The sequence below is a fragment of the Excalfactoria chinensis genome, chromosome 4, assembly GCF_039878825.1.
Source record: "Excalfactoria chinensis isolate bCotChi1 chromosome 4, bCotChi1.hap2, whole genome shotgun sequence".
Taxonomy (NCBI): domain Eukaryota; kingdom Metazoa; phylum Chordata; class Aves; order Galliformes; family Phasianidae; genus Excalfactoria; species Excalfactoria chinensis.
The window spans coordinates 62,421,709-62,565,887 of NC_092828.1; the positions used below are offsets into that span (position 1 = coordinate 62,421,709).

Below are 144,179 nucleotides of genomic sequence, written 5' to 3' on the forward strand. Positions count from 1 at the left end.
AAAAAGAGGTAGAACCAAGGAAATACATAACCCAGTGCCTCTCCAGTGGATTGTTTTTTAAACCTTCTAGTTTTATGCACTGGTATTTCAATGTATTTTCTGCCTGTCTATTCAGAGAGATCAGTAAAAAAAGAAAATCCTAAGTTGTTGGGAGAAGACAAAATGAGAGATCTGTAATGACAGAAGTTGCTACCATAAATAAAGAGCAATGACAATTTTCTATGTTTTCAAACAGGCAAACTCATTCCAATTCAGGAACAACTGGTATTTTAGTTAGTATTTAGGTAAAAAACAAACAAACAAACAAACAAAAAACCCACACGCACACACACACACAAAAAAAAAAACAAAAAAAAAAAAAAAAAAAACTTCTCTGCAAAAGGAACATAAAGTAAGTAAATGGAAAAATTACAAAGTTCAGACAGAATGGAAGCCGTTGTTTACAGTAAGCATCCCTAGTCTTAGAAATATACAACTAACTATCATTGTAGACATGCAAGAAGGAACACACAAACTTACTATCAAAGGCCAAGGCCAAATTCCCTTAGTAAGATAAGAACACACAGAATGGTTGGCAGATGTGATATGAAGGTAAACTAAGAATAAAGCAACTGCATTATTCTGCAAAAAGTTACAAAAAGGGACCAGGCTACATTCACCACTTAGCGGCAAAATTTTATTCAACTTCAGTAAGTCTAGGATTTTGTGCACAGAAGACAATTGCAATAATTGAAATGCATGGACTTAGTGAAACAAAGATGGAACAAGCTTAAACCTTATCAACAAAAAATGCCTGACATTTGAACTAAAACCAATCTATTTCAACTATTTTTTCCCTCTGCAATGATTAAATGAACCTACAGGCATCTCATGTATTAATGATTAAACACATTTCAAGTGTTGTTTTTTTTTTTAGTAAATGACAACCCACAACCTCCAGTTTGACTCTGCAAATGGACAGGACTTGTATGAATCAAATAAGAAAAACATTCAACACAATAAGATTTTAGAAGTCACTGCACAGAGTTTCAAGCTAGTCTCTAAGGATAGCTCATAAGAAATACATCATACCAGTGCAACTAGTGGTGCTCTGAAATAAAGGAAGATCATCAGTTCAGATGCAAACTGAGCAGCAGGTGACAAGCTAATTTATAGATGGATGAATACTGATAAAGAAAAAATGCATATTTAATGAAAAGATCAAAATTATGTAACAAATCAAGTTCTGTAGCACTATTAAATTTCATTTATTTATTTATTTATTTGGTAAACAGAATAAATTTAAACTAAATAATATGAACTAAAACCCAAGCAAGATCTCAGTAGCAAAAAATTTTACAGAGACCATCATAGAACAAGTGCTGTCACCTAAGGAATTCAAAGCCTGCTCAACATTAAAGCATAGAAAACATACTGGAAATTAGGAGAACTAAAAAGAGATCTGAAGAGCAGATTGCAAAGAATTTTCACAGTCTGAAACTACATTAAAGGAAAAAGTCAACAAGGAACTGAAAGGGACAGTTTGACAATAGAAGTGTGAAAGAATCACTTGGAATTACTAAGAACTAAGAAATCTCACTTACTGTTTTGGTGATCTACATCAAAGATGTTAGAGAGATTCTTGCAATCAGATTATTTCTCATAGCAAAAAACTCAGAGGAGCTGTATCAGCTTGGAGAAAGTAAGGTAATAAAACAGATGGAATGATCAGATGTCAGGAGGGCCCAAAAGAATTCACCAGAAAGCACTGTAGAGATTAACAGTAATAAAGTCTATTAAAGTAACTGCTGCTGGATTGGAGATAATCTTATATTATGAACTAAAATAAAGGTCAAATAGCAAAGGCTGGGTCTAAGTGATCATTTTTCACAATGGAGGATTAGGGTTAGGTATCCCCGAGGATCACTTTTAGAACCATTTCTTTGAACTACAGTCAATAAATTCAACTTTAAGCAATCAGTTCAAATTAATTAACAACCAGTGAAAGGATGCTAACAGTGCAACTAAGCTCCTTCAGCTGGTCAGCCTGCCAATGGCATGGAATACAGCAGGACACTGCAGTCATGAGTAAGCAGACAAAAATGTAGGAAATCTAAGTTGCAATCCAGAACAAGATCTTTATGGAAAACAGTATAAGCCATACTTACATGATAATTACCTCAGAATTTTGATTTACAATTCTGAAAAGATTATGGAGCCATTCTTGTCAAATTATTCTTTCTGGTCCAGCTGGCCCTATTCACTTTAGCAGTTAAAAATGCCAGAAAGAAAGACAGACAGAACAAAAGAAAGAAAGAAAAGGGATCAAAGGGATCAGGGGTTATTTGGCCCTAGGAACATTGCTAAGAACAATACAAAATGGTTCATATATTCCCACATCTTCAGTAGTGTGGGCAGTGATGGCCACAGTCAGTTCAGAAGCATGCAGTGGAGCTGGAAAAAGTATAATAGAGGCAACTGTAATGTTTAAAGGGTTGGAGCAGCTGCCCTAAGAAGGCAGAGTGAAAGGAGAGGAGAAAGTCTAAGGGAAAGACAATAAAGATTTCAAAGATCATGCAACCAACATGAAGAACTTAATCATCTTACCTTTTAGCATACCACAAGTAGGGGGCACATGGTGAAACTAAAAGGAGCGTATACTCTTATGCAAAGATTGATTTATATTTGGGTTTTCTGGTGTGCATTTCAGAACAAGGCTCTGCTGGCTCTGACATATCCCACTTCAAAGGTGGCATGAAAAAAAGCAACCATACCACGATCTGGCACCCCTCTGTTTGGTACCTGAATAGACCTCATCAAAAATTTCGCCAAGAGAGGAAATATATGAACTGACAAAATGATAATACATGAGAGATGCAGTAAAAACATAAAACAATAAATTAAACACCAAACACACTTTTAGAAGTGGATTCAGGTATAAATTATGGTGCACCTCAACCATAATGGCAGAAATCTTGACTCTCACAAAAGCTCACTGCTGTGTAGAACTTGCTTTTAAAAACTGTATGATGAAGGAAATTTGTAAATAAAATGTGTCACCATGACAGTAAGTCTACACAGGAACTACAGTTTTTTAGGCAGACTCTGACCTTGCTTCTTTCATAGAATCAGAAAGAGACTACAGTTTATACTTCTGGAAAATAGCTGAGGAGTTCAGAAAAACAGACAATATACAACGTTCTTTTCTGCTCCAGGAAAAGTGCCCTTTTCAATGCCACAAGGAATTTAGGACTGCAAACCCCACACTTCACCAATCATTTCTATCTTCCCACTTTGGCTCTGAAATCCTTTGTAGACCTACCACTCATGCAGAATGGTTTAGTCTCTTTTTATCTCATACACAGTCATGTTAGCCATGTCTAAACTACTTCAGTGTTTCCTAAGATCTGAAGTAATGGAAGCTGAGACATTCTTCCAGAAATCCCAAATGCAGTATCCATGGAGGAAGAAAAAACTCTCAATAACTAAAAATCTGACTTCAATCAGTTTCTATTCAGGCCCTGCTCAGATAAAAGAAAGGAGAGGGGAAAAAAAAAAAAAAAAAAAAAAAATTTATACAACAAGCTAGCCCCAGGAAATGACAAGATGTTCTGTCCACTGCTGTAAATGGTGATTATGTGCTCTTGTAGGATACTTTTCTGTCCTCAAGGTGGTCCATTAGTCATTTTTCCCAGGTCAAGATTTCCTATTTAACCTTTTTGAAAAGACAGAAGATATATATATATATTTTTTTAGTCATATTCATCTTGAGTTTATTTCGCTTATACAAGAGCTAAAGTGCTAGAAAAAATAATTTCAGACCTGGCATAAAATTTACTTAAAGTTAATTCACTTCTCATCCCTAATTTCTATTCAACATCAGTACTATGGTTTCTTCTTAAAGCCACAATTAGGACAAGGGATCAAAAGTGACACAAAGTGATTCTACAACAACTGTGACTGTTATCACCATGCATTGTATTATCAACAAAGGGGGCTAGCAATAACTGTTATTTCTGAAGGAAAGTCAAATAAGCTCCGTTTATAGTACAGCCAAGAGCAAGATGACTTTACTAATGAGTAACAAATTGCCACTCTGATCTGTGCCAGCTGTCTAGCAAAAAAAAAAAAAAAAAAAAAAAAAATCACGCATGAATGTTTTGGAATGCTTTCTTTTGTAAAATACGGTGGGCTGGGTGCAACACTATATTTTTATATTCAGCTCTGAATATAAATGATGAAGTATATAAGATGAAGTAATAGCTACCATGTTAAAACAGATATAAAGTCATCTCTGTCATATAAGCATATCAACTGGGATGTATTTTAATGCATATTATTTTGTTTTCAATTAGGACAGTGAAAATTTAGGTCCAAAATGAGCATGTATGGCAGTCCATGATTTGAAACAGTAGCCTTCAGAAACCTCTTGCATCTATTCTATTCTACGTCAGCTGGCTTAGAGTTTTGTCCTTATACAAAGATGAACATTTTCCCTTTCTGAGGCTGTCCCATCTTTATGTCCTTACAGCCCTAAAACGAAGGGTGGAAGGAAAATGCGACAGAAATGGCAATTGTTCACTCATTCCTCACTACTCTACAGCAGATCATTCTGACTGCTGACACTTTCATTTTCCAGGTATGTAATTGCTTGTCCCAGTTACATCTTCTGAGGCCACCTCCCTCCCTGCAGATACCTAAGCACAGTTACTATGTTTTAAAGGTTACTGAAAGGAAAAAAAAGTTTGGTTAGTTCTCATCATCAACCCAAATTCGAGTTTTAGTCTTTTATCTACCTAAGACTTGTGCACAGGTGCACAGCCTCTTCTCTCATTGGAGCTTCTTCATCTATTCCCCCCACAAGGAGATAACAGATTTTCTATGTTCCTATGCAACCCCTTCAGTTGGCAGTCTGATAAAGAATGAGCTGCTCTGCTGGAACCTCTCACATAAGCAAGCCAGAATTTATGTGGATACACTTCCATCTAGCAGGAGACAGTAGCTTTTTCACCAGATAAACAAAAAAGGAACAATGTGCAGCAACCTGTTTGTCTCCCTCAAACACTAATTCAGGCTCATTTCAAGTTCCTACTTTATGCTTTTGGATGTTTGGTTTGTGAAGTATAGACTTTCCATCACTTTCAGAACAATTAAACAAAAAGGCTTTGGGACTGCTTATTATATTTGGGAGTGGGTTTTTGTTTTTTTTTTTTTGTTGTTGGATTGGAAGTTGTGGTTTTCTGACGGGAGATTAAATATCTGAGGACCAATCCAGGAACATCATTATTGTTCAAATCAAATGCATGAGTTAGATAGAAATAAACATTATAATGAAACATGAACACAGTCTCTTAACCCCAGCCAAGTATCTTTTCTTCTAAAATATTTTCTTTTATACAAGATGATTTGTAGACATATGTCAGTGACATTACAGGCTTAAATCAAAATGAAAGGATAAGATAGCCTGAAGAAGCTACACTGGTTTTGTAACTGGTAAGGGTCAAAGACGTTACAGATGTGCTTCTGGCTTTCCATGTGTATGGCTTGAGGTTGCCAGAGCGAGACAACTCCTGGCAAGCCACTCACTTTTAATGAACTTCATTTAAGAAAACAACTGTTCTCCAAAAACGTGCCCAAAAATGGGTTGTCTGCTCACATTATTATTGTAGTGTTCACAAAAAAGTCACATGAATTTATGGCTTCAGAGAAAGACAGATTACAAGAAAAAAAAAAAAAAAAAAAAAAAAAAAAAAAAAAAAAAAAGACAGGGACAGTACTCTTCATGTGCGGGCCAGATTCTGCATTCCTGCTTATCTGAATGTCCTTCTAGAGCCTACAGATATTTACTGCAGCATTTTCAAAATAAAAGGAGAGTGCTTTTGGAGTCTAGTAGTCTGGATTCTTACCTATTTTCTTTCTATTTTCCCCTCATTATTACAGTGCCACAGCCTTCAGCATAATAACTCTTTCCAGCACTAATAGAGGCTGAGAGGAGAGAGTTTGAAGACATTTATTATTCTGCTTTAACAAGAAAAAAAAATGATGAAAAATCAGAAACTAAGAGTGGCCCAAGGCTAACCACAATCTAATGGAGGTAAGTTAAAGCAAAAGGTCCCATGAGAGGCCAGATTTAAGCGCTTAATTTTGTATGCACATTAAAAAAAATAAATAAATAAAACACAGACAAAAGGCCTAGATATAGATTCACAAACTATATTTACAGAACAGCTTCAAGCAGCTTTACACATTCCTTAAAAGAACAGAAGTACCTGTTTTATCAAAAAACATCTAGCTTCAGTAACGAATTGGCTTATCTTCACTAAAACTGAGAAAGATCACGGTTCCTCCTGTCATGTATCTTACCAGTGGTGGGGAAAGAGAGACAAAAGCAAACAGAAGTAAAATTCCAGTATAATTCAGAATCCTTCTCTAAAAAGCTATAGAATATATAGGGCTGCCTCTATGGGGAGAGGCCCTGTGCAGAGCTCAGCCAGATCCAGAGCCCTACTGCTGGGTGCCCCTGGGCTCCACAGCCAAGGTGGAGGCACCTCTAGGAGAAAGTACTTCCAAAGGGGGAAAAAGAGGAAAGCGCAAGAAGCAGCCCTGCTGACAATGGGCCAGGGAAGGAGCAGGGCAGTTTTAAGGACAAGGGGACTAGGGAAGAGGGTTTGGATGTCCAAGTCACCACTAACAATCAATAACAAAACAGAAACTTGTTTTGATTAGAGGTCTGAAAGGAGCCCGTTAGTGATGTGGATGTGCAGCCCAACAGCACTCAATCTGTGTGACTGGAATCATTCATTGCAAATCCTCAACTATTCCACCAGCCTCCTTTCCCCAACTTTTCTCATATTCACACTAATAAGTGAGGCAAATATGAGCTATTTCAGGCACTTGGGGAAATTTCTCACAGAAGCAGAAGTCAGTATTTAGAAAAGGAAATGCTACATTGTTAAAAAATAATGACCTTTGTGATTTACAACACATGAAAGTGCTTGGGTATTTAAAATGAATAAAATTATAAAAGACACCAAGGACTGAGGTTACTGAAGTTTATTCACTACAGAAAAAGTCTGAGTAAGAAATAAACTTTCAGCTGTGATTCTGCAGTCACTGGTTAACATTTGAAAATTTTACCACTTTCCTAAGCTTATGAGAGAGCTGAACACTTACAAACCAAATGGAAAATGTATTTGCCTTGAACACGAGAAGTAAACTTGGAAATAATATGTTTACAATAGATGAGCTACTAGAAACATTCAGTGGGAAAAAAAAAAAAAAACAACAAAAAAAACAAAAACAAAAACAAACAAAAAAAAACACAAAAAATCAAAAACAGACTCCCAGAAGCAGAAGGGTGATTTTTCAGCCCTCTCTCTCATCAGATCTTTCTTTCTTACCACACCTCCACAATGCACATAATTAATCTATCCCTCTAGCTGACCCTCAAATTGATCATTTTAAAGAGCTTGAAACTAATCTTTTTACTCCTCCTGCTCCTAAATTTGGTGATCTAACGTTTATGGAAGATTCTACTCATTAACAGAAACCAACATCTTGTGATATGCACAACCTAATATGCAGCCACCTATTGATAGCTCCTCCTTGGACTCTTTTGTCACCTATTTGCTGCTAGGAGACAAGCTGCTCCTCAAGATTCATTCACCCTGCAAACATGCCTATCATGCCTAAACCAGCTATTCACAAAACAGCTGAGAATCTGCTAGCAGTGGCTAGTGCAAAGCTCAGCACAGGAAGCAATGCTCAGTGCGCAGGGTCAGACTGGTAGTTGTCTACAGTATCAAAAAGCCCCAAGTTACTTCTTTCTTTCTAAGGCAAGTTAAGCCCATCTACATGAGAATCTGTCACCGTAGAAACTGCAAATATAGATATGTTCCAAGAATTGGTACCTGCAGAGACTTCCCATCAGAGAAAACAGCCAATTACTTCTCTAAGCCAGAATGGATCCCTGAGAATGTGCAAAGATCAAGATGTTTTCTTTAGTCTCACAATGCCCACAGCCTGTTAACATTACTAAGTGCTCAACAGTTTCCACAGTTTCAGAATGGGTTTGTGTGTCACAGAAATGAAGGGTTTGTAAAACCCTTCTGAAAATATGATTAGCAAACTAGCAACATTTCTGCAGATTTCAACAGGGTGATGTGGAGACCAGCTGCTCTACTTACTTGATGTGGGCACTCACAGTAGTGTATCTCTGAAAAGGAGACAGGATGGAGATAACAGACGCATTAACCCTTATCAGTGGACACCCGTCTTCCTTTACATGGCATGTTTGATAAATTCCGCTGAGCAGAGTAGAAGGGCAAAAGATCTCACTTGACTTGCAGAATCAAACTCTATAAACATGAAGTTGTTATAAAGCAGGTGTGCTTATTCAAGTGCTATGCACACACGCTAGATGCAGGGGGAGTAGCCCCTCTTAGCCTGCATAATGGACACAGGTAAGCATGTTTATTTATAGAATGAATACATGCATATTCATAATATCTCTAAGAAAGGGAGTGGCTATCACAATTACTTCTAGGAATTTATTACAATATTTCATGCCCATTCTGCACCCCAACCCCACCCCTAATTAATGCTTCTACACATGTGTGGTGCCTTCTAGTGGTTGTGGGTCTGAAGGCTGTATATCTCCCTCGCGGTGTACTTCTGAGCCCAGTGTAGTTTGAGGAAGTATTCCAGCTTCAACTGTTTCAGTTACTAGGATGTGGCTCCTTGGACCAATTAGCAGGGTCTTTGGGTTATGGTTGAGGTACCCCATATCTTTCCCATTGTTTGTGCTCAACTACTTTTACAGTATAACAAATTAGCCCTTTAATCTCACTGAGTTACAGAAACAAAAAGTCAGTACATTCAAAATGTACACTCAAAAAAAAAAAAAAAAAAAAAAAAAAAAAAAAAAAGATTTTCTGTATCAAAGGCAATAACTATCCAGTACTTAAAAAAATCTACACTCAAGTTTAATAATTCTGGGTGTTGGGTGTTGCTGGAACCTGATACTTGGTACCATTGCCACAATATAAAGATACTTCAAATGTTTTGTACATTCAAAATGCATGTAATAAAACTGGAAAAGATCGTCTCAATGCAATTCAATACACAAGTAACTGCAGTTTTTCTGCCTCCTGGGTAGTTAACACTGCTTTTAATTTCATCTCTGTCTTTTCACATTATCATCTGCAGAAGCTCATGACCAAAAGTTTGCCCTGGTAATAGCTGACTGTTCTCTTTGATATTATCACTTCTTGCGCTTTACGGACAGGCCAATATTCATTGTGATTAGCAAGGGACAGCCCTGTCTATCCAGATTAGTCAAGAATACTTAGCAGTTCAGTCCCTGCATCATCACTAATTGCTGTAAAAGAAAATGTCTGCTTTTTTTCTCTTAAAAAAAAAAAAAAATCTCCATGGAAGACAACAACGCTTCATTTGTTTTCATCACATTTGGTGAAAACTTGTTTCAGTCAGTAATTATAGCAGATACTATCTTATTGGTCAGCTTTTCTATTTCCTGCCTAAAATTTTGTGTTCCATTAACCTGTACTAAGATATTACATTCCAAAAACAGATTTCAAAAGGCATTATCAGGTGACTCAGCTATTCTGGTACTTTAGCTATGTAATCATTCATTTCTAGAAGATTATACTCCTCATGAAAGTTTAGTGGCAAGTCCATCTGCCATGTGAATGACTACGGTTGATAACATATTTATCATCCTACAAAGATACAAAGGTTCTATTTCTATTCTCAATTTAGATTCTCAATTTAATTCATGTTTCTGAAATACTAATAAGAGGGTTTTTCAAACAAGCCAAAAAATAAAAAATAAAAATAAAAAAATATCCCACCCCTTTAAACATTACACACAATTCACGGTTTCAGCTTTCCCCTTATTAGGATGGATTTTCTGACAGAAATTTGTTCTTTCCTTAAGTGTTTTGTTTATAAAGTTATCTGCTATTTTTCTTGTTTTCAGAGACATAAAAAGTCCTTTTCAACTGATCTGTTGTTGAAATGTCTTTCGGGTGAAATTTATCTAAAAGAATGCCAGTTCTCACACCCTGAGGCATCACACAAACCAAAGCATAACTGAGGGATTCCCTTCACAAACACATTCCTCACCGACACTAATGCACTTAAATAGATGCACATAAGATAAGCCAACAAAATGAGCACTGTTTCCATGAAAATATCACATATTTATACACAAAATAATTCAACTGAGGCAATTATCTTGAACTGGATATGAACAGCTACTGTGTTCATAAGGAGCTCATAAGAAATTTTCTATCAAGATTTACTCTATCTTAGTTTTTTGTTGAACACCTGGCAGATGCAGCAGAGGAGGGACACTTCTGAAATGTTCTCAGTCAATCAATAAATAAGCATATGGAGAGAAGGATTTGTGTGTCCTACTGAGAGTCTTGACCTGGAGCTGTCACCATTTAACATTCACAATAACCTCTCTTTGATTAATATTGTTACACGTGGAAGATAGAAGCTATGCAAGTAGAATATTTAAGATCTCTCTGCAGCTCTTCTGCAAACCTAGTAATGAAATCAATCTGCTAATTATCTAGTATTATTTATTTCCCGACACCCCATTAATATGCTGTCACTCAGGCACCTATATTGTTCTACCTACGGTAATGGGAGGACCGTTGGACTAGATGATCTTTTAGGTTCTTTCCAACCTTGTGATTATATGATTCTATGTATCTTCACCTTCAGGGGATATTTTTAGTGCCTGTAGTTTATTTCTGTTTTAAGGCATTTTAATTGTCAACATTCTGATCATCAGCTTAATACACTGTAAATTCAGGACTGAGGATACCTGAAAGCAAGAATCAGTAAATAATATACCCTGAATGTCACTTCCACATTAACTCATTGGTAACAGCTCAGACGGTACTTCCTGCAGGCAATAGAACTTGAATAACATAAGATATGCACAACTCCTACTTGTCCATCACCACTCATCAGGATTAGAAAAATAACAGGTGAAATCTTTGGCTGGTTATTAATGACATCTATGGCAGAGCTTAGAACCGTTAGAGAACATAGAAATGTAAAAACTCAACCAAAGATGTCACATCAACAGTCCAGATGATTTTTACACCTATTATACCTCTATGGATGGAGGAGGCTCAGTAAGAACATGTGGATAGCCAGAGCTGATACTATTTTATCTCTGTTCTATCTGCAAAAATTTAAGCTGTATCTTATTTTTTTGTGGATCATGTAGACAATCAAATCCAATGCTAAGACTGTTCACGTCTCAGAAGCACTTTTGTTCTTATGTAGTCTTTTCAGATACAAGTCTACTTGAAATATGTATGTACTCATATATATGTATGAATTTCCTCTGTGGTCAGTCCACTAGCTGTGGTGCAAACGTGATGGTTTAGACCTACAGTGGCAGCAGCAAAGTCACAAATATCTCTTAGCTGAGTGCAGATAAGGGAATGTTCAGTATGACAAACTCTTACCCTTCTTCCCCCTCCAAGCCTTTTCCTTCTGCATCTGAGTGGAGAAGGTCATCTCCTTTCCATAGCCTGAGTACACAACACATATTTATTATGTTCAAGACTTCTGAGTAGGGAGTACAAATCTGTCTCGCCAGCTGACTCTCATGCTGAGAGGCACAGCTTTTTCTGACAGCTCTGGAATCTAAAAGTGATTTATTTTTTTTTTCCCCTCATGTAATAACATTGGCAAAATGCCATCTGGCATCCAGATCTCTGGTATGGGGTTTAGGTTCCAATTCTTGCACAGTGGGAGAGTTCCAGTAAGTCTGGTAGGTTACAGTCAAACAGAAACCCTTGTAAGTCAATAGACTATCTGGTCATGGCCTGAAGTAGGAAGAAATATATCTTATGCAGCTAGTCATTTTTCCTATCTCTGTTTTCTACCTCCTGATCTTGGGGCTTCTAGACAAGTTCTCCAGAAAGAAATGCGGATGTAGGTGGGGGTCTGGCCTTCACACTGACCAACTCTTCCTAGTACATCAAAAACCATTAAAACATCTGCAATGTAATCCCTCTAGGTAATCTGGTGCATACATCCAAGTTGGATGCAAAGGTACAACAACAACAACAACAACAACAACAACAAAAAAAGCTGAAGGCTTCCTACATAACTCTTATTACCTAAACCATATTGTGTATGTTCTGGTACATGCAAAATCGGTCAGTGATTTTTCAGTCGGGTCATTTTTCTATATCTTACTAAAATGTCTTAGATGTGAAAACAGATTATTTCTATATGCATTTTCTTTCCACATATACTGAGAGATTTCAAATGACATTTAAATAAACAAAAAAATAATCATCTCAGTTGTCTCCAGTTTTTCTTAGAGACATTTCATGACTTATCTTTAGTGCCAAAAAAATGCTATCTGCCCCATTATAAGATCCCAAAGGATACATCATGCTCCAGCAGGGAAAACTAAACAAGGTCACATATGGAAGGACTGAGGAGTAAAAGGAGTGAAATATGTGACTACATCTGACTAATAGAAGAAACTACCAACTCTTACCTATGCTGTGGCCTGGCAGTGTTCAAATACGTTACTCATTTTGCTGTATAAGATAAAATATAAACCATCTTAATAATGAATACAGTCAAAAGTTTGCTGGAAATATGGTCCTGTATAGTAAATTGCACTATTCTGAATGGCTCAAAATATCTTTCTACAGTTTAAGCTTACAGAATGCACAGCAAGTTCACATTCACTTAGAAGTGAATATGTGACTTGAATATAATCTGAATTCATTTCTGAGACAAATAATCCAATTGAGTATAATGGGTCTATGAAACTGCCTATAGTAAAACATGTGAGTAAGTGATTGCATGATTGAGGCCTGAGACATTAAGAAACATACTGCTACTGCTCAGTAATAGCACCATTAATGCACTCACGTATCGGTTTATTTTTACTTAGAACAGGAGAAAATGCATTGCCCTTCTGAGACCACAAGAAATCAATATATTTTCAGCTTTTAATAACATGATCTAAAACACTTGCTATAGTCTGCAATGAAATCTGTTGTGGATATATGATGCCATTCATTCTCTCCATAATATTATTTGCATTTTAACAGACATAAGCAAAGACTTCAGCAAAGCAATAATTAAACTTACACTACACTGCCTAAAAAGAAAATGATGTGCACTTAAAAATTCTAAAACATAATCTAAGCACCTTTATTTTCACAACAAAGACGAGTAGTCATCAAAATGTACACACTATACAATCACCAACTCACAACAGCACCAAACTGTATTAACTTAATCACTGAATACTGTCATGCTATAAAAATGCAAAATATCACATACACAAAAATGTATGCTGAATCAAATACCATTTTTTGGAGCTTTTAACACCTTACTTTGAGAAGATCTGCCATTATATATTTAAATTTTTACATGTTCTTTCTCCCAGAATGTAAAAAGTCTGCAAATATGGCATGGCAAGACTTAAAATGTCAATTACATTAAGCTGTATGGCTGCTAATCAAAACAGAAAAGGTATTACCTTGGGAGACACTTTATTGAGGATCTAGCAAATGAAAGAGGCACCAGTGACTCAGTAGGCAGCTCCTTTAGAAACATCATGTCATCCGTAGGGAAGGCAGAAATCCCTGAAGTCAAAAAAGCAGGGCTTAGTCAGTTCAGTGATCATCACCATTGCTGGTCAGTAATACCAAATTCTTTTAAAAGTCATTCACATTTAATATTCTTGAAGAGTCTCATTATTCATCATTATTATCACAGCTTTGCTTGTTCTCGAAGAAGCATCTTGGACGGATCCTTAAGAGTCCGTATACAAAGCTGTCTCTTGAAGTATTCTGTTTTAAAAGCCAAAGACTCAGTAGTAACCATGCTTGCTTGGCTTAGAAAAGAAAATTCATTTGCAATATATATAATTCAAAATAAATCAAAATCAACCACAATTTCATTGATTGAACATGATATTACAACCTTCCGCTCTATTCTGCAAGCATTTATAGTTGGCAGAGCTTAATCTCATTCAAAACTTTTATTTTTCATTTCTAGTATCAGAAAACATTTTCTTTGCTTATGTCCAGTATGTTCATTTCTTTGGGTACACCAAATCAAGTCTATAGATATTTTACATGTAGTACCTAATATCTAATGACCATTTATAGGTTTCTGTCATAGTATTTCAAGAGTCTGTTGGGGTTGTGCCTTAGTCCTTCTAAGTTTTTAGCATGCAGTTGCAATTTCCCTTTTGTCTTTTAATTAATCCCTGGACATGTTCATTTTGGCCACTGTATCCAGTCATGAAGGCTCCAGTGCTGTAAGCTTCACCAACCAGAAGGAAGTCTGTGGAACTTCACATGAACACAGATATGCTATAAGAATGTATTAAAATGTTTACTTTTTTTACAAACAGTATTAGGAAGGACATATTTTCTCCCAAACAGAATGATAGCATTCTGTCCAAACATATATCCTTTTATTCCCACTTTCCCTCCAAATTAAAAACTACCCCACACCATCAGTTTGTAACTGAACATTAATCAATAAGCTTAGGCAAGGATTTGCTCAATATATTGGTTTACGCGAATCCTAAGACCATGATGCCTATGAGTTAGGGGGATTACAGCTTAACTGCAGATGGTCAAGTAAAAAACAGATACCAAAATATTTACAAATACAAATCTTAACAGGGCTGGTGGAATTCAGAAAACCAAAGAAACATATAAATAACTATATGATAACACTATAACACTATAAAGATAGTTAGTTATCTTTTTCCACCTGCTTTTGTAACTTGACAGTAACAGTAGTTCTCCAGTGTGGTACTGAATTAGGAGGCATTTTGTTTGCATTGTTAGAGACTTAATTGAAACAGTCAGAGAGAAAGTGTTTTATTAGAGAGAGAGAAAGGACTTTTTTTAATAAGGCTCTAAGGAGACTCAGTTTTAATGATGCTTAACACAGTGTTTTAAACCACACGGTACATTTACACACTATTCCTTGTTAAATGTTGGTTATTTAACAGCAAGCTGGCACCAGATTGCCTGCTGTGGATAGTTAGGTCTGCCTTGTACAAGCTCTGACAGTTTCAACATTGATGAAAGACAGCGTCAATTTTAATTCTCCCAGTATTTCACTTCCTGACATTTTCTTTGTCAAACTATTTGTAACAGATGTTCTTAGTATGGCAGTAAGAGTAAACAAAAATATAATCAACTACTAAGCTATACATCCTGACATCACTTGAAATAGTAGGTATGAGATCAGTACTCTAAGAAGGAGGTACAGCTGTTCCTTGTAGGTGCTTAACACTCGATAATTTGTTGGGAATAATAAAGGAATAATAAATGAATAATAAAGTATGCATATGATAATAGTCATAAAAACATAAATGTCAAGATTCATCAGCTGAAAAGAGAAAGCACAATATAGAAACTCAGAAACTAAGAAATATATTACTTTTGGGTTTTTTTATTGTATGGATAAGAATAATAAACACTTAATAGATCAGATTTTGAAAAAATGATATCAAAGCATAAATTCTCAGCTAAGTAGTTTAGCCACAGTCCAGCTATCTTTCAAAGTAGTCGATTTAATTTCTTTTTTGATATTTTTTTTTTCTCCTTTCTCCTACTTGGGAAATGAGAATATTTCTACTTACTGTAATGCAAAGGAAGGTTCATTACTGGAGACTTTTCATACTTCAGAGGGCATAAGTAAACATCTGTAAAATTGACACCTGCTTTTAAAACCATTGTAAAAAAAAATGTAATTAAATAGCATACACAGTACACACTGAGTACTGAGTTCATGTGAAGAAAACATAGGAACTTAATCTGTAGAAGCCACTAAGAGAAACTAAATGAAATACAACCCCTCCGAAAAAAGACACAGCATTAAAACTGAGTTCTTCTGCATAGGCTAGGGCAAATAAGCTTTAAAGCAAGCTGTTTCTAAACATCAAAACTAAGTCTCACTTCCAAAATATAATTTCTTGTCTAGAATGTGACAGATTTATAGATGTGCCAAACTTTTGACATTAAGACAAAGAAAAGGTGAGAGTTCAAATAGCAGTATAACAGTCATAGGCTGAAAATCTGCACTGTAGATACTCATAAAAATAGTATTGTTACTCATAGAAGCAATAAAGACAAAACACAAATAGGGCATTTTTAACTAGTCTCAAACAGGAAGTTAAACATACAGTTTTGCTTTATCTCTTCTGATATTTCCCCATAGCTTATTTCTAAAATGCAACTATACCCTAAAGAAAAAGTAAATCATATGTTGATAAGGTGACTCAATCAATCATGGGACATATTAGCAGTGGTAAACAAGGTTTTCTAACCAGAGCGTTAACCTTCAGGAAGGAGGAGGAGGAAGTAACAAAATAATAAATCCCCCAAGCACATCAGTTGGTATGCAAATCTAATAACCAGTTACTTCATTATTGGTATTAACATTGCTTTTGTTGATCCAAATGGGGAATTTGCACTCTGCAACAGAACTTTCTAATGCAATACATGAGAGGAAAGGTAATGTCCAAAAAGTCCTAGCAGTTGTCAAAGTTTTACATAATGAACTAAATACAAGGTAGAGTAATGAAAGGAAACATCTCATCTTTCAGAACCAAGTCATAAAGTATACTTTTTGCAGCAATTTGGGGTGACTACATTTTGTAGGGTTAAAAGAGCTTATACTGTCAGGTAAGGAAAGAAGAAATAACTGTCTTAAGCATCAGTTTAATACTGAACCTGGTATAAAGAAGACAACATCTATTGGCACCTCTGTAATCATAACTTTCAGTGTTTTGAGTTTGGATATACCAATGAAATCTACCTTGGTGTTTGCCAAGTGAAATTCAAAGCCTAAAACAGTCTCTGCTCATCACAGACAGCCTTCATTTCTGTATTTCTGACCTTCTCATCCTGGAAAATTAATTCTGCTAGTAATAAACAACCTTTTTACCACACATATGCTCCACCTTAACCTTGTGGTGCCTCGAGGTAATTCTCCGTGCTGATTTGTTCTAGTCTGACAACTGTGTGCTGGGATTTAAGTTAACCTTTTATACTTCCTTAACAGATGCTTCATAGACTCCAGTTAGGGATTTTTGTTAATTGCATCTCCAATGGTGAGGACATCTCAGTTGCAAGGGATTAGGAAAGGTTCAGGAAATTAACAACAGGTAAATTAGAAGTAGACCAGATGCTTTCCAATTGGAAAAAAAAAAAAAAAAAAAAAAAAAAAAAAAAAAAAAAAAAGTAAATGTTAAAATTTAAGTTTGATCCTCATGTTCATGCATGCTTTCAAAATAGGATTTGTCAATTTCAGATGCAAAGCAGATCCTATTTGGTATTACTGACTTCATCTAGTTTATATTCTGAAACATTAAAATTGCAGAAATGACCTGCCAAGTATTGATGTAAGCTTATTGACAAAACAGAATGCTTCACAGTAAGGGCATCATATCACAAGGCTCCGCACAGTGACTCTGTAATTACTGTTTCAGTCTCTGCATATCAGATCTCTAGCATACTGTGCTCAATTCACCAAAAATAAAAAGAATTAGCTTGTGTAAGTAGGAATAAATTATCTGAAACAAATAATCTCTGAGAACTCACAAAACCAGAATTATTCTAAAATAATGTTGCTCTTCTTTCTCTAAGGCTTAGAAATAATGGGTTAAGTCAGCAATTTCATCAAAAATTCACAAAATCCTTACCCAGTAGTGCATAAAAGGCAGTACAATCAAATTAGCCTAAAAAAAAGAGAGCATAAGAGAAGTCTTCTCACTAATATTCTGTGTGAAATGAGAACAGTTTCATATTTTGCAGAATGTGCACATAAAGCAAGAAGAACAGAATGTCTAGACAATGCTTCAGCTTGGACTGAACAGGCAGCATGACTGTAACTTGTTTCACAACATCAGATGGGAAAGAATAGCAAGAGTAGCAGAAGTGAATAGCAGGTCCAAATATACTTGCATTTCTCAAGGCCTTTAATTATTTCTATTTTCTCTCTCACTTCGCATTGACCTTATTTAAGAGTTTGCATATTCATTCATTTGGGAAGATTTTCATTTTGCTATTCCTTTAAAATGAAAAATAAAAACATCTTTTAAAACTTCTTAAAAAATTATCATCTGTAAAATGTAAACAAGTTTATGCAGTCTTCTGAGGGTGGACATTAAACTGATCTCTTCTACTGGACAAATCAGCTCAAACAACTGAGTTGCCAACAATCCATTCTTACCTGGTTTTGGTTATTCATTGGCCATCCCTGTTCAAGGGCATCTCACTCTCCTACATAAATCTGCCTCAGACCAAAGACAGAGCAAACAAAGTAAGTTAATGGTGCAAAGGTTCCACTCAAGTTGCCTGCGTAGAAATCACTACTTGGAAAATGAACTCTGAAGGCTCACATAGCAGTCAAGGAATTGTGCTGTGAGGATTCATTTCGCTGTATAAATAACAGTCAGGATATCAGGATATGGCCCATATGTGTGCATATATAACATATAAACTATGTTTAATTGGCTTATTTCAAAAATGCTTTGTTTGGAATTCCTTCAGGTTTTTACACCTAATAATATTCGTCTTCAAGAATTATGTCTTTAAATACTAATAACTGCCCCATTTCATCCATAATTTATGAACCTCTTCTTAACACAAAATCCATAGGTATTACTTGCTGCCCCTTGACACCAAAACTTAAAGACAGACAAAGCTATAGTGAACAGCATAGGAATATAACTGTCATTTTGTGCAACCTCAAAAAAAATCTACAGTTTAGGTAAAGTTTAGGTAAAGTTCATGATTTTTTCACATCTAAGACAGAAGGCTAATGCTTTTTATACCCAGTAACTTCAATGTATTTTGTTTATTTTATATATATTTTAACAATGTTTGACAAGGTAAAAACTCTTAAGAAATACTGTATCATTTGTGAGAAATGGTGCTGAATCTTAAGAAAGCAAATATTCCAAGCCATTACTAACTATTCTTTGAAAGAAAGGTTTTGTGTTGATTTTTTTTTAATTACATCTGTCAATCAAAACCATGATTTTGTTCACTGGTATTCAAAGACTAGGTTTCAAAGGGAAGACTGATGTTAAAGAAAAAATAGAGCTTTTCTGAAGTAAGGACACACAAGAGACATGATAATCTGAAATATTTCAGAGATGAAGATGCAAGTCAACATCAGACAGAAGTTTTTGAAAGCTTTTCCTAGTATGCAGTCAAGTTAATTACAGTTTAGGAATCATCATTTGTGTTGGTTTTTCCAGTCTAAACAGCAAATTCTGTATTCTATATAGCACAGAAAACAACTTTAATTATGAGTTAATAATAATTTTGAAAGACAAGGAAGAACATTAAGCATGAGCAAATGAGCTTTCTTAATTCTAGTCAGAGTCAAGTATAAGATTGCACATATGTGATCACATTTATAAAATATTAGGGAAAAAAAAAAAAAAAAAAAAAAGTAAAAATACTTGTGCCTGGATGAACTAAAAAACAACTCACTCCAGACTGAACTCTGCAAAGATTTAAAGTATATTCCTTTAAAAAACAAAAACAAAAAAAACCACCTCATTAGGTCATGTCTACATAGCAGTAAATAAACAATCCCTGAACTGACTGAGACCCAAACAAGTAATTACCATCATAGCATCAGGTAGTCATATTTTTCTAAAATTCTGCCATTATAGTATAATATTATATGAATTTAAGTTTTCTATAGGTTTGTATGGGCTCCATTTTCAGCAAAAGAACATAGAAATCAATATATAAATTCAGGTTTTCTACTGGTTTATAATATATATAGTATAGTCAATGAAACAGGCAGGGGAAGGAAAAAAAAAAAATGGAATACAACATTAAAAGGGTAAAGCAAATGTCTCATACCAGTATAGTGAAACTTCTGATCTTTTGTTATTCCAGTGGCAGTAACTTGTATAGCCTACAGACTGTGTTTTTACAAATACATGCAAGTATAAAAATAATATATACATATAACCTGCTTCTCAGTGTAAAAAGTCTCCAAGATAAGATATCTTGTTGCAGTGAGACTTGATAACTGTAACCAGCAAAGCACTGACCAAAAAGATCAGTCACTCTGTAAACCCACTGCCATGAATTAGCTTTTTTGTAGTATTTAACTAGTCATGGTAGAAAGATAGGTTTGAATTTTATGTGAAGGCTTTAATTTGTAAAAAAAAAAAAAAAAAAAAAGTGGCTGAATGATGTAGCTACAGATTATTTATCAGCCTTCAATCCTCTTATATTATTTTTGTAGATCAAGTAACAATGGAGGTAGTTTCATCGCTATAATGGCCTATTTTCTCTGCTCTAGGATTTAAGCTATCAAATGTAAATCATGTTCTGTTACTCTGAAGTTTTCTCAGTGTCTCCCCAAAGGCAATGGATTGATGGCTTCTTGTTGAAAAGATTAAATGCAACATTTTTCAATCTCCCTCAATACATTTTTTCTTCTACCTCAGAGATGTAGCAGTTCACCTGACTGAGCTGTCAAAAAGGCATACTCTTGCTTGCACTGAACCAGCACAGATTGTAACCTGGAAAGCTGTCTATACACACAGACAGAAAACCATCCAAATTATTCCAACAAAACTCACATGAAGTGAATTTGTATGATGAGCAGTGATATCATGTCTTATGATATGACTAGGGTTGATCTGATGGCTTTCCTGAATACAAAGAGCCATACGTAAGGAAGCAAGAATTCTGGTATGAGCAGTATCTATGATTTGCAGCCAGCAGACAAGTCTAGAAAACTGATGGGTGCTGGATCAGTTCTTAGTACACATCTTCCTGCAACTTTTTTCCCACTTCAAGTGATGCTATGCAGATTCTAATGTGCATAGTAGGGGTGCAGACATATCTGGTTTCCTCTTTTTTCCCCCATCATTTTCTCTTGCCATCCTTTTTATTTCTAATTTAAAATATAATTATTTTCCTTTTCCTGTTATTTTTTCACTGTACACTTTCCACTTTTTTTATTTTTTAAATTTTGTTGCTTAAAATCAAGGGGGAACAAAGGCTTTTCTCTACAAATTTAGAATTAACCTTACTGCAGGTAGTACAAAGTGCTATCTTCAAAACTGCTTTGTTTCCACTCTGCTTCATAGTCTAGAATATACTTAAGTTTCCTTCTGCTTTGGTAAATTGATTTTTGTACAGCATGGGTAGATGCATTCTGCTTTCAGTACAGAATTAAAGAAATACTACACATCACCTTTCACACTAAGTAAAAATCAATTTTCTACCTGGATGTAATGACAATATTTCTCATTCCTGCTGTGAAGTCATATGTCTCATCAGGCTTAAATTCACAAATTGGTGCTTTTCACTAACATCAAATATAAAAGTTAATCTGTTTAAATATAATATTTTAGATGTCACACATTTCTTCCTTTCCAAAGGTTATGTGTAGTTTTATCTACTGTATTTAATATTACACTTTCTTCTCCCTCCCTCCTGCTTCATGTAAGCTTAGCAGTTATCAAGAGACTTTGGTCTCTGTAAAACCCCAAAACATATTACATCTAAAAAAATGCAAAGCAATCATCTCTCCCTTTCTCCTCATGATAAAGGACATTCTAGAAGATGAGCTGCATTAAAAGCTCAGATCTGAATCAGAACACAACAGAAAGCCAGCTGTAAAGATTTGCCTGTAGACTGCTACAAAAAGATCTTATTAGCAAAGCTTGCTATGTGGTGAGGCAGATAAACGATAACACTGTGAACTAGCAAAAGGCAGAAGGTTTTATTCTGCATATATCTGGGTTTGACTTCCAATTTGTTATCAAATACATGGTTTTGAACATATATTCATGAACATTTAGTTCAAGCAGTTCTGCACATGCAGAGTTTTAACACAGGAAAAGCAGTAGTAAGCTATTACCTCACATAGCAGTACAGAAACAAATCTCTTAACATTTGAGTGACTTGAGTAGAATGAAATGTTAGTAAAAGAAATGGCTAGCCAAAAAAAAAAAAAACAAAACAAAAAAAAAACAAACAAACAAAAAAAAAACCTCACTTCTGGCAAATGATGCATTTCTGATCAAATGAGAAAAAACTTTTCCCTGCCACTCTATCAATCAGCATGTAGTTTATTTTAAGCTGGTGTGATAATATAGCTTTGGAGATTAGAAAGCTAGTGAGCTACAAAGATCAAATTAATTCTACTTAAGTGAAAAAATAAATAAATAAATAAAACTTCCAACAAGCAAGCACAAAACTTAACCCTCTATGTCAAGCTGAGAATGCGAAAACTCCTCAGAAATATTATCTAATGTTAATTTTGTCACTATCCTGAAAGGGAAATGCATGAGCCAGATGAAAAGCAAGAATTATATTCCATGTGTCTGAGGTAGAGAAGTTGATTATCGGTATTTCTTTTTTTAATTCATTAATTAAAAGAACTGTGTGAGCATGAAATAAGGAACAGAGAGCTTACAGTTTAGAGGGCTTCAGCCAGTATTGTTCACATTTTGGTCAGTAAGATTAATTATTGCAGAGCACGTTTAGTACTTTAACAACAGTGATCTCATTTCCTGGTCAGGGAGGCAAACACAGCATGTACAGCTGCAGCAGAAGTGTGAGCCCAGCCCCCTCAAGAAAAGAAAAACCATTTTGATTTACATTCCTAAATTTGAGTCTCATGTCTGATATTTGTTTGACAAATTTGATCCTCATTCACCTCTCAGAAAAAAGCAATGCTTCAGAACCAGTTAATTACATCATCTGCAGTCTGTAAGGGAGTTTTTGCTGGCGATTCAAGAGCTGGCTAATTTCAAGGCATACAAACTTGATGATAGCAAGATATCCAGATGAGGAAAAGAAAAGCTGGAGTCCTACCTCCTCTTTCTCTTCTTGAGAGAGCTTGTCATACTCTTCCTACAGAGATGTGACCAAAGCCACTTGTCCCTGTGTCCCTGCCACCATCTGATGTCTGTCAGCTCTCCAGGGCACATACACAAGGGGATGTTAGACTGCAGAGACAAACCCCAACACCTACCTCACACTGTCTCTGTGGCCTAGTGGCAAACTAGCAAAGAGGCAAACTAGCCCAGCACAGTGCTGTGACATATATGCTACTCCTGCCTTCCATACTAAAATTAACTTTTAATTGGAAGTTAAAATACACTACTACACTTTTGATCAGCTATATCTTCATCAATAATGCTAAAAGAAGCCATCCTACTTGATTCCCCAAGAGAGGATCATAGCTAAAATGAGACAAAGATTATTCTAAGTGGTGGCACAAACCCCAAAAGAAAACATGCCTTTCAAATAAGTGCAGCAGCTTTTAATTTCTGAATTGTTCAGTCAAGCATACACATTCTTGTCTGATGAAGAAGAATATAATTTCCTAAGGGCACATCAAAAATAACTGTTGGTTTTCCCTTCCTGTCCTTTCTTGGAAGAGAAGAGACTGGTGAGCCAATCAAGAAATTAAAACTGACAATTCACAAACTGATAGTCATGTTACTATTTATTTTTTCTTTGCCTATTTAGAGTGAGTGCAGCTATCAGGCATATACATAAAGAATCTGACACAGCCTTCAGCAATCTGAACTATTTCTTGAGAAAATTAATTCCTTAAAAAAAAAAAAAAAAACACTCAGGAGGTCACTGTGTTGTCCTACATCATTTGTAGTAAACAGAATGTTTTCCGTTCATTTCAGCCACCTAACTTTCATTTTAAAAAAATCTCATGTTCACTAGCTAAGACAGAAATATCAAGTTCAATATTTTGAAATATCAGACTGGTTAAGGAAATAAAGAAGGCATTTCATTTTGCTTTTTTTTTTTTTTTCCTCACTTAACATGCACCCATTATCAGCAAAACTACTTTGCACTACTTCCTCACTGCAGAAGAGGATGTTCCAACAACTTTTTAACATGAAACATTAGGAAAAGATTAGCATTTCTTTTACTGATCCCACATAGCACACCACAATAAAATAGTTTTGGATTTCTTACATATTCTCCCTAAACTCAATTTGATGTTCTGTTGTTTTACTCATGCAGTCACTTTGTTTTACAGATTGGGACCTAGATTCAGTGGTCAGGTGCATTAGTCTTGATCACTCTATACTTTAAATACTACATATACTACTGTTACAGCTAAAAACTTGGTTATAAATTAATTTTGTTGAATTTCCAGAACAGTTCTTGTAGAGAGCAAATTTGTAAGCAAAATGATCTTGTCCTACAAATCCATGAAATATGAGAAAGAATCTGTTTGTACAGCTAAATTTTAATCCTTGACAGTAAGCCGTGTCTGCACATATTTAGTACTTACATTATAAAGACTATCTATGAAGACAACAAGGATCTGAGGTAAATATTACTGGATTTTCTGATACAGATTACATCTTCCCTAGGGATACTGAGAGATTTTCAAAGACTTATAAAGAACCATTTCAGTATTTGAGATATATGATTATTAGCAGTCACACTCTATTATATTTTAGAAAGGATGGTTTCTGGGTTTTGCTCTGATGTATTCTACTACACAGAGAGACAGGGGAGAAGGGCAAGCCAATGAATATTTAGAAAATTGTTCCCTTTGATACTGATAAAAATTCAAGTAGAAAATTTGTTTTTAAAAGTTAGCATGAAACAAAATACTTTATGAGCCATTCAAGAGAAATTCACAAATTCTGAAAACATGAACCTCAGCCTGTCTTGTTGTTTGAGGCCAACAGAGAATTGTTTGATCTGCTTGAGCTTACACACTGGTTCTTTTCCAAGTTTGTCTTTGGATCACCCAAATGAGCAGATCCTCAAGTGAGTTTCTGATGCTTGTAGAGCTTCCAAACCACCCCCCCTTTTTTTTTTTTTTTTTTTTTTTTTTAAGTTAATAGTTCTGTTTTCTGAAATATTTTTATGGACCATTTGAAATCTAATAGAGAAGTAGCACACGCATCATTCTAGTAGGTATCTAGTAGGTATATGGAATATGGAGCACTTTGTTATGCACAAATCAACAAATCTTCCTAACAATGGCCTTTTCTTCAGTTTTCTGAAAGCCTGAAGAGCTTTAGGGGCTTGAAGAAAAAAAAGCTTCTAAAATAAAATTCAAAGCAGTTTCAGAAACCCTACTTGTGACCCAAAATATTCTTCAGTAGACATGTAATGTGGTTCAAACAATTACCATTTCTTTCATTAGCAAGCTTCAGACCAAGGTACACAGGAGCCTGAATGGCACAAAAAATTATACACATTTAAAACCATTTAGATTAGCTAAGCTGGTGTTGCTGTCAGCACACTAGTCATGGCAATGGAAAATTTACCTTGCAGTAATTTACCTTGAGTGGGACTTAATTCAGTAAATGTTGAACCCACAGTTCACTGGCATGATAGCATGATATTTATATTCTTGCTCACAAGTGAAAGGGTTTTGCATTCATCATAGTTTCCAGTTTCATTCTCAAAAGCAGAAAGATTAAAAAAAAAAAAAAAAGCGTACTGTAATTTCTTTAGAAAACATTTCTGTTTGTTTGTTTTTTACCACTTTTAGCAGTCCATAGGATATCTACAATATCACTAACCACAGCTGAATAGATTACATATCAACAAAATCCCTGTAGCCCATATTCATGCACTTCCTAAATATATACAGGCTCTCACACAAAGTGATATTAATACACTAAAGCTACACAGAATTTACTTGTAATAAAATAGTTCATTGTAGTTATCTCATTAACTTTGGTCAGACTTAAGCATGGTAGTAATGGCCTCTTATGTATGAACACAGTGTAACAAATTTCTCAGTTATAACACTATCAGTAAAAAACATCAATTCAGTTGAATAAACTTTCATTGAGGTTTATGCTCTCTGCTCACAACAAGTAGGAAATTTTATTCTGATTTTAAGAAATACACGGCTTCTAGTACACAACAGTAGAGAATCAGCTACTCATTTCTCTTGTTAATGACATATTACTGTGATGTTCCAGATACCTAAATCTCACAAAAATAGATCAAGTTATTTGGTTTCTACTGGCAGAAATGGAAAAGTGGTTTGCTTCTCTGTTTTGTAAAAAACACAAATCACACAGAATTTACACCATTTCTCCAACACAAATTCAAAATGCTCGTGTAGCTCAACAGTTAATATTTGCTTTGTCTCAAAAACCTGATTTACTGAGGTGTTTCTAAACATAGTAAATAATTGAAGAAACTGCAAAGTATGCTTGTGGAAAGGTTCACATGAACCTTGAAAACTCTTTTGTTGCATTATTTAGTATAGTTATAAATGTCAGGCTACTGTTCATAGAGGTATGTCTGTTTAGAATGGCATTTGCAGAATAATGTTTACTAAAGTACATATGAGTTTTTCTGCCAGCACTGCTGGCAATTTTTTACTTACCTTTCCCACACTGCCCACTCCAAATATGTTTAGCATCACTGGTTCATTTGAAGGAGATATTTCACCTTCACTGTTTTAAGCTGTTGGTCTCCTGTGGCAAGTTAAAACACTCCAGAGCACAAATTGTTATTACTGTTGTCATTATTTATTTGAACATTGAAGGTCTAATCAAGTAACAGATTCTCCACTCTGCCCTTTATGTTGTACAATTACAACCAGAAAAAGAATCTTCTATTTTAAGAGGGTTTCATTCAAAATGTACAAAAAGAGTAAAGTAGCACCATATAAGAAAACAAAGAATTTGCCAGGAAATATCCAAGTGCTCTGGTGAATATTCTATTTTAATTAAAGCAAAAAGTATATTGAGTATAATAAGTCATAGCATTGACTCAGCACATTAGGTTCAATGCGTCCAGCTTCTGTTTCCACTGTGAACTTTTTTCTAGGTACAAAAATGATTACTGCATGTCTGACTTTCACCTACTATTTATGATCATACAACTAAACCTGAGACAGTGGAAGTGCCATCTCAACCATCATCACTTTGAAGTTTAAGTTAAAAAGCAGGAGTCAAACACTTAACAGAACTATCTGCTCCTTTTGGAGACTCTTTACATATTGTTCAAGGTATTTGAACTTTTTAGGACACATATTTGTTGTTCAAGGGCAATGACTTGGAATACAGTAAAGCATGATTCCATACAGTAACTGATCAGATCAAATTAAGGGAAAAAAAATGACTCTCAGGCTTATGTCAAGCCAGCCAAAATCATGCCTTGAAGCAATTCATTAAGGAGCAAGATACTGAAAAAATAAGCAGCTATAAATGCATCATGCACTGATATACCACATTCCTCTGCTCCATGTCTCTTGTGTGCCTACAGAAATGAGACAGCTTGAAGTACTATACGACAAGGTACCTTCAACATGCACTATTCCATACATATCTTTGCTAAGTTTACTCTGTTTTGACCCAAGTGATGGATTATTTCCTAGAAATAAGTTTTTTTTTATGCATAACTGAGAAAAAGAAATAACATTTCACTGAATGTACCACAGAAAAAAAAAAAAAAAAAAAAAAAAAAAAAAAAAAAAAAAAAGTGAAGGATTGATCTTAATAACAAAGCGAACTATCAATTTTTATAAGGTTAACAATCCTTTAGCCTAGCTTAATCCATGACTAAAAAGCCAAAGTCTGAAGGTGTGATTTATCCATGCTATGTACATTGCACTATAAAACATGAATTGCCATCTATTGAAAGCCACTGGAATAGCAGTGAAGCTCCTAAATGCAAAATTATTGTCAGTAGTAAAGTGAGACATGCAGTATGGCAAATAGAATCATAGAACGCCCTGAGCTGGAAAGGACCCACAGGGACTGTTCAGTCCAGCTTCTGACTATCTTCCAAAAGATCCAACTTCAGTTGGAAATGAAAAGCATCTTTCAATTTAGACTTATTGTAATAAATAAATAAATAAATAAATCTTACTGTGTCATCAAAACACAAAAGCTTCCTTTTTTGAATTACTCTCAGTAACAACAAACATCGTGTCTGTCAGAATGTTTCACAAGCACTCCTTGGATCTTGAATTTCTTTTCTTGAAGCTATCTAACCATTAAACAACAAAAATTTAAATCCCGGCATGTAATACTTCATAAGATCATTTTAAAACAATGTATTTCAGATCTTTTTTCTCTCAATCTGTTATTTTTTAGAGGACATACACATTTACACTTTTAACTTGCATCTTTTTCTTCTTAAATTATAAAAATCTCATATTTTTCCTCAAAGTGAAAGCATTTTATACTACAAATCTATAATCCAGTGCAACAAGAAAAACACAAAGTTTCTGTGAAACTTATTACTGGACCTGGAAATAAAGGATCACAGTACCTACATCAAATACAGAAAATAACATTTAAAATGTTTTCTTAGCTTCCTATCTCTGTGTTTAATCTACTCTGTGCTAAAACTGGAGAACACAGAGAAGTAGTCTCAGTGGATCTCCAAAAGGCCTAGAAAACAGAAGTTTTAGCTGAGCACTTTAGAGGTAACTTGCTATGAGCTTAGAAAGTGGTTTGTGTTGCTCTCTGGCTTCCATCTCCCCTGTGCTTTGGATTTTAATGGGGAGAGAAAAATCTTTGCTGTCCTCATTTCACCCTCCCCTTCAGTTTCTTCCACGACTTTAATTATATTTCTTCTCCATAAGCTTGTCTTGCCTTTATTTTAAAGAGATGAGAGCTTGCAGCAAGTCTCCCTAACAAAACTTTCAGTTGTATTTTTAATGCATGAAGTCAGAAGCATACATTAAAAGATACAAAAAGCAGCTGATTATTAATTCCAGTTAAACTATTACTGAGAGAGAATCACTGATCAGAACTATACTAATTAATTTTACATATTCAGTGATTTTCTACAAGAGAAGCTTTGTGAGTACTTACAGTCTATCAAGCTTTGCTTAATGTTAAACCCTCACCTTTTGTGCCAGCACACTTTACAATATTGTTGAAGAATTGTTGACAAAAGTAACATTTAAATTTTTCGCAAGAGAGCTAAAACTGAAATTACTTACTTTTTATATTAATTACTGTTTTGTACTTCTAAGTAGGAAAAATGTTTATTAGTCTACACACAAAGTCCTCCTTAAGGGTAATCATTTTATCAAATTATGGTGTGATAGAAAAACACAATTCAGAACTTGACAGTTTTTGTTAAGCTTGTTTTTGATAATTGGACATGGAAGTCGCTTGTGGCCATTTGGATGCATCCATTCTACTTTCATGGAGCTTTTGAATAACAATCAAATTTAAACACATCACTCATTCTGCTGAGCCAGCTTGACAGTTTTGATAGCCCATTACAGTAGTTTATATTTCATTTCTGGAAGATTTCAGTAGACATCTTAGAACTAGGCTACCTTGGAAGCTCAAACTCCAATGGGCTCTGACTTTGATCTCAGGTCATCTTTAGTTAATGCAAATAACTCATGGAGAGTTCTTTCATATTAACATTAACATGGAACTTTTGAAGTACCACTTTCTCACATCCTTCTTTATTTATAACTTTGTTGGGCAGCTCAAGAGGCATCTTTCTGAACCACCAAGAACTATTTCTCAATCATTCAATTCCTAATTAAATAAAAAAATAATTAAAGGGTATGATGTTTGTTTGATTAAAAGCAAACCAACGATAGCCTCGTGGAAAATAAAGTTGTTTGCATTTTACTACAGAGAAAGTGAAAAAGAAATGCATATTGTAAATTCTCTCTGTTCTTTTCTCCTTTGAAATGATAATAGCGATGCAGTGGGGAGAGAAGCTGGATGAGGACAGAGCAAATAGGGGGAATATTATCTGTAAATACTCTGATGTACAAATCAAGTTTTGATTTGGTATTATTTGTGCCCTTCTGTTTAACTTCTTAAAAATTCATGAGTCCAGAAGTGGCAATAGTCAAAGAGTAACAGTACATTTCAATCAGTCTGCCTGCAAAAGCAAGAAATCCATTTTTAATTTTAACACGAAAACAGAAGGAAAAATAATGGCAGAATAAAGCTGGAAAAGCAGCAGAAATTATTCCATTTCTCTAACCAGATGTTCTGATTGGGCCAGCTTTGCAAATCTGTTTTGTCACCAGCAGTAATCTAACCTGGCTTGCTAAAGACCTCTTACAATAGTTTCCCATTGAAGAGTGAAAACGTGCAAGGAAACATGAACTGCTTTCTATATATCAAAGCTAAAATATGCTTTTTGAACTGCAACTGCAACTTAAAACAATCTCATGTAGATTTCCATGCAAGAATCTGCTCAAATAATTCCATGTTTGATGGAAATTATTCCACATCATATTAGGTGCATAACATGATTTTAAACTCTTATCTTTCTGTTGAAACCACACTCAAATTATCATACAATATAAAACAATACTAATTTAAACAGCACATATTAATCCATTATCATTACAAGTTGGAACTCACAGAATCACAATGAGGTTGGAAAATGGCCTAGACCACTGCCCTGCTCAAACAGGGGTCGGCTACAGCAAGGTTGCTTGGGATCATGCTCAAAGTTTTGCGTATCTCTAAAGAGCGACATCCCACCGACTTGCTATGAAACTTGCTCCAGTGCTTGACCACCTTTACAGCAAAAAAACAGTTTCAGTTTAAACAAAATTTTCTGTTCTTCATTCTTCACCCACTGCCTCTTCTAACATCACTGGATACACTGACAAAAGTCTGACTCCACCTTCATTGCTGCCACTGGTTGAGAAATCTTGATGAGATTCCCACAAAAACTTCTCCAAGCTAGTAGTCTCAACTCTCAGCCTCTCTTTACATGTCCAATTCTCCAATCCTCTGAACATCCTGATTGCCCTTCACTGGACTTCCTCCATTATGTCTTTATCACTCTGGCACTGGGGAGGCCCAGCACTGGTGCCAGCCCTCAAGATGTGTCTCACTTGTGCTAAATAGAGGAGAAGGATCATTTCCCTCAGTCTGACAGCAATGCTTTTCCTAACACAGTCCAAATGACTGCTGCCTTTCTTTGTTGCAAGTACACACTGCTGACCAACATTCAATTTTTCAACCACTTGGAAGCCCAGGACTTTTTCTTGAAAAACTGCATTCCAGTCAGCCATTGCTGCAAAGATAATTCTTCCCCAGGTTTAGGACTCTGCATTTCCCTTTGCTGAATCTCACAGTGTTCCTACTGGACCATTTCTCCAGACTAGTGAAGACCCTGTGTTGAATTCATACTGCTTTCAAGTCATTTCATCAACATTTCCATTGAATAACACTGAATACACTGAATATGTATAAGTACAGTGGAACATACTTTCTTATTTCAGGAATTTCTGTAGAACTGTGTAGTCTTTTCCATATTTATATTCCAAGCCTTTACTTATCAGTCTCTCTTTGTGATTAAGTCTGCCAGCCTGGATGACAAGTTTTCTACATATAAAATGGAGTATTTTCAGTTTCTCTCGGCCTTACACTAGGAGTTATTCTTGCAGTGTGAGACCACTGAATCACTCTAAATACATACAGTAGCTATCTAACTGAGCACTGTATTTTGTGATGTTGAATAATCATATCAGCAGCATTAGTTAGACATAACTATTTTTGAAAAGGAAATTTGAAAATAGCTTTAAAAGTTGTGCTTGGACATACAAAAATCACAAAAATGGATCTTCCTCCAGTGTAGATTATATGCGTGGGCACTGTATGGCTTAAAGATTGCTTTTTTCTACACTGGCTCTAAAGACATCGGTGAAGCACAGGTTCTGAAAGATGCAACACTTTTCTGAGCAGAAGACCAGAATTAAGTGTGTGAGAAATTATAAAATCTTCCTAAGAATTTTTGTGCTCCTATGATAAAATTCTTATAGTATGCTTAAGTGGAATCAAAATAAAATCAGAAATGTATATACACAAATGCACTGTAGTCACTCAGTTTCTTCTTCCTATAACACTCATCACCACGGCAGATGTGCAATGTAGGAGTGCTTTATACAAACATAGCATTTATCTGTTTTGATAGAGTCCTAGATCCAAGTTTAGCAGAAAACTCATGCAAACTATTTTTAAAAGTCCTAGCTGTTGTCTGCCTATTTGAACTCTTTACCTTTGGAACTCTAACTCATAAATACAGAAATATAGAAAGATGATGGCATTTTAAAAAGTGCCAGAACACACAAATAATCAAATTAATCTGCTTCATAAGGAGTATCCAACATATGAATCTTTCCTGACTGGACCTTTTATCACAGCTGGACCCCTTCCTGCCACTAAGATATTCTAGGCAGATGGTCTTGTCCTTAAATACCTTAGCCCCACTTTTCTTGGATTCAACACCATCTCTTTCTCTTCAACAACCTAGCAATGAATTTCTCAGCTGTGTTTCTTCTTTAGAAATTGAACCTTGTATCTCTGATTTGTCACTACCACTACCCACACTCACAAGTAGTAGGGAGAGGTGATAGTGGAGAGTTGGCTACAGCCTCATTACTCTTAGCTGCTGGGTATAAATCAGAGTTATATCACAGTTGCTGTAAAAGACAGACATGTCAAATCGGAAGCAAGAAAGCTCTGTTCAGCCACTTTCTCCCTCTTCCTTGTTCCCTTACCTGCAAGAGACACAGACTATTTCCAGCAAAAGTACTTAAAAGTCATGTCAGACTCCTCAAGTCAAAACACTACCATTGCAATTAATTACTGTCTTCTGAAAGTGTATTTTCCATGTGTTTACATCATCAGTTTTTTCAAAAATAGGAAAGCCTATGCCTTTTTAAAGGACAATATATTCCTAAATAAGCAAAAAACCACAACAGCTGAAGCTTTCAGAAAAAGAAAAAAAAAAAAAAAAAAAAAAAAAAAAAAAAAAAAAAAAAAAAAAAGCAGTTGGAAAACTCATATAGACCCCAGACAGAACAGAAGAGTTGGCAAAACTTCCAGCTGCCCTCTTTGAAGTCTGGGATATCATCTTCTCAGGAATTATGCCAATGCAGTTTTGCTACATACCTTATGGCTCAATGCACAAAGTGGCAGCAGAGATGGCAGTCCCAAAGGAGTGCTTTCCATCAATCATAGCACATTCAGAGGTCTGAGTGCTGGCCTGAGACCCAGATAAAGCAGGGTGTTGATGTCCATGGACAATTTTTTTTTGTGGTTCCTACTTATATGTGACTTACAAAAATTACCATATTATTATTATTTTTATTATTTTAACAGGAGTTTGGGCTAGGTGATAAGAGAGGTTGTTTTTTGGTAGAAAATAAGATTTTTGTTCTGCATTTGAAGTACTTGCTAATGTAAACTGCTCCAAATTTAAAAGGCCATTTATTAACAAGTTTGAGCCTCCAGATTTCCACATCACTTTTATGATAAGTCCCCTAGTTATTTAGTATTTAAAATAAGTACAGCTAATGAAGATTGCATCCACTCAGTGGTGTTCATAACAATTTTTAGCTTGTGCGTATCTCCACCACTGGTCTGTATTTCTGCTCCAAGATGCTGTTTGCTCTTTGCAAGGAGTAAGCCACAGTTATCACGGGAGGGAAATAAATCCCAAAGATTCATTCATAACAGACTAATATCCCAAAGTTAAAACTGTCTCTGCATTCACTCCAAGAGTTAATAGTACTATCCAAAACTTCAGGACTGTAAGATCAGCAAAAAAAAAAAAAAAAAAAAACCCTGCATCCCTCAAATATATGGCACTGAAGAGATGCATTAAGCAGCAATGTACAAAGGTTGTAGGTTCTCTTACAAAGCACGCAATGCCCAATTGTAATCTGATGATTACAATAAAAAGGTTACAATAAAAATTAAAATGGTTTTTCAAACTAGCTTTGTAAGATGTTATCTGAGTGACTTAATGACTCATCATATCCAACGACAGTCTAAGCAGCTCATCCTCAGGAAGTTATCAAGATGAACTTCCCATTTAAGAAAATAAAAATTATTAAAAAAGCACTCTGCTCTTTAACTTGAGGAAGTTAGGAGAGGATCTTATTACTAGTTCTGTTCAGGAATCTATCTCATATATTTATCTCTATGCATTTCAGAGGCCCATAGCAATGCAAAGAATTTTTATTTTTTTTTTTGAGTATTTTTTCTGCAGAAAGAAATGAGCTGGAAACAATACAAGAACCTTTAATTTCTAACCTGATTCCACTTTAACATACTTGTTGCAGTGTAACCTACACTCAAAAGCACAAGGAGAGATCTACTGAAATTCATTTCTATACAGGCTTTCAACTAGTGCTTTCCTTCAGCTTGCAAGCAGTATGCTAACCTGGGTGTGTTTGCTAACTTATCTGTTAGGATGATGTTACACTCACTATACATTTTTTACTGACTGTCTACAACAGTGGCATATTGATTTTGCCTTTCCCTGGTTCACTTCTAAAGCCTACACACTCAAAACTGTTAGTTACTTGAAGCTTTCTGATTCTTCAGTTCTGTTCTGTCAGATATCTGTGTTCTGACACCATCTGCTATCTTCATATTCCATCACCGAACCACAGGCTAGCACTTCTGCTGTGACAGCTTTTGAGGTGTAAAATACATTTCTCTTGACATCTGCCTCAGCTCATCTTTTCTCCAACTGAAAATATTCTTTAGTCGTACTTCATATTTTAATTTCTCTACAGGACCCATCTTCACTCAAAGGATGCCAACTTTTTGTGGTTTATTGTCTTGCTATTTTGAAGAGAACTCATAATTTTTGTATATGAGCTCACAGTATAGTACGCAAGCAGGGAACCCCAGATGCACCAAATGATTGCTGCTTGTTGCTGTCTGCCACTTGTGAAAGTGTATGAAAACTTGCATACATACCTTTCAAGTGTAAGGTGGGGCAAGAGATTCTAACTCTTTCAACTTTGAGGATACAACGATTTAAAAAAAATCAGTTGACCTAAAATGAAAATACAAAGCAAGCTGATTAGATGAGATATGGTCTACTGGACCATGAATGGAAGATAACGCAATTTGAAGCCCCACCTCTGCACAAAATAAGTTCATCATTAAAGTTATGACAACATCCACCTGATTTTCTCACAAAAGTATCATGAGTTAATTGCTGCTGTTAAAATAGTTGGGCAGTTCAGGATCTAAAACATAGGTCATTCTCCAGTCTTTAACCATCATCATGCAGCAAAGCTGTTCCAAGGGCATGACATGTCTTAGGTCTATATAACTTATAAAAAAAAAAAAAAAAAAAGTAAGAGGCGGAGAGAAGGAAATTTATAAAGATGGGGCTATTTCTTTTCAAACTATCTGACCATTTGAAATTCAATGTAACTAAACATATACAGATGATATTAAAATTAGGTTGATGAACTCATGTAATAATAATAACAAGTAAGAACACATACAAAGGAAAAATAATCTCAGTTGCTAAAAATATTGGGGGGAAAAAAACAGGCAATCATCTAATAGAAGTACAAAAATTATAAGAAACCATAGCAAGAGCTATAGCTCGAAACAAGTAGATATCTTCACCATATGCATGAAGAAAAAATCAGAGTACTGAAAATGTATTCCTTTTCTTATTTTTAAGCATTCTGAATAGTGAGGTCTTTTCTCCTTTAGCAGAATGACTCATTTTTACATATGATCACTTTTCTTAAAGACTAAATCACCTATTTAAGGGACTACTGTAATTCAGCACAATTATTAAGTTCTTAAAGACTTACAGGTCTTCAAATACATTTAAAGTAACGAACAAGACATTAGGCAGTAGGTGTTAACACCTTGCCTGAGACAGTAATCACCAGTGATGCAGTTTGTAACAGGTTTTGTATTAAGTATATTGATTTCCAACTCTCTCTTCATTGCTCCATCTTCTTTCTCATCTCTTCTGTAGTCTTTTCTTTGCTCATTTTTTCCCAGCCATACTTATCAGCAACCAATTTTCACATATTTTAAGATATAAATCCTTTTTCAAGGCAATACATTTGTTTTTTAATTGTCTGTCATCATACGCATTTCTAAAGCTCATGCTTGCCTAATAAAATGCCCATATATTCCCATTCTGTTCAAATTAAATCCATATTCTGCATCAAAAAAAAGACAAAATAACCATGTTTTAAGCCCTTTACACAGCAGGTCTAGCGCTCTCACAATAGTATTTGCAAATAAACTGTCCATTTTATCTTACATAGTCCAGTATAGGAATGGATATCTACATCTGCTATCTTATTTATCTTCAGATCCCTTCAAAAACATCTACAGAGTACTGAAAGCAAATATGATTTAGATAGCAGTTAACTCAATTAACTGCTGGGTTGTTTTTAATTACTTTTCCAGAACATCGTTCATAATAAAAATATACAAAATCATCTGTTTCCTTTAAGAAAATAATTAGAGTCTTTCAAATAATTCTATACTATTTTTCCTTAGAATCTATTTCTGTAAGTCTGTCCTCACACAATTTTTTCTTCTGTTACATTCTATCTATTCCTTTCTGTTTGTTGAGAATGTGCCCTTCCCACCAACTTCACAGAAAATGAAATATTATCTTTCTCCCTTTATAATTCTTTCACTTTTTCATCCCTGCATATTACTATATATTACTATATAGAATAACACAGGTCATATTAATAAAACTTTAATCTTTCTTTTCTTAACTTTTTCCCTATCTTTTCTTTGGGATCATTTTCTTTTGGGTTTAGCAGGCTAGCAATGCATACTTTGGTATAGTCTCGCTATCTGTGTTGAAGGAAAACTGATTTTTTCAGGTTCTCTTTCACTAAATTCAGTTTCAAGGGTTTAATCCTTCATTTATTTTTTCTTTTTCTTTTTTTTTCTTTATGATGTACTGTTGATCTTGATGTGTTCAAAAGAAGAAAAAGAATTTCAATATTTTCTGTTTCAAGACAGACTGTACATCTTTCTTCTTCGGTGCAGTTTATGACAAGCCCTAAAATACTGGTACCATATGTTCTAACTCAGTAAGATCAAACAGCTTTCTTTTTTTTTTTTTTTTTTTTTTTTAAATTTTTTTATTTTTCCTCTTTTCTCTCCTTCATTCTCTCTCAAGGACTTTTTCCAATTAGTAATGTGCAGTTTTAAAGTTGTATTTCCATGTTTATCTGAACATGGAATAAGAACAATGATAAAGATAGAGAACCACGTCCTCCATGATAAGTCTTGCAATTGTTTCCTGTTATAGAAATGTGAAAGTTTTCCTTCAATATTTAACACATCCTACTCCTGAAGATATCCTTAAGTCCTTTGTGGTATTTTCTTTATAATTTTATACAGTGCTTGCAAATTTGTTTGTTTGTTTGTAGTGATAGACAGTTTTACTAATATTTATCTGTAAGCTAAATATTTTATTTTACCTCCAGTTTTTATCTTCCTATTCATTCCTCTCAAACTATATCTTCCACAGATTTCAGAGACTTGACAGAAATGGATTCCTTAAGGTACTCTTCCGTTTGTCCTCTAGGCACATACTGCTTCCTCATGTAGTGGACATTTTTTTTAGCTTTTGGTTTGTAACCATTTTCCATTGTCCTTTCACAATAAAGCCTGCTAAAGAATTTGTCCCCTTCTTTCTTACAGTCCCATCTCCCTCTATATACTAAAATACTGCATTCAGTTCTCCCTGGAGACTTCTCTGCTCCAGGCTGAACCACTCTAGCTCTCTCAGCCTGTTCTCCTAGAGAAGGTGTTCCACATCTTGGACATCTTACACGAAATACCATACCTGTACATCTGAGTGGGCAAACCCCAGCTGGAAGTCAAAACTGTAAAGATGCATACAGCTATATTCACCTCCTTTTCATCATTATCAGGTTTTACTCAGGTCACACTGTGCACAACCCGTTGAAGGATCAGTCTCTGTCTAAGGTGAGCACCACCACATCTAACTCAGGCAAGGAAGAATGGCACAAAGACTTAGACATGACAGAAAATGTATCAGGAGCAGGTGACCTGCTGAAGCCTTTGCAAGTGCAGGTCAGTGCTGGACCTGCTGATTTGGTTCTAGAAAACATGCCTGAGTATACAGACACAACCAGCATTGCACAAAGTAGCATATCTCACCATGGGACAGCCTAAATCAGGCAGCATCCCGGATTCAGACTGAAAATAATCTGACATAAAACAAACCTGTAGCTAAAGCACCTTGTGTTTGTATTATCTTGGCAAAAGATGGGAGAGAAAGATGGGTCTCCCTTTGCCAGCTCTACATCCAACACAAACATTATGCTAGGTAAGGCAACACCCCCTTTACGAATAAATTATTCCAGCTTTATACTATGTATCGGATAATATGGAATCTGTGATCTAAGCATTATAACTCATTTTCAGGCTCTGGCAAAGAGATACTTAGATTTTTAATGTCAAAACCGACAGCACTTTGGTGACATTTATAATCACCAATATGAAAAACAATTGTTTACCACTGTCTATAAATTAATTACATTTATTTTGCCATGGGCAACATTTACTAAAAATTGTAAATAACAAGTAAGTCAGAAATCATATAAATCATGACCCTAGCTAATTCAATTCTGCATCTAAGAGGGTGAAATTTATTGACAGCTCACTACAATGAACTAAGAAAAGTAGCAACTGCATTTGCTGAAAGCAATAGAATGTTGGGGTGTCTGTGCATGCATTTTGTTTGATGGGGTTTGAGAGTTTGTTTTGTTAATTACGTTTTGGAGTTGGTTTTATTGTTTGTTTGCTGTTTGGGTTTTTTAACAAGCATTTAGAAGGTTATTATAAAATTGCTCTGAGCCGCATCATTAACATACAAAAGCCAATTACTACCCTTTAATCAGAGAAGACATTCTTATTTATTGGAAAGCAACTTACTTAGACTATTGTACTATAGAGAGATGTCAAGTTAATGATATACATGTATTAATTTGCATTGTATTAACTTTCCTCATTCATTTCAGTTTTCCCATCCTTTAATTTGGAGTGAACTAATGTATTTGTTATTTAAATAATAGTCTTCACAATAGAACATGTTCTCAGACCTGCTCTAAAATTTGCTATACAGTTGCTAGATCAGATTTTATCTTAACTTGCAACACACCCTAATTCCAGACCAACCCATCCACTGAACATTTAAGTGTTAAGCCCCAGAGCAGAAATCATGGAAAACAGATATTCTGATATGAAAATAACACAAAAAAAGCCTGAAGAAAGAGGCATATTAAAGAAATCAAAAGTTCACTGCTCTGAGGTGAAGGATAAAAATATTGGGATGAATTAGACAGTAAATGAAAATTATATAAATACGTGTGTTAAAGGAAGAAAAAATGTACAATTAACCCCATAGATCAACATTTTTGACATCTAAATAGGATAAAAATAGATGACTTGTGGCACACCAAGCGCACTACTAAAGCAACTACTTGGGTGGAAATACCCAAGCAAACAAAAAAGGTTCTTCCAGGGTCAACAATAGGAGAAGAAAAAGTGGAGATGTCATTACCATCTGTGCTAATTAGTAAATTTGATATTTTGTATACAATTTCAATAGATGGTCCCTGCTGCAGCTACACAGGAGAGAACAGATTCACAGTTAATTATTTCCTTAATAGCCTTTTATATGCACACTGAAGGTCAGCACAGAAATCACATACAATAAAGTTATACAGTGAACAACAATGAACTGTGACCTTCATTTCCACATACATCCTGCACAGCGAGCTGGTAGATTATTTGGGAATATTTTCTCCTGTCTATATATGCTTACTGCTGAGCATGACTAGTTTCTTCTTTCAATTGTTTTAGGTGTGTTTCTTTCTGGGTGTGGGAGGGAGTGGGAGCTGAAGGCATAGACTTCTTATCACCCTGAAGATCTTCCCCAGGAGCCTCTTATACAGCAGTCAGTGAGAAGAAGGGCTGAGAGTGAGATATGAAGTTTTCAAACTCCATACACCTGCAGCAGAGGCTCCTCAACCCAGAGTTGCATGACAGGAAGCATCTCTGTAGATGCTTAACCACAGCCACCAGCCACTACTGTTTATAGGCTCAGAGAGCAAACAAAATAAATAAATAAATGGATTATAAAACATTTATGAATCATAAAAGAACTAGTTTGTGCTCAGTTGTTGCACATACTTACAGCATATAGCCATGTATGCTTCACTCCAGGTCCCCAGAGCCATAGCTCTCTTTATATTCTATTTTCCCAGCAAACAGCAGCATAACATACATTCAGTTGACAAAAAGATGCCCAGCTACTACCTTAAATCTGTCATACAGTTCTTTTGACAAAACTAATGAGAATCCTAAGTAAACCTATAGGTTAAGCAATGAAACCATTCCCTTCAGACCCACAGTAAGTGAAAAAATCAATTAAAGTACCTCAAACAGTGGAAGCCTGGCTTTAAATCACTGTTGATCAAATCAGATAAGCTGAGCATGAATTCCTTTCAAGATGTATTCAAGTAAACTTTCTCTTCTTTCTTCCCTTGATAGGAAAAAGGAGAAAATGAATAAAAGATGACAAGAAAGTGAAATCTTTAAAGTTCTTCTTCCTTTTTCCAATGAAACAATCATAAATACAAAAGAGAAGTATTAAGAGGGAGTAATTAGCACGTACGTTGATTGGTAACTAGCAGAAATATGAATAGAATAGTACTGGAATGAAAGACCAACTAAATGCAATAAACATTCACTTTACTTCTTTATGTAATAAATTATCACACAGTATTTTATTTATATGAAATATATGTCCAGCCAGAGCTCCCAAGTGAATATATACTGCACGAAGAACCTGAAGCATGAGCTATTCTATACAGGAATATCCTGTGCACAAGTAAAAAATAAAAATAAAAAAAATAAAAACACAGGTTGGAAGGGACCTTAAAGATAATCTAGTTTCAACCCACTGCCATGGGGCAGGGTTGCCAACTACTAGATCAGTCTACCAAGGATCCCATTCAACCTGGCCTTGAATTCCCCCAGTCATGGGACATCCACAGCCTCTCTGAGCAATGCATTCCAGTGCCTCATCACCCTCTGAGTGAAAAATTTTCTGCCTAACATCTAATGTAAATCTTCCCTCTTTTAGTGTTAAGCCATTCCCCCTTGTCTGATCACTATCAGACCATGTAAAAAGTCAGTCCCCCTCCTCCTGCTTATATGCTCCCTTCAGGTACTAGAAGGCCATAACGAGGTCTCTCCTCAGCCTTCTCTTCTCCAAGCTGAACAAGCCCAACTCCCTCAACCTTTCCTCATAGGAGACACAGGAACACGAGAAGAAGCATGAGAAGCCTGACTGGACATGAAGACTAAGTCAAAGAACTTGTTAAGTACCTCAGCTTTCCCCACATCTGACAAGGCCAACTCTCCCTTTTCATTTATCAGAGGGGATCCACTCTCCTTTTCCTGTCTTGTCTGCCCAATGAATCTAAAGAATTCCACATCCCTCACCAAGTTTAATTCCACCTGCACCATGGCTTTCCTGACTCCATCCCTTCATGTCCAGACAGTGTCCCTATATTCTTCCCAGGCCACCCATCCCCACCTTCCACTGTTTATACTTTTCCCTTTTTTCCATCTCAGCCTTCATCAGCAGATCCTTGCTCAGCCATACTGGTTTACTGCCTCATCTGCCTAATTTCTTATGCTAGGGGGATGGAGCACTGTTGTGATCTCAGAAAGGCATCTTCAAAGTGCTGCAAGCTCTGTTCTGTTCCATTGTCCCCAAGGACAGTTTCCCAGGGAATCTCATCCTACAGGCCAAAGTTTGCTCTTCCAAAGTTCAAGATCCTGACTCCACTCTTTGCTGGGCCCACATTCCTTGAGATCACAAATTTGATCAGAGCATGGCTGCTGCAGCCCAGGCTGCCTCCATTCTTAATCCCTTTAACAATGTCTTCTGTGTTGTTGAGCACCAGGTCCAGCAACGCTCCACCTCTGGTGGGTCTGTCCAATATGCGAACAGAAAGTTATCATCAATGGGCTCCAGGAGTCTCCTGGATTGTTTGCCATGTTGTTTTCCCAGCAGACGTATGAGTGGCTGAAATTCCCCACCAAGGTGAGAGCCTGCAAGCTTGCAGATGAAACAAGAAGGCCAAAGGATTGCTTTATATTTAAGGTGCCGTCTTCATGATACAGGTTGTGATGTATCTGCCCCACATGCTTCTTCACCCTGATGCAGCAGAATGACAAAGCATTTGGCAAACAGAGGAGAGCAGTAGCCACATGCTAGTGGCCAAGGGCTAAAAAGTCTGACTGACATTATGTCATGCCTGTAATGACAGAAACAGATGAACAAAGTCAAGTTGTCTAGAGAAGAGTTATAAATGTTCATAGGTAAGAAATAGCCATGTGCATTACCAAAATATTTAAGCAAAACTCTGGCAATGAAGGCACGCAAGCAGTGTGATGCTTTTTTGATAGAAAAATCACTACTTCTAAACCTTAGACCCCAGAGTATAAACACACAGCTCTGGGTTGTTTTCAGCTCCCTCAGCATCTCAGAAAGATGACCCTGAGTTCAATGGGGACATGTGCAAGTTACAGAGAATTTTTTAATTGCTGCTACCTCAAGTAAGAATATAAGCCATATGTGGCCAAATGGATCTTCTTAAATTTTTGCTTCATTCAGAACCCTCAGTCCAGAGAAGAATTCTCTTGGAGAAAAATTAGAAGTAATAAATCAGATTAAGTTTTCATTTTCTTCAAATATTTTAATTTTCTTTACCAGCTTAACTCCAAAAAAGCACCCCTTGAGCAAGATCTTGCAATATTTTACAAACAGAAAGGAATTAAATTTAAATGAGTTCATCTCCACAAACAGTTCTACCACTTTCACTCAACTCTGCACTTTCTATCAATGAATGACAAGATCAGACTTTTCAAACTGCTTAATGCTTGTTATACAGAGAAGAACTTTTCCTTGACAAATCAAAGAGATGAATTTTTCTAAGCCCTTCTATCTTTGCTGAATAGCACAGTCACTCCAGTTACAGAAACTTCTGTCACTGACTTTTCCATTATTTACATATTTATTGAAGTACAGTTTCTCCTACGTATTACAGTTGTTACAAATGTTTTTAATTGAATTTCATGTTTGCAAATGATTAAAAAAACATTATTTCATGCAACACTACAGAAATTAGGTGAATTTGGTTAAGTCCTGAACTTTGCCTCCGAAGAGATGCTTTTTAAAATGTGCAATTAAAGACCTTGATTTCCAGTCCCCCACAGAACTAAGAATTCTTAGTGGAACTTTCAAATTACTTTTTATGCCAGGCTATTTAATTTTAATATCTAAATATAAATATTGGATTCATTTGTTAAAAACAACCAATTTTAAAACTCTGACATAAAGAATCGTTTCTTTGGATTTTGTGGAATTCTTTCAGCAATATGCACAAGACTATTACAACGACAACACATGACACTTGTAGAGACATGAACAAACATTTGCAATGACAGAAGATTAGTTCCTGTTTCTGTCTAAGACAGAAGGTGGTCAGATTCTTTGTTAAGTAAATTAAACTCTATTGGAAGTTTCCCTGCAAGAAGGCTGCATGCCTTTGCCTACAGCAAAATCACAGAAGAATATTTTGTTCCTGCAGACTGCTCCCCTAAAGGCATTCAAAGAACCCTGCAGACAACTCAAGTGCTTTGGAGAGAGTGGGAAAAGGAATGCTCCCCATGGGCCCTTGGCAACTGTGGAGGAATAAGCAGTGCTTTGCCATTACTGGGCCACATCAGGGATCTCATTCTCAGCTCTTCTCTATCAATTCTAGCTATGCAAGAATAGTCTAAAGTAAAAATCAATTGATTTTAATGGTGCTTAGAAAACTATGTTATGCATATGTGACTGCCGCACAGAGGAAAGACCAGGAAGAATCAGACAGTAATCTGATGATTATTCCAAAGCAATCTTAAGATGAGAATTATATAAAACTTCATTTTTATTTATTTTAATTATAAAAGTTAGATATCTATTGTCATCTGAAAACAAACACTGAAAACACAAATGAGAAAAGGATACGGGAAAGCTTTGGCTCAGCAGGTACAACAGTCACCATTTAGGGTTTTTAAGTATTAGATTTCATGCCTGCATCTTGCATAAAGGTTTTGACATTTTCTATTTCTACTCAGATGTTCCTTTCTGCCAGAAATGACCATTATTCTGCAATGGCTATGATCAACTCATAGGCAAAATCTCCAACAGATGCCTCAGCCCCAAGAGCTGCCCTCTCTGATCACAAAGGCTTCCCAAAAACCACTGGTCCACAAGTGCATCAGTGGGATGAGCACTTCCTTCGAAGACCACTGGTACTGCTCTAGAAAAACCTGGCAATGTTTTTGTATCACCACTTGTTAACTTAACCAAGAAAACTGCAGGCCTCTCAGGTAGGATGCATTTCTCTTAAATAAAACATGCCTAATTATATCTTATATTACCCACTGCATTGATGTAACCATCCACCTGACAGTGGTAGACAAACGTTGTGATGATTGTTATACATCTATACACTGAGTTATTAAACATTCCCCATCAGTATGTGATGCATGAATGCACACCTCCACTGTTCCATGTTCTCCTTCCTTGCTTCACGTTCTCAACTTTAAGCAGCCTTGGGACAGACAACAGGTCTTCCTCAGAAGCAAGTGACAAGCCTTCTGGAGCCTGATCAGCCTCCTTGAGATGCAGTGAGATTTCATATTTCAATGCTGCAGTAGCTATCTCATAATGAAGTGCCAACAATCCACCCCCTTAAAACAGGCTCCAGTGGTACAAGCAGAATTTAGGAACTCAGCCAATTGATGAACGAAACAGTGTCCCTAGGCAAAAAGAGCTCCTCAGCAGTCCATCAGCAAAAAGTAATTTATTGCAGTGATAAGCTTTTTGTCTCCAGTGTAATGCAGCTCACACAAAAGTGTTAACAAAGAACGAGAGCAGCTGAAGGACAGTGAAAGGTTTCACATTTTACTGCAAACCCTCCAAACCAGTCTTTTGTGACCAGAAACAGTGAGAGATGGCAATACTTTCATATGCATCTTCAGCCTGCTTTCTAATGCATTCATCAATGATATATACAGAGGGAGAAGTATTATTTACTTGGGACTTAAATATTCCACCTTATATCATAAATAACCAACAGTTTTCCTCTGCAAATAGAACTGTCATTCTCAGAACCCATCAAATGAAGGTTTAGACCTCAGATTCATTACTGTTTAGTTTTCAAGCAGCACAGTTCCATCTTAGCTCAATAAAAACTGTTGGAAAGAAAAAGAGAAAAGAATTTCTACATCAGCTCTAAAATAAGAAAAATATCAGGCATTCTCTGTTTCTGCAAGGTTGGTTAGAGGATGCAACAGAAATTTACAATTCCCAGCAATTCAGAGATTTCTGAGAAAACTCCATGTTCTTCCCACATGCCATTCTCCTCAATGAATTTGAGCAGGCATGCCTGAGATCACTGTCAGTTTGGAGGTATTACAGTGTTGTCTGGACAAAAGCACATTCCCTAGAGCTGGTTTTCAAGTTCCTTGCATTTTTGTTTGCAAAGTCCCATGCTGCTGTATGCCTAGTAGCTTTGACAATCACCAAGTACAGTTTTTCCTCCTCTTTTCCTAAATACAGAAACTTCTCCACTCTGAATGAGATTCCCAAACATCAATACAGACAGAATGGCCAGGATCCCACTTTTTTTTTTTTCTTTTCTTCCCCAGAAAAGCAGCATGGTTTATACTTCAGAAGTCAGAACAGCCGCTCTCATCTGAGAGACCACCACATGGGCTATTTGTTCTCTGAGATCAGAGAACAAGTAATATTTAAACTTCAACCAGTGTTTTCTCTGGAGAGAACAGACATCTTTCTGAAGAATAAATTAAGCATTCAATTAAAGTCTACAACAGGTAAGTACTGTTCTTATCCTTTTGGGAAAATATGTTCGATACTGCAAACCCCTATAATTAACTCTAATAAGCCACAACACACCATGAAACTCAGATCTCTGCTCAGTGTTCAATATATACAATACAGATTTTGAAAGTGCAAAAAATGATACATTTCAGTTATTTCTGCAAAATACTAAAAGATTAATGCAGACTATTGGCACAATAGCAGACCTAGCCCATTAGGTAGGTCATGGTAAAAATCCATGTGCATCAGGACTTCCAATGCAATTTCTAATTCTTTCCTTTCTACATGCATATATATGAATCCTGTAGTATTCCTAAATACAGAACATGCTGTTGAAATTCACAATAATATGGCATTTAAGAATTGATTTTTTTCTCTATTGATGGAGAATCTAATTGAAGTTAAATGACAATGCTTATGAAATAGCCTCAGGATTTATTGTTTTTAGCATTACCTCTCATTAACTACAATTTAGCTTGTAGGAACTTAAGCAGAGAAGTTAATTAACAATTATGTTCAAACTGCCAAAGACTACTATATAAGTATTTATATACATATGAGCATGAACTAAAAATAAATAAAAAAACACTGCTTCCAGACCACTGAACGTATTAAACTGAACAATTCTAACTTACATATTTTAATCATCCAAAATGGTTAAAGGCAACAATAATCCAGGAAGATACAAATATTCCTTTTACTTTTCATTAAAATTTTGACGATGGTGATTTAATGAAGCAGCATGAGCATAACCTCCATGTTCTTTAACTAAATGCCATTCTAGACAGTAGCTAATGTGTTGGAAAGAGCTCTCCAAATGATTAGCTTCACAATATAAACCAAAGAATGAACCAAAGGAGTGCACCTACTTTCACCTGATCAGGTTTTTATGTGATTTATTAATGCTATTTATTTGGACAACCTGGTGAGATTAGAATTAGGAATAGAAGCAGTAAAATTTGGTGCCTGAGCATAATTCAGGGGAAAAAAAAATAAAAAATAAAAAATGTATTTCATATATTAATAGGAAAAAAAAAAAAGTCATATTACAATACAAAGGGGCATGGGGAAACACTTAACTTGAGCAGCAGGAGCTGAAAGTTCCAAATGAACATCTGCTTTTTATTGCTGTATATTTCAGGTAACTTCTTTGCTTCTAAATGTGATGATACTGTGGTCTTTAAGACCCACTAATTGGGTCCCAGCCCTCTTGAACTGTAATGATTTTTTTATAGGCCTTATACAACCTTTTCTGAAAACAAGTCATTATTGCAGCCCTGGCCCTTTTACCTACTAAGATCCATTCTACTGCCAAGAAGGCAGTAAATAAATAACTGATGTAAGAGTAAATAATGAATAATTTGTGGTAAGTTACTCTGAACTAAAGCAAGCGATTCAGAAGACCGAACAAGCAAGCAAGATGTAGCCACTTGGGGAGGATTATGAAAATAAGTAAACAGTAATTCTGCATTACAGGACTGTCTCCACAAAGCACATTTATCAGCAGGGTAAACTTAACAGGGCAGACACGATGGAGATAAAAAGTACACATGTACATGCTGGATATAGACCCTGCTTACTTGACCTACAATGTTATGATTGGTGTAAAAAAAGATGATAATGCATTGCTGAAACAGCATTTTAAATCACAATCACAGCATTATTTGCCTAGACACAGTTTCTGGTGTCACTGAAATGCATACAAACCTGTAAAACAGAGGCATACAGTAGCGGGTGAGAACGGCTTCCAGCTTCGCACAGCTCAAGCAGTGCTACCAGCCTTGCCGATGGGATGTTGGTAATTGGTTCATCCTGCAGAAACCTCTCTGAGTTGTTCTCTGTTGGAAATCACTTACATCCGTAAGCAGGATGGGAAACACCACTAATTGGCTGTGTCTATTTAGAGAACCTGAGATGATGCTGGCAGCCAAGCCAAAAACCATTGGCAACAAGATTACTGTTAGCTTCAACACTTTCTAAGCTTTCCATCCAGGAAGCATTAAAGAGCAATGTGCATGAGGATCTCTTCATGATTATTAGAACACGTTTTATGTCTATGGTCAGTGAAAAAAATGAAAAAATGTCATGGCAATTTTCCACAGTTCATTTGGCATCACCAGAGTTCTTTGTATTTTTCTCCAGTCCAATTCCAGCACTCAGATGCTTTTTCTTCACTAAAACAGTGGGGGGGGGGAAAAAAAAAATGAAGTACAAGATCTAACATTCTTAGGTTAATGTTTTTGGCCCTTGCTGAACAAAGATTTATTGCCAGACATGGGAGACCTGTACTTGTACTTCTGCACAGGAGCCTGTGGCACCTGCAGTCTAAGACTGACCAGGTCCAAAAGCCAAATTTTGGCTCTACTACAGAGCACTCAGTATAACAAGTATGGAACTGCTGAACCAAAACTTGCCTCCCGACATTTTTTCCTTTTTGGAAATGGACCTGTCCAGACCTGCCTGCATAAGTATAGCATGGAGACTGAAAAAAACGCAAAAGGCAGTTACAAAATGAGAAGAATTGGATCAAGAATAAAGTTCTTTCTTGAGATGCAGGTTCTCAGACAGAACTGCTGAGGCAGAATACAAGATATGAATAATTTTAAGTTATCTTTGCCTCTCAGTTGGCTGATTTTAAGTGACAGACTATGCCTGCAGTATGAGGGTGTGATGCCCACAGTTGAAGGGCTACATTTATTATCCAAGACCTGCTCCAAAAGTAATGCTTCAAATTTGCTCACGTTGGCCTGCAACATCAGAGGTAGAAGTTAGTAATATGGCAGTAGATTTTGAACCTCCCTGCCAGTATCCCCTTATACTTTGTTGACAAGTGTAAAATGGAAGTAGAGGAGCAATCCTCTGATGTGGAAATGCAGATGAAGCAAAGGTGTGTCACTGAATTCCACCATGTGTTAAAAATAGCACCCTCTGGCATTCATCAACTCTTGCTGAAAGTTCACGGAGATCAAACAGTGGATATGAATACAGTGAGGCAGTGAGTGCTGCATTTCAGCAGTGGTGACTGTGGGTCACCTCCACTGATTCAGATTCTTACAGGCACAGCGTGCAGGCTCTTATTTGTGGCCAATAAAAATACATAGCTAATGGTGGTGACTGTTGAAAAAAAAAAAAAAAAAAAAAAAAGTTTTGCAGCTGAGAAATTGCTCTATCAGCTACTGTTATTATTCCCACTGAAGTTTCCATGGAGATAAATAGGAGGCATTACTTTCAGAGCAAACTACATTGTTACTTCAGACACCACATGGTTATGAGGAAGTTGCCTCAAATTATTCCCAGTCATAAGATCTGCCTGACCTCAGCCACATGCATCTCCATTGTTATACCAATGGTGAATTCTACATTCCTTGCCACCACCAAAAGTTGTGGTTATCAGACAGAACTCCATACCTGCATTTAGGATATCAAGATAAAGTTGATTTCAATGGGAGTCAACTGAAATTCTGAACTTAAACAAAACCTTTAAGCCAGTAAAATTACACACTGACAGGTGTGATAACTTTAAGATGGAGGGGAAGAAAGGAGAAAAAGAAAAGGGGCTGAGATAAATAGCACAGATTAAAATTACAGGTAGGGTGTTCTGCTAAAATGTTAAAATGTGTGGGAAGGAACTGAGAAATGAGCTCTGAAAAGGTGAAAAGAAACACATGAAGAATACAGTTCTGCCTAACTTGATGGCTTGACAACTAATTTTCGAGATTGGATAAATTGTCTTAGAGCAATTAATCTTTCTTATTATTATTATTACTTAATTGTGAAGTGCCACTACAGCTGTGGTTAGCACCTTACGATATACATCACACACTTACCTGGAAAGTGCTCTAAATATTACACTTCAGCCTTTTAGTATACAGCTTTTAAGATAGCTAAGTATGGTCAGATTAAGAGGCTACAGTAATCCATACAAATTGGACAAATAATACTACAACATACGCTAGTTTAGAAAGTATCCTTCATCTGGCACCACACAAAGTAAAGCACATAGACACAGAGAAAGCTATTTTAAAACTTTTTGTGCAGTCACACAGATTTCAAAAGGGATAAGCATTTAGAAATATAAATTCACATCTCAGAGTCACAGACTGCAGAATAGCCTGTTTGGATCAGAAGATGCATCACTTCATCAAAATATCAGCATTGGTAATAGCACTGCAACTTCTTTCATTCTGTGCAAGAATTCAAAGATACTGTATACTCACATCTTCTCAAACAGTTTCACAAACCTCTGAACACTAGAGCATAACAAGAAAGCTATATGCAGTGAAGCCTTTGTGTATGTGTAGAAATTACATAAAGATGATAAAAATAAGTTAGAGGGAAATAAGATTGCCAAGGTGAAAAGCGGGCATAGAAAATGAAAGAGATAATCCACTTCATCTCAGGTGTTTGCTGTATTCATGAATTTCAAGCCCATTTAGAAAATAATGGACTGTATTTGCACTCACACCTGAGAAACATGTGATTGCCCTATCCAGTCATAGAAAAGCTATTAAACACTTCACTGAATCTATGCACAGAACCTGTTAGGACAAACATAGTTCTGCAGACTGAAAATTCTGTTCTTTATGCCTACATCACTTAGCCTGAGAAACCAAGAACAAATTAGATGCTCAGCCTACTTGTTTTGTTTTTTCCAGATGCCTCACTCTGTTCTGCTTGCTCACTGCCTGAGCCTGTGACTCCTGCTGCTGTAGTGATCCTCTGAGCTAACCCTGGATGGAGAAACCTTGTAACTCACTCATACTAAAAGCACAACCATCTGAGTAGCCTAATTGCTAGCTTCTGTAGAGGATTGTGATAATGCTATACCCTTCCAAACAAAATGTTAACAAACTAAAACACTACTCAGGAAGAAAATCTAATTCAAATACCCAAACTCCCAAAGGACACAGGATTTAAGATCACACATTTAGGAAGCACGCAAAGTTCGTTTTACTGCACAACTGTCACCAATGAAATGATTGTGTTCTGCATGTGGAAACACCATCAAAACCAAGGCACACTCCAGAATCTGAGATCAGCTACACAGGTATTAGCATACTACTTTATAAAACAGTAATAAGAGATAGAGATGATTTCTACTACCAATTATTTGTATCACAAAAGTATAGATGTACAAGTAAAACAGAGCATCAATTTTTTACTTCACAAGTTTGATATCTGATCTTTTGCACTTGTTGAGAAGATTAAAAATTATATACACACACACACACATATATATAAAAACACTATATTTCTGCCAGTTATGTTTGGGCTTCATATTGAAGGTTCTTTTGCAGGAGGCGGCTTCATCCTACGTATATGCAAGGAAAGGGAACCACAGTTATCTTGCTATTTTCTAATGTTGCTGGCCTGCATGCAGTACCTCTGCAAAGACAGACAAGTTCACTGCAATATCTCTGGCTTTTATTCCCATTTGAAATACAAAGCTTCCAATGGGCAACAGTTCTACCCTTTCTGGTCAGGAAGTAGGAAAAGTTCAGTCCTCTCACTTCATCCACAAGTTTATTTCAGACTTGCCATCAGCAGGCCTTCTTCAAGCAACAGAAAAATCTCAGTAAACTTGGTTCTCTATTTTCTACATGTTAAGCAACAGAACAATTTTCTCAAATCTCAGACAAAATATATATATAATATATACATATTATATATATTAGCCAATTACCTCTTCCCTGTAAGCATTCCTTACCACTGAGCTTGTTCAGTACATCTGACATTCTGTGATACATAGAACTTGAAAATATTTATTCTTCTCATCCATTTCTACTTAATCCATTCACAACTTCCAAGAATGTGTCACTTTCTAAAGACCTGGAGAATCCCATAAACACAAGCATTAAAATATTACAGTTTCTGGAGAAAGTCCTTGAATAATTACATTGACATTCTGAAGCTGGGAAGGGGCCAATGTTCCCACAAATTCCCAACTTGAATCCTTTTGATTTCTGGAGAACAAAAACTACAGCTAACATCAAGCCTCATAGATAGATCTAGCATATAAATGTTCGTACATGTCCTGACTACCAAGTAGATATATCTTGATTAGAAACTCCAGACAAGCTTGGTGTGGCTTTCCCCTGTGATCCTAGAGTCTTCTGATACAGGTGATCTATCTATCTTCCTCCCTTCATTTGTAGCAGCTTTCCATTGTGCCTGTCCTTATGTCATCCCACGTTTGCTGTTATGCCTTTCCCATTGTATTGGACAGCAGTATAATGACTTGAAATTCTCCCCACATTAGCCAAATTCTCCTAATATATTTTCAGCCCATTTTTATTCCAGCTCTAATGCTTGATATGAATCTGCAACTCATTTTCTTCCAACTGGATCATCTTTAATTTCAAAGGAATATGTACATAATTATGTGACTTATATCCAAAACTGATATTGATCAGTACTCCTCAACTGCTGTCCAACTGCAAAGGCACCTACATTTCTCAAAATTTAAAAGGTATCCCAGATTCTAGGACTCCATTCCTCCATTTTGATATTACTCTTAAATATTTAGATATTGCATTACAAAACAAGCATGAATAGTACATTCCTGACTTAACTGGATTTACTAGTTCCCTATTCACTGGTCAAAACACATACAATGTTTAAAATATATTTGACAGAGACCAACTAATGACAATTTTTGCTAATCGTGTGTTTTACACATTTTACTCGTTTTTCATTTAATTTGTGCCTGCTCAAGAGATTTAATCAGTTGAAGGCACTTAATGAGGCAAAATGTAAATTGAAAATTCATGTTTAAGCTTCAATTTACAAAGGAAAAAGTATGTTTTCCTCTTTTAAAGAAAAAACTTTGGAAGCAGACCAGAAAAGTAAAAACAAGTGCTGTCCTAGAAAAAGGAAATTATTCACACTGAATAGCGATTTATGGAAAAAGTGATTACTTTTTTTAAAAGCTGTGCTTCTACCCTGAAAGTGAGCATAAGAATGACATTGTGATATCCATTGCTTATTGTGTCTAATGAAAACAGCATGAAGTTTAAGAAAAAGGCAACCATATAAAGAATACAGGGGTATTTTGTGGGACTAAGGTGAACCATCTGCTACTTATTTTTTGCTTCATCAGTAAATAGCAAACCATTCACTGTTATATCTATATTTTGCTCTCTTTTGGGATTTTACGTTGTTTGTTAATACTGAACATCTTACTAATCATCTAGGAAACAGTTAGTCAAAGACAATGGAGAAAAAGGCTCATTAATATACATGTGAAAGCATTATAACTCTTGGGACATTGCCAAAACTTTGACAAATTTAGTTATCACTCCTAAGTCTACATTCACATATTTCTCTAGGACTATGATCATTCAGAAGTCACCTGTGAAATCATTGTGAACCATATAACTCATTACAGCCTGTGAAATAAATTACACTTTCCCAGGAAACTGAAAAATATATACATCAAATATATACCTCAAAGAGCAGTAAGATAATAAAATTGGACAATCTGACAATAGGAGAAAATTTATTATTAAAAAAAACCTAATAATGTCTCCTAGCACTTTTTAATCACAGCTACTGAACTGTTGCATTCTAAGGAACATGGTTTGTTTTAATTATTTATTGGGAGTTGGTAGTTTATTTGGAAGAAAAAGCAATTATATCCTGACACTATATTCACTATCAGTTTGGCTTTTTTTCCCCCTGATACTGTTATCTTCCTATGGAAATTCTGACATTTCTGTAATTGGTTTTGCAACACTTCCAAGGGACTGTAAAATATTAATAATATTAAATTTGCACAAAAAATGGGGTTAAGATATTATTAAGATTGATGGCTAATAACACCAATAAACTGAACTTCAAATAGATTAAGTTTTTTTCCTCCATTCCTGTTAGATACATGCTACATAGCCTATGGGGAGTAAAATCTCTAATGCTGTTGAAGATGAAGATCAAGTACAGTTACTTTACAGACCCATACAAATAGTTTCACCATCCAGAAAATAGTAATAATCATAATAAAAATAATCAGAGACAAGCAAATCAGCGTGTCTTTAAACAGGTAAGAATTCAATTTCACTGAAATAAAAGGGAGTTTTTATATGTTTAGCCTTAAGGTTAAGGTCCTGTTCTCATCAGTTGGTCAAAACTAGGAAAAGTAAATTGTAATCTCAAAAATGTTGTGAAAGGCATTGGCTAGTTGCAGTATTTCAAATGTTTCAGAGTATCCAGTAGAGTATTCCCATGGCTCTAAACTGTTGAATTAAATATTTAACTTCAAAATCATTTTATTCATCAGACTCTGATGTTATTTATACTTACATTATAAACCTGTTAGCTAAGGAGTGCTATGTGTACAGCCATAAAAATAGAAAGGGAGAGGAAAGGAAAATGCTGTAACTGGCAACACCAGATCACAACATTGTTTAGACTGAATTTAACTCTCACGCAAGGATGTTTTCATACTTCAGTTATATCATCTAAGAACCTTAATTTGTAAGTTGCTCTACAAACAAGAGGCAGCAGTGGTTATCAGGTCACTAAGTGTCCTGAACATTATATGCCTGTCCCTGAGCCAGAGCTAATATACTAAAAATTTCAGCAAGACTGATACTCTGGCTTAGTGCCAATCAAGCAGTTGTGCAGTTCTTGGCCAGCACTACACACACTCAGTGCTCTCTGAGGAATACTCTGGAGAGGGTCTCTTTTACTCTCTCTGAAGAGGGCAGACAGCTTGCAAGTGTAAGCCAAGCAGGCATCAAGTGCCAGATATTTAGACACCATACCTAACAATATGGACAAATGCATCTTCTCACCCAAGAACCTCAACAACACTGCATAGTTGAGTAAATATTAGAACACGTATATGCTTATCTCTACCAGACTAATGTTATAAAGCTTTTAAGCCTTACCTATGTCAGCCAGCAAGTAACCTGGGGTTGCAGGAAGTTGGATAACCCAAATGCTCAAGGAAATCCTACTTTCTAGAATCAGGCAGTGAGTGTTTGGATAGTCAGTAGTTTTTTCTAGTACAGGAAGATGAAGAGTGATTTTTAAGTTCTCTATATAGAAAGACAACAGTGGGAAACACACATTGTTGAATCTGTCAACAACAGAAACACATGCCAACTCAAATAGCATGTAGCATTCAGAGACTGTTGATTTGATATATACGTAGGTGATGCTAAAGTGGCAATAAGTAATTTGAAGAGAAAGATGTAGTTGACTAAATTATCTCTCACTGCTCATAACCACCACTCTTAGTGCCCTTTGGAGTTCATCAGTGCTGCGGAAGACATTTATTGACTTTTACTTTCCCTTCTATTGCTAAAGCTCACCAAGGTTAATGCAGTTACTCAGCACCTCTGATCTAGCCAGGACAATGTTTGACTGGAAAATGCATGCATTTTAACAAAGCAAGAATCAAACAGCTTAAGGAAATAGTGGTAAGACTTGCTTTCACAGCTACACTGATGAAGAACTATGGAAAATATTGCTCTCATGTACGCACAAATCTAGCATTTACAGTTGTATGGCATATTCTTTAAAACAAGCTGAAATCTAAACTGTGCTACCAACTATAAAAGACAGCTACCATAGGCAATTATTCTATAAGGACAAGCATACATATGGAGCATAACATTTGTATTTTGCAGCAAATATGTTGTTTTGAATTCATATAACATAAATCGAGACAGAGTCCACACATCTTTCTATCTAGTCACAACCATCCCCCCAGGTTAGAGCATTCTTTACTTTAAAAACTAATTTTGGTCTGAGTATATCTTTCAACTTGTTCAAATTCTACCCATATTACACAAGCATCACAGATGTTTTAACTGAGGCACTAAATCAAACTCAATGTTTAATGCCTGTACTATCACTACAGTAATGATAATGGTTAGCCCAGTAAATAGTAGCTTGTTGTTAAGGAATACAATACAAAAAAACTTTTTGTTGTAATGACATTTAATTACATTTAAACCAAATGGACACAAAACAGAAAAATCACATTTTGTTCACAATTCTAAGTTACACTATCATAATGTATTATGTCATATTACAATCCTAAAGATATATTACAGAGGAATATTTTACTGAGAGTGGAAATCCTGAGAAGAATAAGCAGCTCAGACAATAGATTTCATCACTGCAAGAATTTCCATGCAAAAGTTATGGTTATAACAGATCTAGCTAAATTCTCCAAGAAAAGAGACAGTGAGAATATAACAGAGCCTTAAACAGATACATAACACAAAACACCGCAGGAACTCCCATGCTCAAAAACATCCTTGAGGCAGAATTTTGACATCAATCCATTTAAGAGAGGAAATTACAGAATTCTAGAATCACTGAATTGTAGGGGTTGGATGGGACCTCTAGAGATCATCAAGTCCAACCCCCAAATTAGAAGTATCTCTCTTGCTCATTATAACTAAAGATGAATATCTTTTTCTTTTTTCCTGATCTAGTTTCTTAATGGCACTTGGAATTTATCCAGGGGGAAATAAAGTAGTTGCAATGAGGACAGATCACTTTCCTGACCAGAAAAATATGGGAAGCACCTGAGCTCATGATAGGTTTTCCCTGATACCATCATGACAATCAAATTCCCATTTCAACTTAAAGCAGCAAAAATTCTGCATCTCTTTATTGACACTCAAGATCTGAATCGTTGTTAATAAAATTCTATTCATCTCCTTTCAAACATCACTCCTCCTTGCTGTAAGTATTTCCCTACATTAAATTGGGTACTAGTAAAGTACTATAATGCTTCTCAGCTGCCACAGCGTGCAGAGAAAGCTTCTAATAATTATCAGAAGAATATTTAAACCACCTAGCATAGTTATAGTTCCACTCACTCTAAAGGCAGCTGCGCACATTATCATCTTTTCATGGAAGCGTATATTTCAACTTTTATTGTATTTTGAGCAGAACATTTTATGGTTATAGAAGGGACAGCAGATAGCTTTACTCAAAAGGTTCTATAAAGATTGCGTGCCTCAGAGGAAATCATGCTGTATGTGTATTTCTTCACAATGTATAATGCTTGAAGCAATTGTTTAATACCTCTGGAGAAAAATCGTTTGAAGAATCTCAAGTACAAGTTTTTAAAAAATAAAATAAAATAAAATAAATAATGAATAAAAAAACTTCAGTCCAAGGAAAAACTGGTTGGTACTAGAACTACACAGCTAACAACATAGCTGTTTTCAGCAGATTCCCAAAGGTAACATTTTGAGCAAGATAAAATTGCTAACCTTGATCGGATTACTTCAATCAATGATCTTTCTGCTTGTCCAAATTTTTGTGAATTTATTAAATTATACTTTTTCCCAAGCTTTAACTACAGACTTAACAAATATGGGATTGTAATTGAAATTTTGGTATTGTGACACAGTATCAGGCCTGCTTTTCTTCCGGAATACAGCAGCTGATCTAGAGGAACTTTTCCTCAGTAGAAACTACAGTGCTATTCCCAAATGACAAAGGAATAGCAAAATCCAAATTCCTATCTCCGTATCTTACATCTCCCTCAGGCTTAACAAGACATAGCTGACCAAGCTCACCCTCTCTATTAACCCCATTAGAAACCCACAAATGCCTCAGATTCACCTGGACAAAACAGAAAGATAACTTAAAGCAAATTCAAAACCACAAGTAACAGGAAGGTCCTGCCCCTTCACTGCAGGCTGCATTGCACTGCTGTCCATGAGAAATGCAGAGTCCAGAGTGGCAGTCAGCATGGGGCAGCTGAAAATCAACTCAGTTTCTTCACAATTTAAGTAGAGGTCATTCTAAGGCAACCAGCCTTAAAGTCATGGTAGGTAGCTAATCAAAATCAGAAATAGCTTCCCTGTTGTCAGCCAAGATGGAAAAAGGAACCTGCATGTTATCGTCCCAAATAGCTAGTTGGGGCTTTACTTCTGCACGAAGGCAACTTCAAGTAATACATACACAGAACAGCAAGGGTCCAAGACTTCTGCTCTGCAGGATTTCTCAAAGGACATTGGACTGCACTAGAAGAAAATCCTATCCATAAAATTGTGTTTACTGCACGAAATAAAGTTGTAAGAGATACTACATGCATCTTCCAGATACCTAAATTGGTACTGAGAGAATAACTGAAGAATTAAAAAATCTGTGAAGCAGATATGTTAGTTTATTAACATTTACACATGAATCATTAACATAAAGACACACTGCGCTTTGAAAATGAATCCCAAATGAATGAATTTTGAGTCTATTTTAATACTGTTCAATACACTGTATCAAAAAAGATTGCTATTTTACATTTTAAAGGGTAGAAGATAAGGTGAAACGTTATGAAGTCATCATATAAGTCAACATTACACTCAAGTGGTATACTGTGTTAGCATGAAGATTGATTTCATAAGGACAGATAATAGTTGATGAATTCAGAGACAGGTGATGGATGTGATCAAAAGTGCTCCACACCCAAATGATAGGGCAAGGAAGACATTCTCAAAGAAATATAATAAAGCGCACAGAAAATATAATTTATTAATTTCTATTCAGCTTTTCTTGCAAAGCAAGACCACTCATAAGAGAAAAAAAAGGAAAAAATTCAAAGGAACTCCCATTAATCACTCTCTCTTCCTAACATAGGGCAATTAGCCTGAAATTCATTGCTACAAGGTTATGACCTAAATGACAGCAGCAGAATAAATAAGTGGTCAAAGTAAATTCTTATAATCAGTCAGGATTAATGACAAATAGAAACCACTTCATGGATAACAAGGTCAGAAGTGTCCAGACTGTGAATTTAAGGAAGAAAGTTGCTTCTGTTCTTCAAGCAGTGTTTTCAAATAATCCTTTTGTTTCGTTTTTGTTTGCTTTTCTTCTTATCTCTTTTTTAAGTCAGTGTTTGAAGACGCCAAATTCAAACACTTCAGTTTCAATTAAGAAGCTCAAACATCATGAATATTCTTAAGTTTGTGGCCTTCCCAAGCATTTTTTCATACTTATTTAAAATACTGGATTTAGTGATTAGAGACCTACTACTTCCACTAGTATTAAATTTGCACGACATTTTATCTTCCTATGGAGATCATTTGATTTACTACATAAATATTTTATAAGCACGCACTGCTTGTACAGGAAAAATCTATTTCATGATGGAGAATACTTCTATAAGCACATTCCTCTTAATATCTCTACATTTTTTCCCCAAGGATAGTAGTGGATATTTTTAATATCTCTAAGGCAGAAAACTATCACTGTATAGAAGGCATTCTCTTACAAAATGGAATGTAGAAATCAGAGCAATTAAGCTGAATGTTACTAAAACAAGGGAAACTAGATTGGACTTTTACTAAAGAAAAGACTTCCTTTGCAACCTATTCAGATGATTAACCTTGAATCTATCCTGCTTTCTCTTCAACAGCTCATGCTCCACCTCAACATCTCACTGCAATGCATTATCAAATTATTCTTTTTTTCCCCAGTTGAGCTGAAAGTAGTTATCTACATCTCCCTTCACCTTGATTTTCTTTTTTGATGAATCATTATCCCTCTAGTTTGCTGTCTTCCTTTAAAACTAGGAATTATCTCTGCTTCCAGAGAGGACAGACTGCTCAGCCTGTGACAAATATCATATAAACTGCATAGAATAAGAATGCTATTTGACTTTTAAATGCCTTGAATATCTAAAAGTTACGTCTCCAAGCATGCTATAAAACACCAAGAACCAATCAGCTTGTGTAAGACACAGGTCAAAACATAAAGAAAAGACAGAGGGAATTCAGCATCTGTCCTTTGGGTACATAAACACATACCAAATGAGCAGTGTTTCCCACATTGCAACAAGGCTATTCTCAACAACTGCAGGAGCCAGACCTGTGTCAAGGCTCTGATGATGGCCTGCTGCTCTGTAAGGGATGAGAGCCAGGCACAATGCCACAGCCAGCAGAGCAGGGCCTCACTAGCCAGAGCCCTGTCCCACAGACCCAGCATGGGCCTGGCTCAGAGGTGGTAGTGAGGCTCAGACAAGTGTCTCAATCATAAGACAATCTCATGCTGGCAAGGCAGATCATCCAAGGTCAAACCAGTTTGTCCACAGACTGGGATCAAGGAGGGTAAGCAGGATCAGACAGATCAGCAATTGCAAAATTGTGAAATAGCAGAAAGCTGGGCTTCAAGACACCTCACTAAAACACACTCTAAGATGATTCCTAATTTATATTTTGAGCCCTTCCCATCCACTTAATATGTACCAGTTGACAGTACATTTTCATGCTTTCTTAGCTGAAAAGCCAGATGATAGCAAGTCAAATGCTTGAAGTACTTCACTGCTCAGTAATTCTATGGGTGCAAACCAAACATGTTATCTCATCAGAAGAGGTAAAGTTAGTTTAAGAAAAATATATCATCTATAACTGTGTACCAGTTGGCATTAATTATCTTATAATTTCTTCTAATTGTGTCAACTGAGTCTTGTATTGGGCTTTCCATTATCTTGCCTGGCTTAATGTCAGTCTGACAAGCCTATAATTATCCTGGTCATTGAATTTATCCCTTTTAAATACAGCACAGCATTATCTTATTTGCAATTCTCTGAAACATAACTAATAGTCTGAGTTAGTTTGAAAATCAAGATTCTGTTAACTTCTTCCTACTATATGTTAAATCGCCAGGTAAGTATTCACAAAACAACTTGCAAGTCATTCTTTGCCTCTTTTAGATAGAATAATATATTGCCCAGTTCTTCCTTTCTGTGAAACACTAGCCCCTATTTTAATAGTTGGCTGGTTACATTTTTTTCTTTATCGTTCATATTAGTATTGCATAAATTTAGAAGAAACTTCTTTTAACCTGCTTCTTTTCAATGAGAATCACAAGCTGTTGCCTTTATCTGAAAATACTTGAGCATACGCACTGTTTCAATCCTATGAAACAAGAAATCGGACATAAATTTTCAAGAACTTTAAATATATGTAAAAGCAAAGAAAAGTAAATCTGCACATCAGTTATAAACTACTTTCCTTGAAAATATGCACATGTAATGGGGTTTTGATACACACAACTTGCACTTAAGTTCTCTATGACATTTGCACAAACCAAGCTATAAAAGCAAAACAAAGCCAGAAAAAAGCACCACACAGTTTCCCTCCAAATTCTCAAAGAAATTATTTTTTCCACTCCTTTTCAACTGCAAGTAAGGACTTTTTATTAACCATATGATATCAGGAACAAAAACAGCAATATGTATCCTAATTACTCTGAATGTAGATATTTTTAAAAGTCATATTCAATTCTTAAACAGAAATATATATATATATTATATTAACTATATATATTATATATATATTATATAAAACAGAAATATATATATATATATATATATATATATATATATTAGGTTGGGCCCTATCCTGGCTGTTTTCAAGCTACCTACAACCATTTAAAAAAAAAAAAAAAAAAAAAAAAAAAAAAAAGATTTAGCTTAATTAAATTCTCAATTACTATCCTGATAGGATATCCTGATATTTCCTCTCACAGGATATCAAAATAGTAACTGAAATAGCAACATATTTGTTAAGACAGATCTTTCTGTATCTCTAGGGAGAGTTAAAAGAAAGAAAAAAAAAAAAAAAAAAAAAAGAATTTGTTTTGTGAGGGGAAAAAAAATAAAACAGCAAAGAGCTTTTGGAATATTTTCAAATTAAAAATTAGATTTTTATTGTCAAAGGAATCAACTTCACAGACTTGAGACCAAAGTCTTGTATGCATTTGAATAGTTTCCTGTCAACCTAGTATGGACAATTCCACACATCAGAGCATACACTTTCTATAGCTGCTCTGCATCACTTTGTCTCACACAATCTATTTAGTGTAATGTACATATAGGAAGAAGTTCACATTTGTTATATTTTTGTTATGATGTCTTAACAGGTTGGCTTACAGCTAGAATATTGTCTATCATTAAGTTATCTCATTATCCCAGAAGCCCAGGCTTTGCACTGAAAATAACATTGTTTACAAAATATTTTTGGCACTCTGAAAGAATTAGAGGTTCTCATTTAAATTTTATGACACAGAAGCCAGAAGCAGCATTAGAAGTTTTAGCTCTGGAAGGGACATTCAAATGCCATCACAAATTCTAATCATATGCTGGTGGGAAATCTAGTCTTGTAAGCATAAGACTTTTGGCAAGGAGAAAATCCTTTGAGTAAACAACAAAGCCTTGTTTTCACATGCAGCATTTGCAATTGGAGGCTTACGTTTCAGGTCTGCTCACTTTCTTGCTTACCTTTACTTAAGTCATGTCAAAAATGCTGACATACGTCTTTGACTCCTCGCCAACAGGAGAACAGAGAATAAAATCAGTGATTTTATTCACAAAACTGTATCAATTGGAGACTACACCCAACTTATCCACCAGCTAGGAAAACTATTTTAATATTAAGTACACACCAGCTGGAATGAAAAGTTGCCTCTCGGTTTTGGTTCATAAAAGCGGGTAAGTAAGTGTTTAACAGCATCCTCACTTCAGAACTGTTTGATTTCAACATCTTTGTAACACCCCTTTCAAAGCAACAGAAGCGCATGCACAACCTCACATCATTACCCAGTATCACATCCTACTCTCATCCCATGAGCCGTGTAATCCATTCAGTAATATTAGATGCGTGCATACACCCAAACAACCAAGAGGTGTCTGCATCTCCAGGACATCTTGGTGCAGAGACAGATGCCAGTTGGGCCATTTCCCTGCACAGTGGGTCTGAAGGACCAGTAGATGCCACTGGAAGCAGCACTGCTTGTTGGTACCAGCTCAAGGATTAGTGTGTGCTACTACCACTGAACTGCTGAATATCCTTGCGTTCCACAGTGACTTTCAATCTCTTGAACTAGTCACCATATGCAGTAAGTATTTCTATTTTACTCCTAAACTACTTTTAACTGAAACGAGATCAGTATTTACACTCAATCTCTTCATCCCCAGTTTATCTGGACACTATGTAATGGTTTTGTTCTGCAATGAGTTGTCTAAATGGTGTTAATTATATTTTCCTCCTACATCCTGAACTCAATTTTTCCCTGGATTTTAACTTAATGTTTCCATGAAAAGCTTCTGACAGTCTACTAATAAGTATTAAATGTCAGTAGTATTTGTTTCAAGTACAGCAAGAATGCATTTTCCTTACTTATAAATGAACTCCATGGAAATAATATTACACAAAACCAACTAAATGCAATGTTGTTAACATAGTGTTGCTTTTGTTTATTGCTTTTTAAAAATAGATTAGAAAGAATCTCAGCCTGTTTTTTGATTGTTTGTTTTAAACTCCTCAGCCCATAACCACGTATAACTGCTTAAATTCAGGCTGATGTACTTTTTTTTTTTTTTTTGCCTTTTTAAAAATGTATTTCCAGCTCTGAAGTCAAAGGTTTCTTTAAAATCTCAGCTCAAGCTTCTGCATTTTTTTCCTCAGTGAAATGAAATCATGGCAGATATGCACGGTTACTCAGTTTTTGAGAGAAATGAACAGCTGAGCACCTTGTACATGCTGAGCTTTAAGGTTTGTTTTCATGTATCAGAAATAGGATGTACTGCAGTCACACCTGCTGCAGACTAGAAGCTATAGCATCATATAGCCACACACAGCACAGATATCTTCATTAGCCCTGTACTGTGAAAATTTGAAAGGCTTTCACTTTCTCCCCACCCAACTCTCTCCTCCCAGCATCCTAAATATATATATATATATATATATATATATATATCTAAAGATGTTTAGATGTTTTCATGGTCTCTCAATAAACTTTTAAAAAACCCACATTTTTAGAAATAATCAGATGTGTGAAGATTTCTTGGTGTTATGATTACATTTTACAATACAATTCCAATACATACTATGGTCAGTTCTTCCTATGCAAAAATTGTTTTTTCCTTATGGTTGATCTCAAATTCAGTGCATCTCATTTTGTAACACATTCCAGTGATTAAAGATAGAGCCATGAGGTGCTTCTTCAATTTCATTAATACTAAAGTGCCTGAGGGTTTTGTTCAGTACCAGTAATACTGGATTTGCCAAGAGCTTAATAGTCAAAAACATTTTCCATAGCAGTCCAGGGACTTTACATAAAAAACATCCATGAGGTGAACTCTTCTTGGTCCTCATTTTGGTCTAGTAGCAATTATAAAGCTATAAAATTAGAATGTTCTTTTTAACCTAATCGTAATATTTAAAAGAAGTAAGAGGAGAAAAAGGTCAGAAAGAAAAGCAAAATTGTGGTTGTTTTTTTCTGTATTACCTGTTAAGGTATGCATGAAGTCCCTTAAGACTTCTCTCCAAGGAAAATAAATAACTAACTTCAAAAAATACATTTTTGTGAAATCAAATTTTGAAGGAAGAAAATGAAGGTTAAGTGCCTTAACATCCTCTTAACTTAGGTTGAACTCTCAGTAACGCAAACATTACACCTTTAAAATAAAGACCCGGGGAGGGAAATAAAACAGTGCAACTAAATGGGCACATTTTGTTGCTTGAATAATGGCAGGGAACCTCATTATTAAAAAATAAAAAAATAGAAAGTGCATAGAAGAGTATGCAATTAAAAAGATACTAATACCACTCCTAGGTTAAGTGAGGCTGCCAAATGACATTCTGAGATACATTTTTAAAGTTTTCACTGGGTGAAGGCAGTTTACATTTTTTGCTGAAATGTGAATCTGTACAGAAAGGAAATTGAAGATCTGTACAAAATATGCTTGAAGACAACTTGGAGAAATGGATAGTTGCACATCCAGTGCTATAAAGTCATTTTTAATCAATTGCTACATTTACTTGAGCACATTTTGAAACCTCGTATAAAGCTACTGTGTGGAAAACATTGATTTCTGTAGCAAACATGGAGACAGCATGCAAACAGAATATAAAGCATGGATCCATTTGATAATCTGACCACCCTGATGGGGTGACAGCACTTCCATCTCCACACTAAGCACACATTATCTTGACACTTAAGATAGAGCCAGTGGATTTTCTCACATGCACAAAGATAAGCAGTGACTTAAAAGCTGCTGTGAATGATCAGTGGCACAATGAGTGATCTGCATGGGCAGATATGAAGGGCATGACTGCACCTCAAAGCCCGTTTTCCAACTGGTTTGTGAGCACAGCTCTAAAGAAAACAGGGCACTGCCAACTGAGAAAAGCTGGGAAATGAGTCCCAAACCTGTACAGTCTTCCTTGCCAATTTACAGCAACCTGCAGCCTTTATTTCTGTGACAACCAGAGCCATTCAATCCCATGTCATCCTGATACAATTTACTCCAGACTACTACCATACACCATTTGCAAATTAGAATTGAACTGAGTTCAAAAAAATTTGTCTGCAGTTTATTTCAGATACAAAAATCATATTAAAGAAAACTCAACTGTAAGACAATTTTAAGTTCTCTTTGCCTCTCATTTGGCTGATTTTAAGTGACAGACTATGCCTGCAGTACAAGGGTTTGACTATGCATGAACAACAGCCTACCTACAGAGACATGGACATTACTGACATTGACTACTGGCTTCAGTAATGTGTTTCAATCATTTGTTTTCTGCAGTACACAGAAAATACAGTCAGCATCTATGTAAGTGCAAGAGCAAAGTGACAGCATTTGGAATCACTACAAGTTCATTTACTGTCAAATTTAACAGTATAAGAGAATGATGCAATGAGTTTCCATGAGTTTCTTTGGAAGTGCTTGGTAAAAGGCTTGCAGGAATATGTTTGAACTATGGGTTGTTCTGCACAGAAACTAATTGGGCATGTACTATTCAAACTGGGCAACAAATACTGGATTACTTACACTCAGCTTGAAAGAATGGTAAAGAATAGTGCATTAGTACCAGCGTTGTGAATTTTTTAGTTAAATAGGTATTTACCAGATGAATCCTGAAGCTAAAAAAAAAATAAAAAAATAAAAAATAAATTAAAAAAAAAAGTATTTTATGTACAAAACTTTAGTTAAATATAGCTGTTTGAGAATGAGTGTATGCCAAGTTAGGGAGATAGATTTTCTGTTAATAATAAGAGAAGCTAACAATAGAAGACATAGGAGATCAGTCCACAAAGAAAATCTTAGCATTAATACCTACTTATGTCCCCTGCCTTGAAAGTGAACAGTGGGATGAGAGGTTGTTGATTTTATTCCATGTAGTGAAGCAGCTCAAGATTTAGGCTGATTTCAAGGTTTACACTCTTCTCTGCAGATTGCACCTGGGAAACTGACACAGACCAAGTGATTTGCCAAAGTCTTGAAAGGAAAAAGAATCCCCATCTGAGCCAGGCATTCATGCCAGGCCTCTCCAGACCTACTTCTATGCCCAGCTTGCCAGGTACGATTTTCCACCTAATCAATAAAACCAGTCACATAATCCATAGAGGAAAAACATTTACTGAAAAGGAAAGTGCTGACCTGAGGGAGACATGTAGTGCCTTTATTGAAGTCTGTATGGATCAGAGCCTCTGGCACAGACCACTCAGAATAGAGACCTGGTTAGGGCTCTGATGGATTGGCTCCAGCACAGCTCTGACAGGATTTTTGCACCCCTGCAGACTGTGTTTGCTGCAGGGTCACAGCCCAAAAACAAACCTTTCCATGACAGTGGCAAACTTCACTTACTCTTCCATATTCTATTCTTTACTTTAAAAGAGTTTCCAAATTCCTCTCTAAAAACACATTTTAAATAGTCTAAACATATTTGAACTGTTAGACTTCTTTTTCAGCTCTACTGAAGAATTCACCATTTTCCAAATTTGCAGTTTTCTAGGTCATTTAAACCTAAAATTAATAAGACAGGCATAATATTAATCTGTATGCTTTGTAAATGACCTGTCATCTATACCCACTAGGAACAATAATTTTTAATTCCTTTGCTTTTTGTCATTAGAGAAGGTGAGCTGTTTCAACACATTCTGTATGTATCAAATGGCAGTGACTGGTAGTTTAGTTCAAATGCTTCTCCAGAAGCTGTATGATCCCAGTTCTTTGTGACACTTCACTAATTTTTGTCCCACACAGAGCAGAATCTGTGTCAAGAATTTCTACACACTGCAGATATACCACCTCCTTTACACCCTCCCTCAGCATGCCAATTCTTTATATAGAATGTGGGTTGTGTTTTTTTTTGCTACATATAAAACTCATACATATGTATATGAATGAGCTTTTCTGAAATAGATTTGAAGTTGTATCTGTAATAACAGTTAATTTATGTGTTTTATAGTCAAGACATCCTTTCTTAAAAGGACAGGATAAAAGAGCTGGGCTTGTTCAGTCTGGAGAAGGCTATAGGGAGACTACATTGTGCCCTAGCACTTAAAGGGAGCTTATAAATAGGAGGGAAGTCAACTTTTTACACAGGTAGATAGTAAAAGGACAAGGGGGAACAGTTCAGATAAAAGAGTGGAGATTAAGATTAGATGTCAGGGAAATTTTTCACTGAGAGGAAGGATATGTGCTGGCACAGGCTGCTCAATGGGGCTGTGGTTGCTCCATCCCTGGTCATGTTCAGTCTAGGTTGGATGGGCCCTGGGTCATTAATGGGGTGAGGGAGAGGATGGAATTGGATAATATTTGAGGTCCCTTCCAGCCCAAGCCATTCTGTGATTTAGAACTTACTTTACACTTCTTTTTTGAGACAGTGCAAATGTTTTTCAGTATCTGGTGCTCTGAAATTTGATCAGTTCTGTAGCAAATGGCCACCATCCCCAGAAATGTGTTTTTAGTTGCTAGAGACCCTGTCTACTTAAGGGATGCATACAACTTCAAGTAAATATGTTTACCTCACCATTGAGCAGCAGATGTAACAGAGTATCAAAAGAAAAATAAAAATCATTGTTAGCCTGTATGAGCTGTTTACATCCTCAGAAGGATGAATTGCAATCTTTAAATTCCATGCTGAGTCAGAGAATGCAACTTTGATCTCCAGCAGCACTGATTTTCCTGACCTTCCTCACTGAACTTCAGCATGGCTTGCTCAATCACGTTTACAACCAAAATACTGGGGGGAAGTTATAGATTAACTATATCCTGGTTCAACATAACTCAACAGATTTACTTTGTATTACATTGTTAGATTGTTAGAGTGCCTCTCAGTGAGCACACTTCTGATTTACAAGCAGACGGTCTCAAACACTGAGATACATAGCTACTACCCAAATTCCATCTCTGTATTTCCAAAGCAATTAGAATCCTACAGTTGCTTGAGTTGGAAGGAAATCATCTTGTGTCAATTAGTTGAAAGGAGCTAGAAAGGCCTCCACCAAACAAGTGCCCCCAGAGTAGCACTTAAAACATAGCTGTGAGAAAGCCAAGAGAGACTGCTGTGAAGGGGACTGAGAGCTTTTTAAAAAACAGATGATGGTTGCAAGTTCAATTAAAATTATGACGTGCTTACATCATTTGGTTAAAGAGCATTAAAAACCACCAACCTTTTCACTGAATTCTCCTCCTAAAAGAAACAACTTGAAATGAACAACAATAGCAAATATTTCTCAGACTGCTTAACATTATAGTACCTAAAACAGCTAAGTCTAACTGGCACACTGCATTATTTTGATAACATGATTCATTAGAATTAGAAAACCAACCCTTATGATCTGAGAACTGTTTGTAACATGAAGGCATAAAACCAAAATTAGGTCCTTCACCTAATGTATCAAAAGGAAAAAAAAAAAAAAAAAAAAAAAAAAAAAAAAAAAAAAAAGACTGTTGTTTCTGAACAAAAAAGTAAAATAACATTTATTCAGAATGATGAAGTTACTCAAAAAAAAAAAAAAAGTGATGTAGGAGAACTTATAAATAGTTTTAGGAAAAAGTTTAGAACTGCACAGCTTTCTCAGTAAATTCAGTTCCCTAAATAAATAAGTGCTTGTTTTAGCATGTAGTGGTAAACATAATGGTAAACCTACAAGTTACTAATTAATTTACAAATGATGCATCAAAATACAGAAGCTTAGTGGGTGAAAGATAATATCTGTGTATTACCTTTCATTTCAAATCACTTAATTCTACGCTTTGATTCTGTTTAAGATTGTTTGGCTCCCACTGATGGCATGAAGTTTTCTCACAGGAGAAACTTTCAGATGTTAAGATTTACTACTTAATAAGGAGAGTTTTTCAGATGCATGGGCAAAGCTTATGGATTGAAAATTGATACGCACTACATACTACCATAATGCATACAGGCACATACCATACAAGCAGTCTTTTTGAAGCATTTCTTGCTAGCAGAAAAATCCACTGAAGACCAAGAATTAACACAAATCAAAATAATTCACATAAAGAATTGACCTTAGGCACTGAAGTGCAACTAATTAATGCATTGCTAGAACAGTGCTTAATGGTGATGATTAATTAATCATTTTTCTATGTAATTAACACTCTCTGCTGTAAACTTAAAAAAGTTAAAAGGAGGGGGGAAAAAAAAACCACTTGTAGATCATGACAAGTAATTCCTCATGTTTTCTGTCTTAATGGATGGCACCTATTCTTCTTTCCATTCTCATAACAGATCCTGTTAGAGACTACAACTGAAAAGGCAGCTCAGCTTGCTTTGTGCTGTAGGAGCATCCAAACTTTTAGAGTAGTAAGCAAACTATGAATAAAATACTTTGATTTTATTTACAATGCTATGCAACTCTGATTATTTGAATATACCCACTTCATAAAGAGAAAAGCTTTCCTTTCCCACAGGAAGTGGCATTAAACATGCCAGTCTGCAGAAAAAGAAAAACAGAGTGGGAGGTCTTGTGCAACTACAAATAATTTGGTAAAAACAGCAATTAGTCTTTCTATAGTCCCAAGGACAAAGTGAAGGGAGAAAGAGAAACACTGAGCTTTTCAAAATGATTTACATTAAACTATGGCAATCAACCCTACAGGCAGCTTTGCAAAGTGAAGCCTAAAACATTCTTTTTATCTTTTTTTTTTTTTTTTTTTTTTTTTTTTTTTTTTTTTTTTTTTAAATTCTAGCCAGAGGAAGAAATTCAAGGGTACCTTTCCTGTGGAGTAATGCCATCATTTATCATCCAGGCTGGTATGCAAAGTGACAAAGGATATGGAAAATCTCTTTAAAAGATACAAGGTAAAATCCTGGAGTCACTGATGTTTCTAACAGAATTTGCATGATCGTTCATTGGACGATGAATTATTTCCCAAGACTATGATTGCAACCTTCCACTTTGCAAGGAAATCCTAAATTATAAATGTGCAATGCTTGAAGCTATTTTTACATGTATTACTTCTAAGATTCATTCTCCAGAGAAGATTTTTCTACCCACAGGAAAAATTCAAGATTTATGTTCTCCAGTGTGCACACCTTCTAATGTTAGTTTAAAGACTGAAGAGTATGGCAGCTGTAAAGTTTGATCACGCTAAAATGATTCACAATTATAATTTTTTACAGAAGAATATATCATTGATTTAACTCATGTTTCTCCAAGCTGCTTGCTTGAATCAACCATGCATGTATTTCAAACACTATTGTAGTTACTGTTTTTAAGAAGAAGGACATGATCCAAATCTTGCTAAACACTAGAACTAACTTAGCAGTTTATCTTCTGTCTTGAATACCTGCTTACTTGAAGAACCTATTCAGTGATTAAATACGGACTATTTTGCTACAGTTCAGACTTGTATATGAAACTGAATGGAGGGAGGAGAAAGCACTGGAAGAGAGTATGGACAGGCATTACACTGAATGGGAAAAAAAGAAGAGATCAGATGACCAACAAGAGCACAACAAAAGATGCAATAATCAACTGCAAGAAAAATGATGAACCAATTAGACCTTCAATCAAATTCAAAAGCAAACGCTCCTAGCACCAGACAAGTCACAAGATAGATAGAGCAACCTGGGAGAAGGACAATGAATTTAACAAAAATTTAAAAATAAAAAAAAAATTTAAAAAAAAAAAAAAAGTGGGTTGTCAGAAGAGGATTAAAAGGAGAAACTGAGAACTTAGTTGTTACCTTATAGGGATAGGCTGTTAATGCAAGATAAGTAGAGGTAAGATAGATGATAGGAAGTTCCAAAATATTTGATGCACAGCCAAGCCTCAGAGACCATTAGTTATAAAGTGGATGCACCAAGTTGGCCAGAGAGGATTGTGAAGTAAAGCATGATGATGTTGGCAGAGCTGCATGCTGCTTGCTCTGTAAAGAATGATCTACAAGCAGTACCACCATCTGCCAGATAACACTGGAGAACATAAGAGAAAAAATTCATAATATTGTAACACTCTTGTTATTCTTTATGAATCATACACTATGAGAATGGTTAAAGTATGACAAAATATTTCACTGGAAATACAAGGAAGGATTCTGTTAGGAAGTGAGAACATCTGTGTCTCAAATAAACAAAATAGTTTTTTTCCCCCTAGTGCTTTAAGACAGCGATCTCATTACAAATCATGAAGAACAGGAGTTGGCCAAGATTAAGAATACAGATTTTTCCCAAAAAAACTGATAGGCATCTCCGACACACTGATACATTTGCCAGTATTCCATCAGCTACACTACTGATGAGACATCTTAGACTATCAATTGTCACATAAAGAAAAAGTGAGTTCTAACACCACTTATCAAAACTCCCCATCAGTTTATTTTGCTAAATAATACTTACAAATATTAGAATTCTGGCTATCTCTCATACTTGCCTCAGACTTAATTTAAAAAGTCAGAAAAACTTTATCCATTTCTGAAAGAGAAGTCAAAGAAAAATATTTTGCACCAAGTCTAAACTAAATGGATGATCCCAAAAAGCCTTAATGATCCTGTACTTGGTTTAGAATGTCATAAAACAGTATCCCCTGGGAAAATTTGGCCAAGTTAAAGGAAATCAGAAAAATTACTTGAAACATGGTAGAATAGATACAAGTTACATTTCCTGAATTAAGCAGCCAATCCAGGCATGCTCCTGCAGCTGCAGGATCTGAGCAAAATTTCCCTGCATTTCGTACTGCCACAAGGTTTATTAAATGGCTCTTCTACTAAACCAAATCAGTAGAACAGAGGAATCAGTCAGATTTAAGAAAAAGATGAGACAAGATGTAAATATTAAATATATGAATAGAAAGGAATAAGAAAACAAAAGTGCAGGAAATTGAAGTTAAAGAAAATGAATAAAACAAGGACTGATCCAGCAAACAGTCTGAAACTCAAAGCAGTTGGCAGTAACCATGGGAAACAGAACAGCTGATTGAGAAGGATGCCAGTAGCCCAAAAGGGAGACAGGATAGGACACCAGCATCTAAATGGTAATAAAATTAACGTACTATAATTTGGAGAGCATGCACACTTCTTGAGACATACAGTAGTATTTATTAGTAAACACTGAAGATGACAATGAATATAATGAAAAGAAACTATCATTATCTGGCTGATCTGTCAGATCAGGTGGGGGTAAGAAAGCCCTTCAAATTAAACAGTAAACGGTACTACAAAAATAAACACATTTGGATATCCCTATGTAACAGGTGTACCTAGAATTGATAGCTTTGTTTTGAATAAAGACTTTCATTTTATGAAAAGCATTTACTTTTTACTAAAATGTTTATACCAAGCACATGAACATTTACAACACACTTTCAGCCTAACTCAGCATTCAGACAGCCATCAAAATAGCTCAAGTTTGCAGTCAAATCATGGCAGGGAATGCTGGAAGCTGCTAGGTGGAAATAACACTGAAACTCTTCCTTCTTTCACTCTTCTCTTTAGCACTTGCAGCTCTCAAAGCTGCCATTCGCTCCATTAGGATTTGTTATTATGTACACAGAGCCTCCCACACAACAATATTGCTATTTGCCACTTCAAAGTAAACTAATAGCATTTTCAAAATGCAATTAGAATCTTTCATGAGAAAGCTCATGCTGTGTTTGGATAATATGAAGTTAACTCTCTACTACATAACACAGACAGACACACCAAAGCTAATAAATTCTTCTCATGTCTTCAGATTATTAACACACCTACTGGCAATGTCAAGATGTTAGTTTAAAGAATTTCAAATATGAAACAGTTCAATAATCTGGTTTACGACAGCTGACTGACAAAGCTAATTAACTGCCTGGAGAAGATTCTTTATAAATGAAGCAACTGCTGTCTGAACACATTTCCAAGAACAAAATGTTCGTTTTGTCTTCCTCCTGCATGCTCTCTCCCTTCTAGCTTTCTACATCTCATCTAATCTTTGATAAGATGTTTCTTGATAGCATTTATACAATGCTCTTCTGTGGCTTTGTGGGTTTTCTTTCTTTCCTGTGCCTTCCACAGCTTCCTGCTGGACATTCCCATCACACTACTCCAGACCTTTTGTTAGAAATTGCATTTCCAGACACATTACACAGAGCAAATTCATATTTGTCTTTTTGTCCTGGGGGAGCTTGGTGTCTGAGCATCTACAAGTCTTCCTTCCCCAGCTGAAAGGCTGCCACTTCTCAGCATCCACCTGCTTCAGATATTTTTCTCATACCTCTCACCATACACTTCCAAAAATAAGCTTGACCAAACCCACGCTGCACAGAAGGTAAACACATTTTTCCCCCCCAATTGTCTCACAGAATATTTTAATCTAGGGGGAATTTTTATGCAGGAATTTTGATATCAACAACAGCTCCATTAATTTGAAGTGGTAGACAACAATGTGCAAGCATATTGCCCTGCCAACACATTTCAGTCTTCGCCTAAAAAGACATCACTATTGCTATCACATGGTCTCTCCTTAGTGACAGTGACCTGTTACATGAAATTGCATGCCAGTTTTATGAAATGATCATAAAGCAAAGTCTATTAAATTACTTGTTGCACAATATATGTTACAAATTAGTGTGCTTATACCTGGATCCCAGTTTTCCAAGCATCTGCCAGCAGTTTTTTGGCCTGTAAATTGTCTGTAAAATATCAATTTGAGCAACTATCTTCAGTTATCACAAACTTAAATGCAAATCAGTGGATAATGAACCAGAATCTTCATGTACATCACTACTTGCAAAGTATATGGCACTAGAAACTCAGTGAGTTGAACCAGCCACCTTTTCTAGAGCTTGCTCCAATTTTGCAGAAAATGAAATAGACAAACCAGGGGGCTTGAGATGGAGAGCAAGCAGGTGTGTCTTCCCCTCTGCTAAATATACACAGTATGACATTCAGATATAATCTAAAGCTCATGAATGTCGCCACACTAATCTCCACCACCCCATTTCCAGTTTCAAAGTTTATACATTCAGTTTTAGCCACAGTAGATTGCACCCTGTTGAAATGTCCCATCTCTAATTTTGTACTTGATAGAACAGGAGTACATAAAGAACATTTAAATGTTGATTCACAAATGCCTACATCCTTCCAGTTTTGCTTTTGGAAATTCATTACTAATTAAGAGAGCTACTGGGGCAGATGGACTGGAATACAAACAAAAAACAAACTGTAAGGAAAAAGCCGAATTCAGACAAGAAAATACATGCAAACACCAAATAAAAACATCTGCAAAACATGGAGAACTGTTCTTTTTATGAAGATGAACAACTTCAGAATTTTGTTCTCATTAGTTTCCAACTTTGAACCTATATATTGCTGAATGTTATCATTACAGGCAGAACAATAAGAGTGGGTCTGGAAGTGTTTATTTTTAGGCTGAAGCTAAATAGCACTTGTGACGCAAACCATCAGCAGATGAATTTTACCCAGAATATTCATTTTTCTTTTGTACACCATGCATTCCTGTAAAAACAATAGTCTTCATGCAAAGCAGTTTATTGCCTAGATCTTTTTCTAGCAACATCAGAACACAGATTCAAACTGCTGCAAAACAAATCTCAGTTATTACTGTTATCCCTACCCTGCCCTCCATAGAAATCAGAGTTACTCACATTTGAAGCTCTACATCACCTTAACCATTTGGCTTTTTTTGTTCTGGTAGCTAATATTTTGCAAAGTTTCAAGAAAAAATAATAGACTAGAACTACAATCTTTATGTCTATTTTCATAGAAACCAGTTTTGAAGATGAATCTTCAAGAGACCACCTGGGCATTTGATTTTGGGGGAAAACAAAAAACTCATTAACATGTATGTATATACACATGCATTATGGAAGGATATCTGGAAAATAATCCTTATTAATGAGTACATTCTGCTTGAGTCAAAGAGTCCAACCATAGATGAGTCATTTTTTGCCATCTCCCCTTAAAGCTCTGATTGTGCTTTGCTTTTAAGGTCTACACTAGCTAATTAGGGAATTTCAGTAATCTATTTTTAATATGTACCATCTTCTGTTCTTTTTAGTACAGCCTTAAGATAGACTTTTATCTTCACTGCTATGCACAGATCATCTGAAAATATAAGTTCCCTACTACATGACAACTCATAATGAGCCTTAATGAAGCTTGGGAGCAGCTGTTAAAAATGCCAGTTGAATAGGTTTGCCCAAGCTGCAGTAGCTTAGGATGCTTTTTCTCTTACAGCACTACTGAGTTTTCTGCTCACCATACATATAATGAGAAAAAAATAAAAAATGAAACACAAAAGAAGCTTAATCCTTTTTCCTTAGATTTTATTTTAATCAGAGTTTTAATAAGTACATTATGAACCATCATCTCTTAAGCCTTTCACCTTTTTAATTATATTCCTGCTTGGAACATCGACAAAAGCAAATGTTATTATGCAAATTTTGCTCCAAATTCATGTCTTTAGGAAGAGCATAAGAAACAGATTTCAAATTCCATTTTTAATTATACTACAGATAGATGAGCTACAAATTATTAGAAATTAAAATTAGCTCTCATAATTTTACATGTTACCTAAACTGAAAATTATGTATTTTGGATAGCATATTTTGGAGAGGGTGATGGAAATAAATGAAGGCTAAACACATTTGAAAAACAGTTTCTGTAATTTAATGCTGTTTTTCTGCTTCTGCTGACCTTTCATTCCTCATGCATTTACAGAATTTTGGTCACTCCTATTTTAAAGTGCTTTTCTGATTCCCACAACTTAAAGGTTCTTCCTACCCCTCCTTCATTTTATCTTAACATAATTTACTGATCATTTAGTGAAAACAGAGGCTGTAGACTCTCACACATCAACTGAAAGATACTACTTCAGGAATAATTTAAAAAAATTTCCTCTTTTATTCTCATTACTTGTTTTTGCTCCAGTAACATCTGTAGGCCTGATTCCCACTCTACTAGACATGGTACAGGTGCAAAAAAGAGATAATACAGTTCAAAAGCACATAGCTTAGAAGTCTAGAGCAAATGGATGAAAAAGAACTCAGATGACAGGAGATAGGAAAAGAAGAATACAGATAGATTATTGCACTGGACTTGATAAACAGAATCCACAGAACACCTGATAAAATTTTTCTCTTCCCATTCCCTCATTCTTTTTATCTAATCTTCCAATCAATGTTTCCCAATAAAAGTTTTGAAAAGCCTATGCAGCTTGTAACTGCCAACATTTTGGATGATTTCCATCAACCTGATGCAACCAAAAGCTAGCCATAAGCATTGGGTTTCAGATCTACAGCAAATTTAACATTTCTCAGCTGTGAATGCTTCCTATGTTTTTGTTTGTTTGTTTTTTGTTGTTGTTTTTTGTTTTGTTTTGTTTTCCTGTTGTTCAGCATGGAACACTCAAGAAATGGAAGACTCCCAGTAGATCTGTATTTGTAGGGCAAAAAGAAATTTGCCTATCCCCTTGGCCCAGGGAAGTTTCATTACCAACCACAACAGAACTGTATTTCATCTTTTTCTGATTGTGAAATCTAATTTGACTGTCTCGTGTAAGATTGGAACTATTTGTGGAAAAAGTATTATTTGTAAAGTTTTTCTAAAGTTTTGGTCTAAATATTTGTTAACCCAGTGACACTACAAACTTACTTTGTGATTAATATGTTTTGGAAGGTACTACAGAATTATAACTCCCCTGAAAGCTAACAAATATGTCACCAAACATACGTAGATATCTACACAACTTAGACCTGAAGTCAGCAGCTAATACACTGGTGTTCAGTCCAAATTCTGACCATAGTAACAACACTACTGTTCTGAATTCTCTGTAAACAAAACTAACACACCCAGAAACAGAAAAATAAAAACAAACAATATAATTCGCAATTATAATGACCTAATCTGAAACAGATGGACTGCGAAGAATCTTAGTAAGGTTCCAATGCTAGGTAGTGTAGGGATTGCAAGTTCTTTTCATGCATAATGCCCAACTCCAAGGGAGTTGGAACTAGATGATCTTTAAGGTCACTTTCAACCCATGCCATTCTATGGCCCTTTGATAATGTTATATGCCAGTGACAGCAACAGTGGGTTACAACCACTGGTGCAGATTTTTATGAGCATGGCATGCTCATCACTGGTGAAAATGCATACTTAATAGTGGTGACTGTGTTTAAAAATGCCATTTTGTAGCCAGGAGTTTGATCTATCAAATAGCATTATTGTTCTCTTTCTATGTGTTGTGGTATCCATGGAAACAGATAGAAGACATTACTTCTGGAGTGACCTACTTAATTTACATACAGCCCAGGATGACTCCTGTTCACTCAGAGTGGCCCAGGCAAGCCATAAGTTTGGATGTTCATGCAGCAGATGCGTTAATAAAATTGCATCTTAGTTGATCCCTATTCCCAGAATCTTGCCTCTGTGTAGTGCCTTGTCAAGGTGCTAGTTATGTTAAGAAACTGAAGTAATAAAAAGCTGCAGAAACACATGAATTTTCTCTACAGATACATAGCTCTTCAGCTTCTCTCTCAAGGGATTTAAATTTCCAGCTACTGTGAAGAGAAAATGCCATGAAACAAAGTCAAACATGGAGAAAAGAAATCTAGTCCCAGTAACTGAGTCTCCCTAATGAGACTACTGTAAAAAAAAACTCCAAGGGATGCATCTTCCTGTTTTTATTCCTCTAAATGTGAATAGTGAAGTAAACAAAATGTGTTTTCTTTCAGGAAAAAAAAAAAAAAAAAGTTAACTGTTGGGACAAAAAAAGATTAAAACAGGGTAGAAAAATATTTTCTGAAAGAGAACTTTTTTTCTTGCAAGCAATTTTACTAAGGCAGATTTTTACCCTAGGCTTTTAATAGAAGCAAAAGTACCATGACATCCTGATTATAAGCAAGTTCAGAATTTACTGTGGTTGAAAAACCAAGACAAGACAGTGATCTCAGAAGCAGAATAATCCATGGTACATGACAATTTGCAGCTAAAGAGAGAACAGATATGCCATTATTACTCCTTCTAAGGGTGTCCCTTTCTATAAACAGCGACTAAGTAGCCAGTGAAAGCTACTGTTTGGAAACAGTCACCACATGCAATACCCCACAACACAAATGTGTCGGTAATGGACAATGAAGAGAGGGATAGTACAGATCAACCAAGATAAAGTTAAATGAATAGAAGCTAGCCACGTAGCAGCTCTGAACGCAAAGTAAGGTCTACATAAAAGTTTTATTATGGTTCAACATGTTTTATATTAATTTTCTCAATCAAATTGATTTGAAATTAACAGCTTAATGTTATTCAGGTAAGCAGCTACAATGTAAACGATATCTCAATTTCCAGAGCACTCAGAAGTTCTTAGCAATCTATCCAGTGCACCACCAGTCCTGAAGAGTTCACATGTAAAACACTCTGTACCACTTAACTGCAGGATCATATACTGCTCCTAGGATAACAACCTTCAAACTACACACATAGCCAACTTCACCACACAGAAAACCACAAACACCTGTGTCCTCTCTCAATATGTACTGAAGACTTCAAAAATGGCAGAGCACAACCATGCCTCAATCAAAGAAAAAACAATGCTATAAATCAAAGTTTTGCATTTCTGCTCTAGAACTCAATGGATTAATTTTGACACCATCTGTACAGTTATACAATTGTACAGTTGTATAATCAATAGGTAAACAGAAGTTAAACAGATGTTTTGTATGAGAGTATCACAATAGAAAGATAACCTACAATAAATGGAAAATACTCACCAATGTTGAAGGCTTGCAGTAAACTCCACAAACAAGCAATCGCCAGAGAAAGAAAACCTACTTTAGGTGGCAGTCAGCCCATAAATGAGATCTGGGAGAGGTGGAGCCAAGCAGCACCCCTTCCAGTAGTACAGCTGAATTACCTTCACCTGTGCTCCCGCAGCTGACTCATTGCTTGCCTCAGGTGGTTAATCAGAGTTTCAGGCTGTGATCAACAGTTTCCCATGCACCATCTCAAGTAACATTGTTCCCCAGGAAGCAGGCTGGAACTTTGCCATTAGGTTCACATTAGGGAATGGGGCTTCTCTCAGTCCTTCATGCAGATTTTTGTTGCTGAAGATTTACTTTGCAGTTTTTCTGGGGAAATCAGAAAATCACTACTTGGTTTTCCAAGACTGGCTACCAAGTCAGGCTTTAAAACTGGTTGTTTCAAAATGGAGGGCAAGACTTATATGCATAATTAATAATATAAAATAATCAGATAATTCTTGGCACGTCACCTGATCCAACCCACCGAACCATAAACAGTGTTACAGATTGTGTCAGGTTACCCTGAATTGGAGTTACTCTTCTTCAAAAATACAATAATCACTGCCAAATGAAAATAGGCCAAATGTGCTAGTTATCTGATCTGGTATGGGAGAGTATCTTCCCGCCCCTAAAATACAATGTTCTCGTGTGAAAAACTGTGTACTTAAGTCATTGCACCAAGTAGTAATACAGTCTTCTCTTTAAATAATATATTTCTATTGCCGTACCGAGGAGAGTGGAAGCTAACATTAAAGCAAGAACTTGGCCTCCTCGGATTCTTTTTTCACTGTATCTAATGAAATCTAGCTGGTTGCAAGCTTTAGCACAGTTTCCATTAGTTTGAGAAAAAACACAGTTATGTTATTGCCCTTTGAGCAATCACATAAAAGCAGAAATTACTTGAATCTTAAAGAAGGTATAAAATGCTAAATATATATATACATATACATATACATATACATATACATATACATATATATATATATATATATATATATATATATATATATACTGGTGAGACCATGAATCCAAGCCTTGATTAAGCACTGTAATTACATATTAGGCAAAGACCAAGGCATTAAAACTAAACAGTGCCAGTTTGTATACCAGCAGTATGCTTTAATGATTCCCTGAAGCTAATGTTCTAACTGTCAGTAGTATAGATACGCTTTTTTTCCTGTAGTGTAACTACTCAACTGGTGCTGTATTTCTAGACAGACTGAAAAAAAAACGTGCAAGCTGTTGCTGAACAATTGACTTCTGCATTCCATGGATGCTATATAAACGATTTATTAGCTGATAGAGATATATGAAAATCAGTACTGAAAACAACTATACTCTTTTCCTCTTACTCACATTTTCTTAATTTCAATAAAATGCCTAAGATTTGCATGTTTCTAATTCTTACCTGTATCTCCCAATGTGTCTAAAATAGCAAACAAATTTTGCAACATTTTCATAACTACCATCTTTATCTCATTCCTTTGCATTCCTAGCATATATCTCCTACTGAATGACCTCCAAGTCAAAGCATTCAGAAATAAAAATTAACAAACTTTCTGATTAAGCAATGGCATTGTTTTAAACAACATTTTATTTTTTTTTAATTTTTCACTAAGTCTGTACTTAGCTCTTTTAAAGCTTTCTCTTTCTCCAACTTCCCACATACTAAAGGTTACTCCATTATTTTAATTGGATGCCTAAATGCCATCTAATACCTCTTTTTCTTTGTCCTTCCATAATTATGACAGCTTGCTTTATTGACACGTTTAGCCGATTGTATAAAAGGCCACAGCAAGAGATCAGAGCTTCTAATGATGTTCTTCACAATAATTACCTGTAAACAATTTTATATGGTCCATTTTGTTAATGTCTGACTAACCAATTTTATAAACACACTGAATATTCCTCACATCCAAACTCTACTTTTTACAGTAATTGAATATTTCTGTACACTGCTAAGACTCACAGAGATAACAGACCTATAACACCAAATCCTACAGGCTATACACCTGGTAGGAGTCATAAGGGGAAAAAGTGTACCACTGGACACATTTAATAGCAAAAATAAAATACTCTAGCAGCTCTGCTCTTATTGTGAGCCAGCACAGTTGTGTGCACGTGCAACCCACTGCAAAAGGCCACAGCCAGTATACCATGCACCACTTCCAGTCTGCAGCAGAAAGGTCTCTGTAGTGACAGCAAGTACCAGGGAACACTGCTAACAAGTTGAAACCACAGTTAACTTTGCAGAGAGAGAACAAACACAAAAGACTGGAGACATTACTTTCACTTCTTTGCTGTCACTGCTTTCATCAGTATTAGAGGAGTGTAGCACACAGCTCCAGTGTAAAACCTGCTTCACAAGCAGTATTCTGAAACAATGAGATCCTACAACAACATCAGAAAAGTCAAGCAATACTAAGCTCTCACGTATACCAAATCAACTGAAGGAAAGGTACCTGAAATGAATGTGTGCACAAACCCTCATGCTATGACCCACAACATACCCAGAGACTGCTGGAAATCTTGCATCCTGCTAGTTACACAAGGGCATTCAGTGTACTTTGCCACATCTGAATTTTCAGTTGACAATCACACTGGCTACAGAAAGAATAAAATATATATTTTTAGGATCTCCTGACAATTCTTCCTAGTGAGAGCTAAGTTGTATTGCAAGTTTTCATGGCTTTCAGCTTTACCCATTGTTCTGCAGTTACCACTTAGCAAAATTTAACCTGAATAAATCTGTTGGAAAATAAAAGGTATCTATCATTTTCATCATTGTTCTGGTGAAAGGCTGGTGAGTAGACCAGAGTCTGGAACAGCCAAAGAATTTGCTATAGCTTTTTGTTGTTGTTGTTGTTGTTGTTTTGTTAGTCTTATTCACATGATTTGGTGTTTGGAGACTGGGGGGCAGTTGTTCTGTTTTAAAAGGAAACTACTGCTAGCATTTTTCTGGGCTGACAGTCTTACTTCCTATATCACTTAGTAAAGAACATTATTATTAGAACTACCACTGTCATTCAAAACAGTGTGTAGAAACAAATCTCCTTGAAAAATAAATGGTATCATTATAAGCACAGTAGAAACACTTCCCCTTAGTGAATAAATTAAAAAAGAACAAGTTCATGTTTCTCCCTCCTAGCTCACAGGGCATCAACAAGATTAAAAAAATAATCAGAGCGAAACTCCTGCAAGTCCCTTTTATTAGGGGATCACCAGAAAGTCACACATATTGCAAAAGATGGAAGACCAGCATAGGCTTCGTGTCATCAAGTCACATGAATAAAGAAAAATTGATTAGCAGTCTATGAATAAACATGTACTTCTACTACTACCAGGTCTTCAGTGCACCATAGCTAGTAAATAAACATTTAATTGGGATGCACACTTACAATGGCTTCAGACCATTACAGTGTTATTAAGTACCATTACATCATTATTGTTTATTTTTCAGTTTTGTTATCACAAGACAAGGACAATTAGCCATAAACAGCAAATGTATCAATAGAGGCACCAGTATGTGAAATGGCCCAGCAACCTACTTGCAGAGTAACAAGCAGACATCACCCATCACCACAGGATTACACTAAGCATTTTAATTGCTGTTACGCAGTTATTGATAAAATTTTAACACATATAAAAAGTTAAAATAATAATAATAATAAATCTTAAAAAATAGAGTTCTGTCTTAAATTATCTCTGACTGCGTCATGACTGGAAAATGATGACAAAAACCGTGGCAATACTTTTCTTAATGTTTTTCAATGACCATATAACATAAAATTACTGAGATAATTGTATTATCATTTAATACAAAATTGTTGGTTATTGCCTAATTAGAAAAGATAATTAAATGTATGTATAAAAACCTAATCCTTCACAGTTTCTCATTTTTTAAGGCAGTAATACCTACTTTTTAACATATTTTGATTACACTGATATCAACAGTCATATGGTAGCTAAAGTCTTTTATCCCTCTGCTCTTAGTCACCTTTTAATAAAATATAGACCATGGGCTATTGGTCTCCAAATATATCCCTCCATATCTTTTCCCACAAATAACACAGTTTTATTTAGGGGATTGCATACAAGGACGAGTTTCTTTCTCTAAGTGAACAGATCAATAACATGGAATCTGAATGCTATTGAGATGCACACAATTTCCTCAAATGCAACAGCTGGACTTTAAAAATCCATTGAATTTCCCCTAGGGGAAAAATAATGTCTGGATGGTTCTGTCTAGTGCAATGCCATCCACTAGCGGTGCTTCCATGGTTACATGCTGCAAAGCCCTCCCTGCAATTCTCTCTTAAAATAATGAGCCAGCATAAATCTGTGTGCACTTCCAGTGAGTAAATTATTGCTTATCCAATGCTGACTGAGACCCACTGTACACCACTAACTTAAAACAGGCTACTTTATATGCAATAGCTGCTGATATAATATTGATGTTTTGCCAAGCAACCAGCTTGGAAAAACTGAAATGGGCCTTAATCACAGTTTCAGTTAAGGTAAAGTCTTCTGTAAATCACGTTCATAGCAAGCTATCAGTCACTAGCCTGAAAAATTCAAGGCACAGCTACAAAAACACAGCCATTGCCTGATAAGTAAAGTCTATCATTAACTTACTAAAGTTCAATGGGATTGAACAAGTATTGATAGATAACATCTGCTGAGCTGCTTTGCAGTTCCAGATGTTGATTTGCACATTCCTAAGGGGTTTTTAAAGTTAATTTTTGCTTCTGTTATAAGTGAAACAAGTCAGGTGAACATGTTAAACACAGAAAATCAAGTACTGTTGCTTTACTTTTTTCTCTAACTTTTCCACTTCTTTTAGAGTTCAGAACTTTTTTAAGTCTTTCACATAATTTCTACCTGTTAATAAAAAGTCTTTGAAATGAAATTAAAATTTAATTTCTCCATGTAGCGCACACCCTGTTAAAAAAAAGAATCCAGTGAAATAAATCCTATTCAAGGGACAGAGATTCCTGTGCTTGAGCAGCCACACACAATAGCCATTTTATTTAGAGAAAGCTGTCTTGCAGCTGGACACTTGGTTTTGTTAGTTCTCATTTCTCAGGCTATGGTTACCAGACATCCTTCTGTTCCTCAAATGCTTGAGGCACTATGGGGTGAAATTGCCAAACTAATGGGTACAGAATAATGCCTGAAATTCTGGGAGCAGTAATGGAACCAACACAAGACATTCCATTCTCACTCTACTGCTGTGAAAGCATGCTTCAGTAAGTTGCCACATGGTGTTATTGGAGTTTTCTTAATAAATGTCACTGGTAGAAATACAGAAAAAGTAAGTTATTTGATTTAAAATTCAATTTCAGGTAATTCGTTTTATTTGTTGTTATAGGCTTTTATCTATAACAGTGACAGACAAAACAGTCATTTATGTGATTTAGATTCCTAGCCATCTCATTTTTGCACTATCTGCTCCAAGAATAGGCAGAGAATTACATGCAGCGTTGTCATACAGTGGCTCTGCTGAATGTAAATTGTCATCTCAATCTGTTATGATGTATCATACAGTTAGCACTGTAGGACACTTTAAAATTATCCTACTTTCCTTCATAACATCACGTGGGGAAGGAGACATGCTGGCTTCTTTTTAAGTTCTTGTGCCTTTTTGCTCTAAAACCCTGTGCTGAGTAAAAATATCTGTCAGTTTACACATTTCATTGTCATCTACTTTCCACACATCGATTTCCCCAGAGACATAAGTTGATTGATTTTTTAATTTTTTTTTTTTTAAGCTATGTTATACTTCAAGGGAGATGCTAAAGGAGCAACAAAACTAGATACTTTGAAGCTACTATCTTGTGTTCTACTTTCTACAGCATTCTGTTTCTTTTATGCTGATTAAATGGGCTTCTGTCTTTTCCAAAGCAATCTTAACACATCAGACTAGACCATTTTCTGGATATGTTTATAGTTAGTCAAAAGAAAGCAGAGAATTATCTTAGAGGGCTGCTTCTATTGAACATCTTTATTAATGATCTTGATGAGTGCACCCTCAGTAAGTTTGCAGACAACACCAAGTTGGGAGGGAATGTTGATCTGCCTGAGGGGAGAAGGGCACTACAGAGGGACTTGGATAGACTTGATCAAGGGGTAAACTGTATGAGTTTCAATAGGTGTCGGGTCCTGCATTCTGGTCATAATAACGCCAGGCAACCTTACAGGCTTGGGGAGGAATGCCTGGAAAGCTGCCTGATGGAAAGGGACCTTGGTGTACTGATGGACAGTCAGCTGAATATGAGCCAGCAGTGTGCCCAGGGTGGCCAAGAGGGCCAGTGGCATCCTGGCTTGTATGGTGTGGTGAGCAGAACTGTGGAAGTCATCCTACCCCTGTACTCGACATTGGTGAGGCCTCACCTCGAGTACTGTGTTCAGTTTTGGGCACCTCAGCACAGGAAACACATGGAGGTGCTGGAGCAGGTCCAGAGAAGGGCAACAAGGCTTGTGAAGGGCTTGGAGAATATGCCCTGTGAGGAGCAATTGACGGAGCTGGGGCTGTTTAGTCTGGGGAAAAGGAGACTGAGGGGAGACCATATTGCTCTCTTCCAATATCTGAAAGGTGATTACAGCAAGAGCAGGGTTGGTCTCTTCTCACTGGTGACAGCTGACAGGATGAGGGGATATGGCCTTAAGTTGTGCCAGGGGGAGTTTTGGTTGGATATCAGGAAACACTTCTTTAGAGAAAGGGTTGATAAGCACTGGAATAGGCTCCCCAGGGAGGTGGTTGAGTCACCATTTCTGAATGTGTTTAAAAAACATTTCGATGTGGTGCTCAGGGACATGATTTAGCAGAGGATTGTTAGAGTTAGGGTAGTGTGGTTAGGTTGTGGTTGGACTCGATGATCTTTAATGTATTTTTCAGCATGAGCAATTCTATGATTCTATCTGCTAACCAGATTCATAGTAGGTGTAACTGATGTGTTCTAATACTAGTAACTTGTTCAGAATATTCTTCACAAATTTTTTTGTTTGTTTGTTTGTATTTAACAACACACAGTTAGACAATATCAAGAAGGTGACTTGAATATATGGCATTCATACAGAAAGTGAGCGATATTTGTCATTCCACCCTGTTCAGTATATGTCCTTTTATCACACCTGGAATTCAATTAAGACCTCAACATGCAGTTTTTAAAGTGGAAAAAATAGTAACAAAAAAAGGTAACTTAATGAAAATGCCACAGATCTAAATAGTAGGCCATTTCTCTCAAGTAAATACTGTGATGTATTGAAGTTTAATTAGCAATCAACAGAACCATAATGAGCTGGAAAGGAGACCTCCCTGTTTTCAGTTTCCTTCCTGTATGTTTTAATAAATGCTTTGAGTTCAATAAATATAAATAGAAGTGGAATTACAATTTTTAAGATATGAACATATATATCAGATATATATATACTGCAGTTCACAAAGTGTTTCAATACTATTTAAGTAGTCAGGTACCCAAGAGCTGTCACAAACTGTCAGAAATGTCATTTTCAGCAGCAGCAGTGCATGCTGTCATCAGCTACTTTCACACAACATAATAAACCGATGGCAAGCATACTTTCTGACTTCTGTATTAACAGAGCACTGCAGGTGATGGATAAATAGGAGCCTATTCTTCTACAGCAACTGGAGAAATGCATGAGAATTAAAAAAATAAAATTAAATAAAATAAAATAAAGGCAGGTAATCTACTTCCTGGTACAGAAGAATCAGTACTCTTCAAAATCTGGTCTCTGTATTGCTCAGGGGAAACAAGTTATTGCCGTAGTTTATTACCTGTTTTACAGTTGTAAGTTATTAAGAGATCAATAAAGTACAGGACAGTTTACTATTGACAAAATTGTTTATCTTCTCAGTCACAAAATACACTGAGGTCGTATTGAAGTAAATGTGTCATTTGTAATCCAGCAAACATCTAGGGCAATATAAGTCTTGTATAACAGATTCAGATACCAAGAACTCACTGCCTACTACCAACACTCATTTACTGATCAAGAATGTAAGAAGTCTTAAAGACTTAATTAATAATCAACATATTTTATTTTCAGAAAACTATTATTTGTTATTAAATGAGATTCATGAGAATCCTTATGTTCTTGACAGAGAACTTAGTCAATTGTTTATGTCGCAATAAAAAAAAAAAAAAAGACACATAGTTAATGCACTGAACCAAGTAAGAATCACCCATGAAAGTTTTGTGAATGTATCTGCAGTCTGTCATATGTATTAGTTTTAGCACATTACATCATTAATAATTCTCTTACAACCTCTACTAGAGATCATTTGTTGCTCACTTTGGTCTCAAACATTCTGAAAGTGGCAGATCTTTTCCCCTGTGTTTGCAAGTACCTTTGAAGGTATTTTTTTAAATGTGTAGCAGTACTTTTCTAAGTTGTGCTACAGATACAGTTCAACAAAGATTGCTTTTCTGAGTATACTTGTTAAATTTGAGTTCACGTTTAAAGTGTTTCCCATTCTTGGCTGAAAGATTTTATCTTCACTGAAGATTTCATTAGCTGTTAGCATCATGCTTTGAATCAATCTTCTGTACCATCATACAACAACACAGAAGAAATATCTTCAAGCAATTACAAATATATATCAGAGTTCACAGGATCAGCTCACTCCCCACTACAAGCATGGAAAACATCAGAGTGACTTAGTAAAATATTTTGTATCATAAAATAATATCCTTGCCAACAAGTCTTCATTTACTTGATTTCTCTACACAGTAAAATAACTAGCTCCTAATTTCACTTCAGATCTGCATAGTTAATGGTGACTTTCCTGAAACAAAAAGAGCTGGAGAGCCTGCACACCTGAAAGAGTGTAGAGACAAACAGCAGGAAGCTAAAGTCCTAATTAGCTCCAAGACAAACTCCTTCAGTGAGTTTTACCCAAATAAGACCACTTTCTATATACTACCAAATAAATTACACTCTTGTTCTGCAGGTAATTCCTTGATTTCTATAATACTGATGCTATTCTAGTATGTGGGAAACCTGTTGTAAGGGAAACCTTACAGCAATCATCACTAAAGTCTCCTTAGAGAAAGGAGAAGCAGGGAAGAAGTTGCTGTGAAGCAACATGGACTGTTAGCAGTTTACCTGGAGTAAAAATTAGTACTTATTACTAGGAAACTCATAGATAATTGTCTGCTGCATTACAATGACTGAAATTCTCCAAACATTAAGGAAAGAAAATTGACCAAGTTTCTAACAATAAAATTGTAATGTTAGAGATATAGAGTTGTTTTGCATCCAGAGATACACGAAAAGATCCAAGGAAGGGAACAGCTCCACAAGAAGGACAGGCTGAGGGAGCTGGGGCTGCTCAGCCTGGAGAAGAGAAGGCTCTGGGGAGACCTGAGAGCAACTCTTGAATGAACATTTTCAATATAAGAACCTCAGAACTGCCACTTCAGAATAACTTGCTTAAGGGCTTCTAGAGTCCAGCCAAAACATACAGGGGAACCTTCACGCTTCTAAGGAAATAGCATCTCACAAGTACGAAGGCAGTTCTCGTGCCTGATCTATAAGCACACAATGCCTGGAGCATTGTTACACTCTGAACAATTTTTTTTAATTGTAAACAACAACAGAAACACCAGTATAGACCCTTCTGGTAAAGCAAGGAGGTACTCTGCAACAATTTGCTGTTACCATAGGAATAACAATCCAGTTTGCAAACAGTAAATTGATATAGAAGAGTTCAAAGAAATCTATATACTTTCTCACATTTTGTTTACTCACGCTCTTCACCAGCACTTTATAACACTTTTTAAATGGTCCCTAGAAGCCTTCTAAACAGAGCTCGCCAGATTTAATCCATTCCATATTACTCAGGACTTCTTTCACAGAGGCGAAGCCTGAAAATTGAGGTACTTACAGCTAGCTTTACACAGAGCTCCCTGCAGAGTGACTCCTACCATCACCCTAGAGCCCATATAGGAGAGAACTCTAATTAAGAGCCTAACAATGTAGTCAGACATTTAACCTGAGATATCCTCTTCGAAAAATACCATCTCCCTAAGAGCCTGATTTGGAAACCTGCTCAGAGAAATTTGCTTTAAATCCACCCATAAAAAACACACCTAACCTCTTCTGCAGTTGGAAAGAGGTCACCAAGAAAGATTGTTATTAATCATTTTCTTCCATTAAACACTGCCAACACCACTAATTTTACTCGTTTGCTCACAAATTTCATACTCATTATAGAACTTGTGGACTTATATTCTTCAGTGCAACTAGGGAACAGATTATTCTGCTTGAGATCAGTGTAATTACATAGAACTTGGCAGAGAACTTTGGTATCCTTTTCTTTCTTGTTAATTCAGTCTTTAGCCTGAAGTTGGACAGCCACTATTTGGCAATAGAATACCAGCAAAAAACAATTTTTCACAGGTCTGGTAGAGCTCTTTTAACTGGGCACATATCAGATTGCTGTGTCTGTGAACCCAAACAGTTAGTTTAATTCCTGTAAGCTATTGTGCCAGCTTTTTCTCTGGCTTGCCCACTGCTCTTGTGCACAAGCCATTTCTACATGCCATCTGTTTGTGAAAATGAAATTTTGCAGCACAACTCTCCAACTCTTTGTGTTCAGACATAATCTTCCAGACTCATCAGCAAGGATATTCTCCCCTGGTGCTGTGCTTTGGTTTAACAGTTAATCATTTCAAAGACATATAACAACTGAATCAAAGTACAGAAACCACTTAAAGATTTTTTTTTTTAAAAGGAAAAATTTCTGTGCTTTAACCTGTGCAAGAAAAAAAAAAAAAAAATACAATTATCCAATTCAACAAAACAAACAGAACACTTCCATATGTCTCTTATTATATTCAATACATGCTTTTAATTCTTTAATGGGAAAAAGTAAAAGTTGATGTATCCAGATGATATTTAGCTACCTGACTTCCAGTAGACTGAAGAGGATCTAGGTATATGAGTGATCTTGAGAAGCCATACTATAGAGTGTCTAAATACTAACTTTATTTCAAATTGGCTAAGAAGTACTTATAAAAACAGAAAATAGATAGAACATTAATACTAGATTCTGTAAGCAGTGAAACCTGTAAATCCAAACCTACAGAGGCATTTTAGACATCTGATTCTTACCTCATCATGAGAGTTAGGATCCTATATGTTTTCGTGCATGTGTATCTAGCCTATAGCCCTATAGCCACATATGTCCCTGGACAGCTCATACTGTGGCCACCCCTCGCCCTGCACCACCATGGTGATGGCTCTGTCCAGGTGCACACCCATTGCTCAGGAACAATCAAACCCCTGGCATATGATTGGCACCATCTGGACTAGAGCCAAGGGACAAGAAGGGCACAATACAGTGCCTCTGGCACCCATCACATGCATGTGGCATGCACTTGGGCCACTTCATGAGAAAAATGCAGTGAGTGCCAATAATAACATTTCAGTCTAAATTGTGGCATCTCAGAAGAACCAAAAAAAAATTGTGGATAAAGGAAAAGTGTTCAAAGAAAAATGGACAGATGAGTAATTTTTTGTCAAGACAAACAATATGGCACTATGCTTAATTTGTAAGGAAACAGTGTCAGTTTTCAAAGATCACAATTGGAAAAGACATTATCTGTAGAAGTGCTGCCAAATGTGATGCATATCAAGGAATACTTCTTAAAAACAAAGCAGCAAAACTGAAAACAAATCTGTCATCTCAACAAAATCTTTTCCAAAAAGTTAAAACTCAAACAGACTCTGTTATGTGATTGCTAAAAAATCAAAGCCATTTCCTGATGGTGAATTCATTAAGCAGTGTATGAAAAGTATGACAGATATAATGAGTCTTGATAAAAATGAAGATTTTTCTAATGTCAGTTTGTCTCACCAGACTGTAGCGAGGCAAACTCAAGAAACAGGAAAATCTAACAAAATAAATCTGGAGAGTAAAGCTGCTAACTTCAGATTTTATGCTTGGGCAACAGGTGACAGTACTGATGCCAAAGATACAGCTCAACTTGTCATTTCCATTAAAGGTACTGACAACAAATATAACCTCACTGAAGAAATGGTTTCTTTGGTGCTATTGAAAGACACAACTAAATCTCTTCATCTGTATGAAGCAGTAAAAATTATGTTAAAGCAATTTTTCTAAAACCTTGCCAATGTATCTGGTATAGCTACTGATGGTACCTCAGCAATGGTCAGTAAAAAAGAGAGACTTATTAATAGAAGATGATGTGATTGCTACCAGCAACTCACATTCAATGAAATATCACTGCATTGTACATCGAGAAAATTTATGTGAGAAAGCTTTAAAAGCAGATAATGTCATGCTCATTCATCATCAAACTATGAATTTCATAAAGTCCAATGGATCAAATCAGGTTGTTTATAGGGTCATTATTTGTTTTTTTCTGAAGAAAGGTGGCTAAGTTGTGGTAAAATGCTAAAAACATTTTATAATTTGTGAAACGAAATCAAGTCATTTATGAAAACCAAAATTAGAATTTGAAAGTTATAAATAAGATCTGTTCATCATTCTAAATACATGAATATGAGAACTGTTGCAACACAGGATAGTATTTTCATCAAAAAGTTGTATTTAATGAACTCACGTTTGAAATATTGAAATCATATGGGGTATCCTACTTCCACATTATTTCATGACATCACATGTAATCACTTGCCTTGACTTGATGAATCCTGTAGAATTACTGTCAAGCTGCATTTGGCTGAGAGATCTGTTTATGTGAAGCTCATTCATAGTTTTGTTTCTAAGTGATAAGATAAATCCATCTGCTGTCTCTCATTCCAGTGCAAGATAAAACCTGTAGTATTTTTATTTTTTTTTTAATCTTTCTTTGTCTGTTTCATTTTTGCTATCAAATGAAGGCTTTTCAGTGCAGCACACTGAAGCTTCTCTCCAATGAGGTTATGAAGCATCATTAATTCTTAGCTTTAATATCTACACATGCAAGATGGTCACATATTCTAATCTCATCCAGCTTCTGCTTCAAACAAAGATTGTGTTGCTAGAAATGTCATGAGCAGGTTCTTACCTAACTAAGTTACTTACTTCAACTTCATTCCAAAGAAACTATTACTTAGAGCCCAAGAAGTAAGGCAAGATATTTTACTTTCTTACCACTTGACATTTTGAGATGATTATTTACTCTCTGGGGTCTTTGTTTCCTCAGTTGGAATACTTAATTCTAAACTATCCAAGCTTTCGAATTAAGGCTAAACACACTCATCTTGATTTAGTACAGCCATTTATGGGAAAATGGAGAGGAGTTTTAGTGAGACACCTAAACCCATTCTTATCTGCAGCAGCTCATGACTTCTTAAATATAGCCTCAGATTAAGAACTGGAATAAAACTAAACCTGAAATGGTCAGCTGATTAGAGAGCAAGATGTTTGCTTAGCACAGCAGCAGGCATGCTGAATATGATTAGAAGTGAGCAAAGCAGACACCTGATTCTGCTAACTCTACTGGGTTACTCAGTATAGCGAGAGTCATACTGGCATTTATGGATCACAAAATAACACTTCATCGCTCCTGGGTTCACCATATCACCATGCCAACACCCTAGTGCCACCTGTGGAGACTATGCTAAGTAGAAATTCCACATTTGCTGTTCAGAAAGATTATACTAACACAGATATAGCGTCAGATTTTTTTGTGGTGTGGTTTTACATCACGGATGATAACATCTGGCTGCATCTTACAGAGCAAGAGTTTAAGTGGTGTGGGTTCTGGGTGTTCTTTTTCAGAGAAGTAGAGAAGGTTTGGGCACATAGCCTTGAACTCTTAGAAGTTCTAAACAGCGTCACTACAAACCAAAGTAGTACTACAGAAAAAAATGGTGTAGTCAAAAATGTATATTTTGCATGATAAAGTGAAAGATGGTACCAGTGAAGCATGAGTCATCATCTCCTGACATTTAATTTAACAGAACATTGAGAACAAGAGTGCTGATAATGCTGGAAGTTGATATATCAAAGCAACAGAAAATTTGAAAATTTAAGAAGACAAAGGTACAGTCAGCTAGAAAAGAGATCACAGTGACTCCCATTCAAAACAATACTAAGTCCAGCTACCAGGGCACTGCATATTAGAAGGAATGTATCAGCAGGGCAACTGCACTAATCCACAGCTTTGTGACTCTAGCTACATGTTCTGTGGGGAGGTACAAGCAGCCCCTTCAGCCTCTAGTTAGCTCTTCCTCCCTAACAGGCCTTGCAGTGGAGCATTTCAAGCTGTACTGGGATAGAATGGCTGACCTACTTCCTTAACTTCTGTAGGTAGTTTGTTAAGACATAATACTGTTGCAATAAAAAGACTAGTGCTTTTTGGCAGCAGCAGTGCAGATCAATCTCCAGTGACGTATTAAACTTGGAAATCCCAATGAACTTACAAAGAATTTAAAAATGAATTGACTTTCTTAGTGAATTTACTTCAGTATGGTTGAAAAGTACACACAATACTATGCCTTTTACTCATAGGCTGCTTTTAGTTGTTTTTATTGTTTTTGTTATTTTAAGATTAATAACATTAGCGTGGAAGGCAGATGTACAAAATGCATCAGGAAGAACCATCCATTTCATGATACTGAAAACCATCTTATAAAATGCATAACTAACTAGTACACAGACAGTAAAGGAAACATAATTCTGCCTGCAACTCATCTCAGGGAGATTTGTTAATATTTCAGGGGAAATTCAAAATTCACAAATCATTCTTTCACTCTTCTAAACAGACAGAGGTTGACTCATGTTAAATATTCTCATTATATTTCTTTTCCTATTTATTACTCATAAAATTTTCACTGTGAGTAGTTTCACTGAAAGGGAAGGAACACAGACTGGTTCTTATGTATCTTTCTACCATTAAATTCAAGGAGCAGCAACTATTAAATATAAAGAATGGGGTACAAGGGGCGTTTGCTTTTTATTATCCTAAAATACTGCAGAAACAAAGAGAACCAGGGGATAGTGCATTCACAGACTATTCCTAAAAGATTTCTACATACACAGGTTCTAGCTTCAGTTATGGAGTGTACTGTGCTCAGGAGCGGAACAGAAGATAGAGCATATATGCTAAACACTTTTAAATGAAGCCAGTCAACTGCTGATGTGGGGGATGCTAATCTGTCATTTCTGCATACTTACTGTTAAGCAAACTTCCAGATAAATAAGACTATTTAAAATCCAGGTCTTGAGCTTTGCTGTTCTCAAGAACTTGAAGCTCTGACTAATTTCAGCTTTCCCTCCCATCACAAAGTTTCATCTGAGATTCCTGTAATTTATAAGAACAGACCTGCCATTGCAGAAGTTAAGATCTCTAGCCTGGAAACTACTGGTACTTCAGCTTAGGAAGTAACATTTTCCTCAAGCTCAAAAAAGATTACTAGAAATCTTTTGTGTTTTAGGCCCAAAAAAAGCTGAAAATAATTTCCCCCAATTCTCATCTCTCCATCTTTCACAGAATACAACTTAGTAGTTAAAACTATCAGTTATTAGCAAGGCTCACTGAAGATACAGATTATGGTGTTCAGAATGTTCACCAAGAATGCAACAGGCGTTGCACATGTATGTGCCCAGGTGGGTTCAATTTTGGGCTCCTCACTACAAGAAAGACATAGAAGCCCTGGAACTTGTACAGAGAAGGGCAACAAAACTGTTGAGGGTTCTGGAGCACAAGCCTTATAAGGAGCGGCTGAGGGAGCTGGGATTGTTCAGTCTGGAGAAGAGGAGGCTCAGGGGAGACCTCACTGCACTCTACAACTTCCTGAAGGGAGGCTGTGATAAGGAGGGGCTTGGTCTCTTCTCCCAGGCAACAAACAGGACCTGAGGAAATGGCTGCAAGTTAAACCAGAAGACGTTCAGACTAGACATAAGAAGAAACTCTTTCTCTCAAGAGAGTGGTCAGGCACTGGAATGGCTGCCAAGGGAGGTGGTAGAGTCGCCATGTTCAAGAGGCGTCTGGATGAGGAGCTACAAGATATGGTTTAGTGGCTTGTGGTAGCAAGGGTAATGGGAGGACAATTGGACTAGATGCTCTTGTAGGTCCTTTCCAACCTTGTGATCCTATGATTCAATGATTCTACTTCCAAGTATTGAAAATACATTTTCTGTTAATCTAGAACTGTGCCATAACACACATTTGTCCAAGAGCTGCAAGAAAACTGATAGCCATTTGTTGGCCTCCATGATACTGAAAGCTGTATTTCCTGTTCCTGTTTCTTTTCTAACAAAAACATACTTTCTATGCAGTATGTCTGTTGAATTTTGTTGTGTTGGTTTTTTTAAGCTTACTAGCTCAATAGGTTGGTCTTTTCATGCGATGCTCTTATTTGATCCTTCCCTTGTCTGTATGCCATGATTCATAGACAACCACGTTTACTTGTGTTCATTTGTTGGTTTGCCAAGTGACAGGTTTATTGGCCATGTTAATGATGTCACAGATTTTCCTCATACATCAGTCATCTCAAGTGGCATTTAGAAAGGGCATTTTCTGCCTACAATCAATAGCTTCTGTAGCTGCTGTAATATTTGTTCTTACTTAGAGATATTACTCAGAATGTAAAAGCAATTGATTGTAGGCAGAAAATACGCCCGCCAATTACAGATGGAGAGGGAAAGAATCTAAAGTGCCCTCCAGCTTAAGTAGTTCCAGCTGGTGATACACTAGTACTAATCAGCATACGTGTTTGAGAGTCACCAGAGCCTTCTCAAGCAAACGCCTGATTTTCCTCACAAGTTGAAACCCAAAGTATGATTTATTCCAGTGAAAACATGAATCCAAATTTCTAATGCTGGGTTTCTCAGTGATCTACTTTCACAGTGACTGAACAAGAATCTCCTGTCAATGAATTAAAGTGGTAAAGTGGTAAATGCAAGCTTGGTTTTTGTTATGCAAACTGGAACTGATTTAAAGTATTGTTCTTTTTTCTTTGGAATGAAGTTTAAGTAGGTGATAACCTTCATATCTGATTTTAACAGGCTGTGATTAATAAAGAGTGGCATTACTAATTACAACAAAATGTCAGCATATCTTTGGTTTGGTGCATAGCTAGAACATTTTCCAGTTCTCAAGTCTGGCCTGATAGCCACAGCCTGAAAACTGGGACAGGCACGCACATACTTGCCTCATTTCATACATTATGTTAGACAATTACATAAAGAAAATTGCTCCAAACAACCCTTTTTCAGACTATTTTTTCTTCTTATCTCCAAACTTGCAACCACATCAGCATTCATTTCTGTTCTCCATTGCAGATGGCTGCAAGGAATTATCCCATATTTCAGTAGTACCTCTGGTCATAAACTGTTCTTTCCTATGTTCCTCTGCTATGAATAGGGTATATACCAAATGATAATAGTAAAGCTGGAAGAAGAAAATGTAAAGGTGACTTTCAACAAGCTTAACATAAGCAACAGCAAAATGGCCAGATCTCAGGAGATGCCAGTCTGAACAACAGCTTTCACAAATTATTATATCTCACTTGCTTATATGAATATCAAAGAATCTTTATACAAGCTGCTTTAAGGCTCAATTTTAACATGTACCTCAGTGAGATAAAAGTACAAGTCCTAGTGACACTGGATTGGAGCACATAACTCTGCCTTTCTGAAAGAATAAAAACTAGCTGTGGTTAGCACAAAATCAGTTTTACTTCTTGTTTTCCATGCAGCTTTCAGAGATTAAGGGATTCATTTGAGCAGATGCAGACATTAGACCCTGCTGTAGATGGAATTCAGGATTCATGATTCAGAAACAATACATTCAACATGTTTCTTCAATAAATGAAATTCAGATGCCAGTGCAAAAGCTATATAAAATGTGAACCTTTTGCCGCTTACTTATGCCAAATAAATCTTTTCATTAGAAAGAAACTCTTACTTTCATAGGTATTTCATCAGAACGTGTATGTTAAATCACCTGTGTAGAATAATAAATATCATAATATCATAAAACAGATTTTTCTGTGCTTACAAATTCCAATTACTTGAGGATTTGAAATTAATCACTTGATAAATTTGAGTATTCTTTGCTATATTTTGGAACCAATAATCTAATTTCAAGTTTTTCTATATGCACAGTTTCCTTATGAATTTCTATGTATTATGAGTCTATGCACACTGAGTCTGAAAAACTGCTTTAGATTATTTTAATATCAGCAAAAACAGTGTGAAATATATGTGGTTTTTTATTTAGAGATTTTATTCAGAGTCATCAGAACAGGGAAATCTTTCAGTCAGTGCTTCAATCAGTATCTTTGAACTTGATCCAGTCTGAAGTTTTGCAGTTTAACAGTCACCATCCTTTATGCTTATCCCAGTATAAAATATTGAATTAAATATTTGTTGTGGGTTTTATTCTGATGTGCTTTTGTTCTTCCGACACCCACCCAGACCAAGAAGCATAAGCAGAAATAGCATTAATCAGCAATTACTTGGAAATAGGAATTTTAAGAAATCCTTAAGAAATGTTTCCATCCAAATTTTCACCTTTACTTGGGATATTCACCTAAACTCAAACAATTTTGCACCAAATCATCAGATTCAGAATGTAAAGATAATTCTCAGGAACTGCACTTGTGTTGCTAGTCAGGATTTCTTCTGATACACCATTTACTCAAAGGAATTTTCCATGCTGTCATTGCCCTAAAGATTCTTTTCACAGTCTCAGTGACAGTGGCATCTGCAGAGGGGAGCTCCAGCCACTTGAAACTCATTAAAACATACTTGAGATTGACAATGAGTTGAAAACATCTGTCAGACTTGGCCAAGATTTCAATCAAGTGTGATGTTGCTCTGTTACTGTGGTACATTGACTTAATAAATGACTCAACTGCTGTCACTGCAATGAAAGTTGGGTTCTAATTACTAGCCTGTTTTGGGGTTTTGTTTTGTTTTGTTGTTTGTTTGTTTTTATTGTTATTTTTTTCTGAATCTGAACTTTACTTCCACTATGCATGTGACATGCATTACAACTAATTTGCTGAACTTATAAGCTAAGGCAAGATGATATAGACTAGTTTTATAAGTTGCTGTATTAGGCATCAGCAAATGTCTAACATGGTAAGCATATAATGATCCTCCTATGCACTACTACAGTTTAATAAAAATGATGAAAAAGTGACTATCTGATATTTTTCAGCTTCATTTTTTTAACATCAACAAGTCCCAAACAACTCTGAGAAAAAAACTTCTAAGAACCTACTGTCACTTTTGAAAAATAACATCCAGAGAAACCTCTTAGTTAAACAAGCTATTTTTCAAAGAAGCTAAAGAAGTGTATACCTAACCGAAGGTCTGCCACAGTCAGAAATGAAAGGTTTGTTCTACTGTTTCAAACGGAATGGGAAAGAAGTAGCATACGATTAATTCTTACCTCCAGAAAGCCAAAGTTTTCTCTCAGATGTAAGCGAAGCAAATCCTATCTGGCGACAGATGGGCTTCTTACTTTCTCTTCTCATAACAATTTTGTCCTATTTTGTTTTCAGAATCTGTTTCATCCAAAGGTGGTACACACAGACTTCTTGAGCTCTCCTTTCTTGGAAAGGGTCACAATAACATGAGAGTTTAGAGAAAGTAATGATTTTACACCAAGCAGGACCCCAGTCTAGAAAGCTGCTACAATTATTATTTACTTGATAGAAATCACTCATATTTGATGAGTATGCCACATAGTAAAATTATAGCTGCACAAAAACCATGTCAACCACTAAGTCCTATCATTCTGATGTATGAATGATGACAATAGAAATTATTTTATGAAATCTTACAACAAACAGATTTACTTGATTTGGAGAGTTTTCAGGTTTTTGGTGTCTTTTTTGTTTGTTTGTTTGTTTGTTATGGGGTTTTTTGTTTGTTTTTTTGTAAACGTTCAATTGTAAAACAAAATATTAAATGTACAAAGTAGCCAAGTTTACTAACAATTCTGAGAGGCATCTGCTGCAACAAAATCCAGCAAAGATTGCCCTGAAACCAGTAGAGCAGATGAAGGCAAATGAGAAGGGCTTTAAATACCCCACTCAGGCTGCATACATTTATGGGAACTCAAATGCAAGGCTGTATCTCTGGGTAGGAACAATGAAGAGTAAACACATGGTTCCTGTTCTTTAAAAGTCAGTCATTCCCACTTGCAGACACTGACAAGTTCAGAATGTGTGTGCAACAGAACTGTATCTCCAAAGAATGTTTTCTTCAATTTTTAGATTATTTTTTCTTTGAAAATACCACTGCCATTTTCTGAAATGATCACTATTACTTAAGGAAAAAGAAAGCATAGGGAAGGAACATAAAGAAAGAGTTGATTATCTGTTACTTAAAATAATTCCCCATTAAAAAATAAATAAATAAATAGCCATTGTCTAGTTTAATACAATGAAAATCTTAAATTTGTCTTGTGAAACCTATATAGTCACAGAAAATAAGGGTTTTTTTAATTTTATAGTAAGTGGCCCAATTACATACATGGTTCCTCTGTGAGAGGCTGGAATACCATTTCCTGCTGCATTCTTACTTTATAAAATAAAGTTATTTGTGCAGCCAGCATCTGTCTCTCCTGGCAACCTTTTAATTCAGAGGAGAGCACTTCCACGAAAATATTGCAATAGAAATTTATGTAATATACTGACATATACATTGCAAGGCTATTGAACACTTTAAATAATCTTCTGAAGTACACAATATTATTGCAATGACTTCTATTTTTATTTAGGCTTAATGAACACAGAAATGTGTTCACAAGACCAAGAAAGTTTTTTGTAATAGACATTTGCACTTATTTTTCTTTCCTAAGAAAAAAAAAAAAAAAATCATTTTGGGCAGGCATCAAGGGTCAAGTAATAATAAGATATCCTTAACCTTAGGGCTACTCACACTTCAGATAATCTTACTCTAAGCAAACTAAGAAATTGGAGGATACAAAGAGAGTATGGTGTAAGCCAGTTCAGGTAAAGAAGAAAAAATCTAATCAGGGAAAACTGTAACAGTGTTCTCTTAGGCTTCTTAGTCTCCAGGATTTAATAATAATATCCATTGACAGCTTAGAAACTGAAGTCCTTGGTGGTGTACCAGGAACTTTAACAGCCATCCAGAGAATAAGTCTGTTCCTGTCTTAATCCTGACACAATTCATACACGCAAATTTATTTAAGAGGAGGCATGAATGAAGCTCAGTCATTCACAAGTACAGTCAGACTGAGACGCTTGTGATGAGCAGTCAGATGTTATTATTCCCTATGAATCTGCTATACAGACATCAATTTCCCTTTTTAAAAGTGGACAGATAAGAAAATTAAAGAAGCAATGTACATCTCAAGATTATGGTGAGGAAACATATTTTCATTGCACAATGTTCTCTAGAAGCCCCTAAAAGTCTGTGCTGTTTTATGGTCTCTAACAACATCTCATTCACTTCTCAAAAAATGCCACTTGAAATTATACGTCAGGTCATAATTCCCAGCTCATCTCCTGCCTTTCTCAAACAAATAGAGGAGAACTGAGTCAGCTCTCTAGGAGAGAGTATTAATGGCTTCTAATGTGTTTGTGCTATTCTTTATATTCTGTAATAAGCAGCCCTGCTGTAAATCTCTATCCCTAGCAATAAAAGGGCTAAAAATTAAGTTACTGTAATCTAGTTGTGCTTTTAGCATCATTTTGAATAAAGCTAGCAACACTACATAATTTTACATTATTTTTATTAAATATCTATGGCAAGTACATTAATCTAATGTTCACTTAGCAGCAGCATACGTACCAAAGCATAGCTGCAATAAAATAGAGTACCGCTTCACAGTCAGCTAAAGACAAAATGCAAGCAAATTTTGCCTCTCCATAAGAAGTGACATAAGAGATTGCATCCATACAGGATGAAACTCCCCTATATGCATACAGGCTTCCTAGTCTAATGATTATCAAGTTTTAAATAATATCTATGGAACATTTGTGTCTGCTCTAGAATGAATTTTAGTAAGAAAAACTTCACAAACATCATCACTTAAAAATTACCCTTTGTACTTGCTTCAATCTCCATAAAAATATTTTTCTCTTAGATATCTAAGTCCTTCTGCATTTGTGCTTCAACACCTCTTACAACTGCCACTGTGCAACTAGCATCTGTACAGGCAAAAGTAAATTTAGCAATTCCTAGGAATACTAGGAATATCGCAATACAAACCAGTTAATCACTTTCAAGGCTAACTTGAGCCCAATTTCATAGCTTTGTATTCCACTCAAGTTTTGTCAGTGTCAAGTCACCTCTCCCTGCAGACAACGCATCTTCAATTAGAGATGGAAAAACACAGTTTGCATGCAGTCCAAATCCTGCAAACTGGCAATCTTCTCATGAAAACCGCAAACAATTATTTCCATTCTCATGCACCAGTACTTCTGATTCCCCGTCATTTCTCAGTTACATGAACTGATAGTTAATTTCCAAGACCAGAAAAAAATGGTGTTTTTGACAGGGGTTAGTGATTTGCCATTTAGTCTCTGCACACAGACACTCATGCCCATATAATACTCTTCTCTGCTAAATTATTAATGTAACTCACAGATTCCCACTCTAACCTCATCAAGAAATGTTCATCTTTTTTTATTTCCTCCCTAAAACAACACAGGCCAGGTGTCTGAGCATTTGGAAATGGCAAGCTTTCTTACACTGACTCCAAATGTAATACAATCTTATATAGCAATTCCAGAGACTCTGGAGAAGTCAGGTAGATGATATTGAAGGTATTGAATGTGGGGTGTGTCATGTCTGGCAGAAAAGAGAGCAGATAGGTAGTAGAAAAGGTGCAATGCTGCCTGCAGCACACCAGCTGACCACACAGTCCTGCATGCTCCTGCCCAGGTGGTATGAAGCATTTTCTCACGTATGCTACATTGATTTCTATTACCAAACATCTAAATAAATGTATTACTAAGTGTTTGCTCTTAGAGCTTTTCGTTATTATTATTCAAAATGGCACGTTTCTGTGAAACATTTTGATTTAGATGAAATTGTCTTTTTCAGGGGAGAAAAAAAAAAAAAGTCACAGAGAACATTATTGGTCAGGTCTGCTCTGGAACAAAAATAAAGGAATTCTTTATCATTGAAAATGGACCTTGCTTTTAAACAGAAATATCAACTTGCTTCAGAACAAGCAGAATGTCTTCAAGGGGGAATACTTACAAAGAGCACAGGCCCATTTCCAAGATGTCCTTCCCACGGGACATTTCCAGGTTACAGAGCAGATCAGGGACTGCCAGAAAAAAAAAACAGTTCAGCTGGACACATACAGGTGAGTCTAATATTTTAAGGTCAGTGGATAGATTTATTACTCAAAATTACAGTCGTGTTCTTTACATTCCTTATACTCAAGTTACTTACTCAAAAGGGACTTCTCTAAAGAAAACTAATTGAAAATTTGACCCCAACAGACCCGCAGTAGTTGTTAAGGGATTGATTCTTGTTTAAGGAACAATTTGGAGACAGGGGCTAATATGCAGTCTAAATATGTTAATGATCTAATGATTTTTCTCTGAAAGTAGAGCATCCCAAAAACCTTGCTCAAGTACCTTCATCAGCACGTTTGTCACAGCTATACAACATCCTATACTCTTCTCTTTCTTTGAAGGCTGGAATGAACCACACACTTCCCTGTACTGTACTGTATAGAAGGCATATTTCTCAGGGGGAAGCAGTGAGTGGCCAGTGTGAGAAGAGATGAGGTTCTAAGCTGTGCTGGGCACAGCTAGCTCCAATGGAACCACTGTAGGACACAGATGAGCCCATCAGCCAAGCTGCTGGCACCTATGTTTAAGAAATAGTAAAAAGAAGGCTGGGGAAGTGGGGAATAAAGAGTGAGAAACTGCATGGGAAACTGTAAGGTCAGTGAGGAAGGAGGAGGAGGTGGTATACCAGGCACTGAAACAGAGATTGTCTCATAGCCTGTGGAGACAATCATGACAGAGAAGGGGAGAGATGTGAGAGGGAAGGAGCAGCAGAGAAACCACTGCATACTGATTGTATCCTCTCATTCACCCAAGCTGTTCAATGCTAGATAGAGGGACTGGGAGTAAAGAAATGAAGTTGAGTTTGAGGGAAGGGAAGAAAGCAATTGTTTTAGTGTTTGTATTTTGCTACCATAATCTATTTTAATTGGTAATATATTAATTCTCCTCAAATTGAATATGTTTTGCCCATAACCCTCATTGTCAAGAAAACTGCCTGTCTTTATCTCAACCCACAGCTTTCTCTTTCTTCTTTCTCCTCATTTTACTGAGGAGGCGGGTTGAGCAACTGACTGGATGATATTTGCCTTTAGACAAGCTTAATTCACTACAGTCGCAGTGCATGAGATCAGATTTTTCCATAGATGACTAGGAAATTGAAACCACATTGAACTTTCAAAATCCCGCTAATAGCTCTGATTCTGCAGCTCTCTGTACCTGAGAAAAGACATAGGTTCATGCAAACTTTTATTGATTTCAGTGTATCTGCCTGCAAGCATATCTGGGGGGTTGGACTCGATGATCTCTAGAGGTCCCTTCCAACCCCTACAATTCTGTGATTCTGTGATTCTGTGATATGTTTCATACACAGAAAGCTGTGTGTCTTCTGTGAAGACTCTGTAAAGCCAGTGAAGCTCTACCACAGCACAAGGCTCTACCAGCCTTAAGAAAACTGCAGGATGGGGATCATGAATTGCTCAAATGAACCTAAAGCCAATATAACTCTCAAAGGCCTATGAACCAAAACAAGAAAATCACTTAGCAATTAGTCCACAACTATTTAGCTCTATGGTCATCAAAATACTGAAGAAAAAAATTGTTGCCAGTGTAGTCAGGGTTCTCTTAATTTCATGCACTGTGACTTCAACAATTTCTTCATTTCTCATTTTATTTCTCTAAAAGTGGCTTCATTTAAAATCAGGGAAACCACATTTCATGCTCTTCAATTTCATTAAAAATATACAAAAACCCTTACTAAAAGAATACTCCTCTAATTAAACTATTGTAGCAGAAGGAATTATTGAAATGATGAATCTGAAAGCATTCTGACATGCTCTATATTCCTTTGCATGTCATCCCTATGGTACACAAGTAAGAAGAAACAAACTCCTCCCTTAAAATAAAACAGGTTTAGGATCACATGATGAAGTATGAAACACTCAACAGTAACACAAATGAGTTAACTCACAAATTTTCTCAAGTGTTACAAGAAATAAGTCCATTGATCACTACATCACTGCAAGAACATAATATCACACCCTTAGAAAATTTACATGTGTCTTCTTGACAACTAAGATGTGATTATTATCCTCACTTAAAATTCTTTTCATATGGGACATAATATACATACCACAGGAACTACATAAGACAAATTCAGCATCAATCAGTATGTGCTGCTTAATTAGCATTTGAATTGAAGCCTTGTCAAAAATAAGAGAAAGTTAAAATATAGTATTACTCCTCCCAGGAAGGAGTGAGAAAATAAGGCTTTTTTAAAGTGTATTCTTTCCAGGAACAAAATGAACAATAACTTCTGTCCTGAGCCTTACACTAGGAAACAGAATGAGGTGGGGTTTTGTTTCACTCTTGATAAACATGAAATTAGCACTATGTTAAAACACTGATTCATAGCAAACCCAATTTTGTAATTAATTAAATAACTGCTCCATATTCCAGCAGTATTTTAGGGATTTCTTGGTTACAGGACAAATACATGATATATCAAAACTATTTTTACTACACAAAAGGCATAAGTGAACAGATTCCAAGAAAGTCAAGAAAGAAAAATGTATGTTATAGCATGAATGAAAATAAAAACAGTATCTACCACCCAGAACAGATAAATTAGGATGCTTTGTTTCACCAAAACCTCTCTATCAAGAGCCTTTAAATGTCAATTCACTTGTTTTAAATTCACTTTTGTTATTTTCCTTACAAGCCATAAGAAATGATGGAATACTGGGAATATCCACAGCAAACATATGTTAGTAGCTCTGACAGTACTATCAACAGCGATCAAAGCAGTGAAGAGTGCAAATGCATTACTGAGTGATTACTGGGAGACTTTAATCTTTTCTCATAAATGACTTCTCTCCAGCTACCTGATCATTTGGGTTTCAGAACAAAATGCATGCTTTTTAAAGCTTCTGACTGATATGAGTGGTTCACAAGTAGGACCATGAGGAATCTCATATGGCAGTGGTCACACACTGTCCTGTTTTATGTTCAGGCGGATTAAGTTGCTTCAAATGAACCATGACATCAGCTCATGAAAAAAGATTTCATATTTTTTAAAGAATCTTACTATTGCAGAGAAGAAGTATAATTAATATATATTTTCTGTTTGTAACATTTAGATAAAGATATATTAAAAATACATTTTTTAAATATTTGCTGAACTTTAAAAACTAACAATTGAAAATATTGCAATATATACTTTCCTCGCTTGCTCACTCCACTGTAAAACAGTGGAGTGCACAGTATATAAAGTGGTGGGAGAGTGGGTTCCCTAAAACGTAACACACTGGGAAACTAGTCTAACATACTTTGGCAATTCTGCTTGAAGCTATTTCTATCAACAACAAAGAAAAGAAGGTATCATTGATTTCCATGGTTGCTGGCTCAGATGCAAAGACAGTATACACAAACAAAGCTTTAGGGACTGTTTTTGATCACTTCATTTTTTGTTTTTTCTTTTAATTTTTTTTTGGGGGGGGTTCATTTTTTGTTTTTGTGTGCGTGTGTGTGTTTTCGTTTTTTTTACTGTTGCTCATTTCTGCATTTCCTATTTTTGCTGAAATACAGAACAGCTGTTCACACTAGCTTACCAATTCAATGCTGTGGGGAAAAAAAAAAAATCACATCTAAATTTCCTTTCTTGTATTTTATTTTAAGTAGAATAGCTAAGACCTTATCTCACTCAAAGGAGAACAAAATAAAAGTCCAAAAAAGGCAGGGAGGAGAGAAAATCTACTATGGTGATCACGTGGGAATGTTTCTCCCAGCACGTGTCACTACAGATATTGTCTGCTGGAACATCTTGCTCTCCAATATGTGGCTAATAGAGCAGAAGCAACAGTGAAATTGTTCACATTCAAAGGAGTGATCCCCAAAATTCTTTTAGTGTCATTATAATGACAAATATGAAATAGCCTTAGAAGAGTAGTTATTAATCATATACAAAGAAATGCACAAGCCACATGTGAAGAGAGGCTAGCCCTTGAAATAAGTTACACAACACAGTAAGATCAACTGTACACATAGTACTTCTAATATGGATGCTCAGTGAACATGCTCAGTTTTTCTGGACATTCACAGCTCCAAATATTCTGAACACTTGCTTTGTAATTCAATAAAATCTGTGGGAAAATAAGTGGATACAGGCAGAGAAACATGAACACCAGAGTAAAAGGTAAGCAGAGCACAACCCCACACATTACGTAGCTCTTCTTATGCTCTAAAACCTGACCAAAATGTTGGGCAACAGCTTTGCTACCACAGACAAACTACCAACATAGTGCTATATGTCACAGGTCCCTGAATGAGTACCAGAGAGACCCTTCAACAAAAATCAGTTTGCAGAAGAGACTACTCTGGCACAACTGCCATGTTTTTAAGAGAACTGGCACATTTTTGAGTAAGTTGTGCAAATCAAATATACACACGGCCTCTGAGCTCTCTAGTTACCTTAAGTGTCACCACATTATGATTGGTGCTATGACAAAAGTCTACATATATCCTTAAAGCAGGATATGCCCTGTAGCTCCACATTTGATCCTCACTCCCTTTGTAACTCAAGGAAACAAATTAAGCACTGTGCCTGGGTGCATATTGCTCCTGAGCCTAACTACTGTGCTTTTCAAGTCAAAAGGACAGATTGCTGGCTGTGAGTAGGTGGGGGCAGACAATTAGTGGACTACACACACATCTATGGCTAGAAAAAGCTTTGTCTCTCTGACACAGCAGCATATAACAGAGCATGACTTGTATGCCCAGCACTTTTTTTCTTCCTTTCCCTGCTGTCACAGACAGTGAAATGAGGCAAGGGATGACAGCTATCTGATAAGTCGCTACTTAGCTGAAAGTCAAGTGCCACACACAGATAGTTGGCGGCACAGTTTCCCCCACACGTTAAGGACCCATTCAAAATCGCAAATAATAATTTACCTCACAAGAGTTTGCTCATTATGTGCTTTCCCTGGCCCTTGTGCTCTTGTAAAACCCTCTTTGAGTAGGTAGGCATGAAATAATCTCCTGCTGCCTGTAGCACTGGCCTTTTTTTCTTTTCATGTGACTGCAAACAGAAACTCCTTATTCAAAAAGGAAAAGGTTATTAAACTCAGCAGAGTTATTTTTAAAAAAGATAGAAATGAACTGTGACTGCAATCTTAAGTGTGAGCCTTGCCTGGAAAGCTGTTCGACTTACAAAAGGCAAATGGAAAGTACAGATTCAAGTCAAGTCTGGCCATTTTCACATATAGTCACCGTTAAACTTACAAGACAGTAATCTGCTATCCCATTTTGTTATGAATGGTCCTTGAATTTTGTCCTTCCATTAGTTTTATTAAAGCTGCCTTAGAGTTTTATGCTCTCTTGACATGAATCTGCCTTATCCAAACAAGGCACACATCTCAAAAGAATTCAGATATTGCTTGTACTTTGGTGCATTGCCTCACTAATGCCAGTGAATGACACGCGGAACACAAAGGCCATGATGGCACTGGAGCTGTGTCTGATTAAATCTTTATAATCATACCAGGTCACCTGTAGAACAACACCACAGTCATGACATAAGAAGTCAGAAGTATGGAAGCCAGTGAATCAACACCACATTTCTCCAAAGGCCAAGCATCAGCTTGCCTGCTTGTTTTAACCCGTATGGCAGTAAGAACAGCACATGTTCTTAGTCTCTCTCATCTTCTTGTTTGTTTAATGGCTGGACAGCCCAGCTACAATATTTCTTTCACATAAAGCTCATCAATAGCATTCCTGATCTAAAATTTTAATGCTAATATCTTCCTGGTACATAAATTGCCACAACAGTTTCTCAGTGACTGCATTGACTACACAGTGCCTTGAAAGAGCATGGACTCAGGCTGGTCAAAATGACTGTTAGCATCAGTCACACTTCATTGAAAATAAAACAGATAAGCTGTATTAAAGCATGTTATTGGTAACCATCAAGAAATGAAGTGAGTTAATTACTATTTCTTTTCTTTTCCCAGTGATCTGCAGTCCCTGGATGAACGCTGTATAAACCAGAAAGGTTTTTGTGGACATCCTTTAGTAATTGACCTTTAGCTCTTCCCATTTCATTTGCCCTAAGTGTTAATTGACTTTGAAAAAGCAGTATATTATCCTTTTAGGGAAAAGAGGAAAAAAAAGAAAAAGAGAAAGAAAAAAAAAAAGTCTGATTTGTGCCTGCCAACATCTTACAGCATCAAAGCCTTGTTAAATCATAGCGCAGTATGGCTGAAAATGAGTCTCCAGAAGAAATGAAAAGGGGGTGGGGGAAGGAAGCAGCTCTGTCATTGAAAGAACTTCACTGCCATCTAGAGAGAAACTGTGAGAGTTTTGTGAAGGGAAGATCAGGTTGTAAGTCAAAATATTTCCATTCTGCTGCTGTTTAGGGGGAAGGTAGAGGCTTAGTTCAGGTTCACTGCATCTGTACATGTTCTAAATCAACTTTTTTTTGCAATTTTCACTAAAAAATAATATGTCCTGGAATATAATTTACCATGAATTCTAAAGAAACCCTGGGAGATAGCTTTAAAGGTTCACTCATAGGCTTTTCTACAATGAGGTATGATATGTGCACAGTTTTGTTTCTCAGAAGGTCTTTGAAGAGGTAGGTGCTATATCTTTTCATAGGGAGCTTCAGTCACAAACAATTTACATTTTGACAGATATACCCTGCTCCCAGCAGCTGCCTTTATGATATTGCTTGTCAGTTACAAACAACCCATGTGCTATTTTAGGCTATGATTTTTTTTTCTTTCAAATATATAAAATTGCCTTTTCTGAGTGTTTGATACACAGCAGCCTCCTGGAGACCAAGTCAGACAGGGAGTAGGAGGAGCCCATGAAATACATGAGCAGTCTGCTTTAATCTGACCCATTTCATTTAGTCTGCTTCTGTCCAAAAAACAGCTGAGCTCCATTTAGCAGGGAAGCTGGTCAGCTGCTACAAAAGCCAGAGCAGTGTTGCTCACCACCAGTACCTAACAGTTACATTCTCAAGACAGCTGTCACACAGGTGTACAGCTAACTGCATTTGGAACAAAACAAATTAATTTGTAGCTCAAGGTACAGTCAGCACACAGTGAAACTGTGTCATTAATGAATCTCAAATGAGGTAGTTCATTACTGCTGTCTCTCAAAAACACTCACTCTGAATTGTGGCCCTCTTGGTCACCACCACCATTAACTACTTTCTAATTAACATGTACTGTGGGACTTGCAACAGATGACAGTAGTCCACAGGTTCCCTGTCTATTGACTTACAGAAAATTTCAATACCAAAACCAGTTTGAGGACCAAGGATTGTTAGTTAGTATGAATCCAGCAGCAACTACTAAAGGCTCTCTGGTGTTCTCTATATTGCTTTTCTTATTGCAGCACAATGTGAATTTGCTTCCTTGGTGTAATCCTATCAGGTTTGACTATCTTGAGATCTGATAGTATTTTATGACTACATTCTTAGCTAGCTACTGCAGTGCTCCATGACAGTGCAAGGTATTTTCCCACTGTGGCAGAAGTAATGAAATAATACTGCACGGAAATGGATGACAGTGATTATATTGTAACTAGGAATATGTAAAACACACTGCATTATAAAATTATGAAAGGCAGCATCTGAATTATTCACTCTTTTTATTCCAGACTAAGAATGGGACCTCAAAATGGGAAATTAAACCTAAAAAAAAAGAAAAAAAAAAATCTTAATTTGAAATAGTACTGCAATCAGAGACTTTTAATTCCATACTACTCTGCAATCCTTGACATTTGCCCTGACTGGATACCAAATGAGGCCATTCTGAACACTCATTTTATATGGGCATGGGTGGCTACTCAAGGTGAAAGCAATGAAGAATCAAGCCCACAGAACCTATTACACAAACCGTAAGGTTCACTAAGCCAAGAACTGGTCTCGCTAAGGTGACTGGCTACCTTCTCGTTCCTATTAGTGGCAACACTGGCAAGTTCCTGGATGGAAGAACATAGTAATTTTGAGTGATGGGTTTATGAGGACACAGCAGTGACCACTTTAATGGGGTATTAGGAAACACTGAATACAGAAGAATGAAGTGGGTGACTGACTAGATAGATCTTCCAGTCCAAATGCCTTGTAAAATGCAGAAGGCAATTCTTCCATTCATTACAACCAACAGATTTGTCAGGAGGGAAAGCCCCTGTGCACCTTTAAAACCCAATTTGTCCTTTTTGCTGACAAACGCAATTAAGCTGTTCAATTCAGGGAAGAGAACAGTAGACAATAACAATAGTTATTGTGAAAGGACAAAGATTTAAACATGGCTAGACTGGGCTCTGTGCTGTTAGCCTGCTTCTTACTCTGCCAAGAGACCTTGAAAACAGTCATGAAATAATGACAAAGAGGGAGAGCTCACCTTGCAACACCTGAGCATTAAAACTGAATTGGATAACTGTCAAAAACCAGACAGTTGTAGATACAGTTGTGCTTTCCTGGTGAAGTAGAACTAGAGACTTTTTTTTTTCTTTTTTTTTTTTTTCCCCTTTTTTCCCTTTTTTTTTTTTTTTTTTTTTTTTTTTTTTTTTTTTTTTTTTAGGCAAATAAATACAGCTCATAAAACTTGCAGCATGCAGACCAGCCCTTCATCCACTATATTTTACGAAGTTGTTGTAGGCACTATTGCCAACAGACAGTACTGTTAACGTCAGGCACAAGTACATGAACTTGAAATAGGAAGCAAAGATAACATTCATATTGTAGAAATGAAAGGATAGCATCTCTTTTCTGCCTGGAATTTATTGTGGAGTCAAAGGGCACTGAAGAAATTCTGTTTTATTTGTACATGCCACTGGAGATAATAGGATGGGCCTCATGAAGATGTGAATCTCTCAGCTTTTTTGAAGGCTCGCTTACAATGTATTATTTTTCAAGGGATATAAATAAAACTCCTTTGAAGGTACTTACTTGCAGTATAACTGTAATCAATTTACTTCACATCTTGATGCTTCTGTCCCCTTTCCAGTCTTTCTCTCACTTACTGAGATTCTGTATTTCTAAGGGTAGACTGTTACTCACTACATTTTTGGTGAAATGACTTGTACAATGAAACCTAGTGTCCACTTCAAAGGTAACTGTCATGTCACTGTCCAGACCTTGTTCAAAATGAAATCCCCTAGAATATTTTTATTCCCTCCTCCTTTCATGGGCTCTTACCTAACAGGTACATTGACTGATGAATATCATTCCAGATGTATGTTGCTGCATAAACTTCTTCTTAAATGCCACCTAAGGCATATTACAGCTGGCACTGATGCAGAGTAAATGACAGTTTATGCCTTTATATTATAAGACATTTTTATTTTTATAATCATTGTAAACATTTTGGAAAATAGATAAGGTCTGCTCTGAAGAAAGAAAAAGCAAAAGTCTAATGTTCTTTGGTTTGTTTCAGTGGCCAGCATTAGAACAGCCTGTTACTTATAAGCTGACAACAGTTACTCTTCTAACACAAATGTCAGGTTCGCAGCCTCTCAGTTTGGGATGTATTGAGACTGATCATGATGGAAGATCATGTGCGCATGTAATCATGATATCTGATATCAAAGTCACAAAAAATGTATTCAGGGATAGTAAATATCATCATGGTAGGGCATTAATGTCATTCATCACTTAAGCAGCCTGATCCAGGTACTAATCAGGCATAAATCACTGTAACACCACTGAGACCAGTCAAGCTTCACCAATTTTCACTGGCTAAAAACCTGTCCTGTAATATTATGATCTACAGAAGAGCCTTACAACACAGAAAAGAAACAAGAAAAGAGGCAGTAGATTTGAGTGTTTTAGAGCTCTTCTGCTGTTTGTATGTAACCTCCTCCTCCTTAAATTTATTCACTTTTTAAAGAGTTTACTCAACGTTTTGGTCAGACTGTTTCAGACTGGACTGGAACCAGTGTTCTAATAAAGAACTCTGTAAGGTGCCTTGCAAACTGTTTCGTATTCACTTTACGTGTGAGCTATAGGAAGTGAGCTGCTTGAATGGGTTACAAACTATCTCACACACCAGAGCCAGAAGGTACTTACTACAAGAAGCAGTTCCGAATGAAGGGAGTTGACTTGTGGAATACCGTAACGTTAGTATTGATTGTGTTTACTTTACAAACCTGAAAGAAGCAAAATGCAGTAAAGTGATGAAATGTGCTGATGATACAAAATGAGTGAATCAAAAAATGCACAATAGGAAAGCAATAAAATTCACAACAACTTGGCTAGACTGGAGTCATGGGCAGATAAGTGCCTTATGCAATTCAATTTGGAAAAAGGTAAGATAATGAATCTTTGGACAAAATAGCAAGAAAAGAGAGCACTATCTTCAATGGACAGGGGCAATTGCTGAAAAGGCTTGAATTTTAACATTTCAGTGCAGGAGGAAATGACGTGCAGCAAACACAGGTCTCTAAAAAAAAAGCTCGCTCTGCAAGCTTCCCCTTTCCCCCACCACTCACCAGTTGCTGCTGTATGGTGTGGGAAAAACAAAAGGGGAAAAAAAAAATCACTAACTGGAAGACAGAATTAAAGAGACCATGTCTTCACCTTTTGGTCAATTTACTTCTTTTTGAATTAAAAATAAAAGAAAATAATGATAATAGTAAAAAGCTTAAACACAAAATTAAAGAAGATCATTCCAATACTGGTTTAGATTAGTTATTATGAAAGTGACGTTTATAATATGAATATCACTCTTTTTAATAAAATGAAATAAGAAGTAGGATGTGAAGAAGAAGAGAAATACAAATAAGGTAAGACAAAATATGTACTTACGAAGTCAGAGCTTTGGAAAGCAGTGAGGAAAATTAGCCACAGTGCTCTCAGGGGCTTTACAGAAGTAAAAATCCCAGCATACTAATACTACTGTGAAATGCTTAAACATTATGTTAAAGAGAAAAAGAAAAAAGAAAAAAGGAGAGATGGGCTGCAGGGAAACACAGAATACCCTGACATCTGAGACAGGATGTAAAATACCAGAGGGCTTATCCATTAAGTACTGCTGATTGTTCCCAAAGCATTGGTAAGGCCACTGAGATTCCAAACCTTCAGTGACATGCCAATAACCATAAGAAGCCATTATTTTCAGTAGCACCATTCAGGTGCCAATAGACTGGCTCTTGGTTTCTGCTTAACTATCCTCTGGCTGCAGGTAAAAACCTGTTCTAAGGAGAGGATAGGAACTATTAAGAAGCATCACTAAGTGAAAGAAAGGTAGCGAGAGTTTTAAAGTCCCTTTACTTCACAATATCTCCTTGGGTAGAATATTCACCTGCACTGTGCAATTCAAACCTGGATCCCACTGCATGTTTGAGAGAGAGGGAAGATTTGAGTTCACCTCTCCCATGCTACAGGTATATATTCCAATGAAATCAACCATCAGTAACAAATATCAACCAAATTCCCCAAGACCAAAATAGCCCACACTTCCATGGTCAACGAACCTGTTCTCCACCTCACGCACAAATTATCCACAAAATATAACGAATATCTGAATGCTTTTTCTCCCTCATATGTGACTCTGTCACTGGAAGAGGAAACACACAAGGCCAGACCCTGCAAGCTCAACAGGTGAGCAGCAAAAGCTGTTTCTAATAAATAACAAATAACAGAGTCCAGTATTGCTCCAAACAGAGGAACATCTAGGGAGGAAAGATCTAATGAAAGCTTAGGTGTGCTCTGGTTAGATTCTGGATAAAGGAACAACATTTTGTCCTTCAGTTATGATGAGGTCAAATGCACATAATTTGCATGCAAACAAAAACTCAGTTTTATCTCCAACCATGCTAAGTCCATCTGGAGCAAAGAGACAGGCTGAGGTCTTTCTATTTAATATCTGAGCAATATCACTAATGCATGTCTTTTTCGAACCTGTTACAGTCAAACTGATCCTACAGCCCACAGTCCTGTTGTATGATCTCCTGGACATGAATGTCCTGTCAATTGGTAAATGCTACACTTGCAACTGAATCTGTTAAATTTGAATCATTGCTACTAAAAAAATAAAGGTAATAGTAGAAACAATCAACAGGTCTGACATTAAAGAGAGAAAATCATATCACAGAATCATAAGGATTGGGAGGGACCTCTGGGGAACTTGAAGTCCAATCTCACTTCTAAAGCAGGGTTCCCTAGAGCAGGCTGCACAGGAAAGCATCCAGGAGTGTTCTAAATATCTCCAGAGAAGGAAGTCTCCACAGACTCTCTAGGTAGCCCTGTCACCCTCACAGTAAAAAAGTTTTTCCTCAAGTGCATATGAGTTTCCTGCATTCCTATTCTTGCTCCTTTTGTCCCTTGTCCTATTTCTGGGCATTACTGAGAAGAGTTTGGCCCTACTTGACACCTACTTCAGACCAACCCTTTACATATTTATAAGCTTTGAGAAATCCCTTCTCAGTCTTCTCCAGGCTGAACAGCCACAGGTCTCTCAGTCTTTTATCATAACAGAGATGCTTCAGACTCTTTATCATTTTTGTGTCTGTCTGCTGAATTCTTCCTATGATATCCCTGTCTTTTTTCAACTGGGGAGCCCAGAACTGGACACAGTATTCCAGATGTGACCTCACCAGGACAGACTAGAGGGTGAGGCCAGATTCTTTTTAATGTACTCCAGGATAACTTGGGCCTTCTTGTCCACAAGTGCACACAATACAAGAGGAAAGACTACATTCTCTTGCAGACAGGACACAGAATCAGATCAAGTAGTGATCTGCTTGTCCTCACAGTAATCACCCAATTGTCCAAAAGCATTGCTTATGCATCTTCAAATTATAGATGTTTTTTTTTTGGCATGCAAAAAGTCACAGCAGCCAACAGCCAACAGAAAAAAAAAACCATCAGCCAGTCAAGTCATGTGATTTTCAATACCATGATTATATGGTTTTGTTTTTTGTTTTTTGTTTTTTTTTAAGTATATGCTCCTTCTGCATGTTCCTAACACATACAGGATACCCCAGCCTCTCATCTGATCTACCATCACAGTGTTAGAAATGGTAACGTGCATTACACTCCTATATTACAATGTGCCAATAAATATGGCAAGAAACACCTTTTAGGAAGCACATAGACACTTCAGACCCTTTTAAAATCTCTCAACTTACAGACTACTAAAATGATTACATCTCATATTTGTTTCAAACAAAACTTAAAGGTTTTAAGGAAGGCACTACACACACAGAGAATGTCATTTTTTTATTATTATTTTATATTTTCTGGTTAATTACACTACTGCTAGAGGCTGAATACTAATTGCCTGAAATCAAATAAAATAAGAAGCAAACCAAGCTGTTAATTTGACAGCTGGTCATTTCTTCACATCTATCTGATAAAAGGATTCTTGGGAGGAGGTAACTTTTAGAATTGTGCAGAGTATATTCCTGTAGGAGGCAAAATTGCAGCAGGGCTTCTAGGAGGAAATCTGATCCTTCTTTAAATAAACTGGCAAGTAAAAGAAAGAACTCCAGCACACTTGCAAACATGCCTGTAGGTAATGAGTGCATGTGCAGCTCCGAAGGGTTACAGATCTCTGCATAAAACTCTGACCTAAAGCTAACACTCAATTTAGAATCAAATTATAGGGGTTACACAAATGTGTAAATAATTCATAAGAATTTTAATTGATGTTTCTTTTTTGTGGCAACAGGCCCATTAGCATTATGGGTGATTACCTGTTTTTTAATCACTCTTTGTGTTACAGTTGCACATTATATAAACTACCCAATCCCGATACGCTAGAACAATTTAATGACTAATTCTACAGTAGTACTCACAGTCACACAAGCAATACTATTTTTTTGGTGGAATTGTGCCAGTAAAGGCAACTTACCAGTGAGAATGTATTACACCACACCTTGATCCTGAGTCAAATTAAGCCAACGTACTATACTCTCAGAAGCCCAACTGGTTTCTGCACCACTAATTACAGGGTTAGATACTGTTTAATTCAGAGGCAGCTGATCCTAGCGTTGTTTCAGATAGTACCGGTGCCACAGCAAGAGTGAAGGAACAGTACAGAACAGTACATTTAAACATATTCTCACCCACTCCCAGACTTTTTATAACAGCACTTTACTAGTGTTATTAAGCCTACTCTAAGATTCATCCGGTGGATATAATATAACCTATCAATCTCTCTCTTAGCCCGTGTTCAGCTTTTTTTTTTTTTTTTTTTTTTTTTTTTAACTTCAAGCAAACCCAGTGGTGGTAGCTTAATGCTATCTGAAGGTTCAAAGTTAAAACAGTCTGGAGAGAAGAAAAGCCATACAAGCTATAAAACCTTGGCCTTGGAATCAGGTTATAAGTAAGTCTGTTCACTCGTCACTGAGGTTAGCCATCTCCTTTCATGACTAGCATATTTGTGTAAATTAATTTACCCTCAACATGTATAAATGCCTTTCACCAGCTTTGTGATGTCATGTTCTAGAGAATGGGAAGTGATACTAAACAAAGGTTAGAGGTATTTTTTATTTTTTCCCCAAATGCAATCATGTGTGTTGATGGATTTCAAGTTCCTTCTGAAAACCTTTGTCAAAGCTTTATTTCCTTCCACTGTTCTGCACAAGTCTGTCCTGGGAAAAGCTGGTGAAGATGACAGCCCTGGAGATTCTGGATAATTATTCTGCTCAGCCATAGCTTTCAGCATCCCCAGAGTTCCCAAATGTTCTTTCTTGTCAGGAAAAGTCATATCCCTAACAAGACAAGGTCTATACTGCTGTATTAGAAGATGTTCTTAAGGTGAGTATTATGTATGCACCAACAGAAGTAGCATGAGAAGCTTTTATGGGAACACATAAATAATAAACAAGAGCAAAAAAGAAAATGAACAGTAAGCTTAGAGATAAGAATCATCTTTATGACAACTCTAATTATGCTGGCTGCAAAGAGGGAAAAGATTTTTCTGTAAAATAACACCAACTATCATGAATAAAGTTTCCCATATCCAGTGTGATTAAAGTACGCAGACCAGTTCTACATGTTGATTTATAAACAATACCCCAATCCTGCAATCATGCGTAAGACTACAGGTAACTAAATCCCCAAGTAGCTCTAACTGCTAGAAAACAATTCACATGCCTAAAGTTGTGTATGTGCATAAGCATTTGCAAGAGTGGGACCTAAATTACAAATTACATTCCTCACGCCTCCGTGATCAAGCATGGCAGCTGTTTTACCTTCATACATCAACACAACACAGTCACTGAGACAAGGGAATGTCTGACCTTACGATACCACCGGGACAACTGCAGGTAGGCTGATTAAAACTACTCAGATGGAAGGAGTCTTAAAATATGAAGCTTATAAATTATATAGTTCTGCCAATGCTATGGGGAAAAACTACACAGCAACTTCCATAGACGTACGCTCATTCCGCATAACCGCATTTCAGGGATAAAGTTTGAACGGTGGTATCACACAAAAGAGAAGGCAAAAGGCAAAACTTCTCTTGGTAAAGAAAAGACAGCAAAATCACCAGAATAATCAAGCTAAAAGCATTTCTCTAAGTTGCGATATTAATTGCATTAATTGTAAACCGGACCGCTAGCAGACTAGAAGTACTGGACTGCCATCTGCCGGCACTGCTGAGTAATGAAAGTGCAGCAACAAAATTATTTTTAGGAAGTTCCTGCAGGATTTGGCTCTTGGCATATTTGCTGGTGATACGCTATCAAAATAACCGCAATGGTCTGCACCACCAAGACAAGTGCTGCCTGCAGCAACTGTTCTAAATGCATCAAGAAATACCGAGATTTGGATGATTTCTGACATGGGCTGCAAATGGGCCAACAGAAGGCTACAGAGGAAACCAAAAGAGAAGGGAAAACGTAGAAAAGAGAAAATGTAAAAGCTAGAAAAAATGTTGCTCATATCAGCAGAGTCTGAAGCACGTTCTACCCCAGATGCTATGCAATGAAACTAAGGCAAACTAAATTAAAGGGAAACTATGGAACTAAATGAAACTAAGGCAAAAGAGAAATTTATCAGAAATTTATATTCTTACTGATGAAAATGAGTTTCTTTTGATATATGTTTATGCTATGAATTTCCACACCATACAACTCCATATAAGAAATGGGGTGGGGCCTTCAACTCACTGCCTATTCTGAAACTAAGGATAACATCCAGTATATGCTAGCAACCTAATGCCACTGTAAATTCATAAGCTATTTTGATTCCAAAAAACTTCAGACAAAAAAATAAAAAGAACTCAACAGTGTTTACGTTTCCTCCTAACATTCCCCACTCCCCAGGGTCACTCCTTAACTATAAAACCACTTATGGCTAAAATTAAGCTGCCCAATTGTTCCATTACTTCCCAGTTCTCATTATGCACTAAAACACCCATTCAGCATTTTTTTCCCCTCTACTAATGTAACAGAAACTCATCTGCTCAACAAGATTTATTGCTAGCTTTTTTTCTTGTGTTCACAAGAGATTGTTGTACATTTTGCAGTAGGTCTTTATTATCTAGTAATGATGGCTTGCAAATTAAATTAGTTTTTAATGGCACAGTTAAATTCTAATTTATGTTTTGGAGCTTTGTTTAATTCATTTAGTTGTAATGTAATTGCCTTCTCACTATTATCTTGCATTAGATAGGAAGAACAAAAGAATAGTGACTCTACTCCTCATATTCAGTTATTTTGCTTTTATTAAATCTTGTTACTAATTGCATTTCCCTGGGAAACTTTCTGAACTACTGTAGGCTTATCTGAGTGGGCAGAGTGTATGGTTGCTTTGCTTTCAGAGACCTGAAGGAGTCAATCAGAACAGTTACTGTAACTCACTGGGGTCCAACTGTACACATGGCTTGTTCATACTCTTTAGATGCAAGAGACATTACTGCCCTGCAGATTTTTGGCAGTAGCAATGTATGAAAACAGGACAGCAAAGGAAAGATAACAACAGCTCTTCACTCTTTCAGCTGGGAAAATCTGGCCCCAAACCAGTCTGTTACTTACAGCTTCATAAGAGCTGTTTGGGATGACTGAAATCAGACTGGGGACAATTGCACCTGCAGGTTTGCCTCAGAGTGATTTTTCTCCTGTATTCCCATCAGGTCGTGTTCTGCCCTCTAAATCTTTGCTTTTGTGATAAAGGTTTCTTACAGACATCCCTCCTGTTCAGCAGGAGGTTAAAAAGAAAGTATTTGTTCGGTATCTCTTACAAGATATAGCAAGTCTATGAGTTAAGAGTTTGGAGGGCACAGTGCACTACAGATGATTCCAACCACAAGCCCTGCAATGGAACTTGAGAAAGATATTTCTTGAGTGGAAACACTAAAGCACCAAGGCTAAAACATTATGAAATCTTATGCACTAAATAGTTGGTAAGAAATAGATACTATACTTTCAATACATTAATTTTGAGTCACTAAGAATTATTTTGACCCAAAAGGTTCATAAAAAGGTTAACCTTGCAGTCAGTCACATGCATTTTTAAAGGTCTTCACCTCTGCCTTTCTAAAACATACATTTTCAAATTTTAAAGAAAAACAAAAAAAATCAATGTGAATTGGTTTTAGCTTAGTCATTTGATATAAAGCAGGCAACTATATGTAAAATAAAAATTCTGTCTCCTGTAATCTCTGTGAACCATGGCTCTGTCAGCCATGTAGGCCTAAAGAACAAGTATGCTCCAGATGCTCAAAGGAGAGACCATGAGCCAGGGCTTCAGAGGTCAGCTTCCAGCTCAGGTGACAACTCTCAGAATAACCCAAAAAAGACAGATCCCTTCCCAGTGCCCCAATTTCTAGTCTGAAACCTATCAATAATAGCTTTTAGTTGGTTGCCTAGTTCAGTCAAAAAGATGGTTCACTTTTAACAAATGAAGGACTAAATCCATTTGAATAAAATGAAAAGAGCTAGAAACTCTTAAACTATTGCTACTATAAAAGTGGAACTAGTTGCCTATAAATGGTACTGCTTAAATAGAGGAAGAGAGATAGATAATGTTCTGAACTGACACATTTGGGTATAGCCTCATTTCAGCTTCACTGTCTTCTGGTATGTCATTTCTAGAAGTGACCCTAGATGGCCTAACAAACTGTATTCACCCTCCACAGTCTGCTGCTCCTCATAAACAAATAAAAGCTGTTTTGGAATATTTGTGGCATAAGAAAAGACCATGAAAATTATGAAAGGCCTACATTCAGTCTCAGGACACTTGCTTTATACATTTACAATACCCTCTTATGTCACAAACCTTCAGAGAACAGCTTATTTGGTTTATGACCCTTAGATGTAAATTCACTTTTATACATCTGTGCATGATAGATGTCATTAATATGATACTGTAAAAAAGAAAAATTACAATTTTTAGTACCAAAATGTAACAAACACAGAGGCTTCATTCCTACCTTAGAACAAATAGGGACCAAGATTGTTCATATGGGAAGAATTTGCCATTCTTTTTTAACTCGCCAAAATTCATCTCTAAAACTATCATAGTATCATAGTATTGTGCGAGTTGGAAGGGACCTTAGAGATCATCGAGTCCAACTCCCGGGATTCGAGCCCTCTGTGTAGCAGAGCGGCACTTCTACCCCCTGCTCCACAGGGGGGATTCGAACCCGGGCCCCGTGGTGTTGCAGACGGGAATTCTACTGCTGCGCCACCGGGGCACACAACTATATAGATCTCTGCCTGATTGCCTTTAATTATACTATCAATATAATCCTTATCACTAATAATCATTTGTCAGGGTTATTTTAAAAATCAAAATTCTCTCAGTTGTTGAGACACACTGAAGTACTGCTGTGAATATATTAACATTTCATAAGGGCAAGATACCTTTTTACTCAATGTATTTTTTAAGATCTAGGAGACAACATCCTTTTGCCTATTGTTGACAGCTTTAACTACCAATAGGCAAAATCATCTTCCAGTCCTACATGGTACTTAAAGCTTTTCAAAATTAACAAACCTACCCAAGATGAATCTTCTGAAAAGAGTATATTTTTGGCACAAAAACTATTACTGAAGTATTTGGCTCAAAATATTTCACACAGGTTTGCTGCTGAACACAACAGGTAGAGGCTGCCTGCTCCAAGGCAGTCATCTAATTAGTATGACAGACCACCACAGATTTCAATTACTGTATTATGATCAGAGTCTAAAATAAAGGGGGAATTTTTGTAGAAGAAATCCATAGGAAATAAACCAGACTGACAACTGCCTAGAATTCAATTTTCCTGAAGTGATATTGAAATACAGAGAAGTAGCAGAACATTGATTAAGTTTCAAACTGCCACATTACTGATGCCACCTCAGGAACCTGTATGCTCTGTTATCACCATGGCAACGCAATCATGAGCGCAATCCGGAGTGCGTGGCACTGCCACTGCTCATTTACATCTCTGATAAATGCGGCAGGGACTTGGGATTTGATAAGCCCAAATTTTCTCAAGTGTGTGGTGGAAAACGAAGCCCAGAACCCTGACCAATGAAGTTCATAAACAAACACAATGTAAAAGGAATAGGGAAAACATTCAGTATTTTCAACATGCACATTTATACCAGACTTTATAATATGAATTTCCATCCTCCAAAATTCTCACAGCTCATTACATTACTGGAAACACTCTACTGTTAATGCCTTGTGCTGCATCCAAATAGAAATGCCACAATTTTCATCTCTGTTATTTCTACTCAGCAGCTGAAGTGAGCTTCGGATGCTTACCTTTCATCTTCACTTCAAAATCTTCATAAAACACTCTATATCATCCCAAATTTTTGAATATTTATATCTGAGATATCATGATGCAGAGGTAATAAAAGTCTGCGTCAATCTTCAAAGACATCAAGATTTACATCTCCAGGCACATAATTCTAAGCCAAGTGAATGACAGCTCTGGACGTATCCCTTGGGTACTACATGCAGCCATTCTCAGCATATGCAGGGCTGCAGCCAACGTTGTCCTTTGGTGAGAGATGATGATCTAATACAAATCACAGGGATGCAAATTAAATTCAGTTAGGGATAAACATCTAGGAAAAGATGCACTGAAATTACACCCTATGTCAGGAGGACTACGTACTGTTATACTATTGTACAGTATTATAGTATGCGAAAGGCCATTATGCTGGGGACATAAATGTAAGTTTATGAATAAAAAATATTACCACAAATAGTGGGAAAGGCACCCGGGTTAACAACTAAACTTATTTTCAAAACACTGTTTTGACCAAAAAGAAATCAAAAACGTATTTGCAAATATCACAGGAAAAAAAGAACAGTGATGTTTTCTAAGCCAAAGCCCCTCAGCGTGGAGCAGTGGCCTGAGCTGCAGTTTTCACTTCTGATGATTGTATGATGAGAAAACCTAAATTTTCCCTATTTTCCTTCAACCTCCCTCTTTTGGGAGAGAAGGTTTATAGCCATGAACAAAAAACTGGCTTTGTGACGATAACTTGAGAAATAGAACAAATAACTCTTTAAAACTTCAGGGAAAAAAGAAAAAAAAAAAAAAAAAGTGTTTTAATAGTAAATTATACATACTAACCTGCATTCTACGTTCACACTTCCTATAGTTATGCGTTGACTTTACAAACTGAAAATTACACAGGATTATAGAAGAATGTGTTTTCCTCTGAAGTTTTGTTGGGCGTTTTATTTCTATTAATGGTAGCCCCTGAAATGCCACCATAAATCCTGGGAAGAGAGATGGGTTTATATGGCAGGAGTACATACACAGTATCTTTGATAACTCAGCAGTCAGTACATTAACTGGAACTGGAAGCCAGAACAATCAGACACTCCAGTAGTTAAAAAAATAAAAAAATTAAAAATAAAAAAATAAAAAACTCAACTAAACACAACTAAATACTTAAAAATAGTAAAAGTAATAACACGGGATTAAGTAGCATTGAACAGCAAACACTTAAGTGTAATTCAGAGCCTTTGCAAAGTACTTCTTGTCCACAGTCATCTGTTCTTTGAACAATGAGGAAAAGTAAAATGCTGTCATTTTCCAAATGCATAATTACAGCAGTTCACAAAGGTAACTGCAAATGAGTATCACCCACTCCAGTTCCCTGTAAAGCAGAAACTTCATGAACAAGAATGTAATTGTTATAATTTGTCATGTTCCTATGTGATCAGCTGCACAATCAACACTGCACGTAATCCAGAACTTCTGTGTAAACAGACCTTGAGCTTGGCAGCTACCAGAAGGGACACTTTCTAGTGTAAGCTGATAAAACATGTGACAGGAGAACAAATAATAGAGGAAAGCCACCTCTAGATGTCCGATTAGAAGCTGATAATAATAATAATAAATTATGATTAAATCAGCCACAGACTACACTTGCAATTTTTATTTTTTTTTTAATTTTTCTTTCAAAATAGTGATGGACACATTTCTTGGATTATATTAAAACACTTTGAACTACTCTTGTGTTATTTCAAACAAACAGAAAACACTGTGGGAATTTGTGAATAGCAAATGATGTCATAAAATCAAGCGTGGAGATGGCTTCCTCCCCTGATTTTGAGGCTGGCCTGGAATATGGATCCAAACACTAAGCTCTGAATTTTACCTTCTTGAATCCTCTTCGCAGAAGATCCTCTTTTCCCCTTTGTCTTTTTTTTTTTTTCCACAAATGCTAAGATACAGGGAAAACTTGCCTCCTTATTGAGCTCTTGTAAATGCCAAATGATAAACACACATTATTATATAGTTTTAAATAATATTGAGGATAGTTTCTAAGGTTCCACATGTAACATAAGAAGAGATAAATCATTACCTTTTCATTCATTTCATTCATTTGCACTTACTGCTATGGCAATTGGAAGACTTCTCACGTAGAGAAAAGAGCTCAAAACATATGTCAGCAGACACTCAGGGCCTTTTCAAAAATTGAACCGCACCTGGTAAAAATAAAAACAAGGAAGCACTTTGCAAATGTGTGCCACTACATTTCTGAAACACATTAACAGCTTTTAAGCATCAAGGACCTGCTGTAACTTAGCCCCCAAAAAAGTATTAAATGTAATTGCCTTTCACCAGTAAGCATTTTATGTTAAAGGATAACCTCTAATTCGGTTCCAAGAAGTATATACTTTCCCTTCAATGCATACATTAGGAATTGTGATGAAGAAATATGAATGGAAATTATTATGAGGAAAAAAGAAAAGATCAATTTAAATTTAGGTGAATCAAGTCACTGGAAGTAAAATTAAGAAGTTTAAGAAATAATCTGTAGAACTTACATGATGAAAAAGGAAAGAACGAAAAAGAAGGGAAGAAGGAAGAACTTTAAGAACTACCAGATTATTTGTATCTCTGTAAAATAAAGAAGATAAAGTAGTTATATGGACATATCAATGCCACATATCACTGTGTAGAAGGAACCCTAGGAGAGAGACATGGAGAATTCTCTCAAAATAACATCCTAGTTTATTACTTGCAATACAATGTGACCCCATTTTCATGCAATGTGGTGTAAAATGGATTTGAGTAGCAGTGGGAACTACATTTATCTCTATGAGATGCCCAGCTTCCCTATGAGACTGGATATTATGAAAGACTGGCATTGTTCATACTTGAAAAGGGCAAAGCCCAGCTCCTTTATTTCAGCATTCCTCCCATCCCTGCAGTTCTTTCAAGTCTTATAAAAGAATCACAGAAAAGATGGTATTTCCCCAGTGCACACAGACAATCATTCTTCAGCTCATGTGTGGTTTCTAAGATTAAACAGAAGCCCAGTTCTTGGGAACAGAGTTCTTGGGAAAAAATAAATAAATAAACATAAATATAGGAGCATATAGATGCTGCATCCATAAAGAGCATATACTAAAGCTCCATTCAAACTGCACCCAGGACAAAACCCGTCCTCACCTCAGGAGATACCTAAGCTCTGACCTGAAGACCAAGGACACAGGCAGACAGGGCACCATAGTGATCCATTTGCAGTGCCAGCAGCACTGTTTGCAGAAATATATATATATATATGTATATATATATAATATATATATACACATACATACAGGGCAGTGTTATTTCTTCCATGAGCATTCACTCTTTCCATACCAGCTGTGGTCATCCTCCACCATTTTTAATTTAAACATTATTTCCCAAAGTAATGCTGAAGGGAAACCCTATGACTTAGGCCAGCATTCCTCTGAGACTAGATGTGCCAAGAACTCTAAGCATGGAAGATAAGCATTATTCAAACCAAAATTACACTGGAAGGCTCTCAAATAGCACAAGGCCTGCTCTGCCCCTCCAGCAGCTGGTCATGGGATTGATGAGTAGGTCCTTTCCACATCCTATCTCTGGCTCTGCCATCTGGAGTTCCTGGGGTCACTGCATACCTCAGAACCTAAGGAAATTTCTCTTTGTTTTCCTTCATCCTACACATTGGCTCCTGTGTCAGCATGGAGGCTCCTGATGCCTGCAGCTGGCGCCTCGTGGCTGATTATGGCTGGCTACCATTAGCCCCTAGTAGAATGCCAGACTGAAACACAATCATGTAAAGGAATGAAATGGCATTTTAAAAACAATTTCTTGGCAGCTGTACACCAAATCCATGTGGAGGCAAACTGTAGGTATGAGAATGGTTATTCGATTGGAAGCAAACAATCACTCAAAGGGATTTCTTATAATGTTTCTTCATGTTAACATAGCTTAATGAAAGAAATTTAATGTACACATTCTGATCTTGAAATACACATCATTAAATGCAAAAACCACTGCATTTTCTAAGCAAAGAACAGGGGAAAAAATGAATCTTCATCTTGAATTGATCATTACCAGAGCAGTGACAGACTCTTTGACAAAAAAAAAAAAAAAGTGGGGAATGTAAGGCACAGGTGTAGTTTTCTGTATGTCTGTGTACACATGCTTAGGGGATAATATGAAGCCTGATCAGCCTGTAAATAACTAGGCAACAGGTTTCTCCAGTGTTTATGTTTCCAGATAGCATCAAAAGGGGCAAGCAGTCTTCTTATTTTCTCTAAATACAGCAGGCAGTAATTGTACATTTAAGCCATTTATGCTGTACCCTGTAATTTCATACATAGCAATTTTTTTTTTATTATTTTTTTTACAGCTGTACTCTACATCCATTATGCTACATGCATAATGGATAAAATTCAAGGTGAATCCACATCTTTGTTTTTAGGGAAAGGTTTCAGATAAGCAAGTTATGGTGAGAAACACCACTGTTATAAGATTTCTGTGTTCCGGTGCCTGCAAAGCAACAGAAATCTGTATGTTTGCCATTTTCTACATTCAAAAATTAAAAAATAAAATGTTTTGTCTTTGTTCTCATTTTAGAATCACAGATTTGCACCTGTTTTGTTAATTTTAATGAGAGCTGTACATGCGCAAGGTCACTCACAGTAAAGTCCTTTCAACTTTGTCCTGAGATGCCAATAAATTTTTTGAGAAATCTATTTATACAGTGTACAAAGGAAATATCTGTTAACAATAAACAACAATAATAACTAGAACTTTGCATATGAAACTTTAGAATGGACTGCAGGAAAATAAAATAAGAGAGAGAGAGAGAGAGAAAATAACTTTTCAAGGCAGAATTATATGTATACCACACACATACTTTATTTCAAAAAATAAGATCCATGAAAAATAATTCAGCACCTAAATAGAAGAAAGTATTTTTCCCGCATAGGCCCCCTAAAGGAATCTACTGCCTTTTCCAAAGCTTCAAGTGTACTGTAAGATTCATTTTAGCAGAAAGGCAAAAAATTATAGCAATTTGAGAGTAAAATATGGACAAGAATGAGGAGAAAAGTAGTCAATCTATTCTCCTTTCAGCTTTCAATACAATAGTTAGCACACAGTTTAGAGCAGTAAAGGGGACTCAAAGCAGGGAACATTTATTCTGAGCGCTCACCTCAGGGCAAAAAGATTTCCAGCTGAACAGTCTACCATGCAATTACTACTAACAACAATACTTGCAACTTCTACCCTTCAGAAAGCCATACTGCAGTGGAAAAATTTCCAACACTACACTCAAGTCCTTTCATAGATGTTTCTGCTGCTTGCAAGTGTCCCAATATGCACAGATCTCCATTTACTTGCATATTTCTGGGTGTTTACATAGGGTTCACTGTACCTACCAATTGTTTCAGTTTATCTGAGGAATACCGCAGAGGACTTGGCTTTCAGAATGAAAGATAAAGCTGGCAAGTCACAGGACTCTCACTTTCTCACTGCCTGGCAGTGTGTGGGTATGCTCCCCAGCCATTTTGCCTTCAGTTCATTGTAAGGCCTTTGGTTTTTGGACACTCTCTCATTTTATTTGATTTTTTAGCCTCAATCCCAATTATATTGTATTATATTGTGTTATCTTGCACTCTGATATTATATTTGGTAAATTAACTTTCCTCCTCAGATTGTTGCTGCTTTTAGGCTCATCTCCCTATCCTTTTCCCTTTTTTGCCCTTCCCCCTTTCCCAGGGTGTGGGACCCCTGCCCCATTAGTAACAGAACAGGGCTGAATGGGCCTGTAAACCATTGACACCCCACACACCCAACCCCTTGTTTTTGTTTTTTGTTTGTTTGTTTGTTTTTGTTTGCTTTCCCCCCTCCTGGTTCCTCATTGGCTGAATACTTCAGGGTCAGAAATCTTCCTGATGCTTAATAAGTATATGGGAACATAAATTGTTGCAACCTAAGCATGTGTATTACTATTTATCTAACCTCTAACGTTTACTATCATTATTTCTGGACATCTGCTCATTCTTGGATGCAGATAAGTGTGGAAGGAGGATAGAGGGGAGTACCTTGATGCCTGCCTGTTGCATCGCAACCTACCCACAGAGTGAGACAAACCAGCCTTGTGTGGAGGCCCTGGCTTCTTTGATGTTTAAGTCTGTTTTTCTTTTGCTGAAGGTCTCTTATCCAAACAGAATAGCCTTACAACATGCTTTTTAGTGCATAATACCATACCCATACTATTCACAACATTTAAAAACTACTGCAATTTCGCAAGTGAGAATTTATCACATAATTCAACAACTATATTTCTAAAACATGCTACTAAAATATATAGTATTTCTACTCTTTCACATCGGCCATTTGTAAGGACATGTTAGAAAATACAAATACACTCTGTTCTATTTCTTTGGATCTATTCCCCCTTTTCAATATCTAACATGGAAACAACATTCCGCATTACAGATCTGTTCTGTAATATCTCCAAGTTTTTATTGGCACTGTACAAAATATTTCACTCTTTTCCCTCTAACTTCTAATCTTCCACTACTGAATTGGGTTTGAAATACTTACAAGTTTTCAAATGTTTAAGCAGTCCTACCCTGATATACTGAAGTTTTTCTCACAACATTACATTATCTATTAATAGCATGATTCCAGTTTCAGCAAGGTCAGCAGAAAGGGTCTTGTTGATTTCAGTGGTCATCTATAGAACAGAACAAAACCCAATTAGCAGGACTTAGAACCTGAAATAAATATCATACATTGACTGAGGGCAATTACATGCAGGATGATGCATCTGAAGTGTTCAAGTGTACAAGTGTTGAAAGGTGGGCTGAATGGGCTTCAGCAACTTCTAGCAAAATAGGTCCCTTCCAATGACAGGGAGATTGGGGTAGATGATCTTTAAAGGCCCATTCAAACCCAAACCATTCTATCCGTCTGTGACTCGAAACTACTAGGAAAAGCAGCTGACATCTGGTACTACCTTACAGTGAGTTAATTGGGCAGCCCTAGAAGTGCTAAACCTGTCAGATGCAGTTTGGTATCCAACAGATTACAATAAATATTGACACATAACAGTTTGCCTTTTCCCTTTTTGTTATGTTTGTTATAACAAAGTATTCTCACTTTGCAAAATTTAAGGAACTACTTTTTTTTTTTTTTTCTTATGAGAACATTTTACTGTGGTCTTCACCTCCAAGAATTACAACAATACAATATAAATAAATTAATAAATCAAACACCTATTTTCAAAGAGTGTATGGCAAGATTAGATATCAGCATACTTACGTCATACGCGGTCTGCTCCAAAAGTAAAGCTTCTTATTTATTTCCATGGAACCTACAACAGATAATGAGAGAACAATAACACTGTTTGGTAGAGGATATTCTCAGCTACAAAAAACAGTTTTTCAGCAGAGGCATCATCATTTGCTGTGCATTCTTGCCAGCAATAAACAAGAGCCTGAATGCTGCACTCATTAAAGTGTACACCACTGGAGCTGACTCACTGTGGCCACCACTGAAATGCACCACTCACTGTTTCACTGTGCTCACATGCACTGCTTGGTCTTAGCAAACTTTCAGCAAGCATCAATGAATGTCAGTGGGTGACATTTTTTTCTGCATGGAGGAATTGAATGACACATCTTTGCTTTATCTGCACTTCTATCTTGGATGCCATTTTGTCAGACTGCCCCTCTGCTGCTATGTGTCACACAGCAACAAAATGGAATGGAATATTGGAGGGAAAGTTCAGTCCCTACTGCCATACCACCAGCATCTGCCACTGACACTGTGGGCCAGCATAATAAAATAGGAGGCATTTCTTTCATAGCAGTCCTCATACTTCATATCTCGTTGTCTGTGTGCTATCACCAATTCATCATGTGATCCCTGAATCACTGATTTATGTATCGCTTGATTCTGTTTTAGAGGAATTGCACTGGCATAAATCTTGCGGGATTTTCAAATATGCTTTTCTCTTCAAAATTTTTCCAACTGGTTCTGAATTATTCTGCCTGTTGGCAAAATCTGGCCTTAAAGGATAGACCCTGAAAAATGAGAGGGATAAGCAAATGGTCTTCTCTGTCTTGTATCACAACTCATAGGACTTTCTTAAACAGCATAACTTTAAGGAAGATGTATGTTTAAGGTTTGCTTGTTAGAACACAATAATAAAAGTGATGTAATGGAAGATTTCTTCTCCTGGCCAAGATCATAACTAAACTCAGTTCACTGCCTTATTTCAAACAAGGAAACAGCAGCACACATCACGTTCCCCCCCGCAACACAAAACTTGCATCAGCATTTGCTGCAAGGATAATTTGACCAACAATGCTGGTGCCAATACTCCAGAATAAGTACATGTCATTAATATTCCTACTTCAGCCTGATACTAACAGCTTATATACAGAAGCTTTGTGTTGAGAAGTGGGAAGTTATATAAAAATGGAGTCACATCTTAGCAATTATTTTTAATGAAATAGATATCACTTTACCAGACCAATCTTCAGTATCTCATCCCCCTTACAGCATTTTTTTTCCTCCAGCAGTTTCAAATTTCTCAATAATCAAGAATTTAAGTTAGGACCATTACCATTTTTTTCCTGTTTTGTCTACAAAGGACAATTCTTGATTTTACAAATAACTTGATAGCATCAGTCCGTCACTATTTGCCTGGAATTCAAGAAGTGCCTTAGCAATGGGTTAGTTTTGGAGGGCTAAAGGAAATATTTACCACATTTGATATTGGACTGCATGCTCCAAAACATAAAACTTGGGGTTAATTTGTACCTGAGCTATACTGCCTCACTTGAAGTTTTCCTTTTACCATTCAGATTTTCTTGGTTTTCAGACTTACAAAAATTCTTCCACATGAAATTTACAGCAGTCAGTGCTCCCTTGTTGCCTATTCTCCTCTTTTTCCTTATGAATGACAAGAACTATGTTTATCCAAGTTATTGCTCGTGCTTCACACCAATCACTACTCTCCAGTTTTGGAAAGTAAAGGTTTTCATTGTATAAATTTGATTAATAAATTCTAGCCCTGTAGTGCTTCATCCAAGTGAACATTCAAACAATCAAATACTGAGCTATATAATTTTTAGAATAATTTTTTACTATTTAAGATACAGAAAACTGGTGTTTCCTAGAAGCCTCATATCTGCTTCCAGCAGAATAATAATCCTAAGCAGCAATTCCAGTTGGGAACACATGGTTATCGCTTGACCAGATAGAAGACATCAATGGCTACTTTTGTATTTCTTCACTAAATGAGAGAAATCCACCAGTTCTCACAGCAAAATTTATACAAGTTACCTCGTATATCTGTTTGGGGAAAATAAATAAATAAATAAATAAATAAATAAAGGGTTATCCACATTTGTACACTAATACATCCAGAGAAAGCTTTTCTAATACATGGATCATTGACTGATGGCTCATTTTCCCCAGGATCCAAAGAAGAACGTATGGCAAGAGCTGCACAGAGCAGTAACAGCTTGTCTATCTGTAATACAGAAAGTCACTGCTTATTCCAGCCGTGCAACAATTAAACCACTGAAATCAAGTGATTTCCACCAGTGGATAATGATACAGTCGCAATACAAGCAGAAATATTGAAAATCTGAGGGTTTGAGTTTCTCTGTTTCTACCCTATATGGGAAAGCACTGTGCTGTCTGACTATGGTAGTAATGCAAAGTTGTCCACAAGAGGGGAAAGCTTCAAATTAAAACATGTGTAAGTCATTTCCCTCTCAGAATATTCTCTGGTGACATTTGTATGGATCCCTGTGTGGTAGCAATCTATTTGTGATGCTTTGCAATTGGTTTGAAAGCAGTTTCTTTTCTGATGAGTGACAGCAGCGGCAGTGATTAAATGAAACTGGAATGTAAAGTCCTGCTGAGCTTCCCCTGCCAGGGAGCAGCCAAACTGCTGTGCTTTGGAACTTCAGGGAGATATTTGGTCTTTTTCTTGTTTTCCTTGCCAACTTGATTTGTTCTGTTTGACTTACTTCTCTTTTCCACAAGATTGTCACTATCTTTGACAAGCTAATTATGATAATAATTCATTTCTGAATACTTTTAGAGAGATGTCTCAATGTCAAATAATGTTGTAATAAAGATGAGGAGAAAACAGCAGGTACTTGACATCTAATTTAGTTAGAGCTGCTAGCCTGGAACAACATGAGAAATGAAAGTAAAACACATACCATGCATAGATTTATTAAGTCTCTCTGTATCAAGAATAGCACTTGAACTAACAACCTGGCCAGTGAGTTTCACTGTTCTGTGACTATTATCTACTAAATATTTATGGAAGAGAAGGAACACACTTTCCATCCTCTCTGCAGTTATTATAGTGCAGACCCTTCAGTACTCAGAAGACAAGGATGGAAAACTGTGTAGTTTCTTAGACCTCCTCAAGGAAGCTGTCCATGCAACCAACAGCTTTGCATTTAAAGCCAAAAGGACTACTGTAGAAAATAGTGAATGTCATCCTTCCTGAGTCATAAGTGGCCCACAACAGAAATCGGTGTAATATCACTATGAAGCCCTCCTTCATCCCATCATTGCTCCAGGACAAAACCAGAATCACACTGTCATACTTACAAGCCATAATATGAAGACTGAAAATGGGACTAAGCAGATCTGTTTAGGTGGAAATTGACTTAAATCCTCCTCTGAAGTAATACTTCCTGTCATTCAGGCCATGTGATGACTTACAAGTAAGGACAAAGTAATACACATCCTGACATGTTAAGTGAAAAGAGTCACAGTATCACAGTATCGTGTGAGTTAGAGGGGACCTTAGAGATCATCGAGTCCAACTCCCGGGATTCGAGCCCTCTAGCGTAGCAGAGCAGCACTTGTACCACTTGCACCAAGTGCGTCTTTAGCTTTATTCTGTGCTAGCTCACAAGATTCAGTGAAAGCAATAATAAGCTTTAGCATTGAAAATACCATGGCCAGTTTTACTAATATATGATACAGAGTTTTATTAATAAAATCAAGTTTTTTTGGAGTGTTCTGCCACCTCTGAAATATGCAGGAATACATGGTGCTGGAAGAAAAGACATTAATTACCAAACTAAGGATGGACAAACACAATCCCCACTGTATTCAGAAGACCCCTTAGAAAATGGCCTGTCTCGTGAAGTACTTCTGAGATTAGTGTGCTCAGGGATCTTTTTTTGCTTTCTTTAAAACTGCTGGATACATCCCAACCAAAGGTATAACAGTAGAGAGAGAGGGACCTCAAAAATTACAGCTTTATTCACTACCTCAAGTTGCTAACTCAGTAACCCTCAGCCTCAGGTCTAGTTGCTTCCACTTGCCTCTGGTACAAAAATCACAGCTATCTCAGTACTTATGAAACTGGATCCATAAATGTATCTCTCAAATACGTGCCCTGCACTGCCCTACAGCAGAGCTGCATCAATTTTGTACTTTCATAATTTAGTAATTTAAGCCTGGAAAGAGTTGGCTATACTTTTAGGTATCAGAGAGTGCCGTGTGCCATTAAAAAATAAAAATAAGAAAAAGTCTAGCAATGAAGAACATAGTATAATACAACCATTAAGTGCTTCCAACAGCAAATATGCTCCAGTCGCATCTTGTGTAATATCCTAACTTCCAGTTTAGATACAGATTCTGTAAGGACCCTGGTGAATATCTGAACTGGTAGAGTTTATACATTGCATATTATATAGGATCACTATTAAGTTCTCCACTCTAGTTAGATACTTTGTTAGCAATCATTCCCGTACTGTAATGAAACTCATACCTTGACCTCAGCAGGAGAGAGTTCCAGGACCGTGTGGTGGAGGACACCAGCAGAAGAGCACTTCAATTCCATCACCAGACCTTTCAGGATCCCCAGGACACACTGAAGAATTCACCCATCCCTCAGCATAATTGCAGTATTAAAAACGCATGATTGGGTTTCTTCTTCATGCAAGACGAACTCAGCAGAATTTTCTCAATCTGCTCAGGTACTGTTGAAACAACTATCAATTGTGCTTATTTTTAGATGGAGGGCAGTTTTACACTTGGCTTCCTCTGTGTGAGTTAACTGAAAACTAGCTAGATATACCAACAGAGTCAAGAAAGATGTTATTTTATATAAGACTTCTCTGACTGTTTTCCTTCTTCCCTTGTTTATATATAAAACAATGAAGTGCCATTTAAAATTTCTGTTCTTGCAGTTTCTGGCACATGATCTCTCTTGAACTGTTCTGTCCTTCCTCTCAGAATATTTGTGTAGTTCAGTTTGCTCAGATACAGTTTGCAGTTCTGTAATCAGAGACAACTGAGGGTCAGGCAAAGTCTAAAAAGTTGCTTGATACAGTACAAAACCATAACCTGTTACCAACCACCTCTCAAAAGAGAACCTACTAAGAGTGTAGAACTATTTCAGGCAGAACGAGTTTTCACATGTACCCTGTCAGCAATTATTCTTATTTTCAGATAAGCTTTAAAGCTTTCATAAATACACCTGCGGCAATGTCTTGGGAATATAAATAGCTACTTGAGTAATCAGGTAAAATAAGGTGCAACATTTTTAACAAATTATGGAATCTTCTGCTGAGAGGCTCTCAAATTCAAACTGTAAATTCCTCCAGTCCCTGATGCTCTAGAGGGTTTTGTTACAGGTATTTAACAGAAACATTGAATAATCCTCTCAGGTTGCCTTTGCAGAAACCTGAGAACAACAGTCCGTACAACAATCATGAAGTTACATGGGAGGAAAGTCTCAAGTAGAAATTCATACATGATCAGACTTCCAGAGGTGCCTTAAAACATGCACATAAATAGTTCTCTAGCAGTGTACAAATTTCCCCCATCAGCTGGAACAAACAAACAGGTATGATCAATCTACTCATGGCACATCAGTGCAAATATTCTTTCAGAGTATATTGAACTTTAGATCCAGCTCCTAAAAAGACATCAAAAGAACAGACACATCACTGAAGTCCTTATTCACAGGATCATGAATGGAAAATGTCAGCAAGCACAATGTTTTTTCTGACAGTTCATATCACTGCAAAAACATCCCCCAAGTCTGGATGTGAGAATAAATTTAAAAGACAATAATCAAAGTAGACTAGGGCGGTTTGCTCTCATTTTAATAAACATATTGCACTGTGCTGACTGTGAGCCAGAAGTGTGCCTTCGTGGCTGACATGGCCAATGATAACCTGGAGTACATTAGAAAGAGCATTGCCAGTAAGATAAGGGATGTGATCCTCCCCTTCTCCCCTGCCCTGGTGAGGCCACATCTGGAATACTGTGTCCAGTTCTGGGCTCCCCACTACAAGAAAGACATGGAGATCCTAGAGTGAGTACAGCAAAGGTGTACAAGGATGGTTAATGAGCTGAAGCATTTCTTCTATGAGAAGATAGAGAGCTGGACTTGTTTAGCCTGGAGAAGAATGAGAAGCAATCTTATTAATGTGTACAAATGTCTTAAGAGAGGGTATCAACACAATGGGGACAAGCTGTTTTCTGTGCTGCCTGGCAACAGAACAAGAGGCAAGAGGTTCAAACTGGAGCACAGAAAAGTTCCATCTGCATATGAGAAAAAACTTTTTGTTGTGAGGGTGACTGAACAATGCAGTAGGCTGCCCAGACAGGTTGTTGTGGACTATCTCTTTCTGAAGATATTCCTGATAAATCCTCCTGATTATGATCCTGGACCAATGTGCTCCAAGTGACCCTGCTTGAAGTGAAGGATTTAGACTAGATGGTCCCAGATGGTCCCTTCTCACCTCAAACATTCTATGATCCAATGAATTTCAGTAGCTTCAGCAGTGTCTGCTACCCTATTCCTTGACCTTATATCTTCACACTTTGCTCATGCAACCCAATATGAAATTTGTCTGTTTTACTGAAACTGTTCAACAGGATCGTGGTTTCAATAATTTCTCCCAGAATAATCCCCAAATCTTTTTCTTGATCACCGGGCTGGATGATTGCTCCACTTAGCAGGTATCCCCCAGATTAGTTCCTAACTTCAACTTTAATTATCTTACATTTCTCTACATTGAACTATATTTGCCATCTGCTGGCCTAGTCTCAGGTGAAAATCTCTTCTAATTTTGATTACATTGCATTGCATTATTTGTTTTGCCTCTAATCTTGGTATATGAAATCACAGAGGTTTCATTTTCAATGTTCTCTTTCAATCACCTTGATACATGTCAAGAGAAATGGTTCAGTCAGTTCAGAAAATAAATGCTTTGGGAAATAATCTTTGTTTCCATATGAATTTAAATGATGTTCAATAATTCAAAATAATAAAAAAGCTCATGTTTCATATACCATAGGAAACATAAAATACATATTACCATAAAGAACCTGCTTGCTGTATCTTTCTCTCCTGAAAATCAGAGCTCAGAATAAATTGTTCACTATTCTAGAGACATCTCTGAGCCTATGAGTCCTGTTTACCCTTAAAATTGGTCTTAAAGAGACCTGTGAATTAGCTGATGATTTTAACTCACTATCACAAGTTCTGTTTCCATTTACAGGCAACTAATAGGTGTGTTTTGCACTTGGAGGAACGAATACAAAGTCTACTACATCGACTTGTTGCAACTAGTTTCCCATTGGCTCAAGTCTCTCTTGTGTTTTCCATCCACAGAACTCGTTAGCTTAATTACAGAAGGATATTTTCCTAATATTTACCTTTTACAGAAGACAAAAAAAAATCTCAGAAGATGCAACTTAATTTTCTAAGATCAGTAACAGGTTTTGATCATAGCTTTTTAAGTATTTACTGAAAAGTTAACAGTCATGTAGGGCAAGAGTTGGCATCACAGATCATTGTTCTAACAAGATTACTTACAGCTTTAAGTATTTCCCAGCTTACTCTTCGAGGCAGTCTATCTGTAGATTCTTTTTGAAGACTGTGAAGTTAACACACATTCAGATTTTAAAAATCATTAAAATTTCCATGTTTGGATTTAGGTATTGACTGACTTTTTTCCTCTACCACCAGAAGCAGAGAAACAAAGTACAACAAATACAAATTTTTCCATACCTGCTGAGCAGCAGACGTTGATTTCCTCTGCAACCATGATGGCATCCTTTAAGAAGAGGAAAAAAAAAAAAAAAAAAAAAAATAAAAATCAGGTTTCCTAGAGATCAGAGTTTCTTATTTCAGCAACTCCAGGAAGAAGAAAACGTGTCTTGAATTCAGGTCACATTAAAGAATTATTTGTTGTTTTTGTTTTTTGTTTTTTTTTTGCCCTAATGTTTCTAAATGTTTTGTATGCTTCAAGTATATACACATATGCAGTCTTGACTGAAACAACCTGTTTTTTGGAAGAGCTTTGGGGTCCATTCTAACTTGGGTTCTGTCATACTAAATCCCTTGAAACTGATGGGCTTACACACGCCACTCAGCCTCCTCAAGACAAATTGAACAAGTCCTGGAGATGACTTGCACAAGAGACATTTTTACAACTGAATTCTAGGTGTTTTTGCCTCTTGTGATGATCTCTCCTTAACATCAATTCAGAACATTATCAAAGTATTAAAGTAGTAGGAACTTATGCATTTGTAAAATATGTATATTATATTCAATAACAAATCCTTAATTTAAACAAAGCAATTTGCTTTCAAAACCAGGTGTCTGGTGCACTCACACCCACCTCTCTTCTGAGGTGGACTGTTTTTAGCCAAATGTTTAGATTGAGAATTCATCTACATATGTGGTGTCCTAAAAGATCAAGTTGTTCATCTGAAATCAAAATCAGCTCTATCAATCATACTTCTGCAGCTCAAATGTTAAGCTACCCTTAGGAGCTGAAAATATCTTGTTCAATTTTCTACTGTGATGAAACAGTTGTTTCTGTTTAATTCCTGACAGGCTTTGTTCAGTTTCTGTATAGCTCTTTCAGAGCACTGGTTATGTATAAAACTATCAATTATCCAGTATAACTGTTTATAATGTGGCATCATCTTAGCATATATTTACAGAAAACTCTAAGTGGATGTTTTGTTTGTTTCCATAAAAGGATTGTCTTCACTCAAAAAGGTACTTTTGAAAAACATCAGAGAAATCAGTTATATGCAAACATGATTTTACTTGGCTTTGTTGAAACCACAGAAGCATTAACGCTCTACCAGACCTCTTAGCAGGGCCTTAAATTATGAACAGAAACCTTTGCCCTTGTGGCACAAAGGGTTTGGCACAAATAATGTCAGTCTCTTACCGCTTTCCCTCATCCTTTAGCCAGCACTGGCAGAATTCTCCCATGGAGCTGAGCAAGCGAGTGCAGTCAGTGCTATTTTTAAAGCAGCTTTAATTCTCCATCAGCTTCCAGTCAAGAAATCTTCAGGGTCAACAGGGAATGTTGTTAGGGAGTCACAAATCTTGTTCCTTACCTTTTAAGATTTATTGCAGCTTGAGCTTCTGTTAAAAATTTATACCTTAAGAAATACACTGTAAGCATTGATAAGGGACTTCTGCAACATACAGAGCATTGTTCTCACTCCAGTAATAATGGATCCAACACCTTTAGCAGACATCTCCTTCTGCTTTATAAGAGTTATCCAAGCCTCAGTATTTTATGTTTTTCTCCAATACTTCTGTATCTTTCTACTTTCAGATTTCTATTTGTTTCTGTTCTGGGGAAATGTTATTTCACCTTTTCTTTCCTCCAATAGAATGGTCCTGGCCGACCACACTTTGAGTTGTATAAAATAGGAAATTCTTTACCTTTCAGTGCATTGTGCATGAATTAAAAATTTAAAAGCAGTAGAAATAAGAGAGACCGATCCCCATTCACAGTCAGAGACCTTGAGGCCAATTTCTTTAATATCTTCCTCACTACCACTTACCGTGTTTTTAGTTAGAATCATAGAATTGCCAGGGTTGGAAAACACCTCCAAGATCATCCAGTCCAACTGTCCACCTACCACCAGTATCTCCCTTATCCTTTAGTAAAACACCTAAATGCTCCTTGAACACCAGTTGTTTGGTTTTTAGCTGTGCTATGATGCCTTGGCCATCACAGAATCCACAGTCTCTGCTGGTGTCAAGAGCTAGGTACTCAACCTTCCATCTTATTATTAGTCTCCCTAGACAATTCATTTCAAACCTATCTATATCAGCATTTTACTCTCAGAGGCAGACGTGTAAACAGACCCCGCTACAAGATTCATAATGGTTTCCTGGGAATGTCCCTCATGGCATAGAATCTTTACTAGATTGGTATACAATCTTTACTTGATTTTCCACAGAATTAAACCACATCTAAAAATTACCCCTCAAAATCTCCCAGCTTCTCCATCAAATTCTTGTAAATACTATGGATTTCCATTGATTTTCAGATTGCACTTAGATGAGAGACTATCATTCAGCATGAACTTCACAAAGCTAAGGATCAGAATCAGCACATTTAATTGAGGTACCAAAGGTAGGTGTTTAATTACCTTACACATCCTCTATAATCTTTAAAAAAGGACACCTTCAGAAAGCAATTCAGATCTTCAACAGCATGACTGAATTTTGGAGTGTGCTTATCTCATTTCAGTGGCTGCTGAGGCAGCCTGAGGCAACAAAGTTCTTATTTCAGGCATATCAGTACAGAACTAACAGTTGAGTGGCTGAAAGGTCCAAGCTGTTTTCAACTGTACTGTTACACTAGATGAAAGTAACACGGTGCACATGCTTCTCTTCTCAAATCAAATACTGGTTAGAATGAAGGGACTAAAAATAAGGATCCTACCCCTCTGAACAATATCTCTTCTCTGTAATTGAGCTATAGACAGTACAGCAGCCAGCAAGTGTCTATCCTAACTTCATTTAGAGCTCACACATCCCCTGTAGGGCTTCTCATAACAATTCTCACATTATGCATTCATTCCTAACTCTACTTTAACACCTATATCTGAATATAACTGCCCAACATTAATATGTCCTTATTCACACTTTAAAACACGTAGGCCTTGCAAGAAAAAATAATGATGCCCACTGAAGCTTTTCTTCAGAAATGTGCTGAACGAGATCAAATGTAGATAACTTAATGAAATCATTACAGCTTACAGTGTCACCTGATGTTTACAGTAAAGTAAACTCACTAAGAAGAAAAAGTGGTGATGTACCTAATCTCTTGTTAAGAAATAGAATCATTATTTTAAGTCAGCCAAGCTTCATTAGCACAACAGCACAGTGAGTCACAGAGGCACTAGCAGGCAGCAGACTGGCTTATTTGATTCATTTTAAAATCCGTTTCTATTAGTCTAAAACTATTTTCAAAAATACAATGTTTAAACTACTTACCATAACACAAAATCACCTTCCTCAATGTACAACTAAAGCATTCAATAAACAAGATACCCTGGCAAGTAATGGAAAACAGGGCACTATATACAACAGTAAATATTTGACTGGCTCTTCTAAAGAAAATTGCAGCATTTCAATATTTACTTTTACTCAGAAGTGTTGATGATTTCCCTGCTGAGAAATAAAAGAGGAAAATTAGAAGAGCTTTCATAATCACTTGGTGTTCCTTTTAAAAAACAGTATTTGCCAAAACATTCTCTGTCTTTCTATTATTTGTGCATCAGAAAAAGTAAACTTGCAAATACATTTGCAAGTGTTACTGTCTCAAAATAGCATCCCAAACTTTGTTGTTTGGTTTTTTTTCTATCTGTTTTCTGCCCTTAAGCAAATAGCAATTTCTCACTGTGACAAGATGAATCTGGCAGCCACAAGCTATACCAGCGTGAACTATCATCAGTACTTGCTGAGCATCCATCTCACATTGTATACAGTTTCTTAAGTGTTTATGCTACAATAGCAATTACCAAAGTAACATTGGCTGCCTGCAGATGGTTATTTGATCCATAACAAAAATGAGTCTCCTCGCTGTTTATTGTCACTGGTGTAAAATCTGTCCTGAGTAGGAGACAGATAACAGATACCTTATCTAACTATAGAGACTCTTGAGAGTAAATCATCAGTTATAAATGGTGATAAAGATGCCAAAAAATGTCATTTCAATTTTGATCATTCAAAACATTCAGAATAAATCTTGTCTAAAGTAGAAACAGCAGCCTGCCTGCCCACACCTTACTTTGAAATTAAATGTGTATTTAGTGAAACAAAATGGAATTCTCAAGATTGCAAGTCACCTCATTTGCTGGATCCCATCTAACAGACACAAACCCAATATAGAATTATGACCGTCTTCTTCATGCAAAAACTATGTAGAGGCCTTCTCTGAGAGTTTGCAGAATTATTTAATTAAAGATTCAATCTGACGCCTTAGAAATATTTACTCCACAAATAAAGGGCCAAACCTCTAGTTTGTCTTGAGAATAAGTAATCGGAGAGGTTTGATATTTCTTTCTTTGAGTATATTACATATATATTTTACCTGTTACACTGGTAGGCTAAGCAAGCCCTCTAGACTGTCCTTAGAGTCATTAGAAAAAAGCAGGTATTCTTCCCATCCAAAAATAAATGTTTTGATGCAGCTAAATCACTGTCACCTCCCTGATAAGTACTCAATAAAGAGATTCTTGCTTTTTATAGATATCTAACAATGGATGAGTAACTTCTCTTAGAGAGTACTATGTCCAAGGTGGCACACAACTCAGCAAGAGCAAACCAGAAACGACATGGGATATAACCAGCCAGGGATTCTTGGACTGTAGCTGTAGGACACAAGCAAAAGTTTAAGAGAACAAAGAATATTATAATTAGTTAAAGACATGTTAAAGATAGTTGCATAAGAGTTTCCATAGGAACCATATAAACTATACAAACTGTTATCAGAGACTCTCTTTAAAGAATAAAGTAGAAAAAAAGAAAAGTTTTATTTTCCAATGAACACACAGCTCACAAATATTAGCCCATTGCTTACATGAGAAGGTTGGATTTTTATGTATAGCTATGAAACGAGAAAAATGTTGTCAGGCTTAATTTTATGTTTTCCACTTTTATCATCTTGCATGAGAAACTTCCATCCACTTTGCACAGCTCTCAATGTATTAAACATAATGAATAAAGGAGGCTCAAACAGGAAAAGTCAAATATGACAATATAATTAAATTACTCAGCAGCCAGAAATCTCTTGCTTTTCAGACCTGTGAGTTAAATATATGCCAATTCAATTTCCTTAAACACTCGACAGGACCTATTTTCTATGAGATTTCTTGCTAACAGGCTTTCAGTCACATTAAGTGCTCACAAAGTGCACAGAAGTTGCATTTTACTGCACAACCCTAATTGAGCTGTCTGGGCTAAAATAGCTGTATGTTACAGAAATGTTTATTATAGAAGCCCACTTACTCTCAAACTAGAAAAGAACATTTCTGTAGATTTCAGTGTAATTTATCCTAGGGGGAAAAAAAAAAGAAAGAAAAGTTCTTTTATCACCCTCTTCTTTCAGTGAATTATGTTTATGGAGCTCCTTTACAACTGAGAATTTGCTTTCACTCCAAACTGCAAAGGAGAAAAACCTCAAATAGCTTTCAAGCTGGCTCTCATTACATTTCATACCTTTCCGGCCAAGTTGCATAACTTAGCTCCTTGTAGCACTCAGTAGTAACCTTCTATTTATAACTTCTAAGCAATCGTACATCAGCAGAACTCCAGGAATCAGGTGATCAATTAATATCTTACTCTGCATTTTGCTTTTTCCCAATAACCTCATTTAGTTTTTATTTTTCCATTCCTTTTGAGCATCTATTGATCCAATCTGAGTTAAAAGACACATTTAAAGACATGGAAAACACAAAGAAGAAATAAAGTTCAAAAATCTAATTTCTGTATGTGAAATACAATTAACTGAATTGATACATTACCTGGAGAAGAAACTGCAGTCTAAATGAGAACCTTAAATATCAGGCTTCAGGTATTTTCTGATCATCTCTGTAGTTTTCTTACAATAAAAAATATGTTTGTTTGTTTTTAAAAAAAGGGGGGGGGGGGGGGGGGGGAGGGAAAGGAAGAAGTGCAACCGGCTTAGGCTTATTACCAAAAGAATCCAGCCTAATATGTTTCAATCAAAGAAGAAAAAGGAAGAAAAAGAGGTAATAAAAATCAAAGGTAAAAAGCCATATCCATTTGTTTATAACCAAAAAGCCCCAAAATAAAGTAAACCAAAATGCCCTCTCTTTGTAATCTCCCTAACTTAAATGCAATTAGTGTAATTTACATTAGATCACAGAATGGTTTTTGCTCTTCAGTCAAACCTTTTCCCCTGTGAATTACTTCTGCTTTTCCAATTCATTTTACTTGATTCTTTCAAGTGCCTTCTCATTATAACTCACTGTCTACAATAAACTTGCACCTTGACTGACAGATTTTTTTCCCCTTATGTCCACTCTTGGCAAGCATTTAATAGTAATTAAAGATTTCTCTAGTCTATTCAAAGGGCACAAAGATAATGAAGAGGAAGTGACTTTGATTGATAGTTGCTGTCATGAAAACCAGAAGAGAAAACCTTTGAGTAAATCTCATTGAAGAAAAGCTCTAGGTGATGTTCCAGACTATGACAGAGACATTTTTACTACATGCCAGTGTTACTCAAAAATGGTAGAGACCACCAGAAACAAGAACAATTGCTGCAACCACTTCAGTTTCTTAATGATCTTGCTTTCCCTGGGGTGTCTTACATTGTCAATATTACTTTAGACTCCTTAGTGGTATGATGCATCAGCTGAAAATCCATAGCAATAAAACTAGTAGTGAGGCAACCTTCACAACTAAGAAATTAAGACAGAAAATGAATCCCATGTTGTCAGTATAATGATGAGATGATGACAAAAGCATCAGTGATGGTGAAAGGGCAAAAACAGCTGAAAAGTCTCTATGGGTCATCACTGGAAAACATTACTTCCCATATATGCATACATAAGGTAACACTGGTTATGTGAAGACTATGGTACCATAAAACATAAATATCTAATTGCCTTGGATGACAGCCTCAGCACTTGTGCTTTATCAAACAAGGGAGAGCCTTGTACATTACCTGGAGAAACAACTGGAGACCATATAGAACTGGAGGCCTGGAAGAACCTGCTAAATCTCATATCAACACACTGGTTAGGTTCATTTCCTTGTTTATTATTATTAGATCTCACAAACACTTTACAGTAATATTTATCCTTCTGCCTAGATTACTGATCTTAGGACACTATCACTTTTGTTTCATGCACTAACAGTTGTATTATTTCTGATTTTTGAAGTAACATCAGCATGTCTTCAACAACAGCCTGGTACACCTGCTAATATAAAAGAAAAAGCAACAGCTAAAGAATGATCTTGTAAAAGCCCTTAGGCACTTGTACTTGAGGAGAGAATGATCGCTTATTTATATGAGAAGGGAGTGATAGGAAAAGTAAGCGTTTGGCTTTGTTCTCAATGCATTTGTATTTTCTTTTTCTGAAG

General features: G+C 36.3%; 1 long non-coding RNA gene across 1 annotated transcript; it reads right to left on the minus strand.

Annotated features, from left to right (window-relative positions):
- Positions 1-34,758: 34,758 nt before the first annotated feature.
- LOC140252198 (uncharacterized) lies at positions 34,759-78,859 on the minus strand. Its single transcript, XR_011903571.1, has 3 exons — positions 78,783-78,859; positions 40,259-40,364; positions 34,759-34,838 (listed from the first exon to the last, which is right to left on the minus strand). It is a non-coding gene; the product is annotated as an uncharacterized lncRNA (long non-coding RNA).
- Positions 78,860-144,179: the final 65,320 nt, after the last annotated feature.